The 144,179-nt window shown below is 37.7% G+C and overlaps 2 protein-coding genes across 3 annotated transcripts in view; one reads left to right on the top strand and one right to left on the bottom strand.

Moving 5' to 3' along the window:
* LOC128026735 (glutamine synthetase-like) overlaps positions 1 to 3,019 on the bottom strand; it is a 3,387-nt gene extending 368 nt beyond the window's left edge. Inside the window, exons 1-7 of the mRNA XM_052614006.1 lie at positions 2,842 to 3,019; positions 1,884 to 2,068; positions 1,629 to 1,790; positions 1,394 to 1,540; positions 1,131 to 1,258; positions 789 to 988; positions 1 to 658 (exon numbers count right to left, since the gene is read on the bottom strand). The exon at positions 1 to 658 is cut by the window's left edge and continues 368 nt beyond it. Coding sequence (XP_052469966.1) covers positions 346 to 658; positions 789 to 988; positions 1,131 to 1,258; positions 1,394 to 1,540; positions 1,629 to 1,790; positions 1,884 to 2,049 — 1,116 coding nt within the window. The 5' untranslated portion in view covers positions 2,050 to 2,068; positions 2,842 to 3,019 and the 3' untranslated portion in view covers positions 1 to 345. The remainder of the gene's footprint in view (positions 659 to 788; positions 989 to 1,130; positions 1,259 to 1,393; positions 1,541 to 1,628; positions 1,791 to 1,883; positions 2,069 to 2,841) is intronic.
* A 55,880-nt stretch (positions 3,020 to 58,899) lies between these two features.
* On the top strand, positions 58,900 to 119,736 carry LOC128026720 (pre-B-cell leukemia transcription factor 1). 2 transcript variants are annotated; one of them, XM_052613987.1, is made up of 9 exons: positions 58,900 to 59,444; positions 60,581 to 60,654; positions 108,920 to 109,164; positions 109,337 to 109,527; positions 110,112 to 110,247; positions 110,405 to 110,564; positions 112,957 to 113,066; positions 115,866 to 115,955; positions 119,489 to 119,736. In XM_052613987.1, exons 1-9 carry the CDS (start codon positions 59,257 to 59,259, stop codon positions 119,579 to 119,581), a joined length of 1,287 nt encoding a protein of 428 aa, XP_052469947.1. In that variant the 5' UTR covers positions 58,900 to 59,256; the 3' UTR covers positions 119,582 to 119,736. The 2 variants fall into 2 exon arrangements, with proteins under 2 accessions (XP_052469947.1, XP_052469955.1); XM_052613995.1 differs by lacking the exon at positions 112,957 to 113,066.
* Positions 119,737 to 144,179: the final 24,443 nt, after the last annotated feature.

The raw sequence follows: 144,179 nt of genomic DNA, 5'->3' as shown, positions 1-144,179 counted from the left end.
CACGTTTCAGTCCATCTTAACTTCCAAATATTAGAGTCATGGGATCACAAAGAGCTTTCAATGTTAACGTTAAACATCCACTCCCCAAGAAACAGTTAAAATGAGGGAGAAATATGTCCTGCAACACAGTGTCCCCAGTCAAATCAGGTTAACTTCAGATTTAAATCTTAATGTTAAGTTGACCAGGCAACTTCAGCAATATTAAAATGCCAAGTTAGAACCACCCTGATAAAAAAAAAAAAAAATAAGATACAGTACCAATTCGGCTAGATGGCCATTTAAAACAAAGAAAACAGGGACGTATGGCAAGAAGGGGAGGGAAGTTCAGTCCAAGAGAAGAGAGATCTAGTAGTCCACAGGTTCATCACCCTCTTCATCTAGCAAACATGTGCGAATCAGGGCCTCGGTGACCGCATAGGGGTCGCAGTTGGCAGATGGACGGCGATCCTCAAAGTAACCCTTCTTTTCTTGTCCCACAGTTCGTGGGATGCGGATGCTAGCACCACGGTTCGCCACGCCTGCAGAGAACTCGTGGATGTTGGAGGTTTCATGGTGGCCAGTCAGTCTGCGAGCATTGTCCAGGCCTCCCTTTGGATCATAGGCACGGATGTGGTAGTTGTGTCTCTTTCCAAGCTTATCAATACACTCCTCAATGCATCTAGTTAAGGATATATGAAACAATAGTTTATTACTCTGCAGACACACACATTAACAAAATCATAGCCAGCCATTTATATTTTTATTTGCAAAAAAAAAAAAAAACAAACAAAAAAAACATTAGTGCTTACTTCAGCCCACCATCTTCCCGCATTTCCTTGGTGCTAAAGTTAGTGTGGCAACCAGCACCATTCCAGTTGCCGGGGATTGGCTTAGGATCAAATGAGGCTACCACACCAAAATCTTCACAAACTCTGTGCAAGATGAAACGAGCTGCCCACAAGTGATCTCCCATGCGGATACCTTCACATGGGCCAATCTGGAACTCCCACTGGAAAATAAAAGCTACGTTAGAACCAATCAGGAATTGATGAAAGATTTGAAGTCACATTCCAACAGGGAAATCTTAAATGGCTTAACACTCAATGGCTGACTGTAGTTTTCATTCCAGAACATAGTGGAATGGTAGTTACCTGAGCTGGCATAACTTCGGCATTGGTTCCACAGATCTTCACACCAGCATAGAGGCAGGCTCTGTAATGAGCCTCCACAATGTCTCTGCCATAAGCTTTATCTGCTCCAACTCCACAGTAGTAAGGTCCTGTAGATATCAGAGCAGCATGTTATGACAAGACATCTTGTGAACATCATTGATATGGCCAATTATGAGTGTAAAAGGAGCCATCCTTACATCATTGATATGGCCAATTATGAGTGTAAAAGGAGCCATCCTTACCTTGGGGACCAGGGAACCCATTGGAGGGCCAACCAAAAGGATGTCCATCGGTACCCAGGATGGTATACTCCTGCTCCATGCCAAACCAAGGGATCTGATGGTCTATCATTTCCATTATCTTTTTACATGTATGACGATGGTTGGTTTCTGTGTTCAAGACCAGAAAAGCTATAAGTCTTCAAGCAAACCCGGAGCAAACAAACAAAGTTGATGTTTTATCCTCAAACAAACATACCAGCAGGTTTCCGGTTGTACTTGAGCACCTCGCACAAGACCAATTTGTTGGGGTCTTTGCGGAAAGGATCCCTGAACATGGCAGAGGGGATGAGATACATGTCGCTGTTGGAGCCTTCAGATTGGTACGTGCTGGAACCATCAAAATTCCACTCAGGAAGGTCTGAATAATGAAACCGGATCCATTAGACTTTCTAGACTTAAACTAAAATATTTATAATTGTAATGTAGCTTGATGAGGCTTTGTCTAGCTTACCTTCGATGCTTTTAGGCTCCGAGTCGAGTGTCCTGGTCTTGCATCGCAGTCCTTCTCCGGTTCCATCGATCCAGACATACATGGCTTGTACTTGGTCTCCCTGAGGCAGTTCCATATACTGCCGTTTTACCACTTTACTCAACTGAGCACTGGCAGACATGGCCATTTTTATTACTATAAATCACCTAAATAGGAGGAAAACAGATTTTAAAAACACTACGAAGTAACACTGAAAATATTGTAGCTCCTTACACATGAAGCCACTTGCAGAAGCATCAACACATACATACATCACGAGGACCAATAGTTAGGGAACAAGACGAAGCACAAACAAACTTGATAATTTCGTCAATTTTGACACTAAACCCCAGCACTGATTGGATAATAAACCTTTTATTTCGTGTACCCCATTGAATATGGCATGTTAAAACAACAAATTAGACAGTTATTGAGCTAAAAAAAACGTTTCTTGAGCCTTATGAATCGGTTTATATGGGGTTGTGAAACACTAGACCACGTGCTTTGTAATCAGCGTCTTGGATTCACTTGTGAAAGGGTTGTTCGATCAACATGGAAATCAGTATTGATCGTACAAATCAGTAGGTCGATGCAAAAAACATAATCGCTGCTCTACAAAAAAAATCATGTCAAAGTAGCCACAAGCATACAACTCGAAGCTTTCCTGCGCATCCCCGACTACACAGATAGCAACCGGTAGCCATGGTTACAGCGAGACAGTATTACATCACATTAAAAGGGCGAGTTCCACTGATCTATAATATATAGATCAGTGGAGAGTTCACAAAACAATAAGTCTATTCGGTTTAAAACTAACTCACTATCATAAAAAGAAAAGAAAAACAGAATGCAGTTTCATATCCCCAAATTAACGTTCACAAAAGCAGACAAGTGCATCTCACGCAAACGGCAGTCTGACAAATAAAAGAAAGCTCCGTACCTGGCCACCGACAAGAAAGGAGAATGTATGATACCCGACGGGCAGGTCCAGTTATTTTACTGATTTTTCGGTCCTCGGTGTTCTCTCATTCTCTGACCAAGCGTTTGGACCGTCAGCCTGATTTATATGTATGGTGCAGGATCGCGGCGCGTGTGATTGGTCGAGGAGAAGCGGGATCCGTCTGTTCTCAGGTGACTGAAGGGACGTCATTGGCCGGAGTTCAGCAGCGAAGTCACGCCCTCAGCTTCGTCGAGGGAGCGTTTGCGTGCGAGTAGTCCTTTGTTGGTCATTCTCTTGAAAGAGCAATAAGGAAGTTTTTCCTGCCGAAGTAAAGTCACAACATTGCAGCCTGTTTTAACTGGAGTTTAAAGAACAATGTATCTCAACAAAAGCCAGATAAACAAACATGTATGTGGGGGAGAGCGAGCATTATGCTTCACGAGATGTTAAATGCCCCCATGTGGTGTAAAATAATGTTCATACTGTATTCATGTAGGCTGCTTGTCATAAGTGGAAAAAAATAAATCGCCTCCAGTTAAATTAAATAAACTTCTGAGTGGATAGGTTAATTTGGTTTCACTTTACAAATTCATTTTCTTGACAAGTAACATTCCTTCATTCATTCTTGGATTTTTTAAGCAAGATATATTTACGGCTTAAACATAGCCACGATTAAATGCAGGCTTGAAGGCATGTCTTTTTTCTTTTTCTTTTTTTTTTTAAAGGCAAATAAACTCCTACCCATAAACTAATTATCTTCACCAGAGCCACTGTGCAAGAAAGCAATAATTCTCATTATCTTTAGCTCAGAATTGCTCTTTCACTCATAACTGTGTGATGCAATTACTGTAAAGCCATCAGAAATGATGAGATCAGCACCTGAAAGACAGTGAGCCTTAAGAAATGTAAAACATCTGAGTAATCTTCACACAATATAGATCAGGAGCACTGAAGGGGGCATTGGAATTCAACTAGTTTTTGACAACATGATAGCACAAAATAGCCAATCCAGTCATTGCTACATTTATCTAATTTACTTATCTTACACTAACACTCTGAGACAGACTTAAAGACATTTTATTGGATTTTGTATTTGCAATCATTTACCAAATACTTTGTTTCCTTTTTAACATATTGTATGATGTACAATGTTTCAACCTTTTTAGGTGTGTTGATGTTAAGTTTGTAATATGTTTCTGGAATAAATAAAGAGTTAAATTAAATTACAATAAAATTGGGACTAGTTTTATTCATTTATTTTTATTTAGGACACTGGGTAGCCTGTATATGTTATATGTAGTGTTACAATTCTCTGAATCAAACTGAATTAATTCTAAATATACTTTTTAATATACATTTGAATTATCATAAATGATTTCTGTTGTTTGTTGGGATCACCATATCCAAATTGTTCTACACTGCGATGGTATCAGGCCTGTGTATTTGTCAGGAGCACATGAAGGGCTGTACATTTTTATTTTCTCTTAAAACATTATATTACAATCATATGCAATGTAAGTCCATTTTCCATGGACACTGTACCTCAGGTGTCATGGTGACATTCCCCGTGGTGATATCAGGGAAAGTTCATAATGCTCATGCTTAATGAAATGATTTATTCCTTTAATAAGAAAAGCCAAGCTGTTTAATCTTTTAAAGTGAGAGTAGGGTGCTGTGTCAGTGTCTGTTTTGGCCAAAGTTCCATTATGTAATGCTTGACAGCTGATGAACAGTATCAGTTCTCTCAAGAGACCGGTGATGACCTGGAACAGAAATTGAATGAGAAATGCAAAGAGTAAAGACAAGCCAGGACACTGTTGGTGGTTTTCCTGTGGAATGGAAATGGTCAAAGCACTCCCTTGTATTTTGTTGTTTCATAGTGAAGAAGCCACCCAAAATGTTAAAAGGCAAGGTCACTCTTCATGGTGGAACCCCATCTGTGCTTGTGGAAGAAGCTGGAAAATCTAACTATAAGATCTGCTATTTAACCTTGAAGAAAACATATGCCAAGTCAGGGAAATTGTTCAAATGGACTTTATACATGGTCACTCTACAGAAGCACTGCTCCATAGTTAACCTCAACTGTAAACTCAAAGAAGCAAATGTACCTGAATTATTTTCAGACACAGAAAATTAGCATCATTCTAATTCAAATGCCTCAGATTACCTGCAAAAAGGTTGACCAGAGATACTTGTAACATGTATGCAAATGGCTCCCTCTAATGGGGAAAGCATTCCAGTGCTGCAGTTGAAGAGGGCGACATTTCCTCTATTGTCCAAGACAATATTCAAAGGGCAAAGTCCCTTTAAGGGTCATTATCTAGTCAAATATAGTTACATTTACATGTAGGCATCTGGTAGCGACTTTTGTCCAAAGCTACTTACACTGCATTCAAGATATACACATTTACATTTGATCAGTTCTTAGTTTCTCATGCGAATCGAACCCATAACCTACTGTTTGAGTTACAGGAACGCCCTTATATAATATTCATCATATGACAACAAAGCTGCTTGTTTGTTTAAACTGTTGAAAATATATTAAAACAATTTAATAAAAATATTGCAAATCATTTCACAATACTAAATATTGTAGAAACATAATTTGCATAATTAAGTTGGTTTGCAATGATTTGTATCGTGAAAAGCGCCAAACAAAAATAAACTTGAATTGAACTGAATATTGCTTTTTTAAAGAATGCATTAATTTCCATTACTGAATGAACAAATTTATAAAATATGTCAGTTTACATCTTGACATCTTTCAGATGTTTCAGCTTTTTTTAATGCTCGTTTTGTCATTATTGTCATAATATATTTAAGCAATTTAAACCAAGCAAGCTATTACCAATGATCCTACTGTCTCTTTACAATAATAGGCACCCTTCAAGAAGTCTTCAGTCCAAATATGTAATGCATATTGAGTCATAAATGCTATATTGATTCATAAAAGGTTGCAGTGTAATGCCAACTCAAATGGTTTTCCTACAGCACCTCCGAAATCTCTCTGGTTATATTCCTCAATGGATCACATTTAGTGCTGCGAGGGCCTCTTCTCCCAGGTCCCTAAAGAAGAGATTGTTATGGTCCTCTAACTGAAGAGGGTCTGGTCGTCAAATCTGTGAAGAACTCTTAGAGTGGCAGGTGTGCCATCAGATTCTTTAACATTCATGTTGTTAATGATAATGGCTGCACATTATCCTTTTATTAATGTAGTTTAATTAGACTCATTATATTCAGAAGAACATTCTGGATGTTCCTGCTCTGTTGTTTTATTTCATAAATGTCACTCTGCAGTGCTAGACACCCAGTCCTTGTTATCTTTATTTACATCATATTTCAGCATCGTAATCTTTCCCATAAACTGCATGTTCCTCCCAGCAGATGTTTGGTGGATGAGTTTAGAGAGTGTAAAGATTTAATGGACACAGATGTGTTCATGTGAGACATATTGAGCTGTTAGCCAGAAAGACCATTTTATGGTATTTGCTTGTGTGTGCTATAATATGCAGATGTTTTGTGGGCACTTTGTTTCGTATACACAATTTTTCAAGGCCAAAAATTGATATATTATGGTTTTAACTTATTAAAGGAATACTCCACCCCAAAAGAAAATGTTGTCATTAATCACTTACCCCCATGTTATTCCAAACCCGTAAAACCTTTATTTGTCTTCAGAACACAATTCAAGGTATTCTGAATGAAAAGTTGGAGGCTTTTTACTGTCCCATTGACTGCCAAGTAAGTTACAGCCTCCAGGCTGTGTAAGGGCTATTTGAGCAAGAAGGAGAGTGATGGGGTGCTGCTCCAGATGACCTGTCCTCCACAGTCACCGGACCTGAACCCAATCGAGATGGTTTAGGGGTGAGCTGGACCGCAGACAGAAGGCAAAAGGGCCAACAAGTGCTAAGCATCTCTCGGGGAACTCCTTCAAGACTGTTGGAAGACCATTTCAGGTGACTACCTCTTGAAGCTCATCAAGAGAATGCCAAGAGTGTGCAAAGCAGTGATCAAAGCAAAAGAAGAACCTAGAATATGACATATTTTCAGTTGTTTCACACTTTTCTGTTATGTATACAATTCCATATATAATTCCACATGTGTTTATTCATAGTTTTGATGCCTTCAGTGTGAATCTACAATTTTTGTAGTCATGAAAATAAAGAAAACTCTTTGAATGAGAAGGTATGTCCAAACTTTTGGTCTGTACTGTATAAATACTATATATATATATATATATATATATATATATATATATATATATATATATATATATATATATATATATATATATATATATATATATATATATAATAACTTAATAATAATACTTTTCTTTTTAATGCGTTTTAATTTGTAATTTATTCCTGTGATTTTCCAGCATCATAAATCCAGTCTTCAGTGTCACATGATATTTCAGAAATCATTCGGATATGCTGATTAAGTGAACAAGAAACATTTCCTATTATTAGCCATGTGGAAAACAGTTGCTACTTCAGGGCTCGACATTAAGCTTTGACATGAGCGATTGTTCTGCTGTGGGTTTGCTTAATCCATAATGTGCCTAAAATTTAAGTCAGATAATATTACTTGTTTATTTAACTTAAGTAGTATAAAATCAATATCACATTTGCAATCGAGCTGAAAGTCGGGAAAACATCACTCCTGGTTGTGTGATGTTGCATACATTATATAGAATATTTATATTTTTATATAAATGTATGTTTCTTCATGTTTGTTTCTTTGTGTGCTGCTGTGTTTAGTGTTGATTTCTCCGCAAGTCAGACAGGCTGCACGAGCCTCAACTGACGCGACCTTGATACTGCCAGCAACTTCGCCCAGATCTGGCCCACATCTGGCCCGCATGAAATCCATGTGGGCCAGATGTGGGCCAGACCTGGGCCGAAACTGCTTGCTGTCTGGGTGTCAATAGATTATCTGTTATTAGTCACCGTTTACACTGAAAGTAATAAAATCTGAATCATTTTTGCCAATGTTTCGGTGCTGCCCTAGTTATTGTTTGTTATTAAAATTTTAATCAGGTTACTTGTCCAGTCGGGCAAGTAAAATTCTCTTTCACTTGCCCCTTCATAAAATCCACTTGTCTCAGACAAGCTTTAATGTCGAGCCCTGCGGAGTCTTCTGGATGAACCACTACTATGAGAGGACCAAGCTTTTCATGACCAGCCTGTTGTTCTTGCCCCTTTTTTGGGGTATCAGGCATGTTTAGAAGTTAAAAAGTCTTAAGAGGATGTTTCAATCCATCAACCTCTGGGTTATGAGAACCACAAGCTTCCGCTGCAAGACACCACAGATGGGACTCAACCCCACACTCTCTGGCTTATGAGACCAGTGCCTTATCCAATAGGCCACTGGGTCTGTAACACAGTTGCTAACTTGCACTTTTAATTATCCATTTTATTCAGGATCTCTTTAAAATACACACACAGAGTCTTCTAGATGAATGATTACTATGATAGGACCAAACTTTTCATGACCAGCCTGTGGTTCTTGCCCCTTTTTTTGGGGACTCAGACATGTCTAGAAATTAAAAGGCTTAGCAGAGGATGGTTTTGATCCATCAACCTCTGGGTTATGGGCCCAGCACACTTCCGCTGTGCCAGTCTGCTTTAAGACACCACAAATGGGACTCGAACCTGCAATCCCTGGTTTAGGGGGCAAGTGCCTTATCCATTAAACTATTGGGTCTGTAATGTAGCTGCTAACTTGCCCTTTTAATTCTCCATTTTATTCAGGACACCGTTATATTTTGTGTGGAAATTGTAATACTTATTTATTTTAGGATACTTTGATGAATACAGAATTCAAATTTTAATTTGTTCATTCGTTCGTTTGTTTGCTTATTTATTTATACAAATTTGTACTACCTCAAGGGACAAAAGTCATCTTATTCAAAACCTTATGCTCTGTTCCATAACATTAATGTATCATAGATTTTTAGCTCCAGAACTGTTGGCTGTTATCAGTTCACATTTCTGGGCTGGTTAGCTTTTGTCTGATTGCTTCAGGAACAGTTTGGATGTAGTTATTTATGATGGTCTCTGCAAGGATGTGTGATTACAGCAAACACTTCTGTGATCAAGCTCCTGAATCTAATCAAATAAGGAGGCCACTGTTTCTTATGCATGGTGTGACTTTTTGATAGGGTTTTCCAAAACTAATATGCCCTTTCATATTGTAATTTTTACTGAAGTATTTCCCCAGAGTCTGTTAGCGGCTCAGTGGAGACTGATAATAAGCGTTTATTTTTATTAGTCGTTTAATTCAGCTTATTATGATGACTCAATGGGTTTTCATCCCCAAAGTAATCCAGGTTTTAAAAAAGTCATTTTTTTGGTGTATGGTGAATGTCCAGTGTTTTGAGTGGGTCTTGTACAGCTCACAAACTTTATTGCCTCACTCTCTCAATCTTGTTTTTGCTTTATTTATTTATTTGTATACATAAAGTCTGAGGTCAGCAAATAATTAAAATATTATTTAATATGATTATGTAATTATATATATATATATATATATATATATATATATATATATATATATATATATATCAACATAAAAAAAAATCATCAACAACAGAAAAAACAATAATTATTCATTAAAATTTGGAATAAATCTGATTTTTGTTCGTTTGTTTTTGAAAGAAGTCTTTTATGCTCACCAAAGCTGCATTTGTTTAATAGAAGATATTGTAAAAAATTATTACAGTATAAAATAACTTTTTTTTCTATTGGAATATATTTTAAAATATTATGTATCCTTTTGATGGCAAAGCTGCATGTTTAGATCTTTCAGAAATCGTTCCTCTATACCAATTTAATGTTCAAAAACATTTCCTATTTTCATCAATATTAAAAAGACTTTTCGTGCTTAATGTTTTGTTAAAACTGACATCATACAAAAGTTTGAGGTAAGATTTGAAATAATAATAATAATAATAATGCTTAATACTAATAATTTTATTCAGCAATGAATAAATAATGCTGATTAAAAATGACAGTATTTATAAAATTTGTAACATTTCTTAGCTTACAAAAAAGATTTAAAATAAATGATGTTCTTTTGAACTTTCTATTTATCAGTGAATGTATCATGGTTTTCAACATTTATATTAATAAAAACCATTATTAATATTGACCACCACTAATATTTGATAATAATTGAGCACAAAATTAGCATAATACAATTCTTAAAAAAAGTGTGTGTGTATATTATCTGAATTATTCCAAACTTTTAACCTGTATATTTTTTTGACCAATTTTTTGCCTTATATTTATTCACCCATTTCAAGCATTTTATGCAACAAAGATTTTCAAATTAAGTATGATTATAAAAACTTGCTTACTTCAAAGGGTCGCATTAAATGTAATATATTTATCATCACACCAATTAAATTCCATTCAAAACAAGTACATGCTCTGATTGCACAGTCCAGCACTGTTACCAAGGAACCACAGCCATTCTAACCAGCCTGCTTTGCAGCACTCCAGTAGCCATGTGGACATATTGGAGTACACTTTACAGATGGAGCTGGGTAAACGACCCAATAAAAATCATCAGTGAAAATGCCACATGTGATTTTGAGCATGAGATGGATGATGGGGAGAGAGTGTGTGTGTCTCAGCCGTTCTCTGGCAGTAATCACTGTTGTCGAGGCACTAATTGGTCTTGTCTGTTTGTGAGGCCACACACTGTGACGTGGGGCTTCTGGCAGATGGATTGTGGACACTGGCCTCTATCGAGCCATGATCAACATTAAATGGCTCACCAGGTATAACGCTCTCTGTCGGTAACACAGTTGTTTTGTTTTTAACTGTCTGAATGTATCATATTTGTTACGGAATGGTATGCAGAAAATGACTGTGCTTGATAAAATGCAATGTAATTTGTCAAATCTGTTTATTCAATCAGACGACTTTCTTAAATCAGTAGAACATTCAAATAGGTTTTTAGCTGAATCCATGATTCTTGGTGATTCATGAAATGTAAAAGGGTCTCGTCACTTTGAGAGTCAAAACAAGCAGATACAAAAACACAAATGATTATTATTTGTAATGCACAGAGTCAGACAAATGGTCCTTTGTGCTCATGCTCATGACATACACACACAGCCGTGAACCGTTGCTGTTGTTGTAGAGACAGCAGATGGCAGTGTTTAATACCAAGAGAATCTCACAGACTTCTTGACAATCAGATGTCTTGTGCAGATTTATGCTTTCTCCATTTCTTTGTGCCTTTGGTTTTTTTTGAACAAGTACTGGCTGAGTCATATAGACCATGATCTTATTGTTGAATGGCATCAGAGGAGAATGTCCAAGCATATCTCCTCAGTGTGGTCGAGCACTGCTCTGAATGAAAGAGCTGATGCTGGGCTGCTTTGATTTGTAGCTTTATAACCGGATTATGATAACATGTCTGGCTCTGCTCTGACTGATGATGTAGAATACAATGATAACTGCATGGCAGATGTCACATTTATGGAAAAAAAGCTTGTTGACTTATACATGTCTTTATTTTAAGTTTGAGATGCATGTTCCTTTGAGAAGTTTTTTTTAGTTTGAGCCATTTGGCACCAAATCACCTATATGATTTTCATCCACTTCACAATCAAACTAAAAAAACAACGAAAATCCATGACATTCATATCATAATTACACTAACAATTTATATACGGAACTGACAAATGTCTAAATCTGCCATATAGCTTTATTGCAGTGAAATTAATTTGCAGAAAACTTCAGTTTACTTTGGATGAAAATAATAATAATAATAATAGTGACAAATTCATAATTGACTGCTTATTATTCCCATGATGAGACAGAAGCATTACTGCCAGACATGTTTGGAATATGAAACGGTTTTTGACACATGGACAGATGTTTAGCTTTTTATTTCCCCCGTTCTCCACAATCCTCCCTGAAAAGGTTATCCTGATCCCCGCTCTTATGTTTATTAATGAAGGGAAAAATTCTTCACCTGAGAGTTTGGTTTGAAGCACGATAGGAATACTAATGTCCTGAAGTGAAACACTACGGTTATGCAATTTACAATAGAATTTCCCAATATAGGCCTAATATTCAAAAACATTTCTTTAAAATGATAAACATTTACGATCATCATACTCAGGAATATTTATAATATATAAATGCCAGTTGCTGCAACGCACTACATTTATTCCTGAATTACCATATCACGTTTGTTAAACAGGGCTATCTGTGAAATTAGTAATGTTTTTAGACATCAGAGGGCTTTCATGTAGCTCTATTTAGGCACTGTGTAATTCCCAGTGGGTGGACAACCTGCTGACAACATAAAAAAAATGCCCTGGATTTGGATAATACATTTGAAAGTCTCTTTCAGTGTACAGTATGTCTGCACTTCCTGTTACATCTTTTACGTTTCGGCAGCATTGATCTGACCCTTGGCCTTTTTCAGCACTGTTCATCCTGATCAGCTGTCCATATTCTTCCTTCAAATGTCTAATCGTGTCTGCCGAAGAGGGTACATGTTGCTGTTTATACGAGCCAACACAGTCATAGACAATCTGCACTGAGACGACATCTGGTAGCGCTGTCACTCAAACGCTCTCTCTCTTCTTGTTCCACCAGGTGACACACTCTTTTTCTCCCTAATGTCATGTTTTGCATCATGCAAGATAAATATTTATAGAGCTTTGACAGCGAATTGAATAAGCCACACTCTCCCGAGAAGTGAGCAAGGAACATGTCAAAACAGGTCTTAAAAAATCAGTCTCGTCATCGGCATTTTCTGAACTGTCGCCATCACTACCAGATGTTCATAGTAGTCTGTCGCAGGTTAACGCTTGTTATTTGAGGTACAATCAGTTGTGGTATTTCTGATCGCGCCAGTAAACATCATAGTCAGGTGATGTGTAGATATCATTTTCATTTCCTACACTCGCTCGTTTCTTTATTGCTTGTATAAGGGAAGAATGTGACAGTACTGCCGTGTTGACAGTCACTGCGATTCAACAGAGTGCATGCGGTTCTTACTTAAACCTGAGTATGTGTAGACCAAGGCAAGGCAATATGCTTTGTCCAGCATGAAAAGCTCCCTGTGGGGAAATTGGTCTTCTTTAACACATGAGATTGGCTCGGAGATTTCTCTCCGATAGCTGGACAGGGACTGCGGTAAATCCACATGCATAGAGTTTCTTCTGCCCCTAGCAGACCCAGAGGACACAGGCAGGGTTGTAAATATAAAGATATGAGTGGGGCAATAAGAAAGAAGGTGAAGTGACATACAGCTAAGTATGGTGACCCATCCTCGGAATTTGTGCTCTGCATTTTAACCCATCCAAAATATTCACGCACGCACGCACACACGCACGCACACACCCAGGGCAGCCATTTATGCTGCAGCACCCAGGGAACAGTTGGGGGTTTGGTGCTTTGCTCAAGGGCACCTCAGTCATGGTACTGCTGTCCTGAGACTCAAACCCACAACCTTATGGGTAGGAGCCAAACTCTCTAACCATTAGGCCACAACTTCCCCCATGCAGTCACTTCTTCATACATGATTTCTAAATGTAGGGATGAATTTTGTTTTACTGGCATTTTGTCCTTGAATCGCTATTACGGTAATGTTAAGTTATAATGACTTACATATTTGCTGATTTTCTATGTTTTAAAGACTACTTATTGGCCTACTTCAGTCTTTTATTAGCTTCACAGCCTCATTCATCAACTCAAACCAGAAATGTGCTTCTTTTAACTCATTACACACCGGTTAGTTCCTCAGTTAGTCTTGGCTTTAGTGGTTAGGATGTTTCAGTGAATCTTAACATGTTGTGTTATTACACCAGTAGGTGGCGGCAAGTGACTCTTTATGACTGAGTCATTGAATCATTCATACAAACAATATATTATAATTCACTGATTTAGCTTTATGAGTGAGTCATTGAATAATTCACTTAACGGATTCCTAAATACACATAGTATGGCAATATTGTGTCATAAATGTAAGTCTGCTAACTTCTTGTTTATTGATCAGTGTCATAAATGCATTATCATAATTACAGTTGTGCTGTTGGTTTAATCTGTCACAATATTAAGTGAATGAAACAGAAATGATCACTTTTTTTTGATGATCACTTTCATATCTCTTTATAGTAAAATAATTTGCATAAACTATATTTATTGTATTATAATACAGTTTTTAAAAGTTTGAGGTCAAGTATGATTTATTTTTAAAAAATGAATTAATAAAACATTGATACTTAATTATTCTGAAATGTTTCTTGAGTGCCAAATCAACATATTAGAATGAATACTGAACAATAATGTGATACTCAAAACTGGTGTAATGCCATCACAGGAATAAATTACATTTTAAATATATTAAAACAGAAAAGAGTTATTTAAAACTAATAATATTTCACAATTTTACCCCCCCCCCACTGTATATATATATATATATATATATATATATATATATATATATATATAGAGAGAGAGAGAGAGAGAGAGAGAGAGAGAGAGAGAGAGAGAGAGAGAGAGAGAGAGTATTGGTGGACATAACAGACTTGTTTCAAAAACATTAACAATCTGAATACCGACCCCAAACATTTAATTGGTAGTGTTTAATAGACTAAAATAATAATAATATATATTTATTTATTTACAATATTATACATATATTATGTTTTATAGGCAAAATCCCAATCTTTTCAAGTTTCTCGTGCATATTCCCTGGTTGAGAATCACTGCTCCATTGTATGTCAACCCGTACAATTCACTTCCTGTATTAGCTGTATTATCTGAGCCAAGGCACCAATTCATATGGAAATTTCAGGAGATTCACTGAAAGAGTGTCTGATACATTAGCCATCTCATTAGGTCTCTGAGCATATTATCTTGATGGGCTGCAAAAAAAAAAAAAAAATGGCCCTGGATTGTAGCAACGTTAGTGTGGCAGAGTGTGTGATGGTGACACAGCAGCAGTGAAACTGGAGTTTTATTTAATCCAGCGCCGTCTCTCTTGGCCTGATAACTTCACAGCCCATCCCAGGGCTTGTCTGTCAGCGTTGACACAGTAATATCTCCCAAGCCCTCTGTTTCCTAGTCACTTTCATTTATTTTAAAATACCATTTCACACACTGCTGCCTTTAACTAGGCATTATACAGTGTGTAGGGAGAGAAGCCGAGATTGAATTGTGACAGAGACAGCGGCTCTTGCGGTGAAAAATAACAAAATATTGTAAATGGCAGCAGGCTCAAAATATTGTAAATGGCATCAGACTCTATAAAATGGCAATGCTGGAGGTGATGATTTTTTTTTTCTGTCTTTCATTTCTATTGTGTGTGTCTAGGCCTATATATCTGTCTATATATGTGTGTGTGTGTGTGTGTCGGGTTGCATGTGTGTTTACAGCTCAAGGCATTTTAGATTCACTCTGGCTATCAAAACAGCATTCTCCACACTTCTCCTCAAATTCATAGATTCTTTCTTGCAATCCTCCCAAAACTTTGGTTCCTAAAAAGAGAATTTGTAGACATGTTTGCAGGTTCAGCTTCTATAGGATTGTGTTATTTGAGTGCAGATTCACATGCACAATTTCATTTCTAATTTAATTAAATAAAAAAATATAATATTTAAGTAATTTTAAGCATGCCATACAATAATCACATATTGCCCTTTTATTTATTTTATTTTTTTCTGGTGTAACCATACAGCCACAATTTCTGTATATGCCATTAGTCTGTAATTTCTTTATTAGAGATACCCCACTGGCAAACAAAAAAATGACATGCTAACGTATTCTTCATTTCCTAGTGTCTCTGCATAATTTAGGCTGCCTCCCTGCAGGATTAATCTGATTGGACAGTTATGTAAAGAGACTGAGGCCTGAGCTGTCAGTCTCAAGCCAATGGGTACAACAGCAATTGCTTTTGACATCTGGGCATATGACATGAACATTTCCCTACTTCGTCCTTAAACTACTAAAAATATTTAATATGAGATTGTTATGGAATGGGGTCCGTATTATATGTATATAATAGGATTTGAAATAAATAAAAATGTATTAAATAATACCCTAAGAAACATTTTCACCTGTATTATTTAGTCATGTTTATTAAAGAAGTAAAATAAGAATTAATTATTTTAGATAATTTAAGTTTATCATATTACCTTTATTTAAATAAACTTCATATGAATTTAGACGTTGCTGCTTATAATAAACCCACATAATTGTGTAGAGAATTAATTACAGTATCTTACCCCAAGCAGATATGTGCAGTTTCTGCAATTAAATTTTATATTTATATTTTATCATTTTATTTTTGTATTACAATACTTTTCCAGATGCAGTCCACAATGAGAGATGCAACATGGTGAAGATTAGTGCGCAAATAGTAGGTTAGTTGGGATCAGTAATCAAAAAACATCCAGATTTGAAATAGCAGATAATTTGCTCTGAAATGTTTACAGAAGTCATGTGTGAAAAACATAGACATGGCCCATTCAGATCTGTGAAATACACATTTCTCTAACCTCCTCTGGGAAAACTAGGCTACATTTACACGACAATGATGTAGTCATAAACTGAAAAGTTTTGCCCTTGCATTTTTAATTTTTTTTTGTTTTGCATATACACGGACAACGTTTTTAAAATGATTCGTGTTTACACATATCCGCAAAAGCAGACAAAAAATGCTGTATTATGTATGCCAGGCCAGTAGTAGGCGCTCTCAGCTTGTTAGTATTTTCCCATTTTTCGCCGAAAACGTTGTTGTGTAAACTGCCCCCTAGTCTCATCTGATTTTCTTTCCAGTGATGCTACTGTATGGAAGAAACATTTTTAGTTTCCTAAAGAACCCTTCACCTATCAGTTCTTCAAAGACAATTTTTTTCATAGTACATTTTATGTTTACGACCTTTTTCCGCTATAAAGTATATTTGTGCAACGGAAAGGTTCTGTGGATGTTAATGGTTCTTCATTGAACCATAGAAAAATAACCTGATAAAGAGTGTAGTGTTTTTGGAAATGAACCTAATTTGCCCAATTTAAATTATATAATCAGTTCAAAATCAACTTTGCCTGTGTGTGTATTCGGGCACTCTGAGCATATTTTAAGGGTTTGTGGTTGATGGAGCTTCCTCTGTGTCTGGGTGGGTCCACCTCAGGCTGCACTGCTGCTGCCGCTGACATATCTGTGGCGTTTATTAAGAGAATGACAAGTCTATCAGGCCACATAAGCAGGCTCTCATGGGCGGTAGATCTTTTGTTACTTTCAGGGAAGGGATCATCAATCTTGCCGGCTCTCTGCTCTCTTGAGTTGTTGATGGCAAACACAGATTCTTCCCGCTCCCTCTCCTCTCCTCCTCGCTTCAGCCGTTCTCTCGCGGTGAATTCGACATATATGACTTTCTCGGCAACGGTGGAGCTCAATGACGTCATGGCCCATCGGCCACCGAGAGGTGGAAGTCTGGGAAAATGCAACATGTTGACAGCAGGTACTTATGTTTGTGATGAAGAGCTGGAGAGACTAAGAAAACGCATTTCACAGAGGAGTGTCTATGTACTATCAGACTGATTTGGTTCAATTCAAGGCATTATAAACCTTTACACAAAGCAATATAGTGGAACGCTGCTATACTAAAAAACTCCATTCAGACGAGGACCACTGAGACTCTTCCAGTAAATAATAACTGGAAACCTGTTTAAAGTTTAAAATAAGGGTTGTACTCTACACAATACAGTTCTGTTTGTCAACATTAATGTATTAGGTATCTAAAATATATATATATATATATATATATATATATATATATATATATATATATATATATATATATATATATATATATATATATATATAAATATAATTATACCTTATTGTAAAATGTTACTGAAATAACTAATATCATGAGATATAAAGTCCTGCAAGATACAAAGTTACAATTAAGAGAAACAAAGTCTCATTATCAGATGTCGAAGCTAGGTGGTGAAGTCAGAGTTACGTTAAACAAATTGGAATGCAGTTGAGAAATATAAATATAGACTACGAGATAAAATCAGACAGCGAAATATAGTCACATTGTGACAACGAAAAAACATCTGTATAAATTAGCATTCGTTAATGTGTTAACAATTGCATATTTATGAATCAACGTAATCTCAAATTCATGTTTATTGTTGATTATTTCACAATACCAAATTATTTCCGAACCTTGTTTTTAAAAAAAAATCCTAAATAAGTAATAATGCAACATTGTGAGATATAAAGTCATTACGCAAGATCTAAACTCACAATTATGCAAAACAATGTTGCAATTGTGAGATTTTAAGTCACGTTATCAGATGCCACAACTGGTTGATGAAGCCACAATTATGAGGAAAGAAGCCACAATTACATTAAATACATTCACAGAGAAATCAAGCATTGCATTCAGTGCATTGTGGGACTTAGTCTCTAAGATAAACTTTTTCTCTAGTCTGACCTCAGTTATTAACTCTCTCTGAGACTCGTACAGTATGTTAAGCCCAGCGTGCTTTGCAGAGGAATGGGGAGCTTCATTAAGTGAGAGGTAGTAGATTTATGAACTCCAGTCTCTCGGCAGACTCCTCTGGAATGGCTGAGGTCTATGCGAGCACAGATATGATGAATATACTCTACTCTGGGATTGGCCAGGGTCAGTGAATCCAGAAATGTGAGTCTGTAAGATAACTCTGCTGTGTTCATTATTGCTGGTGCGAGGATGCTTGGGATACCGCCCAATCAGTGAATACTGTATTAATATGGAATATAATCTACATTACCACTGTCGACAACATCTAGACTTATCACCCAAGGGTCATTATGATGACTGCACACTCCCCATCCAATCATAATTACCAGAGTCGCATTTAATTTGGCTCGTGTTATATGAAATGTTTTAATGAATAGCTATTCAACTGCTACAAGTTGGTGAAATACAAAAGCCTTTTCAATTGAACACAAGTTTGAATCCTCCTGGACTCAAGACAATGGCAGGCTTGGCCGCACTACAGAGTCGAGGCGTATTGGTCAGGCTTAATGAAAGAGGAAATTCGATTTTTCTTCTTTGGTCAAGTCCAAGCTCTTTAATTTACCAGTCAACAAAAGGAATGGGAGCGAGAGGACAGGCCAGCCTTTGTGCACTCAGATTGCCAAAAATATCAAATCAATCTCCTCATTAACATTACTAATTCTTACATAGGCAGTTTCCTGCAACTGCAAATTGGCCTGGCAGTATTGTTAGGTCAGGTGTTCGATGTAATTGTATTTTTCTTTTCTTTTGGTAATTTAAAGTCTGAATGAAATGGAAAGCAAATGACTGAAGTAAGGGTGTATTTGAGCTGAATTTAATAGAATAATTCAATTTTACTGAAATCTGTAAGGCTTTTAATTAGTTACATAAGGGAGCCCTTCAATATTTTTCCGCTAATTGTTAAAAAGATGCTTTTCGTCTAAATGAGAGTTGCACTGTGCTTCAGGGGCTGTTTTCACAACTTTCTTGAACTTCTCTCAATTGGTCCTGTTGGGGGTTGGTGATGCTCACCTGATTCTATCATCTCATAATTAATTTCCCATCTAACTACGCTTATTTGTTCTGTTAAGAGAGAGGCATGTAGGGGAAGGGAAAACTGCTTTCTTTCTCTGCTTCTCACACTTTTTATTGCACACAGCTGTGGTGGTGAGTTAAAAGATGGCTGTGATAATGGTGGAGGAAATCACCAAGGCTCCACATACTGACCCCTTCACCCAGCTCCTATCAGTCAGCCTGGCCTTGGTTCGACTCTTCACCTCCTGATCCCTTTACACAGCTCCAAAGTACCTAGAAAATAACAAACCACAGCCAGACCTAGATACTTAGTCTGTACTATGAGAGGCCAACATCTTTCAAGTCCATATACAAATCTGACCTTATGATACAAAACTCTGTCCATGATATTAAAAGGTTACCAATGCTCTTCTGTCCTATGGCTACTGCACATATACAGTAACAAATTAAGCTTATTCTGAAGTATTTTTAACCGAAGTTCATGTTACACTTTTTTAATATGCTTGAGGTTGTAGAGACCCCAGTGCTTTTGTGTAGAAATAATAATAGCAATGTGAGCTATATTATTTTCCCTTCAAATGTTCCTTTCAACTCTCTCAGACCCATTCAAACTCAGTTGACAGATATTATTGAAGCTGTATCCCCGTGTTTTATAACACTTTTCACAAAGTAGACATGCACGCTTTTAGAAAGCTAATTGTGGTCCAGTACAGTAACGCTGCTCTTGTTTAGAATTGATTTGACCATGAATACATTTAATAAACACCAACTGACTAGAGGGACAATAAAAATAAGAGCATCTTTGATGAGGAAAAGCAAAAAGCATTGAAAAATCTAGTGTAAAACGCGCCAAGTTCTTCAAGTTGGTTATATTTTGGAAATTATTTAATGACCCAATAAATATCATGTGGTGCAACTGTCAAGAAAAAAACGAATGTATGTTAAATAAATACATATTTTATATGGTTAGTAAATATAATTTTTAAGGTTAACAATATTATACAATACGCAAATAATACATTATTAATACATAATTATATTGTTGACTTATAGTGTTTGCACCACACAATTTTGGTGGATATGAATTGGAAGATAAAAAAATTTCAAATATGAATAGGCAGTTTTGTAAAAATATTTTGTTTTCCAAGAAATAAATATAAATATATATATTTTTTCTTCTACAAATGGCTATCTCCCTTTTGTGGAGGAAACAACATTTCTATTACTGTGTTAAATGCAAAGTAAAGATGAACCTTTGTGTATAATCAGTTGTCATAAGAATTTGAAAAGCCATGAAGTATCCTCTTGATATCTCAATGTTTGGTTGGCTATTAAAAGAGACTCTCAGACCCCTAAAGAGAACATTTTCATAGTAATGACTCATAAACCCCCTTTCCCCATCATCAGTACAATCACTTCTCTGACTCTTTCTCTCTCTCTTTCAGAATGCACAAGATGACAGATCAAGACTTTGCCTTTATTGACTGTAACTGACATCTTAATCCGACTGCCAGCGTCTTTCCTTCCTTCATTGTTGGTGCTCTCATCTGTGGTGTTTCCACACGGTTGCGTGGCGGTGCGCTGGGATTTCACAGCGTTCTGACTCAAGCTGACACCGTGACAGGCGAGCAGGTGGGAGAAAAGTGCACTAGTCATTCTCAGACAGAAAGCGCAATAAAGAAAAGCTTATCGAAAAGCCCCATCATGGCAGAAACATTCCTTTAAAAATAAAATGAGTTGAATGCAACTTGGTAGCAAAGGGGGAGAGGAAAAGAAAATAAAAATGCTAAGTATTCTACATTCACTCCATTAAATCCTGGAGTGTTTGTGCCTTCTCAGCTAGCTTGCACAACTTAATTAAATCCCATCTTGTTCTCGAGCGCATTCGAATATGATTTATTTCAACAAGGGAGAGGCAAGAAGCACAAGAGACCTTATAAATAATAATTTCTGATATCAAAACATTACCATGCCTAAGATTTGTGATCTTCAGCTCAGCGAATAATAAATAGCTTGTAGGTGTAGGCCTAAACACCTTTTTGTTGTAGGCCTAACTCATGTTTTCATTAATGCAGATTCTTTTTTTTTTATTATTATTTCACATAATTCCAGATTTATCTCTTTTTTTTTACTTTTTAAAGTTAATTAATTTAACCTGCTGACTACAAGCACAGATGGCTAGTAACTGATTACATGTAATCATATTTCAAAATTCAAGTACTCATAATTATATGATATTATAAGTAAAAATGCTCCTGATCAGATTACAATCAGCTTTTTTTTTATGGATTGCATGATTATATATTAATGAAACACTCTGTTGTCATCATATCCAGTGACCTTCTGTAACTGTAGATTCTTGAAGTCTGGACAAAAATGTGTAAAACCTGAAAGACTTTTGCAGTGTAATATCATTGTTGTGTTCATGTTAATAACTGTTTGTTTATGTAATGCAGGGATTCCCAAACGTTTTTGTCCGTCCTTGAACATGAAATATGTACTTAAAATATCTCAGAGGACGTCAATATTTCAATCATTTAACAACACATTCACATGTTCACAGTTTGATGTTGCTTATTGGTCACACTGACATGCAGGTAAACAAATTAAATAATTTACTTCACATTTTTAGGATTTAATTGATTATTAGCTTTTTTATCAACCCGCAAACCGACTGCAGTTCTTACATTAAGCCCAGTCTGGGAAACCTGGTTTACTATAATGTTTAATGCCTTTTATGATGTTGATGAATGAATTAAATGAAATTTCTTTCTCTTTGCTTTTTTTGGTACGTTTAATTGTCAGTTTAAAACAAGTTTCCAAAATTATGGTTTTAGCATAGTAACTGTAAGATATAGGTCGACATTTAACAATAGCTACATCCATATACACCTAAACAGTCTGTTAGTAATCAGTTTCACTGCAAAATATGATTGAAAAGCATTCATGAAAACACAGTTGATTGAGTTTGATCTAAATCTGGCTGCGTTTACACTTGGCATTACAGTTTTTCTCAGTCGCTTTGGTACATTTCTCGAATCATTCTTGAGATTTGCAAAACAGCAAGTGCAATTCTCAAAACAACTCGTACAAATAGCAAAACACAATGGATTACCTGCAAAAGCCAGTCTCTTGTTCAAAATCCTTAGTTCATCTCTCAAAAATAAATATCTGTGTCAATGAACATATCAGTGCCATCAGAATGACAAGTCCTTGTGTCATAGTTTATGGATAAGACAATCATATCGCTTAGTCATGTTGTCAATATAAGTATGTACTCTGGAGGGATATTTTGATGTAAACTATGGCAACATTTTGGATGACAGTTACTGTATTGAACAATATGCCATATGCTTATGTATGCCCTATATCCATTTCAAACGTACACATTTACACATTACTGTATGTGGGATATTGACTGAAAGAGACTGGATAGAATTCCCAGTTACACTTTTAGTCTGACCAAAAAAAAAAAAAAAAAAACCTTTACAATGTCATTGTGATATAGAAAAGGAAAAAGAAATATGGACACAAAGATGAAAATAAGTCAATTGTCAGAATTTTTAACTCTTGTGTTGTCCTCTGTCTATACAGTATAAGCTTTCTAACTGAAGATTCATGAGATGAACCTTTGAGCTATTTCAGAGAAATGGTTTATCATTGGTTTATCATCTACATTCTCTTCATTAGTCAAGATTCACTTGCACAATTCATGCCAAATTGACAAAACATCTAATAATAGTGTGTAAAAATACAAATAAAAAGTGTGCTTGGCAGTTTATGACAACTAGATTAACCATTTTGCATTTGCATTTTGCATTCCAAAGACTATATGTTTTGAGGGGTAAGACTGACGCACAGAAAACTATATAATAAATTTTGAGCAACATGACATTAGCAACTGATAATGTAGGAAACCGCAGATATATGTGCATAATCAATTGCATGAATGTGCAAAAGCGATCGCAACTTGTTCAAAAGAATGAGAAACTAGTTTTATGATGTGTATAAATGACTAGATGATGTGGAGGTTGTACAAGTAGTTTTGAGAATTTCATTTCTGTTTTGAAAAATGCACCAAAGTGACTGAGAAAAACTGTAACATGCGATCACTGTGATCTGATCAAGTAGATCAGACCATCAGTCAATCAGGACACGACGCGTTTACACTTGGCAACATCAAGTGACTTCTTGAAGTCTTCTGACAGTTTGGGAGAGAAGGGGTGGTGTTTTGTGTCGCATTGACCTGCAAATGCAGAAACGATGGCTAGATTGCGTTTACATTACACGGAAATCCGATCACAGTGCATTCTGGACCAGGACATGGTAACTGGATAACATTGTGATCAGAAGCATGTTTACACTTGTCTTCTGACACTTTTCAGCTTTCGTTTTAAATAGGTCATCAAGGCAAAAATGACAATTCTACTTATGGTAGCTGAAGAGACATTATAGTGGCAGTTGAATGCAGCGTTGTTCATGCACTGGAGTTTTGTTTGCAATGATTAAATGGAAATAGAAATGTGAATTGGATTGCACTAAATAAATAAATAAACAGAACCTTTAGAATCTGAAATGAATATTTCTGAATATAAACATACCTCATATCAATTACCTCTTGGTATCTTGCAATGCCTACTTTAGTTTTTCTGTGACTTTATAGCTCATAATAGCAATGTTATTTCTTGTAGCTGTGACTTTATATCCACTGATTTGACTATTTTTTGCGATGTTATTCCTTATAACTGACTTTACATCCACCAAAGTGACTTTATTTATCAGACTTGTTTTTTTTGTTGTGACTTAGTATGATTCTAGGTGCACCAATATTTCTTCCAGTAATGTGCATAGAACACACAACCATAGGCGCTGGTAATCTACAGCATTATATAAACAGCAGCCTAAGTCAACCAAGTGCTTATCATCGCATGTGCTTATCGAAAATGCCGTTAAAACTCTGACTTGTGCGTTTGATAATGTCTGTTTTTTTCAAGTTCTTGACATGCCGCAGTCAGTCGCTCATCCTTCAACCTGTTTCCTCAGGGAACAAGACGGAGAGAACACAGTTAGAGAGTAAGTCAGAGAGGGAGAAACTCGACTGAGAGACTGAGAGAATGAGAGAGGGAGAGCTGGAAGATGCCTCTGTGAAGTTGAAGTGTGACTCACACTCGCAAGTGCAGCTACAGATGAAAGACTGTCATTCCCAAGTGAGCCGAGGAGAAACTCAGTGGGGAAAAACGCCACAATACTTTTAAATGAATAATACCAATAGAAGAGTCCTCCGTTTACATTTTCTATCAATGTTTTCTGTTTCCGTGGAATCGGAATAGCAGACATACGATTTCTGCAGTGTATTGTTCACGTTTCAAAGAGGAATCGAATGCTTACCAGGTGCCACTGTTCTCTCTCTCCACCATGCTCACCGACTCAGACAGTAAAGGGCAAACAATAAAATCATCTGCAGTCTGTTTGTGTGGCAATGCAGGAGAACAACAAGGGTCTTTCAAGGTCAGTCAGCTCAAGAGACAAACAGAAAGAAATTGCCTACCTGAGGATGCAGCAGTGTCTGCCTCAGATAGAAACTGCCCTCTGCCTTCAGCATTATTCACAGCTAATGCTTTAAACAGATGTATGTGTTGCTTGTATTGGAGGAGATCCAGTCATAGATATGCTAAAACATCTCCAGGGATAGAAGCAAAGTTCCTTCTTAAGCTGAGCGTATGTACTTCTTGTGTCGTGATCGCACAGAAAAAATAATAGGACAGACACACAGACGCAAAAATTAGTCGGGAAAGCCATTTGATTTAATTCTAGTGAATGGAAATAACTGCAATGCTCAGACAAACCTCTGTATAGACAGAACCACAGAATGTGGTTTACAGGTTTCATAGAAAGAGAATGATGTAGAAATCGAATACTGTAATGGTTTCGGACGAAATGGCTCAACAAAGCCAATGCAATGGCATGTGAAATAAAACATCATTGTGTTTAAATGTAGCTAGATTAATTGGTGGAAATAGCGGATGATGGGAGAACGGTAGCAAAACCAGACATTTATAGTTACACGCAGGTGTAATGTCGATTCTACTAGATGGGGATGCTTAGGTAACTATGTAAGAAATATTCACATGTTCACGTTTTTTGAAAATACTAATTGAAAATATTTGTTTATTATATTATACTAGATTACATTATGTACAGGTCTGAAAAAAATAAAAAATGTTTTTGCTGAAGTGGCTGAAATGTCTACCCAATAGAAAAAAGTTTTGTTCAGCAAAAAAATAAAATAAAATAGAGAAAACATTGGATAGAAGGAGGGAAAAACAGATCCAGATGATGCATCTATATTTCAAAATATACAAAGAATGGCAAAAAAAAAGAAAAAAGAAACATTCTAATGTGTCACTTTTATTTCCTCTTTTTAAAACGTATTTCTAATTATATTAATATTGAACAAAACTGATAAAAAAATTTCTACAATCGAAACATATTTTGACCCTTATTACAAAAGTAGACTGTGTATTTTCAATTTGAAAATACATTTCCTCATGCTCTGAGTTTTACAGCATATATTTTGCATACATTTTGGCCAGAAAAAGTATATGTTTGCTGAATTTTAAGACAAGCAATCTTTTAGAAGTATAAATTAAAAAAAGTGTTGAATATATATATATAAAAAATGTACACAATATTTGTATCATGTATGTTTTAACTATCATATTTATTTATTTCTATTACATTTGCGTGGAGTTTCTTCCTAAGTAGAGCTTTCCCAAATCGCCACTTAGAATGTAATTCATTTGCTACTTTAAGTAGACTTAAAGGAGATGTTCAGCCTAAAATTTTAATTCTGCCATCATTTACTCATCCTCATGTCATTCCAAACCAGTATAACTCTCTTTATTCAGCAGGAAACCATTTTTGGTTAGACTTCTATTGTAAAAAAAAAAAAAAAAATCTGCAAAATATCATTTATTTATTTTTTTGGTGAGCTATCCCTTCACGATTCTGCCTCAGAAGGCAGCTGTCTATGTAGGCAGTAGGCAGCGAGGATGCTCACTAGGTTTTGGAACCCTAAGCTCATCTCAAACTGTGAGGTGGAAATCAATTGCACTCGAAAGGGTTAGGCTGTACGTGAATAGTTTAATGGACCAAATGTTTTCCTGTGGTATCTTTGTGGGGTTGCTGAAATAGTTCCGTGTCTGTCTGCTGTTTTCTAAATGACTTTGATGCCAAGCATGCTGTGGTTTGTTTTTCTGCCTGTTTTCATAATGGAGGAGATGTTTTATACGATTGGAGCAACCGCACTGTGGTTTTAGTGGGCTGTTGCTGCCCAACAGATTTTGATGAGTATGTTCAAGCTCCCCAGGAGAAATATTGGACTTGCTCTAAAGTGAGCTGCAAAATAAGAGAACCGGAGACAGAACCGTTTCAGAAATGTTTTGATCTACTTCTCCCTCTTGGGGGTTGTCTGCTGGTAATAAGGGAAACAGAAAATCAATCCGACACAAAATACAGAGCGCTCAACCAGATGTATTTTCTTACTTTTCCCACCTTTTTTACAATTACACAGTGCAGCTCCTCACTAACAAAGGTATTTGTTGGGAGACTGACTGTTTTCCACGACACATCTGTAAGCCTGAAATAATAATTCAACAGAAAGGAGAGGGGAAGACGGTTGGCTGTGGCTTGAGACATTGACACGACTGAAATCTCAAAAACAACAGCTTCCAATGCCCCTTCTCCCCTGTTAATTATGAAAGCCAAGGGAAGAGAAAGACAAGGAGAGAGAGAGAGAATAGCAGCAGTGGTCACTGAAAAAAGAGTAAAAATGAGCATGAGGAAAGGCAGCAGCTGGTTTGAATAGATTGCGTGTAGGATGAATTAAAAAGTTGAACCTTTCCCGAGCCATATTCAGATGTCTGGCGCGTGGTGATTAATCACCCCCGTCAGGATTCACAATCCCCATTTTCAATGAAACACAAATGTGGAGACAGTGCATTCCTGTTTACATGAACACAATACCAAAGTCACAGTGGGCAGCAGGGGACGGAGTGGATGCGTTACAGATTCAGTTGTTTCCACCCCAAGCTTTGTGTCTATTCACACGTTTTTTTTTTTATTTAACCAGTCTGAAAAAAAGATAAATATTAGACAAGTTTTAGTTTAGCTTTTCCATCAGGGTATTCTTTCACTGATTTGGGGTACAGCTTTGTAATTATAAGTCATATTTATGGTCAAAAGGAAAAAGGAACTATAAAACTGCATTTGTTTTTTGTAGTGATGCCTTAGAAAAAACATTTTGGGTTGTTCAAATTTCCACCTTTCAGTGAACAGTTATTAAAATAACTTTTTTTTTTTCTTAGAACATCTAAATAATCTTTTTTTGACTATAAATAATCTTTTTGTTCAATGGGTGTTAAAGTTTCTTCATGGAACCATAGATTCAAGTTTTCAATTCAATTCAAGTTTATTTGTATCTTTTGATGATACAAATCATTGCAAAGCGACTTTACAGAAAATTACGTTTCTACAATTTTTAGTAGGAGCTTATAGATGCCAGTAAATTCTTAAAAATAAAGATTCCAAAAAACAGCAATGACATTGAAGAGCAATTTTCGGTTTCCTCGAAGAACCTCAACCTTTTAGTGAACAGTTCTTAGTGTGAATAATATTTGAATAATCAGAAGAACCTTTTCCACTAAAAAGAACCTTTTGTGCATTGGAAAGGTTCCATGGATGTTAACGGTTCTTCATAGATGCCTATAAAGAACCTTTTGTTTTTAAGAGTGTGAGATACTGTTTTTATTTTTGTGTTTCAGAAAGAGAAAATGTCTTTAATTCTCAGAATCTGTAAATCTGTGTAAAGGCCAATTCATACTGCATCGGTAAATGCTGAACAGACACGTTCGTTGAGTTTTTTTGGATCAGTGTGTTACCCTTATTGGCACCGGTCAGCGCTTGTTGATTCAACATGTTAAGACATCAGTCTGCAAACATATTTAATGTAAAAGTAGTTTTTTGAAATGATGTCTACAAGTGCATTTATACTTTTTATTGGATCTATTTATGGGTCTAAATGGAGTTATCCCTTTAAAAAGTTAACATTAAAAGTTAAAAGTGAAACCTCAAAAAACATGGATAAACAAATCTGTCATTCTCTAGTTCCAGACATAATCAAGCAACTTTAAATTTAACCATTTTCCACAAGGTAAAGTGCAAATCAGATTCATCCATTATGCCACTGCCACCGTGTCCCTGAGGCCATTGGTTTTTTTCTAAATGAACAGCGTGTCACATTTCTCGACGCTGTGGCAAAGAGCTGATCTAGTTTGAGAAGCGCTGAGAAAGTCAAGAGCCAGCACCATTGGCAGAGAGGAGAGAAAAGTGTGTCATCAGCATAAAAATAGAAGCCTGCTAACGAATTCCTAATCATATCCCCCGTTTCCTCAAGGGGACGTGCTAAGGAGGTTAGCACACACACTCTTAAATGAGAATTTCAGGCACATTAGCCTCAGATATTATTTCTTGCCATTTTAGGGGCTTTAAGCATTATTGATCACTGAACTCACCTCCATATTCCAAAACCATATCGGTCTATTTTGTAGAAGACCTACCCGAGCATCAAGACTTGGCAGTGATCAAATCTTAGGAGCGAAAAGATGATTAGAAATAGAGGAAATTATGTGGAGTTGTGGAGTAAGTAGTGTGGAGTTTTATTTTTGCTCTATCTATCTATCTATCTATCTATCTATCTATCTATCTATCTATCTATCTATCTATCTATCTATCTATCTATCTATCTATCTATCTATCTATCTATCTATCGTAATATATTTTGTAATTACATTATTCTAATCATAAACATTAATAAATCAATAAATAACCATTGTAAAATATGCCAATTGCTCACATGGTGTACTTTCATACACACAATTGTGTTTACTACAAAAATACACTATGCCTTATCTCCATACAGTGGGTAAAGAAAAGAATCACCGAACTTTAAAATAATCAAAGCTTTGAAGCAGACTGAAATGAAGATGGACACAGTTTTTTTTTTTAGCCAGCTGTACTTACTCAGCGTAACTTATAACATACAAGTGAAAGATAGAAGATATAATACCAACATGCCAGACAAAAAAACAAAAACAAAAAAATAAATAAATAAATAAAAACTGAAAACTGAATCACTGAGCAGGAAAAACATTCACCCCCTTCTTGTCAAATGGTTTTGTATGCCATTAGCCGCATTTCCACTGACAAGGCCAGTGCAAGCCAGGGCTTAAAACGGGGCTGATAGCCTTGGGCCAGTAGCACCGAGGCCAGAATAGCGCAGAGTTTCCACAGTTGAGCCTGAAGCTCCGATGCACGTCACTAAAACACACCCTTTACACGACTCTCAGAACAACGTCATGCAACCTCGTCATTTCACTAACAAAGAGAAGTTATCAGAAAACTAACAAATAAGTCACTGGAACTAGCGCGATCACAAAACGAACATGATAACAGTGGCCGTTTGTTTAAACGCTTTGTTATTCATATTCAAAAGCATCAATGTTTTACCATAGAATAAGTGATACATTGATCATAATGAATTCATTTATCAGGACTCAAAATTAAATCACACTGAAATAAATGTATTTCTATTTTATTTATTTATTTTAAATGCTTATGAAAATAGCCTGCGTATTCAGACGAGTCCGTTTCTGTTTATTTGTAGCCAAAGTAGTCTGTAGGTCACATTTAGAATTAATTATAAAAGCTCCCGAACAAACAAACAAACAAACAAAAAAATATTATTATATTTTTATGACACAGGCTACGTGGAGCTAAACTCTCGAAGATGAGACTTATGACAGATAATATAAGTTACTAAATCAATTCACAATTGTGATAGAGAATAAGAAGCTGACGTCTGATTTCGTCAAGCGGTCATATTTACTATGTTTACTGTGATAATGTTAATGCCTAGCGTGCATAGTTTTAAGCTCGATAGTGGAAACGCGGCTAGTGACACATAGCGAAACCTGATTTTATTTACAAAAATCAAAATGTTTTGTTTGTTTTTTAGATGTTGGCGTTTTATATTTCATTTTGTAAAAACAGCTGTCTGTCTTCTTTTAAGGCTGCAAAGCAACAAAATGTGCTAATTTTAAAGGGGATGGTTTGTTTATGCCCACTGTAGATTTATTTGGTAGTCACAAACAACATGGCAAGTTGCTACCCATGCAGTTGTAAGAAAGTTGAAATTCACACACTCACGCACACACACACACACACACACACACACACACACACACACACACACACACACACACACACACACACACACACACACACACACACACTGCCCCTTACAGAAAATTTCAGCATTTTTAGATTTTCAAAAAAACTTAATTCTGTATGCTTTTTAAGCTTGTTTTCTCATGGGGACCTAAAAAATGTCCCCACAAGGACAAGGATTTTAGATATTGCCATCATATTCCCATCTAGGCTACACCTGAACCACACACATTCAGAGAGCAGCAGTGTGGAGGTTGTGTAGCTCATGGCAGCTGCCCATTGGATCTCTCACGGTATCATTTACTGGCTTTCAATGTCAACCGAAACACGTTCCATGTAATATATGGTTACATGCTGCTGAAAGTTACTGAATGTGATTTTAGGTATCATAAAATCCTGTTGATTTAGTACAAATGTCCTTCAACAGTTTGAGTTCCGAAGGATTCATGGGCTTGTGTATTGCCTATCCTGGTGGAACAACCACAGCAACAAGAGATTTTGGAGAAAATCATATTCTGAAGAGGAACTGTTGTGCCGTGGGCATGCGGTTTAAAAAATTGCCTCTCTTTTCACATCCTCACCTAATGTGATGTTGAGTGCATAAACAGATGGATGCCTATCGCAGCACATCAGATTCAGCATTCAACACTGGGATATAGAATTTCACAGCGCTTAAATTGCATTGAAGCATTGCTGCAATGCTGCTATATGCATTTATTAAATGCACACTAACCTGTACATTCACAAAAACATTATCAAAGTAATTTGCTTATCTTTAATTTCAACCTCAATTCAACATATTGAAGTATACAGGCTGAATTCGATAAACACTGAACATGTGTGGAGATAAAAAGCAGCTGATGTGTTTGCCTGCCTGTAATTCTTTAACTGTCTCAGTGGTGTTATTCGCTCATAACTCTGACTGATATCTGCACCGGTACAGTCAGCGTATCTTTGTGGTTTTATTTGAGCACGTGCTGCTGCTATTCTTCAGTGTGTGTGCTCAGCATTGTTGGGCTGAAATAAGGTTACTATTACAGGCCAAATTCATGAAATTGTATGAGCGGCCCTAATCCAGAAATAGAAAAGTATGCAAGCCCAGCATAAAGGATATCCCTGAAGCCCCAAGCTGAGAAAGAAAGGAAGAAATGACAGCCATGTGACAAACAGAAATCACAACTCAACAATATGTGAATAGATTTGATTGCTGCATCTTTGACTAACGGTTTCCACTGCAAAAACTGTATAGTTCCACGGTATTCTTAGAAATACACTGGATTGTATTTTAATTATGAGAGTGGTCCTCAACCTGCTGCCCGTCACAAATTCAAATTCAGCCCACCATGCTGAACACTATTTAAAAACATAACTTTCATTTTTACAATTAATTTTAGTTTTTACATTAATTAAAAAATGTACCAAAGAAATTTAAGCTATAGCCTAATGTTTTTATGTGAAATAATTGTGTTTTTCATATATTTTTTTCAGACAAGTGCAGACTTACTCATATAATGTTATCAAACGCATACAAGGGCATTAGTTCGGTAAAATGGAGCATCAGAATGGACAGATTTGATTTAAGTGGAAAATGTCAGCGAATGGGTTTTCTTCGGTTCTTTCTTTTGGTCTCCTCCCCATTTTTAACACTTCATTGATGCATGCTGGAAAAATGCTCTTTTTACTAAGTGTTTTTTTCTTCTTCTTTTTTTTCCCAAGGACAAATATAAAAAAAACATTGATTAAATTTCAATGTAATCGATTCTATATCGTAATATTTAGGCTATAATATTAAATATCAGGTTGGTTTGTATTGGTGACGTAATATGTAAATGATATGCGTGCGGCCCGCGAGACTTGCACTAGGACCATAGTGCGGCCCGGTGGAGAAAAAAGGTTGAGAACCACTGAATTATGATGTTGCAAAATAACATAAGAAAACATGGCAAAATATATCAGCAATAATAATAATAATCATAATCATAATAATAAATAAAAAATCCCTACAAGAGAAATTTTACAAGAGAGCAACAGCATACAAGTGATTTGACAAGTCTCAGTTAGTCTAGCACAGTACACATAGCAAGTTATTTTTTAAATTTTTTATATAATAATAAAAAAAAAAAAAGTAGAATACAATAGGTAAGTGCTAATATTAAGTGGTCAGGTGCTGACAAAAAAAGATTTGTTTTTAGACGTTTTGAAAATGACTGCTCAAATTAATATAGGGCTGCACCATAAATCACATGAGATATTTAATCTTGTCAGAAAAGCCGGTTCTGTAATCAGCTGTAAATCTCCATCACCTGCGAGCTTTCACATGGAGCAGCATTAACTACACAGAGTCGTTGTTCTCTGACAAGCTGTGCAATACTTGCAAAATATGATCATGGTTCTGCACAGCTTTTCAGTGAACAATGACTATCATCTAATGAGAGAGAGAAGAAAAAAAGCTGCTGTCCTTTTCTGTTGCTTCACTGCTTCTTCTAACAACTTGCAAACAAAGTAAATAATTACTTTACCTGGCTATAATAAATATTTATTATTAATAGTCAGATTGTTTTCCCCCATCAAGTAATAGAGTTAGCTGTAAGCTGCTTATGGTTCCAAAGTAACAGCAAATTTAAGGCATAAAGAAAATGTGCCTTTTCATTTCTAAAGTTCACACTAGTCATATTAGATTTACAGACTTGCATTATTATTTTTGATATGTTCATTAAAATATTGCTTTAGCAGTGTTGGTGAGTAACTAGTTACAGATAATTTAATTACAAAATAAATGTAACTGTAATTACAGTTACTAAGAAAAAAAATTGTAATTAAATTATATTTAATTATGAAAATGTTAACGATTACAAAGGGGATTACATTTTAATGTTTGCACACATCCACATACAGAGTTAAGTGATTTCTTTTCCAAATTTCACTGTCTACTCTGAGATATACGACCCTATAATTTCCGCGATGCGGAAAACACATTTTGGGTCTTAGAATCCAAACAGAATTCCTATAGATTAATGGGGACGGAATATGCACCTTTTGATTAGTTATTTACTTATTTTGACGTAAGCAATTTATAAAGTATAGTTTAATTAAATCTTGAGTATTAAAGTCATGAGAGAGATAGATATCAGCCCAAAATAAAGAGACTGAAAAGAAAAATGGAAGTGAAGGTGCAGTTCAGGAGAGAATGGTTTATTATTTTGCATGTCCCTAAAGCTAAAGATTTAAACCTTTTTTTATGTGAGGTCCATACAAAAAATATGGTCGTCCATGTTTCAGAATTTGTTGTGGGTGTATGAGTGTGAGATTTCCCGGCCTGATTTTTTCCCCCCTAGTCCACCCCTTGTGGAAATGAATGGCTTAGATGCGGTTTCATTTACTACACATACTGTAGGCCGTTGTGGTGTTTTCAGCCTCTGCTGCCTCAATAATATCATGAAGTACATGAACACATAAACATAATCTCTAGAATTACTCTGAATCACTCCATGAGCATTTGACTTATTTTGAGATAACTATTGTCATATCATTTACAAAGAGACACCAATGTTTCAGGCATGGGCGTAGGTTTGGTCTCAGCCTTGGTGGGGACACCCCCATACCCCTCATACCCCCCACCCCCAATTATTTTGTTGTAAAATACCAGTGATTTAATGGTGATTTAGTATGACCGTATAATCTCAAAAATGCACTCTCAAAAAATAAAAATCTGAGACTGTGTAATGCTGAGCAACCAAACGTTTTATTAAGATAAATTATTATGTACATTAGTATTTACACTAACAAAAAATACTCTGCCACAAGGAAACAAATCTAAATAAATAAATATAATAACCTTTTTCTATTATAAACACTATTTACTCTCCAGTACACTCACGTTTATGTTGACTGCAAGATTCTAAGTTAAGGTACAGGCTAATTGACATCCAGTTACTTGCTAACGTAGCATTCTATCATCCTGGGTAATACTATCACCAGTTAATACTATTTTCCACAGAATATGCATTTGAAAGCCTGGTCAGTCACTACTGCTAGTTTATTTTTGTGGCTAGCTATATTTTGCCTACTTACACTCTGACTCTGCTTTATGAAAAGCTTCTTATGTCCCCTTTCTTCTTCTTGGGTGGCATCTACAAAGTACAAAAAAGGGCAAAAAAAAAAAATTATTATTTTACTCTGGCCTTTGTATGTGGCAGACAGATAGCCCTTGTAACTTACAGTCGGCGTCGTCAACATGCGCGCGCACACAAACCACCCACTCGCTGCTAGTGCAAGCACAAAAGTAGTCCCGGCCCGCGCGTGTAGCCTGTCAGATACCCCGCCGCCAATCAAATTACGCCGTTTCTTGTACTGTCGTCGTCCTAGCCATTAGAATCGATCCAAATAGCAGTGCAAAGATCCAAATAGCAGTTCAAAGGAGCTTGCTAAATATTGGTGGGGACAAATTTGTCATCTCAAAATATTGATAGGGCCTAGTACCTAGCGTCCCCCCCCTAAACCTACGCCCATGGTTTCAGGAGTTTAGTGCACAGAATAGGACATGCTTATTAGATAACCATATTTGAGTTGATGTATATGCTTTTATTTATTCATTTATTATTATTATTATTTTACAAAAAAGTCACACTACTATTACATTTTAAATAGGGTCACTTGTAATCTGTCTTTCCAAAGTAACCTTCCCAACACTGTACGTTAGATTAGACAATATATTTGGCTTTAAGCACATTCTTAAAAATATTTTCCAAGAATGTTTTGCTAACAATCTAAATAACTTACAAATTGTTATTTGTAAGTTATTTAGATTGACATTAAAACATCTTTCTTACGTTTTAATGTACAATTTAATGTTAATTGTACATTAAAACATAAGAAAGATGTTTATGGAAGCAAATGACTGTTCACATCACACAAGTTAAAAAAAGTTCCTTTCTTCCAAGTCATTTAGAGTTACGCTCTCTCTATATACAGTACATTTATATATAAATATAATAATTCTGTTAATGGCGACACGGCTTTAGACCTTGTGGCTTTAGAACTACAATCTCATCTCAAAATAATTAAATATTGAGCTACATACAACACATTTTTGGTCTTTTGATATTAAAACATTTTGGGCTTATATGATCCACTTCCTCCTACCTCACCAGCCCCAGATGAGTATCTGTGCGCACTTAATGAAGTTTGAAGTTAATTCTGAATACAATACAGGGTCAAGTAACATGCAAAAATATACTTTCACAACCTAATACTGATGCGTTTAAAGTCATGTTTATGAGCTAGGCTGTATAGTTGGAGAAAATCTTCATTATAGGTGGCAGGTTCTTTTGCTATCTTTGAAATCCCTGGAGCGAAATGAACAGGGACAGCTACACTGCTTAATGCAACGTAGCCTAGCAACAGAAATTGCTACGACTTCAGGAACACACTCTCATATTTATGTTTACATGAGAGAATGATTCGTATGTCAAACTGATGGGTCCTAATGTCTCCAACTCCCGTAGGAGTGCTCCTTATCTTTCTCTCTCTATTCTGCTTTTCTTCTATCCTCCTTTTGTTTTGTGCTTTTTTGCTCCTCAAAACAGGTGGACTGGTAGTGACCTAAAAAAAAAACCCATGTACGATTCAATCAAAATAAAATAAAAATATATATACAAAATACAACACTATTCAATATTTCTTGAGGAAATCTCTCTTTTAAATGGAAACCTGATCATTGACAAAATCTTGGTATATCTTACAGTACTTAGTTAGTTTATAGCCTACATTTTCGGAAACATGTTTAGTGGTTTGGGGGTATGACTCCTTAGTTAAAACCTGAAACCCCCAAAGAAAGGCTCTTAGAAGTACATATTTATTTAAAAAACAACAACAAAGATGTACATATTAGGCTGTGTATTTTCACCTTTTGCCAAACATTGTCAGGTATTATTTCTATAAAACATGATCAATTAATTTAGTATGCATCACTTTATTATAGATTTATATAATAGATGTATTATTATACATCACAAGTATACCATAAAAACCAGGAAAAGGAAAAGTTAACCTTTTAAAAGTTAATTTACTCAGGTCATCCAAGATGTAGATTTTTTTTCGGACAGATTTGGAGGAATTTATTTATTACATCACTTGTTCATCAATGGATTCTCTGCAGTGAATGGGTACCATCAGAATGAGATTCCAAACAGCTGCTATAAAACAAATAAGAAAACATATAATGTATAAGGACTGTAGCGAAAACAAAACCAAAAACTATTTCATTCCTCTGCAAGGACATGTCTGGGGGAAAGAGGACATATAGTCACCCTATCCACAACTAATCCACATGTCTCCAGTCCATCAGTTGACATATTGTGAAGTGAAAAACAGCATTTTTGTAAGAAACAAATCCATCATTAAGAAAATTTTAGCTTGAAACCATTGCTTCTGAACAAAATACCATAATTTATAATAACTCATCACCCAGTGAAAATGTATATTCTCTGATATTCCCTGACATAAGAATCCACTAACATATTTGTTTAATACTGGTTTTGCATTTTCTTTCCACTTGTAAATTATGCTTGATCGGTGCATATTAATTTCCTGATTCAGACGAGAAAACTTTTTCCACTGGAGAAAGCAACATCATGGATAGATGAATTGGTTTTAGCCAAAAAGCAATGGTTTGAAGTTAAAATATCTTAAATAACAATTAGTTTCTTACAAACACACAGCTTTTTGCTCCATTTTTTAACGGATTCATTGTAGTCTTGTGGATTACTTTTGGATTAATGTGATGTTTTTATCTGTTTGGACTCTCACTCTGACGGCACCCATTTACTGCAGAGGATTTATTGGTGAGCAAGTGAGGCAATGCTAAATTTCTCCAAATGTGTTCTGATCAAGAAACAATCTCATCCACTTTTTGATAGCTGAAGGGTGAGTACGTTTTCTGAAAATGTTCATTTTTGGGTGAACGTTTCAATTTAAGTTTTGCTTAAAAATACTTTTTAGACGCTTAGCAGACTGTGACAGTGGCACCCAATGACAATTTGTGAAGCACGAGATACCCCCCAACCGACATCCCCTGAAATATACCTATAAAATTCCTTTCTCCATGGGATTGGCTTTATGGACTGTATACTGCCTTGGTAGTGGCACATTGAATTTCATGTATCTTTCCTCTGTTGTTTACAACTTCGAAAATGCCCGCAGTATAATAGCATTACGAGCTGAGCTTGAATAATAATGCTTTCTAATTGCACATCACTGATGATCCAGCTTGCAAGCTTTAGATGGGAGACAGGAGGTTTCAAACTTCATTGGAGGGTTCAGTCATCAACATTCAGTATGGGTGAACAAAAGTTATTGTGAGCCCATAAAATTTCATAAGTGCTTTGTGATCTTATATTGATCTATGGCTGTGTATCATTTCATTTCTCCTGTTCACTTTTGTCACACACTCATTCTTGCTGTGTAAAAAAAACCCTCCATTCCCTTTCACCACACGTGAGACAATGGTGGGCCCTCCAGCCTTGTTGCCATAGTTACCAAGCAGTTTAGGCAGACAAGAATTGTGGGCGCTGACAACAGTGAATCAACTGATACTCCAGTGACCTTCCCATTCCATCAGCGATCGCTGTTAATGGAATGTCTTAATGCTGCAACTCTGAGAACTGCACAGCGATAAAAAAAAGAAAGAAAAAAAAAAAGAAACATTCATATGTGCTGAAGTGCTGTACTTATTTGCTTGAAACCTCCAATGCTTTCAATGTTTTCCATGGGCATTCATATATACATTATGTGTGAATTGGCTGATTTCAGATGGGATTTAAAGGGTTAGTTCAGTAAGAAAAAAATAATCAGTTTGTTACACTTGAAATATGGATATTTATCTTACAAAAATGCATGAATTTGCTACAGGGGGCCTTTATTCACCCCCAAATGCAAAAGGAATTGCAATTATATATGAGTTTTGGCAGATTACATACACGACGCAGAGAAAGTGAAAAAGCAAATGTGGTAATTAATATCGCTAATTAAATATGACAGGCTCAGGGCTCGTAAGACATGGGGAATGCAGTTGCAAATGGACTTGCAAAGGGTGCTTTTTCATTTTAAATGTGGCAGTTACTGTGCGTTCGCAAAAGCCAAAACACAAACGGTAATTCAAGATTTGTAATTGCATTTGCATTATGTCACAATTTATGCACCCACATGTGGAAAACGCAATTGAAAATACAATTTGCAATTGCTTTTGAAAAAAATAGAATATTTTTCCATAGAAAGGGTGGAGGGGGCAGGACAGTTTAATATAACTCTGATTGGTTTTGTCTAAAAGAAGAAAGTCACATATACTTAAAATGCTTTGAGGGTGGGTAAAGCACAGGCTAATTTTCATTTTTGGGTGAACGAAACCTTTAAGTGGGATCAGTTTGTACTTGGCGTTTCACAGCTTCATTCAACCCTAATTCAAAGTAAAACCATATAACTGTCTTCCACAAACGTCCTACTGTCAACAGCCTTACTTTGAGCAAAACCAAATTATTGGGTGGTGGTGGAGCCTGGCCGATCTGTTTGTAATTTGTTTGATCTGTCTAACAAATTACTTTTGAATTTACAAGAAAATATCTCAGTAACGTTTTCAAATAAGTAATGCCATTTCCATTGTTTTCCCATTTATTCACTGACATCTTTCCTGTCCCCATGTTGAGAGAAATCAGGAGTGAGGTGCAGAGGCACTTCCTTCAGGCTGAGGATAATTAATTTTACTTTTAGTGTGAAAGGGCCTTTACACTTGGCAAAATTATTGTTATTTTATGTAGAAATGCAATATTGTAATCCATTACTTTTAAAAGTAACTTTCCCCAACACTGATGTTCAGTGCCACCAAATCAAAACTGATACTATTGTTTGCATGATAGTGTGAGATGAAGCTGTTTGTGAGTGGACAATAATACTACTGTCAAAAGCCACTGTCAATCAAAAGAGCTAAAAATACAGTAATGGTGAAATATACCTTTGGCACATTTAACTGCTCCTTAGTACACCTGCCCTCTGAGGACTCATATAGGAAACTTGAAATACTATAAAAAATTATTAATCACTAAATATCATTAATATATCCAGCCATACGTCTGTTTTTGCTCGTGTTCAATCCATTGTCTCCTTTGTTTGCACCTATATGCTGTACGTCAGATGGGATAGAGTACAAACTAGCACATGAACATGTTCGACTGTGCAGTAATGGTTTTATATGAGAGCTAATCACTGCTGTGCTGTTTGGCACATGCTCGTCTCTGGTTTATCGCTGTGTTTCAGGAGTTAGCAAAATACTAGCTAAACACATGATGGCTCTTTACGAGGTGGAGGCCAGGAAGAGGTGGTCCGCAGACACCGCTAAAGAGATGATAATGACAGCCATTCACTGCAATCCAATTATGCAAAAGGGGAGTCTAAACAATTCCATCATCCCCCAAATTAGATTGTCCTAACGAGATAAAGGCACCAATTAATCCTGAATTAATTTCTATAGCTAATTTTCCCAGAAAACACTCTAATATGCTAAAGCAAATGAGAGACAGAAAAAAGAAAGCCCTTCAGCTGGGTTTGCCCAGAGTTCAGGTCGTTTCGTTTCGCAAAGTGTTGGGATAAGTGCTGAGGTGCTACATGAAATTTTTAACAAATGGAGATGAGATTGCAAAACTCAGGAGTGCAAAGCTGTCTTTGAGAAGTCTCTGTGTGGGAGCTTATTGTTATACAACCCCATTTGAAACCCCAGTGGGCAGCTGAAGCTGAGTGGAAAATATGTGAATATCTATGTATAGGTGCATATCCTTCTATTACTCCTGTTAACTATTTTTGATGATTCACCTGGTTGGCAATGGTATTGCTTTTGCTATTGGCAAAATATGGTTGTGGGGTCCAAAGTGAAAATTTTGACTTTAGTCAGTAAATAAAACCTGCCAGTCAAACTCGCTAGTTAAATGTAAATGTAAAACTTCAAAAGTGGCCACTCAACTGAGACTGCCCTGCTCTCCGTTACTAAAGCCCTGAGACTGGCAAGAGCACCTCCAAAATCCTCAGTATTCATCTTGCTGGATCTGTTTTCTGCTTTTTGACGCAGTTAAGCAATCCTCCTTTCCAACCTTATGAAGATGGACATCTCAGGAACCGCACTCCTATGGTTTAAGTCTTACCTCTCATGTACAGTAAGTCCTTCAGGGTGTCTAGTAGGGGTGAAGTTTCTAACTTCTTGCTACTGGGGTTCCTCAAGGCTCAGTGCTTGGACCTGTTATCTTCTCCATCTACATGTCATCATTAGGATCTGTCATTCAGAAGCATGGTTTTTCTTATCACTACTATGCTGATTAATCACAACTTTATATAGCTGGATTCATCAACCATATTTCCTTCCAGGTCACCCAGGAGTTGTGATCTATGATCAGTTAAGCTTCACAGATCCGATTTGCCTTGTACAACATCAGGAAGTTTGTCCCTTCCTATCAGAGCAAGCTGCACAACTATTTGCCCAAGCTCTTGTTCTCTCCAGGCTGGACTATGGTAATGCTCTCTTGGTGGGCCTTCCCGAGTGTACTATCAAGCTTCTGCAACTGATCCAGAATGCAGCCGTGAGAGTGGTCTTTAGTGACATGGCATACAGCTAATTATGGTGACCCATACTCAGAATTTGTGCTCAGTATGTAACCCATCCAAAGTGGACACGCACAGCAGTGAACACACACACACACACGGAGCAGTGGAAAGCCATTTATGCTGCAGTGCCTGGGGAGCAGTTGTGGGTTCTGTGCTCAAGGGCACATCAGTCGTGATATTGCTGGCCAGAGACTTGAACCCACAACCTTGGGGTTAGGAGTCAAACTCTCTAACCATTAGGCCACTACTTTCCCAGTTTACACTGGCTACCAATGGCTGCTCACATCAAATTCAAGGTACTCAATTTAGCTACAAAGACAAAAACTGGCGCTGCACCAATATACCTAAACTCACTAGTTAAAACTTATGCTCCCTCCAGATGCTTGCATACTGCAAGTAAACAACGCCTTGTGGTGCCATCTCAAAGAGGCACAAAATCACAATCACAGACCTTTTCTTGGACTGTGCCCAGCCTCCATATCTCAGTTTGAACAGCTGAGTCTTTGGTCATTTAAACAAATGTCTAAAGACACATCAGTTTTTTTCCCAGAACCTGACAAACTAATACTATCACTTATCTATTCTATTATATTCTATGTCATTCTATATAAAATAAAATAAAATCAAATAAAACTTTGAATAAAAGCTTCTGCTAAATAATTAAATGTACATGTAACTAAAACTGGTTGGCTGATGTCCCAAATATGTAAGGTAAAAAAAGGAATTCCTCTGTAATAGGAAAATATTATTCCATGAAGACAGCAGTTGCAAACATAATGTTTGTAAAAGTAGTGCAGTGTGTTATCAAAAGGCTTGATTCAGGTACAGTATGACATGGCCATAAGGTTTTGTCCTAAAACAGATTTTACTCTCAGTGCAGTAAATATCTTCATTGTGCCATATGACTGAATCCATACTGTAACTGAACTTTTCAGATGGAAGGCAAGTTATATGTGCAGACTCGACCATGGTATATGGCTCTACATGGTGTAATGTAAAATGCTGTATTTGATGCCATCTGTCTCTCCTCTTTTGATACATCTCTGATCAGTTTCTCTCCCTTTTATCCTGCTGTATGTTGACAAACGGAGGACGTCCTCAAAAAAGGATTTTCAGATTTTGCTTACTTCTGGGTTACAATTTGTCCCCAAAATATGTAACCACACACACACGCACACACACACACACGCACACACACACACACACACACACACACAGTTATACCTATCTTTATAGGTGACATTCCATAAGAGTAATGTGTTTAATTCTGTAGAAACTGTATATTCTATCCCCTATTTATTTTGTGTAGTGAAAATAAAACACACTGTAATACTGTAAATATATATTTGTATGTAAGTCACTGTGGAATATGGAAGACAGACAGACAGACATACAGACGGACAGATATAGAATATTTTAGATATATTCCCTTATTTTTTTATCCAGTATTTTTTAATGGAGCCTGTCTGGTTGATTTTAATGTCATGTTACTAAATACAGCTGTTTTTTCCTCCACTTTCACCTCAGAAAAAGGTCAAGGGAGCCCTTTGAGAGTGAGCAAATCAGCTACCTTTCAATCATCGATCACAGAAACACCTCCTTCCTGTCGTCTAAATCAATCTACAGCAATGGACTCCCAAGGTTCCAACGTTTTCAAAGGAAATGGTGTTGGTTCCTCTGCAGTGGCCTCAATACTGGATTCACGCCTTCAGAAGACAGCCATAATTAAAATGGCGTAATTATTGTCTGAAGTCTCAGCATTATCTTCTTTCTGTCTCAGCAATCAGACCGTATGATCCAGACCAAGACCTGTTGTAAGCCCACAAGGGTCATGACAGAAATTCTTCTGCTTTGTTTTTAAAAATAAAGGCATTATAGATTCAGTTCATCATCATCATCATTATCATCTTCACAGTCCTAATTGTTTTGCCTGCCAGCCGTCGGGTGGTGGGATAATTGAGTAATCTGACATTTTTGCAACAGCTTCCTAAAACAATCTTCCCATCAACAAAGAATGTTTGTTTACCTAAATGGGGTGCTTATTTCATATAGAGAAAATAAAAAAAAAAGCTTAATTTGGTGAATTGGTAATATATAGCATGTCCTTGTCGGTCTTGAATGATCTTTCTGGGAATGGGACTGAATAAATGGGAAATCGTTTCACCTTGTTAAAGAACATTTGGAATGGCTTATAAATACAAATATACAGTTATCTTAATAATCAGTAAAGAGGTTTAATATTCAGTGTCTTTGATGTACTAATGCTATTGTTTTACTGTGTGCTACATTTAAAATGTAATGGTTTTAAATGGTTTTATTATGTTTTTTTTATCTCCTAAAAGCACATTAGAAAAGAAATGAAGATATATTATACATGAAGTAATTTGGCTTTATTTAATTTGATAGTTACAGCTGTCTATGCTAGAGTGGATAATTAACAGAGAAAGAAACTTATCGACAGGTGCCAGTCAGCGTATTGATTGTGAAAGATTTTTTAATTTAGCTATTCAATAGTAAGCACTTTGTGTTTTGTTAGTCACACTGAAAACACAAAGTAATATAAGTTAAAACTTTTTCAATCCACGCCTTTATTTATTATCCAGTTTGTTAATATCGGCACTGTGTAATGTGGCTTTCATTCTGTTTCAGGTGCACATCTTGTATGCCAATAAGAGGCCAGTTACAGGAATTCAATCAACGTTAACTCTCCCTTTAATTTAAATCCAACCCTGTATGACTTTCTTTCTTCTGTGGAACACAGAAGGACAATTTGTTAAGAATGAACGTGACCTGTACTAGTCTGTACAATTCATGTGCTGTATTTAGAATTGGAGAATTCTTAACTCATACATTTCATGCATTCAAAATAGCAAGTGTGTGTGTCACAGTTCAGTTTGCTTTAGTTTGTTTTCATTCATCACATGTGTTCCTTTGTTTGAGTTCCCGCCGAACATCTGTTTCATGGACACTAACCAGTCATTACAGCTGATCATCATCTAGTTTGTCACCACAATATTTAGTTCCTCCCTGTTCACTCTGTGTTTGTCGACTGTTGTCTGTGTAGATGTTTACGCCCTATCACCTGTGGCCTGTAGCACAAAGCCAGTTTCCGTTTTTACCCACGTAAGTTTGTGTTTAGTTTGAGAAAACCCTGGGTCTTCGGGCTTAGGGTGGGTTGGTTTTGAGCATCACCATGTAAAATTAGGCTACACACAGCTACCCTACTCCTGAGCAGGTTTTATTCTGAGTTAGAGATCACAGACCAAAGCTGGACCAATCAGGTCTGAACATCACCACCATGTATTTTTTTTCAGTTAACAAAAAAACTAACAAAAAAACAAACAAAAACAAAAAATATCTTGAACAAATGAGACTAGTTTTGTGAAATGGATCAACTGATTCATTAAAAAGATTCAGTTGAAAGTGGTTTACTCACAAATCAATGAACATGCCAAGTATAATTAATTTGAGTGTCAAGATTTTAGCATTTAGCATTTCTTGACCATTTTTAAGCTTTACGATATCAGTCGTCATTCACTTTCATTATGTAGTCAAGGTATTCTTCGAAAAGTCACATTTTCGTTTCTTTCAGCGCATCAAGAGTGTGAGCAAATTATTCTCTTTTTGGGTGAACTACCTCTAAACTAAGTTTAATTTATTCTGATTAGTATGACCAGGAGTGTGATTGATGGGATGAACAGATAACAACCAATCTAGTCTCACACACTACGGTGATGTGTGTTTATGTGTAATAACCCACCCTGCACCTGCAATTCTCTCCTAATAAGCTTTTGTTTGAGAGCTTTTGGTGACAGTTTTAACCCCAAATCCCCCCACCCCACCCCAATCTCCTCATCCACACTGAGATTCTCGCTCCCATTCTTTCTCTCCTGAAGTTATTTTTCATTATGGTGAGCTGTGGCAGTAAAGCCACAGCACCCCTCAGACTGCGACCTGTTGCTGAACCACTGACCCCTGCATCTCACACGCCACTTCCAAGGTCCCTTGCCTTCAAGGCCTCCCTCTGTGCCGTGGCTGTGGCCGGAGTGCGGCCTCTGTAATTCACCCGCTTGCTAGATCGCCTGCCAGCAAGTATTGATTTTTGTTTCCCCAATCTCCAGTAGAGAGGGCAAGAAAAGATTAAAAACACTTTGTCAGTTTGGTGGGAAATAAGAATTCCATGCAGAGGATACCTTGGAGTGTGAAGGGTCAGGGCTGAGCTACATCGTTATGGCCTTAACTCCTTCCTGACAAGACACATTTAGCTCAGGCTCCTGCAGCTTCTTTCTTCCTACTCTGTCCTTCCTATTTTTTTCTTCTGGTATTTTTCCCTATCTTATATTACCTTATTGTGTCGAGGAAATATATTACCTTATTGTGTGGGGGAATTTTTTCCAAAAGGGATCTGGCCTCGTCATTATTAGGATATTAAATGTGGCTGCGTATGAAATATGAAAACTTCCAGCAGAGAAGGTGGCCTACTTAGTGTTTGCTGTATTGTATCACCGTAAATCAAATAAATAATTTTGCTGGAAAAACGCTGACCTCAGGTGTTAAAGGGATACTCCACCCCAAATTTAAAATTTTGTCATTAAAAGGTTGCTCCACCCCAAAATGAAAATTTTTAAATCGCTTTAATCACTTACACAAACCTGTAAAAGCTTCGTTTGTCCACAAAGATGCACTGTTTCTTCATTATTTAGCTTTGATTTGAATGAAAACAGCGCTTCCTTGTGGCGCGGCTGACACAGAAGCGCATACGCAGTATACGGTGATATGGGGAGACACAGAGGAGACTGTTGACAAAGGAATTGTTGAATAAAGCTGTAAGCTTCACTTACAAAAGTGTTCTCGTTGCTCCTTAATTTACAGTTGAACCACTGATGGCAGATGGACTATCCTGATGATCTCTTGTAATACTTTTTTGGACCTTCCTTTGCAGTCTATGGGACACTCTCAAGCCTCCCGGTTTTCATCCAAAATATCCTAAACTGCGTTTCGAAGACGAACGAAGCTCTTACGGGTTTGGAACGACATGGGGGTAAGGGATTAATGACAAAATTTTCATTTTGTCCTAGAGTATCCCTTTAATCAAGGGCTGATTGTGATGACATTCCGAGTAGGGGAACAGTGACAGCTGACTTATTCAGCAGCCATGGTCAAGAACAATATTTTTCATTCCTTTTTTCTTTCATCCCAAAAAATAATCAATAAAGCTAAAAGTCATTAATTAAACCAATCAGTTAATGAACCACATGGTTGCAGTCTTTAAATTGAAGCAAACATGCTTAGTGAAAATCAGATAAGACAAATGTACAAAAGGGGTATTTCTTAAGTGAATTCCCATGAGGCATTTATATATGCGTGTGTGTGTATATATATATATATATATATATATATATATATATATATATATATATATATATATATATATATATATATATATATATATTGACTTGTAGTAAATAAGTAAGTAAATACAAACATAACATATTTTGAAAATACTGTGTATACAATTCAACCTATTCTTTTCATTTCTTTTTTTTTTTTTTTTTTCTCATAGGGATTTTTATAAGACTTAAACCAAACCAACTAGCTATGGGGTGAATCACAGCATTATAAACGTGTCCGGTTGATAAATTACATTTTTTTGAAACGGGTCTTTTTAGTGAACTGGATGAACCAGTTACCCAAATTGGACTGAACAATTTGGTTTTGAAATGTCTGAAACATTTTGCTGCTCGAGCAGCACAGATCTGGAGATCAACATAACCAAAACTCATACATGGACGTGCCCTGCCTACAGTAACTCTGACTCAAAATAACATATCCTATGATGCTGGTTTTTGCCAACTCATTCAGCGCTCCATTTATTCAGAAGTACACTGAACTGATATGCTTTTGTTTCTCTTTTACTTTTACTTTACTAGTTAGGATTTCCTCATTAACTTTCCGCAAAACTCAACTCAATGTGTTCTTCCCAACAATATTCATGGTGATTGCTCTGCACAATACTGCATTTTTTCAAATGATGCGTCTTGTTTTCTTCTGACAATTCTTCAGTATTAGATGGCACAGTCATCTGTAACTTCCCCTTCCCCTCACCCACTATGTCTGTATTGCCCAGCATCTAGATGTTCTTCAGCTCTCACCTGAGGGTAAGACATTTTGTGGTTTACCTTGCATCACATAGTCCATTATATAGCAAGCATCCTGTCCTTGTGAGTTTCTTCCCCAAATCTAAAGCAAAAAAATACAAAATAAAACTAGTTGTGGATGATGGCCACAGCTGCCCGACCATCTGGATCAAAACTCTCTTCATTCCATGTACCTGGAGTGAAGTGAAGGTCTTGTGAATGAATAATATTACTGGAGTACATATAAAAAGAAAATACTATTTCAGATTTAAACTTGCAATGTGTTGCTTGCTGTTTGCTTGTAATTATTTATGAAATTTGTCAAGACCACCAACTTCTAAGTGAAATTTTTCAAAGCAAATACAATAGTGTTGTAGAAACAGTTTTCACTCAGACATTGCTAGTAAATAAATGCCATTACATTAAACTGGATTAAACATGGAATTTTAAAGTATAATATTTATTTTCTTGCAAAACATCCTGTGTTAACTCATTATTTTTCTTTCAGTGTATTTTGAGGAATGTGTCAGTATTATTTTTTTAATGTCCATTCAGTAAAAGCCAGCGGGGTCCAATGATGTTTTGGATGCCTCTGACTTCCATTGTGTAGACACAAATATCTTTCAAATATTTTGACAATATGTGTAGATGTTAAAATAACTTAATAGCTTTAATAGCTTATACTATCATGTACAATATTTAACAGGGCAATACATTAAATTGCATTAAGCGACACTAAATAAGTACATAGCAATATTTAAGGGATAGTGTATAATCAGCCAGTCATAATCTGAAACTCTGTTGTTTAATGTTAATTTTATTATATGAGAAGAGAGACTGTAAACAGCATACACTGAATGATCTGATTTACCAACCAAGAATCAAGTTTTCCAAAGAATGTTGTAATAATAAATGTATATGTGTTCACTGTTGTATCTATAATTGTTTTTTGGTAAAACTGTACTTGAATTTTATGGATTGCAAATGCAAATATCTAATCTTTCTCTGCATTGCCTGAACCCTCTGAGGCTCCAGTCGGCATGATTCTGAATGGTGTCATGACATTTATACTTGGCCGAGGGCTTTTTTAAATGGCCGTTTTTGCTATTTGATTCTGCAGTATATTGTCTTCATATTCAGCTGTACCTTTGAAAATCCTCTGAGGGTGAACACACAGAATAAGTGCCCTGCTTAAAGGCATATCATTTTATTCTCTCATGCATATTCATTTGCTAAGCCTTTGAGCATAAAGATTTGTCACATTTAGATGCAGATTCCCTTTCCATCACCAGCTATATGCTATTTGCCCTGTAGGCATGGATGTGTTTTCTTTCTTTCTTTCTTTCATTCCATTTATCGATTCTGCTTCCTTCCTTCCCTCATTTCTCTCACCATTTTCTCTTTTATTTGCCACTCTTTTCAGCCCCAGCCAGTTCTATTACCGGAGTCATTGTTCCTCTGAGTCTTTATTTCTCTTTTCTGAGACTGGCCAGGTGAGGTGTCCATGTGTGTGTCGCCGGGGACCGTGTGTGTGCATCCATGCCTGGACACGTAGCTTTGTCTTGTCCTGGCAGCCCTCTGCACACACCAGATGTTCACATACATTATCCTGCTCCTTGTGGGCCACAGATTCCAAGGGATGCTTTCCCTATTGTTCTAGCACCCTTTATACCTATTTAACAGTACGACTGCTTGGTTTTCCTCATTTTAAAGGGATTTTGTTTTCCTGTCTAAAGGTCATAAGTTAGGGCCATTAAAGCAGCTGCTTTCTGCAATAAATCATTTTGGCTTGTGGAAAATCACTGAGACAGAGGTAAAGACAAGAAAGTGATGTTATCACCCTATATTAAGAAACCGTTTTGGACACCAAATGAAAATCAGCGAAATTCCCCTCCCTATATTTTATCCCCCACAATATTCCACAATATTTGTCCTGATTAATTTATAGATGAGAAAAACATGTCCAGGTCACATTTCACCTCAAAATCAAAAAGAAAACTTTTTTCGTGTGTAATTTTGACTATTTCAATGGTCATTCATTTCTTATTGCTGTTATACTGTATTTTTATTACAATGTTTTCTTTTTCTTTTTCTTTTTTGTCTTTCAAGTATTGAGAATTGAGGTGGGGAAATTATGTGACATTAAAATGATTTCACAATGCATGTGACCCTAAATAGGATTCAGGGTAATGTGTTATAATATATAAGCAGTAATATATATATATATATATATATATATATATATATATATATATATATATATATATATATATATATATATATATATATATATATATATATATATTGTCACAAATTTATCACAGTGACATGAAGGCTGAGGATCCAAGTGCAGTAGTTTATAAAAGGGTAATCCACAACCGTAGTTGAAGTAACAGGTAGAAGTTATAACACGAGACAATCCAAAAGCACCAGAACAGAAAACACAGGAAAGCAGAGGAAACCAGGCTGGAGTTCACAACAGCAGGGCCGATAGGACCGAAAATCCCCATGGCGGAGCAGATGAACACCACAACAGAGCATGGGACTGAAAATACCCGTGATGGAGCAGATAACCACCAGGGTGGAGCTGATGAAGTTGAGGACCACTTCAGCAGAGCTGATGGAGTAGGGGACCAACAAGATAGCTCAAGCAGAACTGGAATCCACCACGATGGATCTGAAGGCCACCAAGGCAGAGCAGACAGAACTGTAATAGAGAAATGACTCAGGAAAATACTTCAGGAATGACTTTTATGGTTGTGTCCGGTGCAGAGATGGCCTGAATGGCTGTTATCGGACAGGCTCAGAGTTCAGAGATGGCTTCCTTGGCTGTAACAGGGCAGACAAGAGACTCAGGAGTGGCCTGTTTGGCTGTCACAGGACTGGCAGAAAGTTCAAGAGTGACTTCAGTGTTGAAACAGGACAGGCGGGACTGAGCTCTGGGACTTAAGTGAGCTCTGGAGCAAAGTCATGGTCTGGAGAGAGTTATGGAGCGGCTTCATGGACTGGAGAGGGTTCTGAAGTAGATTCATGGACTGGAGCAGATGCGGCGGAGCCCAGACACACGAAATGGCAACAGTGGCAAAACCTCTGGAAATGCAATCCAGGATAGAGTGGCAAAGGTGTGGAAAGGAGTGCCTTCTGGTGGCTATCAAGGGCACTCCAGATGGTGATTATATATATATTTCTTCATCTTTTTTTAAATGGTTACAAAATAATAGTTAATTCAATTTCACAAGGTACCATTCTTATTCTATAGTAGAAGATGTATCTGATACAGAATGTTGCTATGAAAAAAAAGTGGATAATAGCATGACTGGAACAATATATTAACCAATTAGCATTCAGGACCAGACCTTTGTTTTAATAACATTTTATTCTTTTGATTTTGGACTGAAATATGACCTGAACATATTCTTGACAGGTGTCATGACATTCATCTAATTAATAATTTCTGGGGATCACACTTAGTTTAATGGGTAAATATATGTTTGTATTTTTTTTTTTTCAGAATATTAGAAAATGCACAAAACATAATGCATATATATATATATATATATATATATATATATATATATATATATATATATATATATATATATATATATATATATATTTTTTTTTTTTTTTTTTTTTTTTTTTTTTTTCAGAAAAACACAAACTCAGTCAGGGGAGCGTTTCCCAAAACCATAGTTGCTAACTAAGTTAGCAAATTTGTTGGTTGCAATACAATTTCCTAATGCCAACCAAGTTGCTAACAGGTTAGCAGCTATGCTTTTGGGAAACGCACCCCAGAGCTTCACCTGATGATTATTTGGAATTAAATTTAGCTGTCCTGTCTGCCCTTGGTCACCTCGGTCACTCTTCACACACACTCTCTCTGGGAATGGAACCATACGGCAGAGCTCCTTATGATGAGAGGGGAAATATTTTATTCAGATTTATTAATTCAAAACTGAAGCATGCCTGTCGACGGAGGGACAGTTCTTCTCAATCTGTCATCGTTGAAGCCACGCACGCCTGACACCGCGATTCATTTGTCTTGTCGTCACTGACAGTCGTATTTTCCCACAGCACTCCCGTGAAGAGTCGCACTGGGATTTTAGAGATGGCATAAAGAAAGCGTGGGGGAATAAAAGACAACATATTGTGACAAGGAACATCAATTTCATTAATTCAAATGAGCCTGAAAATGCTATGAACAGCACTGAAATTCCTGCATTAGTTATGAATTTTCCATTCCTAGCACTTTTTAAAAAGGAAAGACGAAAAGGAAGTCTTGAGTGTCATGATCTAAAAAAGTCATGTTAATCAGACATATTTATGGATGGAAATTGTAAAGAATTGAACAATTCTGCTTTGGATTCCCAAGGAGCCATGCACATGACATGCAAGAAAAAATAAATAGACCTAAATTGTGTGCAAGATTTACTCATTCGTTCCCCTGATATGCTAAAAAATGCACACAATTAATATGTTGTTCCCTTGATTTGCTAAATCGTGCGCACATTCATTTATTAATCGAGGGAACGAATTAGTTAATCGCGCGCACAATATATAAATCGAGGGAATTAAATAGTAAATCCTGCACATGATTTATACATTTTAATTTTTTCTGCATGTCATGTCAGGGCTCATTTTTTTTTATCTGATTTGAGTATTGGATACATAAAAATATTATACATTTTGCAGCTAAAATATGTGAATGCCATACTGGATGTGATGTATTCTAATCAAGACTGACCATGACGTTAGAATTACCAATGTTTTTGGCGTACAGTTAAATTTCTACTTCTTTAGAATGGGCGGTTTTACCGAGCTGAATTGAACTGGTTCACTACCAATTTGTGTATGTTTTGTACGACTGCCTCTAGAGGGCGATCAATAAGATAATCACATGACAATCACATTTGATTGTCGCACGGAACGTGTAAATTGGTCACTGAGCAGTCGTTCATAAACTTCAACATAAACAATTAAAAAATCTAGTATGGTGGTCATAGCCACCATTTTATAGAAATAGTGTTTAATGATTTATTTAAAATATATTGGGAATTCTTACCTTGAGTTAAATCTTTTAATTAAAATACATTAGGTCCGTCAATTACAAACCATCTGGCCAGGTAAGTTTGAATATTGCAACACATTCAAAGCTCAAATCGGATGTGAAATTTCTATATGCGCACATGGTTGGAACTCATTGAGCTCCCATACAACTCTACATGATCTGTTACTTCTTGTTTTTCAGAAGTCTGGAAAGATGGCTTACATTTTTTTGCTTGGTAGTTGGACAACATCATTTGTTCTCTGTGGTTTAGATTCACTACAAAGTACCACCTCATGAGAGTTGCTCATTCCGAAATATTTTTTTCAGACTTCAGTTGTCATATTGTCACAGTGTAGATTTCACAGCAGTGTAGCCACACGACTACATACGCAATGCAGGAAGCTACAAAAGACTGCATGTGCGCAATATGACCATAAACATAAACAAATTTTATTTGTTTTATTCAGGTACTCAGTTTCTAATCCTACATTTACTGTAAGCTAATGTGGATGATGTATTGGCATTGCTAAACATGTAGGTCATGGTTAGTCCTGTTTATTTATTTATTTATTTTCAACTTCTCTCTCTTTCTCATTCCCTAACCTCCCCCGGCCCGGCCAGCCCCTGCTATTTGTAAGTTTGATTTGGAGCGCTAGGTCAGCACATAAACTCAGCTATCTGCCCGCTGCTCTAAGTGGCCTTTTCACATGGGAGGGTGGGAGGTGCTGAGTGGCCTTCTGGTAGCATCTCTTGACATTTACAGTAGTGTTCTCTCTCCCTCTCTTACCATCTCTCTCTCTTCCTCCAGGCATCCACCCTGCAGCCGTAAATGAGAATGCTTTATGACAGGTCCCGCTCCCTTTTTCCTGTGGTCTAGTGCTGCTGCGTGGTGTGTGTCCTCACAATGGCCTGGGAAACTGACAGGTTTGTGGAGGGATGCTCGGGAGAAACACTCAGAAATCGGCATTTAGATGAGTTAGACTTACCAACGTTTCTAAATTTTACAATGGAAAACAGCCTTTGGCATATGAAATAACGGGGTTACATTGTTGCTGCTTTTTATGGGTTTCTCAGATATGGGTGTCTGCTGTATTTATGACACAATGTTAAGTGAACAGGGAGATTTCTTCTTTTCCCCAAAGCTTTAGGAAAGCGCAAAATGCTGAATCAACCACTGACCTGTAACCCATTTAAAGCTCAATGAAAGTTTAATTCTTCTAGCTCCGACTTAAGTCTGCTAGATGGAGAAGTTTTCAGCTTTGCACTTGATGCAGACTCAAGATGTGTCCAGGTCTTTCTATTTCCCACTGCCTTTTATACATGCTTGGGGGATACAGTGCCCCAAACAACTGAATATTTCATCACAGCCTCCTCCTGAGAGATGTACTTGAAGCCTGCAGCACTGCAATGTCTTCTCAACCTGGTCCGCACTCACCGTGCAACAGTGATCAATGGACGTGTCATGAAGTGCTTTCTTTACTCAGCCTCTGTTACACTGTGGCACGACAGAGGTGATGAGTATCTAATGTCTTACTTAAGAATAATAAATGATTAATGCAGATTGAACCCCAAAGGGGTTTTAACACGAAACACAGAGCTTCTTGTAATCCTTCACAATGTTGCGTGTAGTAAAAAACACTTTCATATTTTTTAACATGCTAATTGTGTTTCCTTGTCATGGCAACATGACATCATGAGCTCCAGTCTCTCCCTTTTATCATTTTGTTTGTCCTCTGGCACTGAAGATTGCCAGTGGTGAAAAGGAAAAGGCAAACAAAATGATTAAAATGTAATTCTCTGAGAGCTTGTATACAGGACCTGAGAATTCATTTCTTCATTTATTAATTTATTTTAAAAACACATTAAAAGTGCAGTTCATATAAACAATGGCTTATAAACACGTATGATTAGCATATTTTTTCATTAAGTTTGACATTTTCTTTAAAATGTTATACAGTACATACGAAACCAATTTAAATACTATTACATAACTATTATATTTTCATTTATCATTACAAAATCTAACATAAATTATATTTCTAAGAACTTTGCATGTGTGTTTTACACTTTTTTTTTTTATAAATCAATTTCTTTATCATGAACATTATTGTTCATTGAAGCAACTACAAGTATTATTTTACAGTAAGCTTTTGAAAAAGATTAATGTGCTTGATATAAGTTCAAGTTTATTTGTATAGCGCTTTTTACAAAACAAATCATTACAAAGCAATATGTTACAAAGCATAAGTGAGAGTATGCAGATCACGTGTTATTAGAGAGGACAATTTAGATGAGCTGGCATAAATATGAATGAAACAAGTGAGCTAGAAAAGCTCCCCTCACCGCTGGGAATACAGATCTGCTGATCGGTAGGAAAAAAACCGAACTATTCTAAATTCAAACCACCAGAGTTCAAGCGTCTACAAGAGAATGTCAAATATCTGTACGTGTGTTATTTGCTGTGTGACGCTCATTGTAGATTCAGACTGGGCGTCGATTTTTTTTTATGTTCAGGCAATTTCTTACACTACTAGAATGACTGTAAAATTTTCAAATTTTCAAATTTTCAAAAAAAATGGTCTGATTCCACAGAGGACAGTCACTTAGCCTATACATCTGTTCCAGCCCAGCAGTCTTCAGATGCTATCACAGCAACAGGACCAATTCCTTTATCATTAACTAGTTCCTCTTTTTCTTCAACTAATGACAAATCTGATGGATCGACTTAACTTCTACTGTGGTGCAAAAATGTCTTTTACCAAGAGTAGAGATCACATTTATACTATCTCATCATCTCAGTTCACACCATTTTTTTTAAATAAAAATCGTACATTTGCACGTGTTTCGGGTTGGTTGTTACTAATGTTAACTAGGAAATGACTATAACTATATATATATATATATATATATTAGGGGTGTAACGGTTCACAAAATTCACGGTTCGGTTCGATACGATACACTGATGTCACGGTTCGGTTCGGTTCGGTTCGGTACGTTTTAGATACAGCAAAATGCAAAAACATCTCAACTTTTCAGAATGCCGCAAGCGCACCGCGGGTCATGTGACAAGAACTAACCAATCAGCTTCATCCTTTCCCATAACAACGTTGAAAACTCAGCCAAGATGAAGGAACAGCTGATTATAGTTGTATATGGATTGCAATTTTGAAATAAATTTAGTAGCAGAGCTACTGCAAGCGATTTTTAGAGCTGCAAATCCATTTATCCTTCGCTGAAATTTCCGCGTCTCATGGAGAGAGCACGTCATTGTTGCTTAGCAAAGACAGACGCCTCATGAGCGCTTCTGCCCGAGCGCTTTGGAAAGGAGGAGAAAGACGCGCCTAGCGTTTTCCACGCGTTTTTAGGAGCGATATGTGAACGGACCCTAAGGCGCTCGCTCACTCAGCACGCGCTGAAGGCTCATTGCAAAATGTCTAATGCATTTAACAGACCAGAAATATAAGATCCTAAAATAACCAACAGGTCTGGTGTTTGGGTGCACTTTGGATTCCCTGTAAGCTATAATACTGGTGTCTAAATGCTGCAGGCATAGTTTGTTGCGTGCATGTTTCTCCTTTTTTTCGTCTTTTCCCAGATACTGACACAATAAGGTGATGTCGGCGTAAATGAGTTGACATGTTTCAAGTATTCACGCTGGTGTTTTTTTTTTTTTTAAAGCAATGAAGCAACCGCGCGAAGCCCTCACTATAGGATTTTAGAAAGAATGCAGAGCACTAGTGTAGTGTGCAAACTTACCACAGTGTGGATTTCAGAAAGTGTGCAAAGACTTCACGTGCACACTTACCATAACATGGATTTACAAATAATGTTCTAAGGAGGGGCTCTCATGTCACTCTGATCGGCTCATAGATGGAATCATGCATCTCAAACAATATGTTTGAGAGTCATCTTCTTTTTCTAGTCTGTTAAACGCATTGGCCATTTTGCAACGAGCCTTCAGCGCGTACTGAGTGAGCGAGCGCCTGACCTGAGTCATAACATAACATAAACATAAGTTGGTGTTTTTTCTTCTTCGGGAGTGTCAGGGGCGTTGCCTGTTACGTCGTTTGGGTTATTGGGCTACCTTGTTGAACGCATATCATTATATTTCTCTTTTTTTTTTTCAAATATAATTAATTAGTCCAACGAACCGTTCGGTATGCATAATGCGTACCGCGTACCGAACCGAAAGCGTCGTACCGAACGGTTCAATACGAATACGCGTATCGTTACACCCCTAATATATATATATATATATATATATATATATATATATATATATATATATATATATATATATATATATATATATATATATATATATATAATATTAATTTTTTCTGTCTTTGTTAAGAGTTTTTTTGTTTAATGAACTTTCTATCACTGATACCCAAACCCACTAACAATTATGTTTAGGGTTGGACCTTCATGATTAGTTTTCAAAAAATCATACATTTTAAGTATGTGTACAATGTAATTTGTATGAATTAATGCAAAATCCCCACCTTGTAAAAGAATTATGTTTTCTCAGGTTATGCTAGTTTTTCCAAATTGTAAACATAGGAAGAACTAGGCTATTAAATTAAGAATTACATTTAGGGTTGTGTGTTTTTTTTTTTTTTTTCACTGCACACATTTTATCTATCTCTGAGGGCAAGAGTTGCTTTGCTTAAACCATTTATTATTGTCAAGTCATTTACTTTTGGGGAAGTGATGTCTAATGTGTAGAACCCTTAATCCTACCCCACACCAAAACTTAACAACTACCTTATTAATGATTAATAAGCAGGAAGTAAGGAGTTTACTAAGGCAAAAGGCATAGTTAATAGTAAGAATTGGTCCCCAGACAAAAGACTGACCAAACTTATTATTAAATGTTATTTATTATTATCTATCATTGTTGGTAATAGTTTTTGCTTAATAAACGATTTATCATAGCAATCAGAAAAACTAGAAGAAGAAAAAAGAATGTAATACATGCATGTAATACATGAGCTCTGAATATAGTCATAACATATTGAATGATTTCTCCATTATCCCTCATATCTTTTTTTGCTCTCTGAAATTGATGATATTGTATGCAATAAAAAGTTGTGATATTACCTATACTACCAGTATATGTCAGCAGTCACCTCCTAAGTAGGACAAGTTAAAGTGGTGTCGTTTCTCATAAGGAACATAATGGAAGGTGACACACCTCATATGTTGAGCACAGGGATGAGATATCACATTAATAGTTGGAGTGGTGCTTCTGGAATATTTGCACCAATGATGGGTACTCAGGCATCAGAAATGGCCTCTTTAACACTCTCTTTATTGGTCCTTTTCCCAGCACCTGCAGACAGAGCGTGACATTTCTGCCACATTCTGAGCTCCATGTCAATAGCCAGTGAATTTAATACCATTAAAAAGACCACATGGCAGAGCAAACTGCAGGTCAGATCATTTTCCAAGACACACTGAGTGGGCATGGTGAATGCATATATATATATACATACATACATACATAACTACATATATATATATATATATATATATATATATATATATATATATATATATATATATATATATATATATATTATAACTCTTATAAACCATACAGAATGAGTTTTTTTGAGAAAGTAAAAATGCAGTTTCCTGCGAGGCTTAGGGTTAGGTGTAGGGTTGGTGAAGGGCAATAGAACCATTACGCCTATGGGATGTCCCCACTTTTCACAAAAACAAATGTGTGTGTGTGTGTGTGTGTTTGTGCATATAAATATTTTTAAAGTGGGCATTTTCCCTCATCTTAAACTACAGGGCAATCTGCATGATACCTTAATAGACTCTGTAAATATTACTTGTATGAAATATGGCAGTTGTATCTGTGTTATGACATGTTTTATGGGATTTTGGCACAGACATAATCTGCAATGTACAAATGTTCACATTTGACAATTTGAATTTAACTTATAATTGCCAACTTTGTGTAAAATACATTAACAACTCCGCTTGAACCCATAACATCGAGCTAGATTCCCGTCCAGGTTAATAGTGGTAAAGAATGGACACGGGAACTTTACACCAAGCACCATTATTTATTTTCATGTTCAACCTCTATCCATCACCGTGTTACCACCTTGTCCAGTCCCAGCGCTAACGCCACATAGAGCTTACGGCGATCCACCTTCCTCGGAAATATGATTGACGTATCGTGGAAGAACTGAGGCGGGGCCAACAGCGCGCTCTCGTCCAATCACGGGCGATGGGCGGCGCCCCATTGCTATGTGCCAGTGTTGGTGGGTGGAGCTTCCCGTTATGTGTCAAGTGTTGCCAGCAGACCTGTACGAAACAAAAGCACTTCTCTCCCCCCACGTTTAACGCCTTCAAAGCACGTTTTAAAGCTGTTTCAGTCGTAAAGCTGTCAAAGGAAACAAGGAGTTACTCGGCAGAGTCACAGATTACACAGGATTACAGCAGCCTTTAGACAAAGTTGGGCTCTGTTGTCTTGGCTTTGGTGGCAGGAGCAGGAGTGGCTTGATCCTAAAGCAGCTCTCCAGATCAGATTTCACCCAAACCAGCTGTGAGAAGGAGCTTTGCCTTTTCTCCCCTCTCTCCTTCTCTCCATGTTGTAATCGCGCTCCTGACATCCAGAAAGAAAAAAAGGGGAGTGACGGAGAGAGTTCCTGAAGGAATTTTCCTTCTCCTAGGCAAGAATTGAAAAAGTCATCAGAGTCTAGAGAACAGCGGCGAGGATGGATGACCAGCCCCGGTTGATGCACTCCTCTCACGGGGTGGGCATGGCCGGACACCCCGGCCTGGCGCAGCATATGCTGGATGGCACGGGAGGAGCTGACGGCGAGGGAAGAAAACAGGACATTGGAGACATATTACAACAAATCATGACCATAACCGACGAAAGTCTGGACGAGGCACAAGCCAGGTATATATCCAAGAATCTATGCATGCTGTCTCTGTATCATTAACTTCATAGCAGCTACTGAAACCGAATGTTTTAACAAGTCAGCTGCTTTATATTTTTACGCGCTTCCCGAAGAGCACCGACTTTTTTCGGGTCTCCTTTCAAACTTTTATAGGCTACTGGCGTAATTTTTTTTTTATTTGCATTACAAATGTTACAGCCACTTCAGAGTGCTTCTGTGCATCATCTCAGCCTTCTTCTTCCCAGATGCAATTTTTCGATTTCCAATTGCTCTGGATCTTGCAGGTTACAAATGAGAAAGCGCATTGATTCAATTCCATATAGGCTTACTAGCTTACATGTTGCGGGTGTATTCAGACCCAGTTTATTATTTATTGGACTGCAAACACATAAGAACTATGCAGTAAATCCATATTTGACAATGTGTTTCTCATTACTTGTTTGCTTATTGAATAAGGGGTATTAAATCTGCTACTTTCCATATAAATATTGTATGAAAAAAATAACACATTAACTTATAGTAATTCAAATTAATAAGGCAACTACATGAAACCTAATTTATATTACTGAAGTGTTGACAAAAATTAATTCACTTGACCCTCTTAGCCTTGGCAACTGTCAACACAGGTGTTTACTACAACACTTTGAAATAAATGCAAGCATTTTTAAATCACATTTGAACCACTTGAAATTGACGTTAAATCATTTTTGATAATTACCATGCATATTAAAACACTTTTATACTGTTACGCAAGTTATATTTGTGTTTTAATATTTATTAATTTAATGTTTGTTGTGCTGTTTTCTGGAAAAGGAACGTAGCTAGTAATCTTATATGATAATTTTGACAGTAATTTCACTTTGCAATCCAATTCATGGTGCTATCCGTGATGCACATGAGACATTCAGACAGTTTTTCCTCATTTAACACATGCATCATTTCCAAAAAAAGTGCTGCACAATTTAGAGCCATTTGTCAGCTGTCTTCTATCAAATACCATTTGTAAAATAGTCAAAAACACATTTCCATCAGACATAGCAGGCATTCCTTCTAAGCCTAATGGCTGTGTTTTGACAGTTTTGACAGGTCATGCATAGTGACGGCTTGGTATTTAGTTTCTGTTTTGTGTTTTTAGGAAACATGCACTGAATTGTCACAGAATGAAGCCGGCTCTATTCAACGTCCTGTGTGAAATAAAAGAAAAAACAGGTGGGTTTTCCTGTCCTACATAGAGAACAGAAAGTGAAAACTTGCAAGTGCTACCCTTTGGTTATCACATTAAGCTCAATATTGAAATATAGATTTCTTTATTTTATTTTTTTGCCACAGAGCTCTTTAATACATTGATGGATTGCATGTCTTGTGAGAATGCGCGTTATTAGATATTTTGATAGAGGAGAATTTGCAGTTAGAGTCAAGACTGCACTATGTCAAAGTTCCGTAATTACAATAATAACACACAAATTCATGGTATTCAAATATTGTGTGATTCTTCAGACAGATAGCTATGATTATTTTGTGTGCTAGGATTATAATTTGTGCAGATGAGCTGAAGTGTATTACCTAATGCAGCATTTTACATTGTATTGTATCATTGGTTATGTTATGGTGCATTGAGCGATACTGATGAGGCTTTTTCTTTAGGATGCATTTTATTTATTAAACTGTGATTTTGAGTGTTAGCTTTAAATAATTCACTCTGGCTCATGGTTTTGTTAATGCCCATCTGAATTTTATAAACTCGACTCTAAACTTGCGACATACCTTTTTTTTTTTTTTTTTTGCTGCACTGTCTGGCTACATGTGCATTCTAAATTGTTAATGGATACATTTGGAAGCTTTTGTATGGATAGAAAGTAGCTTGTTGAGTAAGGCACTTTAAGAGCAGTTTAAAAAGTCCACCAGAAGCGCTATTCATTAAAGTGAAATGGACATGCTGTTTTGATTATGCGATCATCCCTGAGTGAAGGCTTTCGAGGCAGATTGCTACAACGAGAAACAACAACAAATGTAAAAAAAAAAAAAAGAAAGAAAGCACAGCTGTATCTTCCTTCTAATTAGCCCCAGAGTGTACTTTACAAAGATTACATGGATTTATTACACGGAAGCTGAATTTGGCTTTCTGCCACACTGTCTAAAAGGCATTGCAGTGGAGAAGTTTCCTCTTCCACAGTGAAACTCGGACCGACTCTAAGAGGGCTTCGGAGGGCCACTGTATTAGCCATCACAGGGGCCTCATGGCACTATGGTTCTCCGAGGAGGGAAAGAGTTATGCCTGGCTCTTTTGAACTGACTGGCGTCACCCGGGGTTCACTCAAAGTTCGTTTCCAAGATGAAGAACAAAGTGACTTGGACCTCTTCCTGGCTTTTTGCTCCTGCTTCTCTTCCCACAGTTCCTGGCAACCAGGAACCTGCAGGGCTTTTGACTAAAGAGGTGAACCTGTTTAGACTCCAAACACGTTATAAAAACATTCGATTACGGAGATGCAGCTTTTTTGGTTGAATTCTAGTTGTGATGTCACTCCCAACATGAGGAGTGTGTGAATTAGTTGTTTGTTGTTCCATGCCAATATTATCTTTTTAATATCTCAGTGCATAAATGAGATGCCCCCTACACACACCTCATGTTGAGCTTTTGTTTGTGTTTGAACGCAGCCCTGGTGTTTTTGTCAAAGGGGCGTTCATCTCAGCTTCCTCCGTTGTGCCTCAGTTTTCTCTCTCAGGACTTCATTAGGAGCATCGGATCATCAAAATCAATCCTACCCGCATTTGATCAGTGCTTGTGTAAAAATATGAACATTAGCTGATTCCTGTTTTTTTTGTTTGTTTCATTTCGAGAAGACTAAACAAAGTTTGGGCTTTCCAGTTGTTGAAGGAAGTGGGAGGAAGGAAACTTCTGGAACTGGAACAGTATGGCAAGATATGTATATATAATGGGAATTGAGAGAGAGAGAATTATTATTATTTTTTTTTACATTTTTAAAGTGATTTCTATTGATAGTAGCCTGGTTTTGACCTAAGGAAACACTCCGAAAATAGAAAGAAAAAAGAATCAGTGATTTTAGGTGTCATTTTCTAATACTGTTGAAAATGGTTGAGCCAAAAAAGTCAACTCAAGCCCCGATGGTTGATTTGAAAGGTCCTTGTACATTAAATCCCCCTGTGCTCTCTCTCACAGAATTAGCCGTGAGCTGCTGTACCTCGGTTCACTTCTGTCTCTTTTTAATGTGAGGGTGTAATTTCACACTGCACAGACAGACACCACTAAAAATCCACCGCCGCCACAGAGAAAATGGCTCAACCCTCCGCCGTGACATTTACTGCAAATGTGCTGAGTGTAGAGCGCTCAAACCAGAGCAGCCACCATTTTTTTTTTGCCAGGCCCTTTTTCATTTATTTTCTTTTAAATAATGAGTCATGGTTTTACAATGTTGCAGCCGTAGAGTCCCAGGTGGATTCCATTAAAGCGAGGTTATTAAATCCGTAGCAGGTCTGTTTTGTTGAAATGGTCTAGCGTGCTGTGGAACGGTGGAGTCTTAGCTTTCATAACAGACTGTGGAGGTCATGGAGCCGACCGAGAACTTGTCTCAATGAAACAGTGGCTCTCTGTTTTCAAAAAATGACGTTTTTGTGCTCGTGATAACTGTGATTTACAAACTTCGAATGTTTGGATGAACTGTGTCGTCAACTCAGGAACCTCAGCCTGCTGCTTTAAGCGCGACTCGTAATTCCTATTCAGACGTGACACAGTTTCTTAGACAGGAACAATAAATTTTCACTCCGCTAATATATTTCATCTGCAGACGTGTTGAGAGAGCATGGAATGACACGGCTCCCGTAATTCTTTGTAACCTGTGGCCGTCTTGCCGAGATTGACACGGCTGCGAGTTACCCGGCACACACCACGTGTTGCGTGGCATCGTCGTGTTGACAGTCATGCGGGAGGATAGCGTGGGGATGAGTCCTCCTCTGGCAAGCAGCTGACAAGCGGGGCAGTACGGTGTGCCAGCAGCAGATAGAGCCGGCCTGAACTCCTGACCTCGCCGTGTATTTTTACACAGGGCCTGACCGAGCTAACACAGCACAGGCCAGCATGCGACTATAAACAAATATTGCGGCTCAGAGAACAGGATGTGATGCGGGATAGGGGCCGTAAGTGTTTCGGATTATGTATTTGTGTGTACTGTGTGCTCTTGGAAATGCAAGGCCACTGTGTGTGTATTTGAATTTGGTGATTGGCACATATAGATATTCGTGTGTGGAAACTTTGACATTAGACATTAACTTGGATGTTTGTTGGGATCGGGTTTCAGCTTCTTTTTCCCATGGGGCTTTCATCAAGCCTGTTTCACATGGACATACATTTGCACAATCATGAACAGAGCTTTGAAAAATAAACTTGAACTTGAACTCGCTGAACCATAGAGGGTTTAAAAAATGTCCACAAAAAAAAAAAAAAAAAATAAAATAAAAAAAATAAATAAAAAAAAAAAAATAAAAAAATATGGTGGGGGCTAGTTCATATTGGTTTCATACAATCTAGAAACACTTTTAGAAAAGTTTCAGTATTTGTTCTAAAGATTTCATGTGTTGTAACTAACAAGTAAAACATATAACATATTTTCCTTAAAATGTAAATATATATCTTAATTTTTATTTTCAATTTTATTTTCAATATAAATATATTTCAGTATATATTTCAAATAGATTTTTCATGTTTTTTTTCACAATATTTTGATGTATTATTAACAAATGCCATTTCTGAGGATTCAGTTGGACCACAGCCTGAACTAACCTTGCCTTGTCATAAAAATGATCTGATATTTTAAGTAATGCATTGGCCTAGACACACACTCATGAGGGTCTGCAGGGGTTTTACGTCCTATAATATTTAGAATGAATTTTAATTAGGAAATTGAAAACATTCTCCTCATAGTATTCAAATCATTGTTCTCTATGAATGGAAATTTTTATGTATTTTTATAATAGACATGTCATTGACCCTAATTCACTGGCGAGCACCTGAATGTGAGCTTGCAGTCAGTTGTGAGAAAGAGTGTGGTTAAAGCAAAATAAATGTCTGGAGAAGTTTGGTATATGTCACCAGAGAGAAATCTGTTGTTCCAGCAGAAGATTTAAAACAATTGCATGGATGTAGTGTTTACAACAAGATCAAAAACATGTATTTAGAGTTCATTTAAGGTGGCATTCAACAAATTATGCTTTTTGGCTTGTGCATGAAGCTATAAGCAATATGGAGATATTTGATACACTGTTATCATCTAACCTGACACATGCACACATTAAAACGCATGTCCTTACTTGTATCTCATGTCAAATGAGTGATGAAACCTCATATGTATCTCACACTTGTCTCAGAAAAGTAATTAATTTACCTTTAACGCAATATTCAGTTGCAAAATTCTTACAAAATATCTTTCAACTTCAAATTAAATGTCTTTCTTTCATATATTAACATAGCTATTATGAGATGAGATGTGAAAACACAAGTAAACAGAGTACTTGTTTTATTTTGATGTATTACTCTCGTGATATTCGCATATTTATTCACAGTGTTCTTTTACCTTTATTGTAGCGGTAGTAGTCGTTGCAACACTGCGCTTAATAAAGTTTGGACTTCATTCCTTAACTCATTTCTTCTTTGTGTGGCACATCATTTTAGAGCTGGCGAGAAATCTAACGACCGTCGTGGCGAATTGTGGAGAAATATTGCGTTTGCTACAGCTACATGTGGGGAGTCTCTCCTCCTCCTGTTTTATTTGGAACTTGATTGCTAATCATACTTAGGGCCGTTGGAACGGCCATGCCTCAGTAGCAGCATAATGTTTCCTGTGTGTTTCTGTTATTACCCAGCTTCAAGTCTAAACTCACTCGCAATTAGAGCTCCTTATAAATTATGCAAATGATGACTGGCGTAATTGAGACATGTTAATCATGTTTTAAGAGCCTAATTACAGAAATGTATAACGGAGGTGGGAGTCTCTAATTAGCTCTGATAACAGGTTGCCCGTTTGAATAGTGAAGAAGCGCTTTTTGTGTGGGAGGTGTTTTGCTCCTGCGGATGGTCAATAAAGGAACCCAAACCCTCATTTTATGGAATAATTATTGACATGGCTTTAGGTTATGGTGGGCCTGATTGAAACCTGATTGAAACCGGTTGAATTTCGCACCTGCACTCCATTCAGTACAGAGTCTTGGCTGACAACATCATGTTAATATTATTTCACAGTGCTTTAGGATCAAAAAACCCATCCCTCCTCCTTTCCTGTATGAAAGGCATTCCAACGCATGAAATTAATCATCATTGTTGTTATTATGATTAATACTACTACTTCCGCTAAATACAATCTGAAACAAAACTAATACTATTTTTATTGTTTCACCAAAAAATAACAAATATAGAGCATTTAAAAAAGTAATAATATAATAATAAAAATCCATTTTGGAAGATTAAACTCTCAAGGTTTTTTATTTTCATATATATATATATATATATATATATATATATATATATATATATATATATATATATATATATATATATATATATTAGTTTTATATATAGTGTATATATAATAGGGCCCTTGTTGACCAAAGTCAGTTTATAAGCACTTCTAATTAGATGTTTGGGAATATTGTTGGCATATGTTGCATTCCCAACGTTATAAGCAACTCAAACTCAGATTGGCTGCAGATTTTGGGTTGCACTTTATTTTGCCGTACTGGTACTAACATGTACTTATAGTGTACTTACAGTGTATTTACCTAAGAAAGTTCTGATAACACAAGGTGACTACATGGGGTAGGGTTAGGTTTAGGGGTAGGTTCAGGGTTAGTACCTTGTTATTACATAGTTATTGTAATTAATAAGAAGATAGTATGTACATGAGGAACAGGACTGTAAAATAAAGTGCTACCGGATTTTGCATAAAGCAGCATTTACTGCTTTCGAGCTACTCTGAGATACTGAAAACACGAGCTGCTCATGTAAAAAGCACACAGTACCACGTTATACACTGAAACACGCAGCACATATATCACTGTTTCTTGTTTTATTTTAATTAATCATGCAGCCCTACCCCGAATATATAATTATATTTTAAGTAAGGCTGCCGTTTCTCGCATTCATTGTTTGTTTTAGTGTAAGGCTCGATAATCGTAATGTTCATTTAATCAATCAATCAATCAATCACCTTTATTTATATAGTGCTTTAAACAAAATACATTGCGCCAAAGCACTGAACAACATTCATTTGGAAAACAGTGTCTCAATAATGCAAAATGATAGTTAAAGGCAGTTCATCATTGAATTCATTGATGTCATCTCTGTTCAGTTGAAATAGTGTCTGTTTTAATTTGCAATCAAGTCAACGATATCGCTGTAGATGAAGTGACCCCAACTAAGCAAGCCAGAGGCGACAGCGGCAAGGAACCGAAACTCCATCGGTGACAGAATGGAGAAAAAAACCTTGGGAGAAACCAGGCTCAGTTGGGGGGCCAGTTCTCCTCTGACCAGACGAAACCAGTAGTTCAATTCCAGACAGCAGCAAAGTCAGATTGTGCAGAAGAATCATCTGTTTCCTGTGGTCTTCTCCTGGTGGTCCTCTGAGACAAGGTCTTTACAGGGGATCTGTATCTGGGGCTCTAGTTGTCCTGGTCTCCGCTGTTTTTCAGGTCAGTAGAGGTCCTTTCTAGGTGCTGATCCACCATCTGGTCTGGATACGTACTGGATCCGGGTGACTGCAGTGACCCTCTGATCTGGACACAGACTCGATCTGGTGGCCACGGTGACCTCGGAACAAGAGAGAAACAGACAAATATTAGCGTAGATGCCATTCTTCTAATGATGTAGAAAGTACGGTGTTATGTGAAGTGTTCCGGTTCCAGTTTACCTAATTAATGCAGCCTAAAAATCCTTTAACGGATTTGGATATTAAAAGCATATTAGTATGTTATGTGTATGCCAGGTTAAAGAGATGGGTCTTTAATCTAGATTTAAACTGCAAGAGTGTGTCTGCCTCCCGAACAATGTTAGGTAGGTTATTCCAGAGTTTAGGCGCCAAATAGGAAAAGGATCTGCCGCCCGCAGTTGATTTTGATATTCTAGGTATTATCAAATTGCCTGAGTTTTGAGAACGTAGCGGACGTAGAGGAGTATAATGTAAAAGGAGCTCATTCAAATACTGAGGTGCTAAACCATTCAGGGCTTTATAAGTAATAAGCAATATTTTAAAATCTATACGATGTTTGATATTTCCTTTCAAAAGATTTGAATGCATCTAAAGTGCATAAAAGCATGGCAGCGCTGGCCGGTTTGGATATCTGCAGCATCATTGCCAGCCATTCTACAAACCGAGCGTTGTTCATAGTTGTCTGACAGATATCATATTCAGAGCCATTACAGCGAAAACATCTATTCGCTTATTGGATTAAAAATGGCTTTAGAGAGGAAATTTGCTTGCAGATGCGACGGAGCTCTTTTTTTCTGTCTGATATTAGTCTGTGGTGCAGTTTGTAGCTCAATGTAAAAAAGCGAATTACAGTAAAAGGCTCTGCAGATGCTATTATTGTCTCTGTGGAGTCAGACTCAGCCCCTCAGCGGTGCAGTCAATGGCCGTGATCCATATAACAGCATTAGGGCTTTCTCTGCCACAAAATCCTCATCGTTACAAACACATTTCAATTCATTCATTTCCTTACATGCCTTAAGTGTAAAAGGCGGTGCCGTTTCCAGCTACGGTTGCCATACCAACACCCCAGGAGTTCATTTAGTTTAATTCAAAGGCCGGCGATTGTTGTTCTCCCATGTCCCGCTGTTTGTGGCAGTGGCGGCGTTAGAGGCGCAATACATAAAAGACCCCCCTATATTCCCCCTAGCCATCAGGCCCCCACTTCTCCCGCTGCCGTGAGCTGTCAAACACAGACTGGCGAGCGCCCATTCCTGTCTCGATTTCGTAAAAATGACACAAATTAATATATGCTACTTAAACCAGACCAAGATTAATGGCCGCCTTTCGCCGCAGCTTAGGAACACTGCCAGTCGACATGCGCTCACTGGATGGAATCAACACTGATCAACATTTATTCGCTGTCGTATCCTGTGTTCGGGGAAACGTGGAGGGATTGAGAAACTGCACACACACGCACACTCAAGCTGAGTAACTGTGAGCTAAAACATCCTGTAGACTCTATCGACTCAAAAATGACTTTTACAGACGTTAACATTTTATAGATGGTGGGTATTAGAGTAATAAAATGACACTGATATCGTCTACCTTTGTTAGATTTCACCATACAGTTATAGTGTTGCCTCAGCCACGTCTATTTTACTTGAGGGAATGTCTCAACAGGGAAGTGTATTTTCATATTCATTCCATACACTTTAAGCTAATGATATGATATACAGAGTGTGCTGGGGAAGAGGCATGTCGCCTGAGTGTTTTAGCATGTAATGAATGTTTCTAATGTAGATTAATGTAATGCTATTGGCATGGTGTGGCTGTGCTAAAGATCCCCTCTACTCTCTTTAATCAGCAGGGGGGCTAGGTGTTACAGTGGGTGAGGAGATATAGAGTAGAGGGGTGTGAGAGAATGTGTGTCGTTATGTGAAGGTAACGCATAGCTATGAGTCGCTCTCTTGCCGTGAAATATTATAATTTATGCTAATGAAGCTGGCACTGCCGTGAGAAACAAAAGGGATGGCTATGAGCCTGTGTAACCCCCTCCGTGAACACATACATGAGTGTACACATTTTCTCTCTCAGAGAGTGAAGGAGAGAAATTATGAATTAAGCCTCCGTCCTCAGTGGTGTTCCTATCTGATTGGCAATACTTTAAAGCAGAAAAACGGAGAATTCTGTGGGTGACTTACCAACACTTTTTCAAGAAAAACGTATTCATGTGGATTTTCATGAGGACATATCATGTCATAATGTGTTTTGGTTGTATAAAGTGTATAAGTATGTTTTAATAATGCATTTTAATATAATTTTAATTCTAATTTGAAGTGTAATTTATTCCCATTAAAAGCTGATGTAGAGTGTAAATACACTTTAAGAAGTCAGTAATGTTACAAAAGATTTACATTTCAAATAAATTTTGTTCTTTTTCTACTTTCGGATCATCAAATAATCCTGGAAAAAAGTTTCAAAGTTATGTATGTATCAGGCAGTCCAATGGTTTTCAAAATTGATGATAATAATAAAAAAAAAAAACTTTTGAGCCCCAAATTACCTGAAGGATCATGTGCCACTGAAGACTTTTTTTATGCTGAAAATTCAGTTATGCAATTGCAGTAATAAATTACATTTGAATATATTAATATAGAAATCAGTTGTAATGTAACAGTAATATTATTTCTTTCAAAAACATAAACCAGTCTTATTCCGATTCTGAAAAGGAATTCTAATACATTCTTTTTGAAGATTACTTTGAGTTAAAGTTCTAGAGTTAAAATTAGATTAAAGTTTCTATTCTTCTAGCATTAGCAAGCGAAATTGCAGAAACAATGCCCTTTTTCAAACAGTTTTCCCAAACATTTCCCCATCGGCAATTGGTCAGTCAAACAGATAGCCCCGCCCCTAACTCACACCATTGGTTGAACCTCTGTTGGAGTGTCAGGAAGGTTGAGATGCTTAAACAAACTAAAGAATGTTTATACTTTTTGGAGAAATTGATCAACAATTGGCTTACATACAGTTGGTCGCACATTTAGTTGGGAGGAAGTGTTTTAACACACAGCAGATGTGACTGAATGTATGCCCGGCTGCGGAGGGGAAGAGCATGTATGGGGGGCATGAGGAGGTGGATTTGGATCACTTCCCAACATGGTGGCCAGTGAGCGCGTAGGTAGCTTTTAGCACAGCGGGCTGAGGAGCAGACGCTTTAGCAGGGGTCAGTGCTCACCACGGCCGCCTGGCAACACCACACATACACGAGGAACCGTGAAACACTCTGCCCTGAACACTCAGGCAAGCTTAATCGAGGGGAAACAAAGAGAACCCCTCATGTGGCAAAGAATTCAAGGTCTTGCAATAGCTCAGTGGGTTTCCCCTCGAAAATGCAGTAGATGAAGAATAAAATGATACGAAGGCAATACGGTGCATTTGTGAATTGCATCACAGTCACCTTCTGTAATTATGTGGGTAGTAATTATTTCCTGTACGCTAAACACAAAAGATTCAATAGCGTCTGACCTTGAGGACGCAGGTCTTGTGTCTTTCGGCTAATTGTGTGTTTCCTATTATAGTTTGTTTTTAAACTGAGAACTGTTTGTACAGTGTATGCTCGCTATTCCTGAACACACACACATACTCACACTCCCGATTGCCCCTGTTTGCCAGCTCGCCTTTGGCAGTGTTAGTTATGGACAGTTAACTCCTGGAATCCTGTTAATGACTGTCATTTTCCTTTTTTGGCTTTTGCATAATCAGCATTGTGCTCCGGTGTCCTACATAACTGCTTTTAGCAGCTCTTGTCTAGGTCTTCCGTTGCTTAGAGCACAGACGGAAACATGGGTGGCAGGTGTGTGTGTGTGTTTGTGCATTTGGGAGTAGGGGAGGAAGAAGGCTGTTCTAGTGATATATTGCATTTCAAGCCTCCTGCCAGAAAAAGGAACAGTGAGATGTCAAGGCATGTGCAGTAGAGAGAGTTTACCTCGACCTGAAGCCAAACCTCCGCCATCGAATCCTTATCAACTCTCATCAGAGAATATGGTGTTCAAGCAGGAAAAACATGTTCGAATTTGGCTTGCAAAATTACCTGATCCTGTTCCCCCTCTCTCTTTTAGTCATTTCTTGTCATTTCCGTGTTGTTTTTTTAGCTTTAGACCAAGAGCTGAAGCAGCTGTCTGGTGTCTCCTGTTGCTGCTGCCCACTGTTTTTCAAGGTAATATCCCCTGACAGCATCGTAAGCACGTGCCTCCTTATATCTGCATACATTTTCCTATTACCACACCTCATAGTGCGCGTCTTTTGGAAATCCTCCCCGATAAGGCGCTATTGATGAATTGATATCGGTGGAGGCGGCAGGGAGATAAAGCTGCACAGGTTAAGAGCTTTGTGGATAGTTTAACCTTGATATAACAGTTGTTTCAGCGAGGTTGATTTTCTCTCATCCATCTTCATCCATCAGGGCCTCACTGAAGTATGCAAATGAGCACAGCGGATAGGCACGTGCTGCCGTTAAATGGGCCGTTTCAAATGTGCGGTGTACCGCGCTGACAGGGTGATACTCCTTACTGTCCAAATTTAGTGTGTCTTCACAGATACCCCCCCCCCCCTTCAAACACACACACATACTAGCCCCCATTACTCTCAGCAGAATGCTGGAAGCATGTCGACTTATAAAATATTCATAACGTCTTTTTTCTTGTGCCTGCCACATTGCTCTTCATATTCAAATGTGTCAGCATAAAATGTGAGAGGAGAAACGAATTTTCACGTGTGTGTCCGGTATGTGTAAAATGTGAGTGGATGTTTTGACAACAATAACAAGAACATTTCCACCAGATACTATTATTCCCATGGCAAATTATGACATTTATTTATGTTAGTGGGCTGTAACTGATGTGAGTATTATTAGCTGTTTGTGAAATATGGATGTTTAAGTTAATTAGGGAGTGAGGAGATGTTATAATTATAATGCTTAATGTCCCAGAAACCACAGTCACAAGAAAGACACTAATGCAGAAAATAAAATGTGAAAACAATGCGATTTTATTGCGTATCTGACATTAATCTGACACCTCTTGCTTCTTTGTTTACATGCAGTTTGCTAAAGGGAGTAATGAAAAAAAAATTAAATCAGTTATCTGTGAAACAATCTGCACATGGCAAATAGTTTTACTAGAAGTAAACGCTGAGAGGTTTTGTTATTTCTGAGCTTGTTTTTTTTCTTCCTGTTTTGCTCATATTGGTTACTACAAGTTTTTATAGGGCACTTTTATATTATGCTAATTGTTTAGCATCTCAATCAATTCGTATGATTCTCATGATGATTCTATGTTCTATGTATGTTGACATTTTCAATGTAGGCTCTAGAATTTGATCCTAAAAAAAACAAACAACCTGTCCTTCAACCAATACGCTCGTATAGGTCGTTTGTCCAAATCCCTGAAATACGACCTTTCAGAGCGTATACTACAATTGCACCCCTATTGGCAAAAGGTCGTTTTCATATTAATGTTTTGTACTCTTTTATTTGCACTTTGATTTGCGTTTCGTGTAGCTCAGTTGGTAGATTTTTGCGCTATACATTGATAGGTAATCATGCTATCATGGGTTAAATCCCAGGGAACGGATGTGCACGCAAATGTATATGCTCAATAAATCATAATTTAGCATGATTTCTGTGAGGGTTAGGTTTAGGGGTGGGGTTAGGTGTGGTCATTCGAATGAGTAAGCCACCTAGTAACATATTTAGGAAATACTGTGAGATCGGTTTAAAAAACCCACACATTGCATTTAAATAAACGTGCGTTTTGATTGGTAATGACGTGATACGTCATTTCATGATGACAGACACAACGCGATACTGTCGTCTTTTGTTGGAGGACAGGCTCAAAAAAACATCTGTCTTGTTCCATTGTGATTGCTGTGCAGTCAGAATATGGGAGTTCATTTCTACTCCTTGTAATTTTGACTTCCTCTGGGATGTCATCAAAATGTATTTTTACAGGAGCATATAGTTTATAGCCACTATTACAATCCACTGTGCAATTTCAATAAGCAAGCATTCAAAACATCTTGAGATCTTGGATCTTGGATCTTGAGAGCTGTTAGCTTTTCTGCTTCACATGCTGTCAACCGTCCACTCGTTGCATTGCCCAAGGAGGACTGAAATAAACCAATGGGGCGAATTTTATTCATGACTGATGGGTCTCTGTGCCAATCAGGGTTCGGTGTTGAGGGAATCAATGTAACAAGCCTGGGAAACCTGCCATGCAGACCTTACCACAACTGGCCTCCACTAAAAAAGTCCATTAACATTAATGAAGGATGGTTTTTAAAACTTCTTCAGCAATCAAGCCCAACAGGATTTATGAAATGAATGGCCTGCCATTAAGAATCATGATTATCATTAGCCAGGCCCACATGATAGATTGGTAAGGGATCATTCAAAGACCATCAATGCCAGCCTTTCCCTACCAATATACAATGAGAGATGCAGCTCATCAATTGAAATATTCTAAGTGAAATAGAAGTCAAATATTTTTTCCTGTAGTAGGTTTGTATGCTGTGTTCAATTCCTTCTTAAAAGATCCTGCTTATGTATTTGGAAGTTTTAATACAGTACGTGATATGCTCAGTGATTTTTCAGAACAAAAAGACTTGCTGGGCTGTTTTAGCGCTAATAGAACAAAAGGAGGAATATTTGGTGTGTAATTAATGCTTTTATCTTTCTCATGGCACAGTGACTGATGGGAAGTATTTGATGGGAATGACTTTTCATAAACCAGCTATATTTGTATTTTTTTTTAATACCATGTTTTATCACTGTTCTTTAATCACTGTTTAAATGATAAATGAATGTCAAATGATAAGTTAAGGGCATCATACACTTTGATTGAGACAGGAAGGATGCATGATTTCACGTGCTGAACAGGACGTTCATGAGGAACATAATATGTCATGGACAGCACTCTATAAATCAGTTTTGCAAGTGTCATGATCATTTTTCCTATGCTTCATGCTAGTGCTTCCTCTGCACGATATGTTTTAACAATGAACTTCTTAATCCGCTGGTATCAGATGACTGTTTGGTCAGCAGAGGTTATGCTTGTGAACTGAAGCACTTTTTTATGTTTCTTTGGATCAACTAATATTCTGCTACTGAGTTCAGTTTCCAGGAAGCTGCATGTTATTACAATATATGCACAGTTAGCATTAGCAAATCATTTTTGCTGTCATGACTTATGCTTCAAAAGAGAAACCCACCACCCATCCCTCCTCTCGCTGTCATTTTCTCTTTTTCAGTCAAACCTTTCATTTTCTTTTTTACATATTACTCTTTTTGCCGTGTTTCTCTTTCCCCCCAATCCTCAGAAGTCATTACAGTGCTGTGGAGTTGTGTAATGGAGCCCACAGTTATCAACTTAATGAATTCTACCCAGTTGCCTCCTTTTTTTGTGCCCCCTCTCAAATGCAAGTTACATTGTGTGTGTATGCTGAATTTGGCTGCACATTTGTGCAATATAAACCATGGATCCACCCTGTCTGTGTCCATGTTTTTATGGGAAATGTCACCTGTGGGTTTTAGTTTTGTAGCAAAAAAATATATATATTTTTACATCAGGTGATATACCCTATGGATTTTTACTGGATTTATCTGACACTATGATTTATGTATAGCAGGGCTGGGGGATATATAATGAATATTCTTGTTATATTCACAATGATAAAAAAAGAAAAAAAAAAAGAAATATTGCTTTCCCCAGATTTTCCTGTGGTGTTTTTCATTAATTAAAAAGTCTTGTTTTATTGGTGCATATAAATTGAGTTTGTATTTTCATTTAGTATGATAAAAACACTTATTATTGTTTATTGATTATGGTTTATTTATATATATATATATATATATATATATATATATATATATATATATATATATATATATATATATATATATATATGTGCGTGTGGATGTATATATAAATATATACACACACACACACACTTTTTTAGTATTACTAAAATTATTATTATTGTTATTATTATTTTAATCTAACTAAATGATTTTTTTGGTATTTTATCACATTCTCATAAGGCTGAAAAGTTTTTAAATATGATTCTCTTGACTATAACGTCAAGCCCTAATATGTACATTTGCAATATTTTGTTAGTGAGGTGGCAGCCATATTCCCAGTCTCCTCTTTCAGTTGGCATCCAGCACGCTGTTGCTCTCTCTCTCGTTCTCTTTCTTTCTTTCTTTCTCTCTCTCTCTCTCTCTCCTCTTTTTCTCTGCTGTGTAGGTTGGGATTTTCTTTGGCAGACTTGGACCACAGCTCGTTAGACTAAAAGAATGCACTACTTTAATTAATGATATGTAAATATCTTTCAGTGGGCTGCATTTGCATATTAAGAGAGATTTGCGGAATCTGTGGAGTAATATATTTTAATTAGGGATTAATTAAAAATAATGGGAATTTCATTTTGCCTGGCAGGTTGGTTTGTGCTGTAGTATGTGTCTGGCACATTCGCCTGACTAAATACCGGCCGCCCACCTCCAATCAGCTTCCTTTCTCTCTCTTCTGCTCTTTAAGGACCTTTTCTATCTTTTCTGTATTTCCTTTTTTTACAGTTATCTGTTGTCTTCTCTCAAATCTTGTTCTTTCCATTGTCTCTGTTTCTTCATATCTATCTCATCCAGATCTTCAACAAGGTTTCAGTACGAACTCTCACCCCTTTGAATGTGATAATGGTTTAACTGGTTAGCAGTATGACTCACCTTCCATCCCTGCATCCATTTCCCCCTTTCTGCTCTCTCTCTCTCTCTCTTTCTCTCTTTTTCTCTTGCTCTGTATTTTTCTCCTGAAGGATAGGGAATGACTCTCAGACACGGAACACTAGTTGTGTTGGCAATTATGTTAATGGGCTGCCATTAGGCAGTGGTGCTGTATGAGCGATTGGGGAGCCGATCTGGCATGGTGGAAGAAAATGATCACAGCCTCCGGGTCTCCTTGATAAAGCTCCAGCACCTTCATTTGAATAGCGTAACCCCTCCCACTGGCAAAAGCATCACCCCATTTCCATGACACAGGGAGGAATTTGCACGGGCCAGGTGACGCTCCGCTACATAGCTTCGATGAGCATGCGACAGGCTTCGGACATGATGTCTGCTCCTGTAGCCAGATGGGAGTGTAACCCGAAACAAAGGCCTAGTGAGGGAGTTTTATAGGAGTGGTGGAGAGGTTCATAACATTTCTGAAACATCATCATAACATTGACTTGGCAGCATAATGAGGACATAATGAGGTCTGTTATTACCAGAGGCCTGCTGAAAATCCCTCCATGCTCATTGTTCCCATTCGTGACTAAACCGTGGGCTGGGTATGGTGATAGTGAGATGCATACGTGCCACAAATGGGCATACCCATATCTATATTAAAATGTATATTAGAGGTGTAACAGTTCTAGTTACTCACAGATCGGTCTGAATCACTGTTGAGTCACTGTTTCGGTACGGTTGGATATGTGTTATGTTTAAGGAAAAAAGGGCTATAAAATGTAAAATAACATTAGATATTTTACTGTATAAATTAAAAATAAATCCTTATTAAAGTTACAATAAAGATTCAGTCAATAGAAGTGGATGATATCCTTTAAAAACTTTACTTTTACACTGATACTGTACGTTCAGCCAACTATGTATGCCTAGGATACTCAACAAGACTGGCATGTTATAATTTTTGTGTGAATTTGTCCATTCACGCACAAGACAAGTTCTCATTCACGTCTTCTGACTCTAGAATGTTTAAACTGGCAAGGCTTAATGTGTTTAGTTCAAACAGATAGCAACGTATGTTGTTCAGGTATTATATTTTGAATACAAAATATTACATTTGCTTGTCAAATGTTGTTACATATTTTAATGAAAAATGCAAGAATTTTTTTTTTCGTTATCATTAAATTTTTCTTGACTATTAATTAATCAAATTATTCTCAATTAATTGCATTAATGTTTGCTGAGAAGATCTTTAAAATTAAGATAATTCAAATGCATTAGATTGAAAGTGGCAGATTAAAGCATCGAATAGATATGACAAAAAGTGGCTTAAGAAATCAGTATATGGTTTGTTTAATTTCTATATCATTGAAAATAAGCCTGTCACTGAACTACTGTCCACAGAAATCAATTCAGTCTCTATGAAGGAGACTTAAAGCTGCGTCACATTGTCCAATCAAATGACAACACTTTTTTTTGGGCTAATACCTATGTATGATCACTGAGACCATATATATCTCTCTCTATATATTATAATATTTTCTATTGTTCTACAGAAAACGTTTGGAATGAGATGAGGAAGAATAACGTCTCGGTTACGTATGGTAACCCTCGTTCCCAGAAGGAGGGAACGGAGACGCAACGTCAGTGACCGACGAATATGGGATATCGCTTCGATAGACCAATCTACTTTGAGTGTAAACTAAACGAGCCAATGCACATTGACATGCAATTATTGCATCCAGTTGCCGCTGATCACTGCGTGACTATAAGATGGCAGCTGGTGCAATGCATTCCAGTTTTTAGCTGAAGAGCCGAGCCGGGGACCCGGCAGCTCAGCGGCGGTACAGCAACCATGGCGACGGGACGTGGTGTCTCGATTCCATCCTTCAGGGAATGAGGGTAACCATACGTAACTGAAATGTTCCCTTTCAGTCGGTCACTCTAGACGCCACGTCGGTGACCGACGAATATGGGATCCCTATCAAAGAGCCATGGCTATTAGGTGTAGGCCGGGGCACAGAATAAGTAGCTCCACTCACCGTTGTCAAAGCACTAACTCACTGGGTGAGATTGGATAACACTGGGAAAATGTACCCGGTCCACTTGGAACCGGGAGGCTGCGGAAGCCCCATCCTTCTGGAAGGAGGTCTCGGAAGCAAACACACATATAGCATCCATTTTGGAGTATACCGAGAAATTTGAGGTGATTAAAAACCCTCTTGGGAAGGCAAAAGTCTGCTGGGGAAACACAGGCTCTAAGGCTATACCGTGGATTATACACATACGAGTACCGCTTAGGTCTCAATATGGAACCCACCCTTCCATGGTTCTCACGAATACATCATGAAGGCCTGGCGCCGGACGTTCCACCACGTCCAGCTGCTTAGGGTGATGGAGGATCTCAACAGGGTCTACAGTACGGACACTCTGGAGCAGTTTAAGCAAGCCCACACTAACCGGGGACTCTCAGTGCCACTACCGTTTGAGGTGAGAACACAGGAGGATATCGGCTCTACACAAAGGCTATAGAACCTAGTGAACGTGTTAGGGGTCACCCAGCCCGCAGCTCTACAAATATCTGTCAGTGAGGCGCCACGAGCCAGCGGCCAGGAGGTGGCAATACTTCTAGTTGAGTGAGCCCGCAACCTGAACAGGCAGAAAACATCCTGAGCCTGATAAGCCAGGGTTATGGCATCCACAATCCAGTGGGCCATCCTCTGCTTAGAGACGGCACTACCCTTCTGCCGGCCTCCGTAACAGACAAATGAGCTGGTCTGAGGTCCTGAAGCTTTGTGTCCGGTCTACGTAGCACCTTAATGCTCGGACGGGACAAAGCAAAGCCAGGGCTGGGTCTGCCTACTCCAGGGGCAGTGCTTGCAGGTTCACCACTTGGTCTTTGAAGGATGTAGTGGGAACCTTTGGCATATAGCCAGGCCGAGGCCTCAGGATTACCTCCTGGCCCCTCTAAGGAACCTGACGATGAGGTCATGTTTACCCAAAGACTTCCCATTCATGGGGTTATGGTACACAGCAATAGCAGCAGCCTGGACTTTGAGGGTGGAAGGAGACAGCCTTCGCTCCAGCCCTTGCTGCAGAAAGGACAGCACCACCGCAATCAGGCATCTTCAGGTGAGAAGAACACCACTCGACGAACAGGTTCCACTTCAAGGCGTGAGCGTGTCTCGTAGACGGTGCTCTTGCCGAAGTGATGGTGTTCGCTACCTCTTGGGGTAGGTGACCTAGAACCTCCGCGTCCCGTCCAGGGATCAGACATGGAGTTTGCAAAGGTCTGGACCCAAGTGCCAAATGGTGCCCCATCTCTGAGTCAGTAGATCCTTCGTCAGAGGAATTGGCCAATGAGGGGCTGTCACAAGGAGCACTAGTTCGGGGAACCAGGTCTGCCTGGGCCAATACGGTGCTACTAGCAAGACTTGCTTCTCGTCCTCCCGGACTTTGCACAGTGTCTGTGCGAGAAGGCTCACTGAGGGAAACGTATACTTGCGTAGGTCCCGTGGCCAGCTGTGTGCCAGTAAGTCCGTGCCGAGAGTTCCCTCGGTCAGGGAGTAGAACAACTGGCAGTGAGAGGTCTCTGGAGAAGCAAACAGGTCTACCTTTAGTGCCTTAGCCTGGTGCACCTGCAGTAAAACCATAGCTTGTAAGGCGGAAGCAGCTTCCCTGCAAGCCGCATAGGCACTGCCGGTCAGAACAGATGAGTGCCTACAGGCCAGGGAAGGGAGCACCGGGTCTCCATGCCGGGAGGCGGTGGACTTATCCAACGATCCATCGTCTTTACAAAGACGCACCCGTGAAGCTCTTTTAGAGAAATTTGCTCTTTAGGAAATGCTCTTTTAGAGGCACACAGGGGAATTGGCCGCTTGCAACAGACAGGGGTAGTGCAGCCTGAAGTGTGCAATCCACTAGACACAGGATCGACCGCCGCTGAAGCGCAGTCTCGCCAACACACGAAGCTTCCGAGAGCGTGCTGAACTCGTAGTTCACAGCATTCACAGTTGAGTAGAGCGACACTAACGCTCGCCTCCGAAGCGAAAAGCTGGAATGCATTGCACCTGCTGCCTTCTTATACTCATGCAGTGATCAGCAGCAGCTGGATGCAATAATTGCATGCCAATGTGCATTGGCTCGTTTAGTTTACACTCGAAGTGGATTGGTCTATCGAAGCGATATCCCGCATTCGTCGGTTACTGACGTGGCGTCGAGAGTGACCGACTGAAAGGGAACTGATGGTAGTATTGAAATTTTCAAGTGAACTATCCCAAAAATAATAGTCCAAAATGCCCAAATTAGCTTATTAGTTGCTGCAGTGATATCAGAATTGCCATTGACCATCATGACATTTTTCTAGTACTGGTTTTGTGACAACCCTCTTCTGTCTGCCTTTCTCTACAGTGGAGACCATGCTGACTGTTCATTTGGTCTTTCTCTGTCTGATCTTACCACTGCAGATAAGAGCACCCCACCCCCACATCGGTTCACTTCATCAGCAGCGTGTGTGTGTCACTGTCGCAGGCTGCCTGACTCTTTCTCCATCTCCTCAATATTCAGTATTAAGTGGTATTGTCTGTTCCTGCTGTGAGAAATTGAGAAATCTTCCTGCTGTGAGATTTCTTTTTTCCTAAGATTTTGTTCTACAAACGGTATATTGATGACATTTTTATGATTACCAAGGCTACACCTGCAGAGATGATGTTATTTCTAAATTATCTTAATTCAAGGAATGAGCATGTGAATTTTACTATGGAATATGACTCTGTTAGCATTAGTTTTCTTGATGTTAGAGTATACAAATGTGACGGCAAACTTCATACCGATCTATATCGTAAACCTACGGATCGAAATACCATTTTGAGAGGGGATAGTTTCCATCCTAGACCTTTAGTTAAGAGCTTGCCTATCAGTCAGTTTAAACGTGTGCGTAGAGTGTGCAGCACGGATGAATCTTACACTTACCAATCTAATCAGTTAACTAAAAGATTTCTGAATCGTGGTTACCGTATGGAATGGATAGAAAATGCCAAACAGAAGTTGAATGATACATCTCAAATGCAGTGTTTACAAAACAAAAGTAACAACAAAACGCAGGCCTTCAATGCTCCCATTTGCACAACGAAGTACTCATCTTTGGGTGCGGAGTTTCGTAGAATTTTAAAAAAACACTGGCATATTATTTCTAGTGATCCTAGTTTGTCTGGCGTTTTTAAAAACAGTCCTAAATTAGTTTTTAAACGTCAAAATAACTTCCGTGATTGGTTGGTAAAATCTGAATATCCTGCACGAATGAAAGGTATTCCATCTCTTCCTCCAGGTAACTACAGGTGTGGCAATTGTGCTCAGTGCGCTTTCACACACAAATGTAATTCTTTTAGTCATCCACGCACTGGTCGCGACATTCCGATACGAGGCACTATCACATGTGCTTCAACCCATGTTATTTATTTAATTCGCTGCCCGTGTGGTCTTGCCTATGTGGGTAAAACATCCAGACAATTACGTATTCGTATTTGTGAACATCGCAGTAACATCAGGACCGGTGATATGCGCAGTCCCATTGCGTCTCATTTTAGGCAAATGGGTCATAATGTCAGTGTGTTAAAGTACATCGGTATAGAAAAGGTAACTAAACCATCAAGAGGTGGAGACTATGAGAAGAAATTATTACAGAGAGAATGTTTTTGGATTTATTCTCTAAATACTTTGTCACCATTAGGGTTGAATGAGGATTTTGATATCAAGCCATTTCTATAAATATTTTCATATGTTTGTTTTTTTCAAGTTATTTGATGCTGCATTTTGAGTGTTTGTCATATGATTTTCAAGTTATTTGATGTTGTTTTTTGAGTGTTTGTCATATGATTTGTTTCTGTCACATGATTTGTTTCTGTCACATGACTTCTAAGTGAGGAATTCTAATTAAGGTGAGCACCTGTTATGTATTTAAAGGTGTTCCTCACTTATTGAGATTGTGCCTGATGAAGACCTGAGGGTCGAAACGTTGCCTTGTACATAATTAAATACACTTTTGTATGGAGCAGTATTTTTCAGTGTGCAGACTGCATTTTTGTATTTATTGATTGCATATCCAGTTGTCTTGCACCTGGCCCAAATTTGGGTTCATGTGATGTGCACACCACTTCTGTGTGTCCTGCTGTGAGAAAGTCACTACATCAAATCAGACACCTTTTTTTCATCACTATATATATATATATATATATATATATCATGTGGTTTCAGACTCGATCGGAATTGGACGTTACCTCTTGTTTAGGACTCGGATATATATATATATATATATATATATATATATATATATATATATATATATATATATATATATTAGGGGTGTAACGATACGCGTATTCGTATTGAACCGTTCGGTACGAGGCTTTCGGTTCGGTACGCGGTACGCACTATGTACCGAACGGTTCATTGGACTAATTAATTATATTTGGAAAAAAGAATTGTGAAATATAATGATATGCATTCAACAAGGTAGCCCAATAACCCAAACGACGTAACAGGCAACGCCCCTGACACCCCCGAAGAAGAAAAAAGCACCAACTTATATGTTTATGTTATGCTGCTCAGTCAGGCGCTTGCTCACTCAGTACGCGCTGAAGGCTCGTTTAAAAAATGGCCAATGCGTTTAAAAGACCAGAAATAGAAAATCCTCCAATAACCAACAGGTCTCGTGTTTGGGTGCACTTTACCAATCGATCGGGGCATCCAAACAAGCACGGAAATCAAAATGGACTAGTACTGTACTGTGTCGGAATTTCCTGAGCAGTACGATTCAATTAACAGGCCTGCACGTTATAGAAGAACTGTTATAAATAGAACGTATGCAAGGGCAGTTTTGAAAACTCCACCTACTTTGCTCTTGGTATGGTGCAGCGCAAATCGCGTTGTATCTGAAGGGCAACGCTGAGCCCAGGGTCGAGCACCGCGCATACCGCGTCCTGTGTAAAAGACCCTTTGGCCATTTTCCAACGAGCCTTCAGCGCGTACTGAGTGAGCGAGCGCCTTACTCTGTAGTGGAAAACGCAGGTTTTAAGAACATGCTTAATGTAATTGAGCCCCGTTACAATATTCCTTCACGAGCCTATTTCAGCCAGAGAGTAATTCCTGCTTTGTTCCAAAAAACATAAGCCCTATAGAGAACCAATTGAGTAAAAACACACTCAATATAAAGAGTTATAGAGTTCCATATAAAAGGTTACATCTTTCTATGTGTCCATAACTACTACAACAATATGACATTTTCATTTTTTTTATTTTTTATAAGGAGCTGTTTTTGTTTATACAATATGCTGCTAAGAAAACACCATAGAATATGGGTAAAGAATAGCTCCATCATTGTTCAATGTAAAAAAAAAAAAAAAAAAAAAAAACATACTTTGTTAGTTTTAATAAATGAAACATTTTTTAAAAATCAAGGAAATTTATCTGCCAATTTTTCTTTTTGCTGTATCTAAAACGTACCGAACCGTACCGAACCGAACCGTGACACCAGTGAATCGTATCGAACCGAACCGTGAATTTTGTGAACCGTTACACCCCTAATATATATATATATATATATAATAATAAAGGTGTGAATAAATATAGATTTAAACTCAAAGAGACAGGATAGCCTGTGCATGATCTGGTGTTTTATTCGGACCCAGAATACAGCGAGATGAACATCATAGAGTGCTAAACACTCCTGCAGTGTGTGTTTCATTCATACTCGATGCCAGAGGGCGCTGTCGCGCAGAAAGTCATATAAGGAAACTCCTAATATGGACAAAAGCATCCAGCTATCGCTTACTATGATACTATGATAAAGTCTAGGCAAGAATCATTCTCTTTAAGCACAGTTGAAAATTCTTTAGTTGAACTCTGTAATTAACAATCTGGTTATTGACTAGTTGACCATTCAGACCGTCCCCTTCTTTTCAGTAGTGATTTTAAATGTTCTCTATCGTAGCATTTCTTTCAGTGAACAGTCATGCAGTGGAATCTTATCTCTTTGACTGTATGCAAGCAGCCCTTCTCTCGCTCTCACTCTTTTCTGTGTATGTATAAGCTGGAGTGGAGTCAGAGTGCTGATATTATTGATCCCGGCCTTCAGAATTCATTACACCACTGCGCCACATCTTTATTTATGCCCTTGCTCGGCGCTCTCCTCTCCTCTTTCTCTCCTTTCACATTATTCTTTATTTCTTTACCGCCACCTTATCTGCTGTATTTGGGCCTGGATTTGGGCCGCCATCTTCTGGCACTGCAGACAGATTAGATTGGAGAGATATTGCAAACCCGTGAGGGGGGGGGGGGGAGGGTGGTATTTAACACCCCAACCCCACCAGACCACAAGATTTCATTGTCTGAACCCCCTAATTATTCCAGAGACCAGAGACTGCGGCTGCGGAATGGCTCGGCCTGGTTAGGTTGTGATACCGGGGACGTGACCGTTATGCTGATGGAGGCAGCAGATCAATAATTTAGGCCTTGGCCTTAATGGTAGCGTTAAAAGCTCATACGTCTAGAAGCCTGCAGGCTAGGTTGTTTAAAGGTGCAGCACAGAACGAATGGACTTTTGTGTAAAACCCTGAATGCAAGACGTCTTCCTTTCAAATGTGTTTTTGAATGGCTTGTTTAAGCCGCACTCCCTTGGAAGTGTGCCGCACTATTGGTATATTCAAATCCAGGAGCACATTATCGTATGTGTCAGCATTGTGCTCCTCAACGCACTCCTACAGAGGAGTCTTTAACACATTTATGCAAGCTTTATTTTGCCGCTAATCCTTTTTTAAGACCCGATCCACCTCTTGGTCTTATTGATTCGCACAAACCGGAAGAACAAAGAGAGAACGAATGCGCTTAATCTGTCTTGCTCTCTTGTTTCTCTCTCTGTCCATCTTGTCTGTCTTTCTGCCCTGTCTTTCTCTCCTTCTAAGCCTTAAGGCGATACACACCATACACTCAGGATTTGGACATCCATTGATTTGATTCGGGGACATTAACGTCAAGGCCCTGTGCATCTTGCCAAATCAAAGAGTCAAGCCAAGCTTTCTATTCCCCAATGGCTGGATTCAAGCACCTCATCTACTCATCCAGCCCTCCCTCCTTCTCGCTGCCATTCATTCTCATCCTCATTCCCTCTCTCTTTCCTTTCTCTCGCTTGATCTCCCCCCTTCCCTTCGGGGGTGGATATATTAGATATAACCAATTCAATTTTATGCAGCCAGGACAGACTCCCCGAGGACATAAATACACACATTTTTTAATACACTCCACACCAGGAAAGGCCCATCCGCCACAGCCGCGGGCAGCACTGGGTCCCCTTGCACTCAATTATTAATGTAACGACTCTGCGACTTAATTAAATAATAAAGACAGTGTGGCCCTGCAAAGGAATGGAACAAGGATGGCTCATGTATAATGGAGCACCAGCACCGGCAGATACAGCCCTGTGCAAGAATAAAGAGAAGGGGGTAAACAAATAAAAGCTTCCGGGATGACCTGAAGTCTGGTACTGGTGGGTTGTTCGCCTCCGAAGAGCTGAATGATTTATTAAATAAATACAAGCCCAAGGTATAAATGGATATTAGCTTCGGTTTAAACAAACTTGGGTCTGGCCGATATGCTGAGTGCTGGCGGGGCCATATTAGATTGGGCGAGAGATATGAATGTGTTATGGGGGTGAAATTGTTTTATGCATTAATATGTGGCGGGAGTGCTGAAATACGATTACTGAATGGGTCCAAACAGATTTGTGTTTAAGAATAGGGATGTGCACAACTAGTCCATGGTAGTACAACTAGTTTTTCGACTAATCTGTTTAAAAAAAGATTAAGCAGTAGTATTTACTAGATGACTGAATATTTTTTAAACATTTTTTTAAACCCGCATGTGTAAAGATGACTGTAGGCTAGTTATTGTATATCTTATTGAGAATTCTCTTACTGAGTTGATTGGTCTTTGATTTGACAGCTGGAGTGCAGGTTATGACCTCAGGTCAGGAGTCAGCAAAAAACCCCCTGCACTGAAGTGGAGAACCAGCACTCTAAGCAAATTCATCTCTTTACGGTGAAATCACACATTTCTGCCCATTAGAGATGAGTGCCACCTCAAAAGCACAGCACAGGAAGCACTCGGGAGTTGACATGATCGAATGTGACGTTATCTTTTACTTCTGTTTCATTAAATTCGGCTGAGATTGCTATCCTTGAAGATTAGCTCTCAAATGAGAAATCCCTTTGGCCTTGGGGCTGGAAAAAGGAGTTCAAACTCACCGTCTGAGCCCTGAAGCTCTGTTACTGTTGCTCGTGCCTGGTTTATCACGTAATTAATTATTCAAATTTGTTCTTAAACAGAAGTCACATTTGGAGAAGCTTTGGAAAATCAGACGCCTTTTTAGCTAATGGCAGGCAAGCCCTATACCATTAGCTTGAAAAATAGGGCCATTGTTGGTGTTGACTTGGTGGTGTGCTGGAGATGAATAATGCTGACAAACTGAAGTGTTTCAAATGGGCAAATTTAAATGAATGGCTCCTAAGAGCAGGAGCAGTTGACAATATGTCTATGTTAATACTCCTGTGGAGCAAAACAAATCTTTGGGTTTGGATGTGAAACACAGGAAGCTTGTGTACAGCTGGAATGATTAAATATACCTGAGGTAAATCTTCCCAGGTTGGCGACATTAAAATGTGACAAGAAAAACTGAAACACGCAACGGCTTGACGCCTGGTTTGAATATGCAAATCTACAAATTATTTAAAAGGCTAGCAGTTAAACAATCCTTTTTTTTTTGTCCCTAAGAAAAATCCAATTGTTGATGTTTAGAAAGGATATCAAAGTCTTCATGAGCTTGTGTGGATTTTTTATGAATGGAAACCTTTGTGGAAACGTAACAATAGCTTAAGCAACAGTCTGTTTTCATCTCCTCAGCAAGCGTTTATTGATTTACTCTACCTTTCTGTGTATTTAGCCAGTTACCCTGCTTTCCACTTTTCAAATCCTTCCTGCATCGCTTGCTCAAGAACCTGCTTGACTTTAGGTGCCAAATCTTGCCGAAACAAACCAAGTGACAAATTAATTACCCAATTTCATTTTGCCAGCATGCTGTAATCATTCATACAGGAAATGGAACAGTCTATGGGGGCTAAAATTGCCCTCCCTTCCTTTCTTTCTTCCCCCTCTGAAATGGACTATGGCTGGCCGAGGGGGTTATTTATTTTCCTCAGTCTGCGCTCAGCTATCCTGGAGTTGGTAGAGTGATTTTGTAGAATTGAAACATTATAGACTGTTACTGTCAGAGTGTTAAATGTGATATATAGACCTGTGGGTGTTGGAAGAGGTGTGTGTGCGTGTGTGGGGTGGTTGTTGGGTTGTGTAACGGTCTGGAGAGGGGTGCTCATGGGATAGCGAGGCCATCCAGCATATGAGCTGGCACGGCAATGTGGCGAGAGGTAATGGCTTAAAGCAGCCTGCTGGAACAGAACGTTTGAGCGCGCACATGAAGAAAGAGCCGACTTTAACCCCTCAATGCACAGACACCAGGAGTGTTTGTGTGCCAGCCAGCCAGAGCAGAAGCACATCGGCGGGCGGGCGGATGGGCGTCCTGACAGCAGCCACTGATCTAATGAGAGCCTAGGTTGCTCCGAGATGTCTGCCTAGGCTAGCACTCTGACTCAGCCACGCAAACTCTTGATACACTGACATTTATCCAAACAGAGGGACGCGGTTCTTCACCTGCTTAAGAAATGGTGTTTAAAAAAAAAGTGCATTGACATTTACAAGATCATACTCTAGGCTGGAAGTCTACATGTTTAGTAGAGGTGAGCAGATGGTGGATTTTAGTCCCTCATTTTCAGTAGTAGTCGTAGTAATCTTAAGTGTGGAGAAACCTTCTTTATTATTACTAGATTTTACATGTTAGAATTGTAGAAAGTCGTCAAGACTATTAAATAACTGGAATAAATGGAAGTATTGGAATTATGGGAATTATGTAGACCTCACAAATTATAATATATTTAAGAAATTAAAAGTATGTATCTTTATCCTTGCACCAAGTACTTTCAAGAATTTTATTTATTTATTTATGTATTTATTTAGTGAAAAGTGCTCCACAAATAAATGATACATCATTGTAAAATGTATTTTCTGTTCTTCCGGAAGAAAAAAACGTTTTTCTTATACTACCCTTCAGATGTTTGGAGTCAGAAAGATTTGTTTTTTAATGTTTTGAAAGAAGTTTATCATGCTCACCAAGGCTGCATATATTTGATCAAAAATACAGTAAAACAGTTATATTGTGAAACATTATTACAATTACAAAAATGTTTTCTATTTTAATTTGTATACATTTTTTTTTCTGTGATGGCAAAGATGAATTTCAGCAGCCATTACTCCAGTCTACAGTCACATGATCCTTCAGAAGTCATTCTATGTTCATTTAATGCTCACCAAAATTTTAAACAACTGTATTAGTATCTGTATGTTGGCACAGATTATATTCTTCTGCAAAATTAATAAAAAGTTACCTAAACCTAAGGCTTTAATGTCATAAGAATTGATATGTCCAAACCTTTAGACTGTTATATCTGTTATATATGTAATATCCTGACATGATTTCTTCAGATTGTGTGATACATGTGTAACATGTGTAACAGATACATGTGTAACAATTCAGCCTGATCTTTTCATATTCTGTAAATACTATTTAGTTCACAAAACTATTTTCTAGAATTTAATTCACATTCAATTCCGAGTGAATTCTGTTTCGTGAGTTCTTTCATATACTGTACAGACTGAAGATTGACGTGGCAAAAAAGAGCCTGTTGGATGATGTGCCAGTATTAATAAAATGTACCAATTATTCCCTCATTGACAACCTGCAAAACCATTTTTTTATGCCCTACATGAAACATATAAAACTTTATTGCATTCGAGGTAAAGGACTCAGGCATTTTTGCATAGCTTTCCGAGAGCCAGGCTTTTATGTGATCTCGGTTATTGCCCCTCTGTGACATTTTAAACTTTATTGAACAAGACTTTTAAATCTGTGGGCAGTATATAAAAATTTAGGAATTTATTGCTTCCTCCCGTGGATGAGTTTCCCAGGCACGGGGCATACTGGGGACGTCAGCACTGCACTTTCCGTCTTTTAATTCATTCATAAACTTGCGTTCTTAACACTGGGGTTTCATGGTGGATCAGACATAATGCTCTTTATTTTCATTGATTTGCTCTGCTCTTGATGTCATGTAGCATTTTACTACCATGATAATGTTTCTGTGGCTACCAAGGCCATTACTGCTCAATCTGACTGTCCTCCGTAATATATTAGAAAGCTATTATAAACTGCAGGCCAAACTCATCCAAAACAATCTATACCATTTCAGAAAGACTTAATATAGATATAATATAAATATAGTTTCCTCTTTTCAATTAGCGCTGTATTATTTGAAAAGGTGTTATATCTCAGAAGTGTCCTGTCCCATCACCTGCACCCACATGTGTAGTCCTCTTTTATGTTTCTGAACTGGATTAACTGCCGCCCAGTGAATATTAATCATACCGCTGCTTAAAATGAAGTAAGAAGTGTCTCAGATAACATAGCTATTGAATATCGGAGCTGTGCAGACAGATGAAAGCATTGGGACCAGATTGAACGCTGAACAAAGATCAATTAAGCTGAATAATCGTGATAGAAGTTAAACAAGGAAAATGAATAATGACCTTCAGAGACGACACAAAAGCCCTCATCTTTAAACACGGTGTATGTACATCTCAGACACAAGGAGGCAGGGGCGCTGGGAAATATATACTCCCTAGTCTCCTGAAAGATGTCCAAATTCTGTTCTCATTGCAATTAGAATGAGGTGTCCATCAGGGCCTATCTGTCTTTGTGTGGCCCCATATGTTTGGGTGCTGATATAGTGTGGATTCCTCTGTTTGGGAGGGCGATAACAGGCTGTTTATAACCTTGGCACAGAGCAGACGCTAATCTGGTTAGAGCACATTTCCCCTCAACCCTTCTGACAAAGGCTAGCTGGCTCTGACACAGGAGATGGAGAGCGAAAGAAGCACACACCTGCAGGAAAAAGAGAAAGCTATATCTGTTTTGACTTATTCCCTGATTTATTCTTTTGTTCATTTTTTTACTCATTCAAATACTAATTCAAAATGTGTACCTTCAGAATGAACTGCGACTGAATATAAAGTGACTTTTTTTAATATTTCCGAATGACATCTCTTGTTTCATTTTGCTTGTCATTATTCTGCACCTGTTTGTCAGCATCCGCCATAGATATCAACTGAAACTCAACATCAAATTGGTTTTGTTTTGAACCGATATTAAATTACATTTTAAGATGGTGCAGGAACAGAACATAAAAACGAATGCTTTACAAACAGCTACCTGTAACCTGTAAAAAAGTAAAGTATAATTTAAATCTTGAAATTTGTATATATATAGCTAACTTTTCTAAAATCATTGAAAACCCTGGTTTATCACTTTATTATTTAATTTTGAGGTAGAATAAAAAATAAATAAAAATACAAATTAAATTTGCATTATGTTTTTGTCATAATAATCACAGTAATGAATTAAAACAATATAATGGATAAAAAGTAATCAAATAATCAAAGTAAATTATTGCTGTTGTAATATCAGTTTAATTGTGTTATTAAAATACTAAATGAATTGCAGATGGATTGCAGATTGGCCACTTTGGCTACTGTAAATCTGGCACATTTTACATTATTAAAAGGGAACATTTTTATTATTAAAGTGTAATGTCCCTGAATAAATGAATGAATGAATAAGTTACATACATACTGTATATACAAATAACACTTTTTTAACTTATTAATTGTGCTGATAATATTAAATGTACTGGAAAAAAGGTTGTTTTGATTTAAATGCAAGGCATTTATGGCCTCAGAGTTTTGGACACTACTGTATATAATTTTTAATTTGCTGTCAGACCTTCGTTTTCATTTTTTTGTAGTTACTGTATGCGGTCACGTAAGCTGGTCCAGAATACTTCAGAGAGCCCCATCCTGTGCTTATTTTTACTACACATCTACTGTTTAGAGAAGGTCAAAGCCCAGTCTTGGTAGAAGCCCATGTGAGTTTAACATAGATGGACTCAAATCAAGAAGCACAGATTCACAGAGCTGAGTGTGTGAGAGAGATGGAGCTCATGAAGCCCCTGAGCCAAAGCACAGTCATGCTTTGTAACTCCGCCCCCACACAGCAATGTCCCAGAGAGCCCCAGTATCAACAATGAGACTCTGAGCGAAGGCCTGCCTGCCCATCTCTGTCTTTCTCTCTCTTCTTCACCAGCAGGGAGAAATAACAGCCAGTCCCAGCCACTGAGGCAAGTATCTGAGTCTCTGGAGGCAACCCCCAACTAGGTCAAACTCATAATGTAATCCCACCATCTCTACCCTTAACCAGCTGTACGTGATAATAGAGAAGATGAAGCGAAACCTCCCACTCCCCCAGCATATTTCAGCTTTTCGCCTGCAGTGCTCTAAAAAAAAAAAAAAAAAAAAAAAACGGATTTCTATATTTCCAAGTTTCAGTATCGGCATTCATTATCATGCTAATGTCGGCGCTGGCCCAGATCATACCAAGTGCCACTGTGGCACGCTTAAATCATTATATCAAGTTCACTGTTTGCTATGTGCCAGAAACTGCTCAGTTTTTGCATACATTGAAGGTATAATCACAATGTTCTTTTTTTTCATTAAAAAATATTTACACCAAAAAAAAAAAAAGAGAGAATTAAAATATTTAAAATTGAGTGCATTTACATGAGATATTATATATGATATATATGCATATATATATATTGTTAGATATTGTCATTCTTTTGCTTTTTGGTAAAAACTAAATACATGAAAATATTTTCAAATATGATAAGTGATAATGTAAAAAACAACTATATCTAAAAATGTAAAATGATAATAATAATGAAAAAAAAAAAATCAAGTCATCAGTAGTCTAGTAAGAGCAGATTTGTTTTACATGGATTGGACCACTTCATTGTGGCCGACATTTTTATATCACATATATTTTATATTTATATCAACTGAATACTTCTCAGTTACCTGCGTTTTACTGAACACTTTTGCTTATGAATAAATTAATCGTTACTATAGTAAAGTGGATTCATAGCGAAAAACAAAATCATAGTAAGAAATCCTCAGTCATATCAGTAGCCTGTTAAAAGCTGATATATTTTACATGGAGCGGCTCGCCTCATGTGGGCCACCATTTTTTGAACACATGGTCAAATGAAGCTATAGCTACCGCTATAGGATTGATAGTGCGTTGCGAAACTATTGCGTTTGCATGATGTTTCATCCATGCCACTAGGTGTCAGTATAAATCCTGTCAGTGCAACATAAACAAAAGATAACTATGTACCTAGGTTTCATAATAAGCCTTCCATATGCAGGTGCAAAATCTTCAGAGCTACACGTCCAAAGGATGGATCGTCACGTAACGCTTCGAAACCAGGCCCTCGCCAGATACAGCCCTGTTCTTCACACAACCAGCCTGATGAAAGTTGATGAGTAAACAACATGTGTTTCCATTTACTGTACCTACCTGCAGCCTAAGGGGGGAAAGCCCAAAGTAGACTGTGAAAACACTCCCCGCAGGTGTGAAAATAAAAGCCGGGGCTAAAAATACAGTCAGCAGCTGGGAGTTATTTGGAATGGGCTATGTGCGGAGGAGAGGATGGCAGGTGTGGATGGGCTGACCGACAGAAAGCTGCCTATTTAGTCACACTGCAATCCCTCAAAGCAGATGCCGCACAAACACGCCTAGCGTTTGCTCAATTTCCTTTTGTGTTGACTCATGCATAGCTTATTTGCGATGGGCATTTCGGTGAGGGATGGGTTGAGGAAAAAAGCTTCCGAGCCAGCCGGGTGAGGAAGGAGAATGACAAATGGAGAAAGCGAAGGAGAGTGAGAGAGAGAGAATAAGGATGCTTTATGCGATCTTAGCGCAATCGACCGGCCCCTGAGCCGAGCCTCCGATTCCCCTTGACAGTTATGCACTTCACTGGTTTTCGCGTTGAGGCGTTTTCGGACGAAACAGGATTCTCTCTCCATTTTGCTTTGTGTTAGTATATCATGTGAAGTACCCTGTATTGTAGCTCTGTCATCACCAATCCATTTAGCTGTAGCTCCTTTTTGGGGTCAAGCGTGGCCGGTGCCTTCCGAGATTTGCCTCTCATTTTTCATACATATCGCCTCAAGGACAGAAGGATATGTAAAAATGACCCCCCGCTACTTTCTCTAATGAGTTCATTTACAAATGACCTCCCTCTCTCTACTTTTGTCTCTTGATTGACAACGGGGGTTCCCTTTGACCCACATGTGCATCTGTTATGCGACCCACATAAGCCAGTAAGATTGAGTGACTGAAGCATTGTGAACCTCGGGGCAAGTCGTTTTTGTCCGGCCCGACTTTTCCGTGAAGCCCGGTCTGCTTTGAGCTCATTTGCATGTTCAGCCGCATTGGTTTCTTAACTCATAGAGTCTGCAGGAGTCCGCGTCTCACTGGGGAGTCAAGTGAGTAACGCTGTTAGCACTAATTAGCGAGATTAGCTGCGCCGCTAATCTCCAACCCAAAACAATCAGGACAGAAAATCCCATGTTGTGACAATTATCTTCAAATATGTGAAACATTGGATCACCTTTTTTTTTTTTTTTTTTCATTCTGTTTTCTCAATGATGTGACATTTGGGAAATCTAGGAATGCTGTCTGCTTCTGAGAAAAGATTGATTTTACTAAAGTAATTTAAGTTTAAGCTTAAGTGTTAAAATCAATTATTTTGTGCATTGCATATTAGTCTACTCATGCAATGGAGTCAACTAATAACTTGTTTTAAGGAAGCCTTGGGATTTGGGGTTCACCTGACCCATATTTCACACATTTCTTAGTAATTTCTCAACGGGATATTTCAACCAAAAATACAATTAATCTAATAAATAATAAATAAGAAATCATCTAATTTACTCTCACGTCATTCCAAACCTGTGTAACTGACTTCTGTGAAATGCAAAATTTAGGATATTTTTGAAAAATATCCTAAAGTTGTTGTTTAGTTGTCCATACAATAAAAGTTTGGACCACAACATTTTTCAAAATATCTTCTTTTTGTGTTTCACAGACAACAGAAAATATTACAGGTTTGGAACGCCATTTTTAGAATTTCCATTTGAATTCATTTAATAAATTAATTTATTTTTATTTGTGTGACCTAATCAACCTTGCTAATGGTTGGTGGCTGTGATCATATGCTTATATTAAATTTAAGAATTGGGCATGCGATGGAAATTGTGATTGCCTATTCTTCTCTGTAATTAAACATCTTCTCAAATGTCAGGACGGGAGCTGATTTTGTCCATAAGCAATATACAATTAGACAACTGGATTGTTGCGAGGGGGAAGGGAATCCAATGTATTTGATTTAAAGATTACAAGGGCACAAATAATAATGTGATCAGATAAATAATAATCACTGCAATATTCCATTAACAATAAGAATAATGAGGGTTGATTTCATGTTAAATTTCATATAAATCTTATTCATAGAATCTTATAGAATATGCTTCTTTTTTTCAGTGCAGCTTAAGCAGCTGCTTAACATGGTATCACCAAGATATGTTTTTTAAAGCAAGGCATAAGTTACAGTATACTGGAGTAGTGAAAATGATGACTGGCAGGGCCTGCTACTTACCTCAGACAAAACAATGGTCTCTAGCAGCCTGGTGTCTTGTGGATGGGAGTTGTTATGAAGTTTGATGTCTCAATGTAGTTTTACTCTTGCTTACTGAGCAAGGCAGCCTCAGAAAAGCCAACACACCACAGCTTGCAAATGGAAAATTCCAATGAGACACAGACACTAGAGACAATAACGCAATGTGTGAGGGGATATAAAGTGTGTTGCCAAATCTTCTTTCATTTGCAAGATAACTTGACATTTTCTTCCACAGATTCCAGATGAGACCTGTTACTATTTTTTAAGTAGTTAGATTCAAAAACACTAACGTGTCTTTTTCCATAAGCCATTTATAGTGTATGGAGAACCTAAGTTAGCCAAGAAAAATAGCTTATAGGCTATAGTCCAATTAGAGATGGTGCTTGTTTCAATGTTGGCAGGCCCTCTCATTTTTCTTGTTTACATTAGACGTGTCAAGTCCGGTACACAGTGTGAGATCTCCTCTCCAGCTCGCACTTGCAGTGAGATCAGGTTAGCAACGTGTTATTGAAGTAACAGCTTTACTTGAACAACTGTGCCTTAATTCTGTCCTCTGTTACAGCTATGCACCTGGGGGTCATTTAAGTTCCAGATTCTTCGCCAGAATCAGGTCCAAGCCTGTGCACTAGTAGACTTTTCTGGTCTTCTACCCCTGCTCTAATTTGCATCTCAACTGTGGGCCAATTCTGCAGAGACATGCAGACCATTTGTTTCAAATACATGGGCTCAATACAAGAATTCTAGATTCTCTTGATGATAATAATAATAATAATAATGATGATAATAATAATAATAATAATAATAATAATAATAATAATAATAATAATAATAATAATAATAATAATAATAATAATTGATCACTCTTGTGTCATTTCAAAGTTGTGCAACACAAGGAAGATCAAAAAAAGTAATGCTTTGCACAAAACTATTAATAAATATTATATTTTCAAGGACCAAATCAACATATTAGAATGATTACTGAAAGATCGTGTGACACTGAAAGTTGGAGTAATCCAGGATTAAATTACATTTTACAAGATGTTAAAATAGAAAAGTTATTTTAAATTGAAATAATATTTTATAGTATTACAATTTTTACTGTGTTTTTCTTTTATTATAATTTCATCTATAAGTAATATCAGTACACATTTTAAATAAATTAAGCCTTAGTAAGCAAAAGAGACATTAAAGAAATGCACAAACCAAACTTTTGAACAGTAATGTGTTTGGTCCATCGAAAATGGTAAAATGGTTCCCAACTCAATTCTCAAATCTATAATTTTCCTCCAAAAGACTGAATATAGCTCACAAGTCATAAGGACTCTTTTATGTGCTTTACTGACACATCAGAAACACTGAATTCTGGGGAGTTGTGATTGAATGTGGAACATTAGTATGATTTGAATGTTGAATGTTGGTGCAGTATTTGTGAATGTTCTGCAGATAAGTGCTTATCTGCTGTATGTTGTGCCAGAGTCGGAGCTGTTTGATAGGGGTGCCATGTAAAGCTGTGGAGGGTTTTGTGGTTTAGTGGGCGGCTGGGAAGGCACATGGATACACAGGCTGCCTGCGGGTGTGGCAAATAGCCTAATCCCACTTTAATCTGCTCACACTCTGTGTAAATAACTGATTAGAGAGTGACACACACATGCCGAGCATCCACAGCCCACAGCACTTTCATTTCACTGTTTGAGTTTTTTGTATTTTGGTGCATCACTTAAGCACTATTGGGATGAGATTAGCTTTCTCTATGATGTTTGAGTTCATTATTAACCTAGGGTGATTCCATGTTCTGATTTGACAGGACTGAGATTTATTTATTTTTTTTTCTGTGGATGTTTGTTCATGTCATGTGTTGTGGATATTTCCCTTACAAAACCCACTGAAATAAACAAGACAATGACATATTTGTTAAAAGATCTAGTGTAAAACACAGGTGGCAAAATCTTACATGTATTCATGTTTATTTCATTGGTTTAAAAAAAAAAACATCTAAAATATATACTACAAAACAATAATCAAAAGTTTAAAATCTAAACTTTTCTATTTCTTCGATAAAAAAACTTTCAATTTCTTCGATAAAAAAAGTTTTTTTTAATAAAACATTTTGTGTTAAACAATAAAACATTAAGTTTTAGTTAACACTGGTAAAACATGTAGTAATACCATATTTACATTAGTATTTACTAATAAACATTAGTATTAACATTAGTTTTTACCATATTTACATTTACATTACAATACTTACATTGCATACACTAAGTAAATCCTTATTTTTCTGATTTCTTTTTACAAAAATATTATTTTTAAAAAGCAATTTTTTGTACTGAATTATTGAATTATTGTTTCATGTGTTTTGGGTTTCAACACATAATTTTTTTATAACCGTACATTTTCCTATGGTCAAATTATCAGATATTTTAAGAGATTTATTGACCCTGATACATCAGTAGGGGTCCTCTCTATGAAATAATATCCTGGTTTGTGTTTTTTTCCTCCATATTTCTGCATCAAGAAAATTAGCTTTAGCTTTTTTTTACAGTATTTGACAAAGGTCAAAATAAATGAGAAACATTTTTCAGGAAAAATAACACACCACAATCACAGACCTGGATGGGACTGGATGTCCAAGTTGAAAAACAGTAGGTAAATTGCTTCGTAAAATAGTGTATATATATATATATATATATATATATATATATATATATATATATATATATAAATATATATATATATATATATATATATATATATATACACACACACACACACACACACACATATATATATATAGACCTGGATGGGACTGGATGTCCAAGTTGAAAAACAGTAGGTAAATTGCTTCGTAAAATAGTGTATATATATATATATATATATATATATATATATATACATATATAAACACACATCTGTGAAACAAATTTATCTGAGCTCCTCAGGGAAAACTTGTCCCATCCGAATAGTGCTATATTTGATTAACCACTCTCAAGTTTGCATTTGCCCATAGAGGGATTGAAATGTTTTGGGATCACACAAAGATGGATTTATCTGATGACTACGGCTGCTATCTCTGAGAACCCGGTGTCATATGTGACATGTATGTTCCAGAGGAGCCAGACACCACAGGCAGTCGTCTGTGTGTCTGCGAGTGGCCATATGTTGCACGTCCTTGTGTCGTAGCTCTAGGGAGATGCTCCCCTAGAGATGAGAGGTTATTGCAGTTTGAAATGAATCCCTCATTCCTCCCCCTTTCCCATCATGCTCCGTCCCCCTCATCTTCACTCACTCAGTCATCCTCATGGGATCGAGAGCAAAAAACACAGCAGTCTTGATCAAACAGGTAGCCGCCACCAAATGCTGTCAGATGGCTTTGGTTTCGCCCCCGGTCCTCAAAAAAAAAAGAGTAAAATACAAGAGAAAACAGGCCGCTTCAGTTTCCCTGTTCATCTCCCTCCAGATGTGGTTTAATTTACTGCGACTTGGCTAATTATGGTAATTAAGGATTAATTACTGTTAATTACTTTCGCATAAACTCATCACCAGTCAAAGAGCGAAGCCTTATGAAATGTGCCACGCATGCAAACACACCACAGGGACCTCGGCGAGAATGTGGGGGTCCTTTTACATGCTGTCGCTCGTATAGAGACCCACAACAGAGCAAGGTTACTGCTCTCACACGCTCACCTCTGCTCTCAACACCACCTGCACAGATGAACATCAAAGTACGACCACACTCAGTCCTGCTACCTCATTATTTTTAAATATGAAAGTGAAAGTGAAGTGACATTCAGCCAAGTATGGTGACCCGTACTCAGAATTTGTGCTCTGCGTTTAACCCATCCAAAGTGCACACACACAGAGCAGTGAACACACACACACACACACACTGTGAGCACACACCCGGAGCAGTGGGCAGCCATTTATGCTGCGGCGTCCGGGGAGCAGTTGGGGGTTTGGTGCCTTGCTCAAGGGCACCTAAGTCATGGTATTGAAGGTGGAGAGAGAACTGTACATGCACTCCCCCCACCCACAATTCCTGCTGGCCCGAGACTAGAACTCACAACCCTTCGATTGGGAGTCTGACTCTCCAACCATTAGGCCATGACTTTATTAATATATTTTATATATATTAATAAATATATATATATTATTAATATATTTATGTTTTTAGAAACTTATGTTTTTAGAAACTGTATGGCTTTTCTTCTTCTATGAAATTCTAAAGGAGACATTTTGAAGAATGTCCACTGCTATCTTTAGTACTATGAAACTGAATGGTGACCATGGCTGTCATGCTAGATTTTAAAGGCAAAGTGAATTTTTTTAGGATAATGTTCCTCTTAGAACTGAACAATATATCATAAATATCACAATATAGCAAATTTTAAAGTCTGCAATTTAATAAAAAAATATATGCACTGTGGGTTTCATTGTGAAGTGCAGTGCTATGTACATTTAAATACAGTATGATTATTTTCCAGCAAACCGCCACAAAAAAAAGCTTGATGACTTAATTTTTGAAAATGAAATGAAAAGATACATTTGAAATGAATTTTTTTTATTAATATTTTAAATACAATTACAATATTGTATATATTATATTTTACTAGTACACTAGCATTATTAAGGATTATTTTCTATGTTGCTTAATATTTTTTATTTAAGAATAATAATGAAAGTAACTTTTAAAAAATAAATTTTAAATTCTAAATTCTAAAGAACCAATTCCCCCCACTCCCATAAAATGATGGGTTACACTCAAAAAAGTCCTTCAGTACAAAGTTATTTTCAGTTTTAGAGCAATTAAAGTCACCAGGTTTTTTTTTTTTTTTCAGTGTTCAGTCCTAGGTTCCAGATAAGAAAAGTTTTGAAAACTTGGAATAGAACCAATGAGTTATGAACTGCTTTTATAATGCATTTATGGTGCATTTTTTATTTTATTTTGGAGCATCACAGCCACATCCACTTTCATAATAAGGTAAAAAAACAAAAAAAACATCTGCTTTTGTATTCTAAATAAAACAAGTCATACTGGTTTAGAACAAGATACAGTAAGGCTGAGTAAATGACTTTAATTTTTGGGTGCACAATCCCTGCAAAGCTGTCTTCACTGCTTTGTGTGTGTCAGCCTTCAGGTATAACTCTGCAGGTATTTATTCGAGGAGAAAGATGACTTGATTTCCTTGCCGGTTGATTGTTGCAGAGAAATCCCTCTCTAACATGCAATGCTCATAAATGAAGCAATATACAGGGAGATGGCGGATTCCCTAAGGAGCAGAGTCATACGCACCTCTCCCTTTAGTAAACAGGCACCACACGCATGCAAGGGATGACAGAGAGGAAACCATTCTGCTCCGGCTCGATTAGATTAGCAAAAAATTCACTGGGAGAGGAGGAGGGGGGAGAGAGTCAAGCGTACATAATTAATTCTGACTTTGATCACTGTCGCTGTCTTTCAAAGGGCTCATTTCCCATCTCCAGCTCTTTAAGAGACAGACATTATATAGCAACCCTAGAAATTTGACACATATCCGTTAGAAGCCAATACAGAGTGTCAAAGTGAAGTTTTCTTGACAAACAGTCAAAAGCTGTGAACTTATAGGGCCCTTTTTTAAAGATCTAAGCTCATGGTCTAAAGTGCATGGTGCAGGTACACTCAGGGCATGTCCGAATCCACTTTTGCTAGTTTAACGACCGGAAAACAGTCGGCGCGCCTGGGCGCATGGCCTAAATCCCTATTCTTCTAATGAGTAATGGGTATTTTTTGGGCGTAACATGCAATAAACCAATCAGAGTCTCATCTCCCATCCCCTTTAAAGGCAAGTTGGGCTCATGCCATGACAGGTTCGCTATTTACATTTCAGAATGTAATTTTTAATTTTTAAAAATGTTTGTGTGCTGCTGTGCATACCTGTGTGTGTAATAAGCTAATTGTACTTGCGTTGTGCACCCGCCTATAGGCGCATATTACTAATATACTTTTTAAATAACAAAGAAAAAATATTGCACCAGACTTTAGACCATGTTTGAGTTGGTCTATGGCACAGTATATTTTCAGTTCCTCAAAATAGCAACGCGCCAACAGTGCGCCTGAACGCACCTCTTTTTAGACCAGCATGCCCATGGGCAAACAAATGTGCATAAATGCATTTGTTATTTAAACAACGCAGTCGCATTGTGCCGGGTGTATGACAGTGCCCATAGTTCAGATGTTGTTTTATGGTTTATGTGTCAAACACCATGAACTAAATGAGCCTTTCTCATGTATTCCTGTCTCTGTGAATCTGTCCTGGAAACATACCCAAGCGAAAGATATCTAATTTAGCCCAAAGGCTAGAAAAACTTGGCTAGCCTAATGCGCCAAGCTGAAGTCCGATCAGATCTACCGAGGTATGTTTCCAAGGCACCTTAAAAGACAAGACTTTGATAGCCCGAGGACACTTTGCGTCGCCTGTTTTGAATAAGAAATTCTTTTAATGAGGGTCTTTAAGTAGAAGTGCGTAGCTCTGAATTGTCTTGTTGTGTGCACCAGACTGCTTGGTGGAGGCTTGCTAATGCTAATCACAGTTATTAGCTGTAGCTTGGGGGCCAGTGGCGTCCCAGCTCTCCACTCTCCTCCCAACCCATCTCACTGACCAATGTCCATGGGGAGGGGGAAGGGGGGCCATAGAGGAAACAACACCAAAAGGCAACAACGGCACCAAAAGCTGCGTAATGTAACGCCTGTCATCTCGACTCCCACCAGCTGTCATCACTGCAGGGTACCCCAGTTCATTTTTTTAATTGACTCCGTACTTTACCATTCCATTTCCGTACCCCCCCCCCCCCTCCTCTGCATCTTCAGCATTCATTCTGTCACCCTCTGATTCCTTGAGCCTTTCTTTCATTATTTAGGAGAGTCCCCCTAAAAGACTGCACAGTTTTGAGTTTTTCCAAATAAACACTGAACTGAAGTAAATGAATAAAAATCCTGTCATAATTCTGCTAAATGCATAAATGTAAATGCAAAATTTAAATGTAAACCAAACATGAGTGAATGTTTCATACAGGACTAACGAGACATGCTTTATTTGTGTAGTGGGATGAGGTTTTCAGCATGTGACAGTAACACAGAACAAAATAGATCAGCGAAGCCTATTCAGAGTCCCTACAGCACAGACAGAGAGTGAAGAACACAGAGCTGCGCTGAATAACTCTGGATGTTATTATTATGCTGCCTGTACCATAGATAGTCTCTTTCTCTCGCTCTGTCTCTCTCGCTATGTTCAGGCTGTGTAATGAATGACGGCAATGTTATATTAGCATGTCGCTGTCCCTCTTTTGATCTCGTGGACGGGTTGGTGACAGGCCCACCATGACACAGAAAAGAGAAAGTCATTCAGATATAGAGAAAAGCTGAATAGATGGCTCCAGAGATTTACAAAGCTTTAATGCTCTTTGCTATGCAGCCTCATATAATATTAAAGTCGGCATGAAATCAAATTTGACAAATCTTCTTTTTATATGTAATATTGTAGTGTTTATTATAAATGATTTATCTGTGCACTTCATTATTTTTTTTAAAATTCATGTACCCTTATAATCTTTAATCAAATACATTGCCCTACCATCCCCCCTCGAAACGACCTCTCTTCTCTTTCGGTCACGTGTCATGGCGAAAGGGTGCGGCCAGAGCCGATGAGGGTGCGGCTATAGGTGAATGTAAACTAGCATTCAAATCTGCCTCTATTTTGTTTGCAACGCCCAACCTCAAAACGATCCAATCAATTCCCCGATGGACGAAACCAAGCTCCGCCCTAAATTGTTTTCTAATTTCAGAAGCCGTTTAACTCGGATATACGTCACAGCAAGGAAAAAATTACAATCTCAACTTCCGTTTCATGCCGACTTTAAAATTATGCATCATATTTATTTTTTTTCTTATTTTCCAAAATACAAAATCAACTGTAAATTGTGTTAGCAGTGCAAGGTTGTGGGTTCGATTCCCAGGGAACACGTTAGATAAAAACTGATAGCCTGAATTAGGGCTGCACGATATTGGGAAAAAATGACATTGCGATATTTTATTTTTCTGCGATATATATTGCGATATTTTTTCTTACAAACAAATGGGGTGAGCACACTTACATTCTCATTTTAAATGATTTAAACATCGACACCATCGTGTCAATTGATTAATATGCGCGAGGGAGAGAGAGCAAGACAGAGCTTGTGTTGTTTGAAAATCGGTCTCTCTCTCTCTCTCAATTTAATTCATATTGCTTTATTGGCATGACATACAAAGGTACATATTGCCAAAGCATTGTACATATCAGAATAGAAACAAACAAAACAAAAATACATATATATATATTCATAAGAGGAAAAAAAAAAATACATGCAAAATAAATCCATATACATTTCTATAAACATTGATGGTACTTCTAATGTACTCTCTCTCTGTCTCTCTCGCGCGCGCTCTCTCTCTCTCTAGCAGCAGCGCGCCAGCCAGCGCGAACGCTACGCAGCCAGTGTGTCACCGGCCTCTCTGTCTTTCTCGCGCGCTCTCTCTCTCTCTGCCCTGTTAAACTTGCATGTGGTTTTCAGTCCTTTCACTCTATGATGGTTTAGCTGTGCAATTAATCTGCGAATCACATTCGTCAAGGGCCGGGGAGCAGCTGGCCCGTACAGTTAATGAATAACGGATCAACTACGACAGCCTACATCGCACATCCTGCGATGTGACTATCATGGATTCGTACATCGCGATATCGATGCTTAAACGACACATCGTGCAGCCCTAGCCTGAATGCACTATAAGTCACTTTGGATAAAGGCGTCAGCTAAATGCATACATTTAGAACATAAATTAAAATAAAATAGTTATTTTAAAGTAATGCATTTTCTTTCTTTTATTTAAATAAACATTACAAATATTATTGACTATCACTTTTAGCCAATAATAATGTATCTACATCAGTGTATCCCTGTTAGTAATTAAGACATTTAGGCAAAAATTAAGGTTACAGTGATACTTTATTTGTCTGGATACATCATAAAACTGACCTAAAATTGAATGTAAATGGTCTTTTCAAATGCAAGAAAAATCTACCCTGATCCAACCCTCTATAGTTTTTACTTTATATTCTCTCCAGGCGTGTGTGAAGCAGCAGTAAAGTGTGTGATGTAGTGAGGTGCATTAGATGCTTGTTGGCTGACGGCACGAGTCTGCTTGTAGATCTCAGCTCTCAGGTTACCGTATTGACTGCATCTGGAGAGGCTCCAGGGCCCAGCGCTGGCTGCCAGTGCCAATCCAGCAAGGCAAACTTTCATCATCCCTGTCAGGGCCATCACAAGCGCCTTGTTTGACCATACATCTTCCTAATTGTGACAGAATGCTTCAACATCATTAATTAAACATGCTTTCATTTAAGACGCTCACAGGGAGTTGAGGCCTGGGAGGGGGCTGGGCAGTATCATTGTATGAAAATACAGCATTTTATGCTTTTACTAGCATTTTTTTTTTTTTTTGACTGGCTGGCTTTGTGTTTGTGTCTCTCTGTCTAGTTATTATAGGATCGTGGTTGTGTTAGTGTTAACGCCAAATAACAAAATGAAGTGGTTTCTAAGAGGCTTTCACAGTAATACCGTAGTGGGAGAAGGTTCCTCTGTCATCCGTATATTATAGAGTATCTTATGTATGCGTATGTGTGTGTGCATTCATTCCGGTGCTATTAACACAATGTAATGCTATTGATAGGGCCTCCTCCAATCACAGATCAATTATAGATGAGTACAGAGAGAGGTGGGATTTGTCTCCTGTCACCATTTAATGAAAACATGCCAGAGAAGGACAATTACTTCATCTCTGGCTTTATATTTTCATGCTAGCCACATCACAGTAATTCTTGTTTAGAAACTAATAAACTTTGCCTCATTGACTAATAGAAGTAGGTAAATGAGTTGGCTTAGTACAAGAATGAATTTACACTACCATTCAAAAATCTGGGTCATTTTCTTTTTCTTTTTTTTTTGAAAGGAATTGATACTTAGCAAAGGCGCAAAAACAACAGATTTTAAACGTGCAGACTGGTTAATTTTGTGTGTGTTTGTGTGTGTAAGTAAGAAAGTACGTAAATACATTTTTTGCCAGACCACAACAAATGAGAACTGCCCTCATAAAAAGGGTTATTTCTGATCAGTTTAGCGTAAGTAAGTACAGCATTTGGCAAATATGTAGAATAGAAACATACCATATTGCTTATTTAAATGTGTTTTTTTTAAAGGTACCACGTCTTTTAGCAATGCTGAACATTGCTGAAAAATTATTCACATGTTCTACTCCAAGGAGATTTTGCAGAGAACTAAAGAGCCATGAGTCTGCTGTGTGCCATATGTCTGTCTTTCTGATATAAAAATCAGGCCAAATCCTCCTGTCTCAACAGTAATCCATTCCACTCTTTGACTCCAAACTTAATTCCCTGAAGTTGATACCATTGGTTTAGACGCTGAAAAGATAAACCCCCTGACTAAACCTAGCTCGAAGCCCCTGACTGCGCTAGCGCCTCGTTTCTCCTAAAGACTTTTTTATTGTTCCAAAGGAGGATTACAAGGCTCTGCAACCTTGTGATTGAGCATACAATTTAAAAAGATTACAATTGAACAAACATGAGGAAGATGTGAGTTTTTCTGGAGATTATCACAGGGAATTCCAGAGCCGCATGGCCTTGTTATACAAGAGAAGAGAGTGAAATTAGGTCTTGCTATCAGGTGCGTGGGTTCTAGATGGGCAAATCAGCTGTGAAAAGGGAAACGCTCAGGAAAGCGACTGCTGGGAGGGTGAAATTAAGACTCGTCTTAGGAGAAGTCACATCAGAATAGCCTCCAAAAGTGAAATGGTCCATTAGAGACTTCAAAAAAAAAACACTGCAGCTCTTGATGCCAAATAGCACACACCAAAAAATAAATAACAATAAGATAATAGTAATAATAATAATAAACTAACTAACTGAGAGAAAGAGAGGAAAAAAGAGAAAGATAGGGAAACATGGGGTAGCATGTTTATTAAAGTTTTTTCTTGACCTTAAATTTAAATTTCATCAATATATATATATATATATATATATATATATATATATATATATATATATATATATATATATATATATATATATATATATATATATATATATATATATATATATATATATATATATATATATGTTTATTTAGTATATATATTTATATTTTATCAGTGTACGTATATATATACTGACATTTAGATTTGGGGCATATTGTTGTTTAGCCATTTTTCCATGCATAATTGATGCATTATGTTAAACTAAAATATTACTATATCTGTGAAAAGGCATTGTTTTGAAGGTGCGTGTCTTACCCCCTCTTCTCCTACAGACTGAGATAGAAGGAAGAAACCAACGGAAGACAGAAAGAGATAATGACCTGCTCCACAGAAAAACTGTTAATCTTTGTCTGCGGGTGGTTGAGTTCAGCTCAGTTCACATCAGCAGCGCAATGGGCACAGACCACTCACACACTCACACACACACACACGCAGGGCCGGCAGCATTATGGCCTAATCGATTGCCATGCCATTACAGAGTCAAAATAAATAAAGTGCATTGCGTCGGTTTGGGGTAATTAAACAACAGCAAAGTGAATTGTATGATTACCCGCATCCATTGTATTTATTTAATATATTTCATGCATTTAATTGTGCACTGGAGGATATGGTTGAAATGAATAAATCATTATTTGCCTCATTAGATTTCCTCTCCAGATGAATGTTGCGCGCTTCTGGGCCTGGGTTTCTTTAGCTGATGCTGTGCACCAGTCACGTTTTACTCTTCCTGTCTCTTTCTATTATAAAGGCATAAGAGACTTGATCTTTTTCCCTTTTGTTTAGCTATTGATATACACTCGTGTTTTTTTATTCATTGTCTAATAGTTGGGTGGGCAGACAGTTGAGACGAGCCTGAAATCGGACAGTCAGGTTTATTTTTATTTTTTTTAAACAAAGCAATATCTTTTGAAAACGTCTTGAAGTTACCGTCACAGAGTTGAAGCGATGACGGTGCTATGAAAATAATCACTTTGTGTGCACATGCACCAAAGAAGCAGGATGTTCACTGTACTACCAGGAGTCTCTAGAGAAATGTGACCTCGCCGGTGTCACCCATCCCGTGCACTGAACTCTTGACCTCTGGAGCCATCTGACAGCCCCTGACATTTGCAGTGGGAGTGGGCTGATTGGAAGAGGCCTGGCTGATTGCGTTCGGGTTGTGGAAACATATTGCAGCACACTGGTTGCCTCATCATTTGCTGTCATCTTCAGAATGATGTCACAGGAACATTTGCATTGCCACTACTGCAGCAGCGGCATCAAGCATGGGATGTTTTTGCAGGTTTACATACTGTATAAGCCATATGTGTTACATTTATATCGGCAGCTCTCCAAGGGACATTTATATGATCAATACAGTAAAGACAGTAATATTGTGAAATATCATTGCAATTTATTATTATTATTTTTTTTTTAAGAACAGCATTTATTTAGATTATAACTATTTGGAAACATTATACATATCTTTACAGTCAGCTTTGAACAATTGAATGCATCTTTGCTAATTACAGATATTAATTTCTTTAAAATAACATCTTTACTGAACCCAAACTTTTGTAATGCATTTTCATTTTTATTGAAGGTTTATAGTATAAACTTTATATTACGTAAGCAATATTGTTATGTTTGGTCATCACTTGACATCCACTGTAACTGTAACCAAAACAGATCTTTGCCATAAACTATACAGTGCATATCGGTTTTATTTGCATTAACGTTTTCTTCTTCTTCTGTTATTGCTGTAGACCTTCTACAGAAATGAATGGCTGCTTGTTTGCCAAATTCTTGGTAAATCTGGATTTGTGTGTTCTTTGTTACTGCTGCAGGTGCTTTCTGTCTTCAGTCTGCCTTTAGTGAACAGAACAGAAGGAGAGACATCTAGTGGCACACAAAGAAAGAACAGTTTCTGATGTTCTAATAGCACTCCACAAACAGCCAAAACTCCATTAGGAGTCCTTATATAATTTTATTTTCTTTCATAGTGTAATAATAACAATTCCCACAAAGAATCTTAAATATCCTCCACACTTTGCTTGTTTGTTTCCTGCTAATTTGATGATAGTTTCTGCCACCGATAAGAGAGTGTTATACTCTCAGCTCTGTTTAACACATTTTACTGAATCATTTGACCATATTTTAATTGAAATCAGGTGAACAGGGTCTTCTTCAGAATAATTTGAACAGTACGTGTATATCAGAGCAGCAGTGGAGCGAAACATTTCAGTAAGGTTCAGGCACAAAACTGAGCAACACTGTAACACACAACCAATATAAACAGAGATACATGTACAGTCTTAAAATCAAAGAGCAAAGTTCCATGGTATATTAACTTATTCTATATATTAACTTAAGTTGGACATTTTTTTCAAAGTTTTCCAGAGATCCTGACAGTTGAACAGCTATGAAAATAATCAGTGGATAGTGGACAGACAAGTAAAATAAAAGCCTTTTCTCTATCTACATTTACTGAATCTAAGTAATTATTACATATTTAGTTTAATGCTTTAAATAATAATTTGACGCTTTTACTCTTCATAAGACCAAGAACCAAAAATGACATATCATAATTTATTCTAAATTATTGTGCAAATCATTGAAATTATGGTTTTATTATCTCATACCCTGCCAAGATCAGTGTATAGCTCCTCATTTTTCTCACAAAGAAGAGAGGAATTAAAATGAAGGGCATATATTAATCCTCAAGCTCTATAATGTCTCATAAAGAGACAATATGATGCTATTATTTTGATTTTATTACAGACATTAACTTGACCATTATGGAGGTCACTCAAATGATAAATTATATATATATATATATATATATGTGTGTGTGTGTGTGTGTGTGTGTGTGTGTGTGTGTGTGCTTCTAATTTTTAAGTGTCATATTGAGACATTGCAATTCTTAGCTCACTAATATTAGATTTATTATTCCAAGTATGCAGTTAATCAGAAATGACCACTTACTGTCTACTGCTTAGCCCAAGACAACATGATATGTCTGAAAACTTTCAGGATTTCCAGTGGCTTTTATGACTGAAGGCTGTTTTTTATCAGTTGAACCTTCAAAATGTTCTAAGTGTTTATTCTCTCTTCCTTTCAGTTCTCAGTATTCGTGGAGCTCAGGAGGAGGAGCCACCAGATGCTCAGCTCATGCGATTGGACAACATGCTGCTAGCGGAGGGCGTGTCCGGACCTGAGAAAGGAGGCGGGTCGGCTGCAGCCGCCGCTGCAGCTGCCGCGGCAGGCGGCGGCGGGTCCGATAACTCGGCCGAACACTCAGACTACCGGGCCAAGCTGTCCCAGATCCGTCAGATCTACCATACAGAACTGGAGAAGTATGAGCAGGTGAGAGAATAGAGTCTGGACTTCTGGAGATCAGACCTTTGTATAAACGCAGGTGCTCTGCAACACCAAGCACACCAAAAAAGTCCTCAGGTTAGGATATTTGAGCAGCTCCTGTAGTTATGTCTACATGCACAGAGATTGATTCGTGTGCTGCCCCTCTGTGCATGTCCAGGCGTGTAATGAGTTCACCACCCATGTGATGAACCTGCTGAGGGAGCAGTCTCGCACTCGACCTATCTCCCCTAAAGAGATCGAGCGCATGGTGGGCATCATCCATCGCAAGTTCAGCTCCATCCAGATGCAGCTCAAACAGAGCACCTGTGAAGCGGTCATGATCCTGCGCTCCCGCTTCCTAGATGCCAGGTCTGTATACGTGTGTCTGTGTGTCTAATACTACATCTAATATATGTTATCTATTTTCATTGCAAACATGGAGTAAAAAGACAAAGTGTTAAAATATCAGACCCCTAAAATGCACCACAATTTTCTAATTTTTTGTGGACGTTGGTTTGACATGTTTTATTTTCAAGTAAAGTGTCCAAATATATACACTACGGTTCAAAAGTCTGTGGTCTGAAGTTTGTCTGTTTTTTTTTTTTTAAAGAACTCTTTTCTATGCGAAGAAAGACTTCATTTATTTGAACAAAAGCACAGTAAAACTTTGATCTATACATTGTAGAAGTAAATACACAGTAAAAAGTGTGCTTGTTTTTATATTTATATTTAATGGAATTCAACTATGTTCATACATTTTTAAGTGTGAATGAAATGTCCAAACACTCTTTGGAGCCACTGTATTTACACAGCAGGTTCAAATGTGAAGGACTTTCTATACATTGTAGCTTCTGAATCAAACTGGCTTTGCTTTTTCCCCTTTCTCACTCTCTCTTTCTCATTCTTGCTTTCTCTCTTTCTTTCTTTCTTTCTGTTCTGCCATTTTCCATTAGACGAAAAAGAAGAAACTTCAATAAGCAGGCCACAGAGATCCTGAACGAATACTTCTACTCCCACCTCAGCAACCCATACCCCAGCGAAGAGGCCAAGGAGGAGCTGGCAAAGAAATGCTCCATCACAGTCTCACAGGTGAGACACACCGACCTTCACCCCATACAGAGAGGCGGATTATATACGAATGCTTAGAAATCTGTAGTACAAAGAAACTAAAGAGATCTCAAGTAACATTAAGGTTGAAATTAATTTATGTTCTTTCGGATTTAATCATTCAGTCTTGTCTCCTCAGGTATCCAACTGGTTTGGAAACAAGAGGATCAGATACAAGAAAAATATTGGAAAATTCCAAGAAGAAGCCAACATGTACGCCGCCAAAACCGCCGCTAACGCAACCAGTGTCTCCACCCACGGCAGCCAAGCCAACTCGCCTTCCACACCAAATTCAGCCGGTGAGTATTGCGATAAATCGACAAACAAACAAAAGATGTGCTCGTTTTTCATTGGTCTTCGGTGAGTTTTAGAATATAGCCCTGCTAGTGGTGCGGAAACTGCTAATTTAATGTCATCAAGCGGCAAATAAGCACTTCACCATGGTAATGTTTGGAATATTCGACTATTGCCTGCTTTTAATTTCCTCCCTTTACCGTAGAATTCCCATAATACCTCTCTTTATGAGATCCAAATCTGCGTCTTCTTTATCTACATGAGCAGCTTTGCCAGCAGCATCGCTTATATAAGACTTTCCACTACCAATAATTCACCTTTTACTTGCAAAATGTTCTGCTTTTCTACAGGATTGCTAGTCTGACTTAACAGTTGTTTGGCTAAAATTGTATTTGCTTTATCTGGTGTGAATGCACATGAACCATTAGCCGGCTCGGGAGCTGTTGTCTGGTTGACCTCCTGGATGTCATTATGACGAGATGGTCAAGCCTTTTGTCATATAGCCTTGAAGGGATTAGAGGTCCATGTATATTCAATTAGTGCTCTGCGGCTTTTAAAGCGGAAATTAGGTTAAGCCCTGCTCTCTCTTAAACATCTTGGGAGTTCTCCTCCATTAAATGACAAATAGTATTCTTTGATTCCTTCTGTGACTCAATTAGCACATCCTGAATGACTTGGCTGTGGCAGTGTAACTGTACTGTCCATCTTAGATGTAACTGTAAAATTAATGAAAGACTATCTTGGTCCTTCTTCGCCCATTGTTGTTCTTGAAACACTTTAATAGCTATTTTAGATTTTTTTTTGTGCTTAGCAAAAGATGCGGTCACATTAGCGAAATTTCGGTGCAAGTTTGCCAGCCAAATAGGTTTATTGTAGCAATAAATAAAGCAGACCTCACACAAAAGCCACTTCTAAACCAAGCAGCTTTCTGTGTGACCAACTTGAACCGATGTGAAATCTGCTGGGGAAAATTTTTGGTCCACATAGAAAATTCAAGAATGCATGAATTTCTGTTAAAATGACTGGTTTCACCCACAACAATTTGCCAAACAACAGAAAATGTTTCTGCATATGAAGACAAATGTATAAGTGTGGCATTTAACTACAGTAGAATTACTTCGTTTCCCTACTAAAACACAACAGCTTAAATTTGCCTAAGGTGGTTAGCTAGTTACCCAGCTTTGCCAAGATGTCAGGCAAGTCTGTTTTGATGGTTTTAGAGGGATTTGGGCACTGCCCAACCATCTAAAGATCAGCAGGTTCAGCAGGGCTGTTCTTAAACCTAGTGAACAACCTTTCTGTCAGCTTTTAGACAGCATCCTAACTGGAACGGAACTTGAAAAAAGGCTGATTTATTATGCTGTCTATTATATAAAATAAAAAAGTGTAGTGCTTATAATGTGAAGTATACTGGAGACTAGAATGGGCAACTGGTTTAGGTCTGTGCAATAAATCATAACCAATATTTAGTAAAGAAAAAAAAAAAAAACACCGTATAGATAATAAACTTATGAGTAATTTCTGATATTGAGCCTATATCTAGATGTTCAGGTATGTGTCAAATCAAAAAAAGGTCTTCCCAACAACCTGCCAAAATAAAAGTTTGGTTTAAATTGAATAAACTATGACTGTAATGTATTGTTACAGTAACCTACATACAGTAAATTGTACTTAAAAATAAGAATAATAATCTTATCATACAACTAAGATATTTTTTTCATCCATGTTTTATTTTATACAGTATACAAGGTTGGTTGTGCAACACTTTATTTGACAAAATAAATGCAATTAAAATGCAGCGTTTTGTTGTAAACTGTTATATTTGCGGTTGATTTCGGTTGAAGTTTTATGAAAAATTGAAACTGATCTCATAGGGCCCCAAGTTAAAAGTCATGTTTACTTGTAAACAAACAAATTATTTTTACATTCATTCTCAAGGTCTGATAGATATGTGGAATGCATTTCCTTCCCCATTAATGTTTGAAATGAATATTGTGATAAATACTGATATCAAATGATATTGAAAAAAATATTGTGATGAATGTGTATTGACATTTTGCCCAGTCTTAAATTGAATCCAGTAGTTTGGCATTGGCTTGTTGCTAAGCTAATAGCTTAGTCCCCCAAGAGACATAAAATACAACAAATGAAAGATTAGGAAATCAAAGATTGAATAATTATAATATTTATAATGGCACATCTCTCTACTTGTTATAACCTTGGATTTAGGATTAGGAATTTGGTACCGAGTTTGTGTTGTTTTAAACACTTATAGTTACGTTTACTAACTCCCCTTACTTCAGTCTTACTGTTGCATGACCGTTTCATTTCTTTATCTATCCCTGTCTTTCTCTGTCTCTCTGTCTCTCTGTCTCTCTTGGCTTCTCTTCCTCTTAGGTTCTGCTGGCTCTTTTAACATGAACTCTGGGGACTTGTTCATGAGTGTGCAGTCTCTGAATGGGGACTCGTACCAGGGGGCCCAAGTCGGGGCCAACATTCAGTCACAGGTAGGGAGTACCACTAAGAGAGGGCAGATGACCAGAACTAATTTAATTCAGTCAATCACACATTGTTCTGTCATAACGGTGGTCCTGATTACCTCTCTTTCAAAATCACCTCTTGGAATCCATTAGTGCTCAAATTCTTTTGTTATATTTATTAAAGTTCTAAGAAAGGACTCTTAGAATTGTGCTGCTGCCTTTTTATGGGGTACTTTTGTTAACTGAGCTTTGAACTCCATTTGCAAGCAAGCACATGCTATTCTGAAAAAAAAATATTTATAATATTTTGTTCTTGTGTTTGCCCATATTTTCAAGGGAGCTTTCACCATTAATACTGAATGGCATGTCTATGTCATAACTGATCAAATAGTCATCATCTTGTTATATATCCTTGTCACAACAAAGTTCATCTCTCAGCGCCACCCTGCTCATCATATTGTCTGGCGTGTGTACGTTTCTGTTCAGCTGCGGCTGACTTGACGGGCCTCCTGACCTTGAGGACGGGCTGGGGTTACAGTTTGCCTCCAGCAGTTGTACACTGCTCCGTGGCCATTGTCAACTTCCAAATGAATAGACCATCAGAGACAGTCTTGGAAACAATACAGCTCTTGTCAGCGGGTTTGCCTATCTGTCATGCTGTCACATCCGCCACCGTAGCTGCCTGTCCTTGCCCAGTACACTAGCATCCAAACACAGGGTGCTTCGGTTTGTCCCCTTTTGACGTTTTCTAATGTTTTCCTCCCACAACGAAGTTACTCTTCTAAAGGCTCAAGGTGCTTCATGAATATTCAGTGCGGGAATCCCAGAGGAATGTTCTGAAATTAGTTCATGTGGTGCAAGAATTACACGAGTGAGATATTACGTGTTTTTGTGTGTGTGTGTGTGTGTGTGCTTTGATAGTGCTGAGTAAAATATAGAAAATATATTATAAAATATATATAATCTCATATAATTTTTTTGGTTTTCATATGTTTTACAAATACACATTATATATGTGTGCATTTACATATTTATAAATGTAATTATTTAATTATAAAATATATTTATAATATATATATATATATATATATATATATATATATATATATATATATATATATATATATATATATATATATATATATTTATATTTTCTAATAGATAAAATGTATATATTAGAAAATATTTATACTGTGTTCAGCAGGGCTGTTCTTAAACCTAGTGAACAACCTTTCTGTCAGCTTACTATTTAGACAGCATCCTAACTGGAACGGAACTTAAAAAAGGCTGATTTATTATGCTGTATATTATATAAAATAAAAAAGTGTAGTGCTTATAATGTGAAGTATACTGGAGACTAGAATGGGCAACTGGTTTAGGTCTGTGCAATAAATCATAACCAATATTTAGTGAAAAAAACAAACAAACAAACACCGTATAGATAATAAACTTATAAACAGTAATTTCTGATATTGAGCCTATATCTAGATGTTCAGGTATGTGTCAAATCAAAAAAAGGTCTTCTCAACAATCTGCCAAAATAAAAGTTTGGTTTAAATTGAATAAACTATGACAGTAATGTATTGCTACAGTAACCTACATACAGTAAATTGTACTTCTTCAAAAATAAGAACAATAATCTTATCATACAACTAAGATATTTTTTTCATCCATGTTTTATTTTATACAGTATACAAGGTTGGTTGTGCATCACTTTATTTGACAAAATAAATGCAATAAAAATGCAGCGTTTTGTTGTAAACTGTTATAGTTGCGGTTGATTTTGGTTGAAGTTTTATGAAAAATGAAACTGGTCTCATAGGGCCCCAAGTTAAAAGTTATATTTACTTGTAAACCATCAAATTATTTTTACATTCATTCTCAAGCTCTGATAGATATGTGGAATGCATTTCCTTCCCCTAGCATCCAAACACAGGGTGCTTCGGTTTGTCCCCTTTTGACGTTTCTAATGTTTTCCTCCCACAACGAAGTTACTCTTCTAAAGGCTCAAGGTGCTTCATGAATATTCAGTGCGGGAATCCCAGAGGAATGTTCTGAAATTAGTTCATGTGGTGCAAGAATTACACGAGTGAGATATTACGTGGTTTTTGTGTGTGTGTGTGTGTGTGTGTGTGTGTGCTTTGATAGTGCTGAGTAAAATATAGAAAATATATTATAAAATATATATAATCTCTAAAAAATATTTATACTGTGTATATATATATATATATATATATAAATTATGTACTATGGTTTGATAGTGCTAAGTAAAATATATACAGCTTATATAATATGTATATTTATATATATATATATATTATTTATTAGTATAATAACTAGCAGTGTATATATATATATATATATATATATATATATATATATATATATATATATATATATATATATATATATATATATACACTGCTAGTTATTATAATAATTATTATAATAATTATAATTATGCTTTATTATAAATGATTTTAAATTATTTTTATTATATTTATTATTATTATTATTATTATTATTATTATTATTATTATTATTTATTATTATTTTTTTTATTTTATTTTTTACATTTAATTATCAAAATTTACCCCTATAATTAAACTAATCACTGTATTTTTTTTTTTTTTCATGTCAATTCAGAAACAGATTGTATCCATTGTTTGATACCTGCAGTGCATTTCATTCAACATTTTATGACCTTTTTGGTTGCCAATATTCTTTTGATATCTGGGTGACCTTTTCATAGCAGAAACATCTTTGTTTTGTATCTGTATTGTCTAAAGCCAGTCTTTTGTTTGTGCTGTGTTCTTCTGTCTGCAGGTGGATACTCTTCGCCATGTTATCAGTCAGACAGGCGGATACAGTGAAAGCCTTGCTGCCAGTCAGATATACAGTCCACAGGGCATCAACGTAAGTCCAAATTTAGCCTCTTCACTCTTTCAGTTCTTCCAAAATCACTTTATGTCTAAGTAGGTACTACATTTGAATTTACTTCACAACCGTTAATAAAATTAATTTGGACGTACTATGTTGATACTGACACATGACCTACCAGCGTCAGTTTCGTCACTCCTCTGCCATTCAGAAATCCTCTCCCGTGGCCTCATGGGATAGTAAAGTGTCCATAGAATGAGCACTTCAGTATCCGGACAGAAGAAGTAGGTCATCTGGGTACTTTTTGCCTACTGTTTTTCTTCGAATACTATGAATTCAGACACGCGACTCACCTAACATACTGTTTTTTGCCTACTGTATAGTAGAGAAGTATGCAATTTCGGGTGCAGTGTTTGTCTTTTGCTATTGTATCTGATTCTCAAGACCAGTGCCATTAGCCTGATATTTAAAAGTTTGGGGTCGGTAAGATTTTTTAAATGTTTTTTGAAAGTGGTGCTCCCCAAGGCTTTATTTATTTGACCAAAAATACAGTAAAACGGTAATATTATGAAATATTATTACAACTTAAAATAATTGTTTTCTATTTCAATTTATTTTAAAATATAATTTATTCCTGTGATGGAATTGCCAGCAGCCATTACTCCAGTCTTCAGTGTCACACGATCCTTCAGAAATCATTCTAATATGCTGATTTGATGCTAAAAAAAATTTTTTCTATGTTGAAAACTTACTTATTTGGTTATGGAAAATGTATTTCAAATTGAAATCTTAAACAATGTAAAAAGCCTTTACTGATCAATTCAATGCATCATTACTGAATACATGAATACAGGTATTGTTTTCTATTAGAAAAAAAATCACTGAGCCCTTACTTTAAAATGGAACAGTGTGCATGTGCATCTCTCTGTGTGTGTGTGTGTGTGCTCTTGTTTTTGTGACATATCAGGACACAACTTTGTATAATGACATGGGTATGACACAGGTATTACAAGGAGAGGGTGCCCAAGGAGAGGGTGACCCATTTTTCAAAATGCTTATAAACCGTACAGAATGAGTTTTTTTGAGAAAGTAAAAATGCACAAATTTTCCTGTGAGGGTTAGGGTAAGGTGTAGGGTTGGTGTAGGGTCATATAATATACAGTTTGTACAGTATAAAAACCATTACGCCTATGGGATGTCCCCACTTTTCACAAAAACAAACGTGTGTGTGTGTGTGTGTGTGTGGTTAAACCCACCTCTATCTATTTTGTTGCCATATTGATTAGCGGTGCCAGCAATATGCACACTAGAAGTAGCAACAGTCACCAAGGTGACCGTTACCACAGCCCAGACGCAGGTGTATTCTGGCCACCATACTCTTTCAAAGCCTGCGATGGTGTCCTTCGCACATGAAAAGAATCGTGTTAACCAGAGGAGACGAGCAGCTCCACCATCAGTTTTGTACTGGGGGAGGAGGGTTTAAGAGAGAGGGAGAGGGAAAATGAGAACACAAACTGCAGAGGCCAGCATGTAAAATCCACAGCGACAAGCCGTGTCACCAACAGAGGAAATTGATCAGACAGTCTCAAGGGAGGGTTGAATAGAGATTTGGGACAGCAATCCAACTGCATTGGTCATATCACACATCTGCCACCTTAACAGCACTGACAGGGAGCCAGCAAAGTGTGAGGAGGAAAAAAAGGAAAAAAGACAAACACAGTAACATGCTCTCTTTAAATAGCCGCTCTGAAGCAGAGCCGAATGTGTCCTGTGGAGGTGACCCAGCGCTTCTGAGCCACCCATGGCTGATGGAGAGCATGGACAGCTTACAGTGATATAAATAAATACATCTTTGAGGTCATTTGAATAATATATTTATGAATAAAAAAAAAAAAAAAAAAAAACTTATTATCTGAAAAATATTTCATTCACATTTTAAATCTAAAGAAGTCTGAATAGACATTTTATCTGAAAATGTATTTTATTCACACACATTTCTTAATTAAAATCTATAAAATCTATGGTCTATTATTCACTGATTTTGAATGTAAACATGTCTGAATTTAGTAAAATCTGAAACGATTTTGAATGATTACAAATTAAATGAAATAAAAATCTAAAAACATCTTTAATACACATCTGTAATTATTTATGAATTAAATACGATCTAAATAAACATTTTAGCTGATCATTTATTTCATTCACATAGACTTGACATTTAAATATGTCTAAAACCAATTAATTCTGATAAGACATTTTATAAAAAAAAAATACATTCACATAAATCTTAAATGTAAAAATTCCAAATGAAATAAAATCTGGAAATATATTTAGGCAAAATTTTGTTTAATTCACAAAGTGTGGCCTAGTGGTTAGAGAGTATGACTCCTGACCCAAGTTTGTGGGTTTGAGTCTCAGGCTGGCACTACCACGACTGAGGTGCCCTTGAGCAAGGCACTGAACCCCCAACTGTTCCCCGGGCACCGCAGCATAAATGGCTGCCCACTGCTCCAGGTGTGTGTGTGTTCACTGCTGTGTGTGTGTGTTCACTGGATGGTTTAAATGCAGAATTCTGAATTCTGAGTATGGGTCACCATACTTGGCTGTATGTCATGTCACTTTCACTTATTTTCACTTATTATTTAATTATTATATATTTTTAAGGGACATTCTTGCTGTCATTTCTTATGAATAAATCAAAAAAATAAATAAAAATGATTTCATGTTTGTATCAATAATTAAATCAACAACATTTCACCTGAACACTTGTAACCATAGATTAAAAAAAAGAAGAAGAAAGCAGCAGCCCGAACAGCTGTGATAATGTAGCCAGAGAAAGTGTCTCAATCTTCCAACAAATTCACTGTCTTAAATAACATGACGATTTTCCTTCTCTACCCAGATAAGTTATTCCCTTTTTTTTCAGTTGTGGATAATGACGGCCTGAGACATAAAGCATTTATGTGAGGGAGCTTTCCTCTCGTCCATGCGCTGTAATTACGCCTTTGAAATAGACATGAAGTGTCACCAAAGCTGAAGATTTGAAAAGTTTTTTTCCCTCCTCGCTCTGCTCTTTCTTTTTTGATTACAGACTGCCTCTATCTAAAATAACAGGCTGGGAAAATAAGAGGCTGCCAAAGCCCATTTCTAGTCCTTTTTCTGATGGCATGGAAATTGCTATTAATGCCCCAAATGCTCTTTAGGCAACCTGTCTCCCGGACATGAAATGGCCTCCATTTTAGGTGCCCATTATACTTTCATTCCCTTAGCCAATGTGATAATTTACAATAATTGATTCCTCCATCATCTGTCTTTTGAAAATCATGTTCTGGAAACGACTCGCTATGACTCGTAATATGCAGCATAATGCTGTTTCTTTTTACTGCCTCACTTTGTGACTCCCTTCTTGCAAAAGTGTGTTTATAGTGAGGGAATTCATCACAGTCGCTCTCGTTTAGATTTCACGACGGGGTTTGTAGCGAGCCACCTACATCTTTGCATTCAGATATGCGTTTGGATTTTAAAATGTGCACTTCATAATTTTGTCTTTCGTTTTTTCCTCACCAAAGGCGAACGGCGGCTGGCAAGATGCCCCAACACCCTCCTCAGTGACCTCACCCACGGAAGGACCCGGGAGCGTCCATTCTGACACCTCCAACTGATCAGCAGCACCCTCCATCCTCACAGCGCGTGGGGTCTTCAGACTGATCCAGCGATCCATCCTCCTCAGATTGGGATTAATGTCCTACACGGTCACACACAATCATGCCATACTACCGTGGAACTTTGGGATATTTTACAAGATTTTTGAAAACAATTCAAAAAAAAAAAAAAAAAAAAAGGAAAAAAAAAAAATATATATATATGTGTGTTTGTACATTTTTCACAGTGTATTTTAGGTGGAGCAGGGTGACTAACAAACCTGTGACTGTTTCAGTCTTATGAGGCAATTGTTAATGATGGAACAAGCAGTCGTTGTGTTTCAATTTGAATGCTTCATTCTACCTCTCAGCGAAAAGAAAAAAAAGAAAATACATGAAAGAACAGTCCTTGTTTTCTACAATGAAAAAAATTTCCACTTGATATAGTGCGTGAGAGGAAGCTCTCCTTATCGGTACAGTCAATTATTATCACCTCTTTTGTTCGTTCATTGTGATAAATTGATTCTTTTTTTGTTTGTGTATTGTTTTCCTTTATATTTTTTCAAAAGACCTTCCAGTATCATTTCAGCTATATTCAAGTATTTCCTTTGACATATTTGGCCCAGTAAAACAGATTTGTTCTTATACGTCTTTGTATAAAACGTGAAATAGGATGTTTGGAGGTCACTCATACCATTTCAAAGCTGATTATCATATTTTCCTCATAAACGCCATCAAAAGCTGTCCATTAGATAAAGAAAGAGGTTTACATTTATCGTAGAGAGCAGTCCAAACAACTCTGTTGTCATAGATTTCATTTGGAGTCATTTCCTCACTCTGTTTGTTTTTGAGGACACTGTTTGCGAGTCGATGAAAATATAACTGATTCCGGTGGAAGCATCAAGTCATTATGGTCTATAATGACATTTCCTCCCTGCTTTCACTTCAGATCGCTTTCAAACGGTCCCTTATTCCCTCTCTCCCTTAAGTGAAGGAATTTTACATAAAGAGCAATATAGATGCCCTTTACTATCCCATATCATTAAAAAAACAAGCACTAATGCTCTCTATTGTTTTGAATTAGCTGAATTAGTTTTAGGATATTCCCTTTTTCTTAATTCATTTCGGTAACACTTTATAATAACTGCACACTATTAATCATTAATTAAGCATTAGTAAACAGATAATTCATAATTTTTAAAGCATTAATAGACAGTAATAAGCAGTTTATAAATACAGATATAAATGCTTTATTCTTGATTTAAAAGCATATCTATGATGTGTTTAATAATTGTATTTTCATACTTTATTCATGATCAATTTATCATTTCTCAATCAAGTATAGCATTATTTACAAACCAGTTATTTAGGAGTTGCCAGCGATTCATAAGATCACAAGAAATGTAGTAAATTCAGGTAGTTATAAAGCATTTAGTAGTGGTCAGTTAACTATTTATGTGAGCTCATCTAAAGTGAGGACTAGTTATGCCTTGTAAAGCCTTTATAAAGGACATTTAAAGGCTCAGTTATTTTCTAAACAAAAAATAGAAACAAACACAACACAGTGATACAGAACATATAAATATTAACAGCCTTTAAATCTCATTTGTAAAAGCTTTACAAGGCATAAATAGTCCTCACTTTAGATGAGCTCACAAAAATAAGTAACTAACAACTACATTAATTAACCCTGAATTACAGTAGAAATACATGTTAATAAACCATTTATTAACAATATAAGTAACTATTACTATATGTCTGAATAAAAAGATGTATGAATGCACATTTAAATAATTTATTAATCATTTACTTACAATTTCTAAGTGATCTTATGAACCACTGACAACTCCTTAATAACTGGTGTGTAAATAATGCTATACTTAATTTAGAAATGATAAATTGATCATTAATAAAGTATGAAAAAACAATTATTAAACACATTATAGATATGCTTTTAAATCAGGTATAAAGCATTTATATCTCTATTTATAAACTGCTTAAAAATGTTTATTAATGCTTTATAAATGATTAATTAACTGTTTCCTAATGCTTAACTAATGATTAATAGCATGCCGTTATTATAAAGTGTTACCGGTATTGCTTATTATCTTATGTTCACTAGCAAAAACCATGAAGGTTTCATCAAAAGGCCACGTCTTAACAAATGCTAACCTGACATTTCATTGTTTAATTTCAACTATGAGAGACAACTGTAAGTGTACAGATTTAGAAACAAGCAATGCACTTTTAACGTTACAGCCGAGTGTTGCTGGTAGCCGAAATCCTTTGTGGAAACGCTGTCAAAGAATATGTCTCCAGATTACTCATGTCTTATTTATTTCAGCCAGTTTGTATTGCTGATGCCACTGTTTCCATCGTGAAATCATGACGGATGCAGCTCTTCTGCCTAATTGAAAAAATTACCTTGAAAAATCCAATTGTTAACTAATTTTTGTTGAAAATATATCCCTGTCTGTCGGGCTCTGGGTAATGAAGTTTGTTTTGCAGTACATTGAATCAGAATCCATTTAAATGGGGAAGTCATTAAGTTAATAGGATTTGGACATTTGGACAGTCACTCTTAGCTGTGTTTATGCAGGTAAAGCACTATACACCCACTTAATCTTTAGGAACCCTTTTGCCCAAACCCGGAAATACAGTTCAGCTGTTACTACAAGTTTCAAGATGATCCATCATCTCTGCCCTGATTTATATGAATTGCTAATTTGAACTCAGCATCTAATATCACATTATCCTGTTAATCTCTGCTCTCAAACAAGTTTTCTACCAAAAACACCTTTTTAAATAATTGCCAAAAAAGGAAGACGATCCGCCTATTTAATGGATTTTGGGAGGACATTTTTAGGAATGTTCATTGTTATACACTATCAAAACCAAAAATGTAAAAACTGAAATCTGTTTATGTATGTATAAGAAACAGAAATATGTGACATATGTTTCATCGCCTTTGCCTTCAATAATGGCTTTGAAGAATATCTTTCTTTCTTTTTTTTTATTTTTATTTTTTTGCTTTTGTTTGTTAATTATCAAGACATCCTTGAACACCATTTCATTTTTTTTAATAGTTTGAAATATGATGATAATAATGATAATCATGCTAATCCATATGAAGATAAAAACATAAGTCATCTGTTATTTGAATGACATACGTTCATGACACAAAAGACACGAAAGTTTGCTGATGGTTGCCATTGTGAAAATGTACACACATATATATATATATATATATATATATATATATATATATATATATATATATATATATATATATATATATATATATATGACCGCACATGCTATAAATGCATTACTAAACTTCACGATTATGTACCATATGAAGCATTGAAGTCCAGACTATTGTGTTTTGGATTTCCCCCACAATTCCCACAAACTTTGTCTCATAATTGACATGATTATCATCAATAAATGTTGTATTGCTCACTGAACAGTATTGATACACATCAGTATGTATTTTGTGAGATTCTCTGTTTTGTTATTTTTATAAAGGTTTTTACAGGGTTTAATACTTTTCTTGTTCTCCAGTTCATGTTTAGGGACCAGTTTAGTAAAACCATAAAGGAGGTATGGATAAATAGTGTAGCACACCTATAAAGGGGACATTTTGTCATTAGTCAACTCAGTCCATGACTTAAATTTTGCACACTTCTGGTCCAATATCCAATCTTTTCTTAGCCTGAGATTTTAAAGTGAGCCCTTAAAAAATCAGCCCCTTTTTATTTTGTTGCATGTTTTGCTTACAATAAAATATTGCAGTGTTTTGAGTAAATGCTGTTGTATTATTATTATTATCATTTATTTTTTCACGATTTTACTTTGTGTGCAAACTAAATTTGCCACCATTCAAAAGTTTAGGTTAGGTAAGATTTTTTTATGCTTTTGAAATAAGTATTTTATGCTCACCAAGGCTGCATTTGATATCTTGAAATTACAGAAGAATAGTAATATTGTGAAATATGAATACAACTTAAAATATCTGCTTTCTATATTTGTTTATACTTGGGTCTTGGAGATGGAGGTGGGCTAGAGGGAATGAGTTGCAAATTCAGTCAAATAAAGATTATCGTTTAATTGTAAACTGCTTCTGTATCTCCACAGCAAATGTTATGGTAATAATAAATATGGTTGTTGCGTAAATTATAATTTTAATAATAATGAAATAATCTAATTTAAAATTGTATCACAGTTTCAAATGTATATTTATAAAACAAAAACTGGTGTTGCACATTTTTGTAATTTATTTATTTAGAAACTTTTTTGTGGCATTAATCTGACTCTCAGGGAAAAAAAAGAAAGACATTTTTTTTTTTTTTTTACAAAAGCTGTCACAGGGGTGGTACCTTTTCAAAAGATAAATATTTTTTACCATTACCATGTTGGTAACTTAAAGGCCCATACAGAGTTACATAAAGGTTCACATACTTTAGAAAAGGTACCACCCCATTGACAGCTTTTGTACTTATTATTATTAATATTTTTTAGATTGCAGAAAGTATCTATATAAGTATACACACACACAGTCACTTCAGTCTGTTTACCTTGATGACTAATTACTGTGATTTCACTTCCAGTTATTTTTTAAATATATAAATGAAATAATGAATACTTTTATTCAGCAAGAACATATTAAATTAGCTAAAGATATTTCTAATGTTACAAAAGATTTATCTTCTAAAACAATGTCGTTCTTTTAAATGTCATAAAAGAATCCTAAAAAAAAATCATGGTTTCCACAAAAAAATATTAAACAGTACAAAGCAATAATAAAGTTTTTTTTTTTTTTTTTATAAAAACAAATGCTCATTGAAATAAGCCAAATAAGCATTCTAAAATGGTTTCTGAATGATCATGTGACACAGGAGACTGGGACACTGCTGAGAATTCAGTTTTACCATCACAGGAATAAATTACATTTGAAAATAAATAGAATAAAACATATACATTTATTTTTCTTTGTATGATCCAGGGCTGAATATCATGTTAAGGTCTGTGATTTTAGTTAAACAGACCTTCCTGAATGTCATCATGTTCCTGCTCTGAGATCTGTCATTCCCTCATGCTGAGAGGGAAAGTGGGCCAAGGTCAGACCTAGACTTCACAGGTCTGTCAGGGTCTCGTGCTTCTGGACTCAGAACAGCTTTAAGCTAGTCAGCCTCAGGAGTACTGGCAGCTTGTTTTATATATACATATTCTGGCAGCCATTTCTCACTGCCTTCAATGAGGGGGGCTGAGGGGTGTGAGGGGGACAAGTGTTTTAACATGTCTCCCACCTCCACAGGCCCATACTGACCCAGTCCCCCACTTCCAAACCGCAAACAACCCCACACGTCTTTTACCCAGTAATATCCTGAATCCCGCTTATCCACATCTTCCACTTGTCAACACATTAGAGAGAGATGTGAACGCTAACAAAAATGAAATGTGAAATTGTCCTTTGTGATGTCAGGTCTTATTTTGCTTCCACAGGGGAAAATGCTGTTATTGAAAAAGCAGTAGAATCTCTAGATATCCACACTGAGGACATTTACATAGATGTTTATTAAAAAATGGATTCTTCTGACATTATAATTCAGACAACACTGTGAAGAAAAAAAAAAAAAAAAAACTTTAAAGGCGCAATATGTTCTTTTTCTGCTTTAAAAATAGCAGAAATCACTATATGCATGTTATATATATATTTTTTAGTTGTGTACTTACATCATCCCGACAGTTTCCACGAACTTTCAAATCCGGAGAAAATTATAGTTGAATTAGAAGACACGGCACGTTTCTTTATTTCCGTTTTTTCGCCCGTCTATGGCGTCATATAAACTTTGACCCCTCTAGTTTATCTAACTTCCTGCGGAACCGCCAAATACAAAGGTGAACAGAAACAAAGACGAGACGAAGAAGAAAAAGTAGTAGCCTTTATCGAGACTATTATATTTTATATTTATATTGTTTATATTCGTGTTTAAACCTCAATCAATAACTTAGTTATGGATCATGATTATGCTTTCCCTGCACGTTCTGTGAAGCTCAAACGCACGGGTGAAATAAATGACCCGGGATGGTTTTGGGACAAGAGAAGCAACAAGACACGAGTAAATATTGGAGTTGCATTTCCAAGATAGAGAAAGCTTCGTGACAAGCTGAAACTACAGAGAGATGCCGAACTCGCTTGCATTCTGATAAACAGGTATGCATCCATTCAGCTAACTTTATCTATCCGTATATTTTGTGAAACGATGATTTCTTGTGTAAAACGCAGACGCACTTGCTCTCATGTAAATCTACCTTTGTTCTACATCTAGCTGAATAAAGTAGCTTCAAATGCAGTTCTCTAACTTGTTCGATATCATAGTATAACATAATTATAATTATTAACGAAAGGCGACCGTGTTTTTTAACATATATTACTACTAGCTAGATGGAATATTGACTTGATAGGGGTCTCATAATTCATATAGACGGTTTCAACGGGCGCATGCGCCTGTACCTAAGTTAACTTCCGGTCTGTGTTGTGTATATCGGTCTGGCTGCAGTGCCTTCTACAAACGCAGTTAAAGTTAAGGTGGTGAGTAGACTGAAGTTGGGCTCAGGTGGTTGTGCTGTGGGATGAGTTTCCCATACTTTTATTTATTTTTGGAGACTCTGTGTTTTTATATCGCTGTATTTCTGAAGGAAGACTTGCATGTTACATGACTGATAGCAGCGTATGAGCGTACCAGCTCTGCTTCGTTTACAGCTGTTACTGGGGAAACCTCTATTTCTCGCGCTTTATGTCTATGCTTTAAAACATCTCCTGTTGGCAAATAATGAATTTGCATTTTCATTAAGTCCGCCTGATCCACGCAGCAAACATTTTGTTTGTTATCAAAAAATATCTACTCTAGAGGGACTTGGCTGTTGTTATTGATTCTATTTGGAAGTCTACTGGAAGTTAGGGTAAGGTCCACAAAAGCGCTCATGCACAGTAACGTTTGTTTATGTTGTTGCCGTTGAAACCGTCTATATCTCTCCGTTCGAAAAGATGTGATTGTCAAAATACTAAGTTAGAATGAGTGAGGAATGACAGGGAGCGACAGAGCGCGTGTTCCAATGAACAACAACTCCCATGAGCCTTACGCTCTTTCCCGACGTCATCAAAGTACGTCTTATGTTATTATTTTGATTGAGTGACCCCTGGTGGCCAAAAATTCCATACTACACGTTTAAGCCAGTTATTTTTATAGTAGTCAGTAGGAAATATCAGTTTATATTTCCAAACATTCCTTTTGCAATTAAATATAATAATCCAGTGAGATTATGCACATGAATAAGAGCTGATATGCTTCACACAGAGATCTGATCTCACCATCATCCAGTCCGTCAGGAATGACGTGAAGAATAAAAAAAAAATAATAAAACAAAATGAGACAGACTAAATCCAGAAGAACTATGGCAACATCACAAAGACACCTGAAGAAACCTTCCTACAAAGATACCTGAAACATTATTTGCACGTTTACCTATGACAAAAGCTATTTTAATTGTGAAGGATGGTCACTTCATATATTGATTTGTAATGTTTAATAAGAGTTTTTTTCAAGCATTTAAGAATAAAAGCAAAAGGAATGTTTGAACATTTGTGTACAGTATAAAAATTTATCACCCCCCATTAAAATAATCACATTGCGTTGCTCTGCAGCCTGAAATGAAGATAGATACAGTTCCCTTTCAGTCGGTCACATTCTATGTTATGTCAGAAAGAGACTGACGAATGGGGTCTCGCCCAAGAACCCAATCACCTTTGAGTGGTAACAAAACGAGCCAGTGGTACCCAGAGTACCTTGGTCTGCGGAATTTGCATCGCAAGCTCCGCCCCACTGTGCAGGTATATAAGGAGCAGCGCAAGCAACTCGTACTCAAGCTTTTGCTTCGGAGCCGAGCAGATCGTTTGCTGCTTTCACTGGAGTGTTTACAAGCGAGTCAGCTGGTGTTGGTGTGACAGCGCGATTCAGCGGTTCATCTGGGCTTCCTGCATTCAGCTCCAGCATTCCCCTGAGCGCTTCAGCACCACTGAAAGAGCTTTTTCCATCTCTAAAAGAGTAAATGGGTTGAGTTTGTGTCTTTTGTAATTTAGCCTGTGTGTTTCTGGGTGCAGTCGATATATGGCTACTCGTGACGGCCAAGATCGCTGTGTCATGTGTCTGGGCTTTCAGCATGCTGAGACTGCATTTGTGTATGACTCATGTTCTCATAGCGGGGGATGAGGCAGCCTCCTCGTGCCACACCCCCCTCACAAACGCCACAGCCGGTTGAGTTTCCAGATGCGTTTGCTGGACACTCTCAGGCTGTTGACATCTCATTTGGGGCTCGGGAGGAAGACCTAATGTCGATCGCCGCATCACAAGGCGGGCTTGAGTCCTCGGGAAATGAGGATTTGGCTGCGTGGCCTCCACTGGGAGTGCCAGTGTTGCCCGAGTCTGATCCCGAGTTGACAGCCGTGCTTTCGTGGGCAGCTGAGAGCATCAGGCTTGAGTGGAATCCTCCACCCTGTCCCGGGTGCTCGAGGCTGGATGATTGGATCCTGGGGGCTGCTTGTGCTGATCGCCAGCAGCCCCAGCTGGTTCCTTTCTTTCCGGAAGTGCACCAGGAAGTGACCATTTCATGGATGGCACCTTTAACTTCCCAAAACTGTTTTGGTGCTTAAACCACCTTCACTGCCCTCAATGGCAGATCAGCTAAGGGGTATGCTGGAATTCCCCTAGTGGAGCGATATGTTGCGATGCAACTGTGTCCTTAGAGCACCTCCGCATAGCGTGGTGGTCCCAAGCTTCCCTCCAAGGCCTGCAAGTTCTCATCTAGAATTGTGGCCAAGGCTTACAGAGCTGTGGGTCAGGCCACTTCTGCCCTGCATGCCATGGCCACCCTTCAGCTCTACCAGGCAAGGGGCTTAAAGAGCTGCACAGGGGCAGTGCTGACCCAATGGTTTTGCAGGAGACATGCACTGCTACCGACCTTGTTCTCCAGGCGACGAAGGTTACTACGCGCTCCTTGGGTCAGGTGATGTCCACTTTGGTGGTCCAGGAGCACCAACTATGGCTAAACCTGGCAGACATGAGGGAGTCTGATCGGACTCAGCTCCTCAACTCCCCGGTCTCCCAGGCTGGCCTCTTCGGCAACGTGGTGGAGAATTTTGCCCAGCAGTTCTCTGCCGCCCAGAAGCGGTCTGAGGCCATCAAACACATCCTGCCCCAGCGGCCTGCTGCCTCCTACACACTGCTGCCGGTGCAGCTACCTCAGCCTGCTTGTTGCCAAGGGTGCCCCCCTTAGGTCTCCTCCACTCCTGCTCGGCCACATCAGCAGCCTTCACCCCGGCTGCAGTGAGGGAATGGCCACAGAAGTGTGTTTTCCTTTTGTTCCACCCAAACCTTCACTAAAAGAGCTGTTTCCTCTACCTCAAGAGGCCGCGGACGACAGTTGGCGACGTGCTTCCTCACCGTTCTCGTTCCCCTCTCCCCTTGCCAGTTTCCACACAGAGCCAGCTCGAGAACGCATTGCTATCTCATTCCCTCTGTCCACGCTAAGAGACACTATGCTTCCAATGCCAGGGCTGTCTGTTCAACCTCGCTGCCCCACTGTGGGTACGCCTGTAATCTTGACCCTGCTGGATCAGTTTCTGGGAGCTAGGCTAGAGCTGCCCAGGCCATCCCGCTGGCTCATCTGTTCACCCAGTGTTCCCCCCAGGTTTCAGGGTGCTCAAGCAACGATGGTGGGCAAGGATGCTTCTCTCATGCATGGTCGTGACCCTGCTGGCTACAGGTGGGTTACGGCCAATCTTGGACTTGCCTGACTTAAACCGAGCTCTTCACAGACTTCCGTTCAAGATGCTAATGCCCAAGCTCATTTTCAAATGCATTCATCAGTTGGATTGGTTTGCAGCAATCGGCCTGAAGGACATGTACTTTCATGTCTCCATTCTTTCTTGACACACACCGTTTCTTCGGTTTGCTTTCGAGGGCCAGGCATTTCAGCACAAAGTTCTCCCATTTGGGTTGTCGCTGTCTCCTCGTGTCTTTACAAAGGTTGCAGAGGGAGCCCTGGTTCCTCTCAGGGAAAAAGATGTCCGTATCCTCAACTGGATGATTTTGGCTCACTCTCGAACGCAGTTGTGCGAGCAAAGGGATCTGGTGCTCAGACACCTCGCCCGACTGGTTCTTTGGGTCAACTGAGAAAAGAGCAATGGGCCTGCGCAAGTATGCGTTTCCCCCAGTGAGCCTTCTTGCACAGACGTTGTGGAAGATCAGGGAGGATGAGGAGCAATTCCTGTGAGAATTCCTTTCTCAGACACGGAGCACACTCTGGCACCCACGTTCCGAACTTTGGAACCTACATTTGTGGGTATTGGATGGGTCATGGATGGTTAAGGTACCTTGCCACCTCAGGTGGTAGCTACCATCACTTCAGCTAGAGCCTTGTCTATGCTTTGAAGTGGAACCTCTTCATCACTTGGTGTTCTTCATGCCATGAAGACCCCTGGAGATGCCCGATCGGGTCAGTGCTTTCCTATTTTCAGGAAGGGTTGGAACGAAGGATGTCTTCTTCCACCCTGAAGGTCCATGTGGCAGCCATTTCAGCTCACCATGACCCTGTTGATGGTAAGTCTCTTGGGAAGCATGATCTGATCATTAGGTTCCTGAGGGGGCAAGGAGACTCAAGTTTCCACTTGGGACCTCACAGTAGTTCTATCTGTTCTTGCTCTCAGTAGAGCTAAAGTTTCTATCACTCTATCATTGATTTCTGGATGGCTTTGGCTTTGGTAAAGAGGGTCGGGACCTGCAGGAATTTTCAGTTGATGGTGCATTATTGGAATTCGGGTCGGCCAACTTATGTTATCTTGAGACCCTGGCCAGGTGGTGAACTTGCAAGAGCTGCCCCTGGAGGAGGCAGACCTAGCCCTGGCACTGCTCTGTCCAGTACATGCGTTCTGGACCTCAGACCAGCCCTTTGTTTGTTACGGAGGCCATCAGAAGGGAAAGGTTGTCTCCAAGCAGAGGTTATCCCACTGGATGGTGGATGCTATTGTCCTGACTTATCAGGCTCAAGACCTGCCATACCCCTAGGGGTGAGACCTTACTCAACTAGGAGTGTAGCCTCCTCCTGGGCCCTGGTGCATGGCACCTCGCTAACAGACATCCGTAGAGCTGCATTTGTTTTGATTCCCCTTTTGGGCAATCCCACGTGTGTATTTCCACAATAAGTCTATTCGTAGCATGTGTCTTGCCTTGGCCAGCACCTTGCCAGCTTTGACATTGAAACTTCCACCCTGCGGGCTGAGTAACTCAGAGTTAATGTGTATCACCAGCTTTCGGTTGATACCTGCCTTTGTAAGTCCTCCTACAAGCAGGCAGCCTGATAGCATACTGTGTATTCTGTGTCAGCTATTGACCCTCACTCGTGCTGGCCTCACGACAGGGAGCTATCACTCACACAGGTCAGTGGAAGACAGCCATGTGGTGTTTTGTAAGGGACCCATTCATCAGTCTCTTTCTGACGTAACATAGAACATGACCGTCTGAAAGGGAACGTCTAGGTTACATATGTAATCCTAGATCTCTGAAAGAGGGAACCTAGACATTTTATCCAATTTATAACATCCAAGTGAAAGGTATAACCAGAGATTGGCTAATTATTGGGGGAGATCTGTATTACTTACTACAGGAGAAACGTAACAGTCAACTTGGATCACGTGTGCCTTGATAACCAATCCTTGATAATGCCCTTATATCACTGAAATTAATTTGCAGATACCACAGGAATGTATGAGAAGTGCCGTATACCTAATTCCACCTGTGCAAAAAGTGACTTCTCTTATAAACATTTTTTTTTTCTCGATGTAAACTCTAAAAGTAGTTTAATCCAGAACTATTGTTTAGAGCAAAACTTTTTGGAGATTGGCCGATAGGCTGTTGATTCGTTAAATGATAAGCTGTTTCCTCAAAAAAGAAAAAAGAAGAAGAAAAAAAGCAGTTTATTCAGTGTAGTGAAGGCTCTCCTCCACTGACATCCTTTCAAATCAAATTGGCGTCAGGTCTCCTTCCCTGTGTATCGCCAAAGCAGAAGTGTTAGAATTTACCTTTACGCTTTTTTGGCTAAAGGTTTCAGGCATGGCTTTCAGTTGCTTTGACATAACACCAACATGTTAGAAAAAAATAAATAGATAAAAATTCCCTGAGTTGGAAAAATTATCACCCCTTCTTTAAACTGACTTGTAAACTCAGTCAGATGTAGCTGATCAACTTCTCAATGGTACACAAAGCTATATGACTTTCAACTGTGATCAGCTGTGATTTGTCATTTTGATTTGCTTAGTAAGAAAAAGGCTTTCCTGGAGCATTTTAGTACTTGGTAGTGCAACTAAAACAAACAATCAACTGTTGGTGGCAAGGCACTGTCAAAAGATCTCCAGGATAAAGTTGTGGACAGGCACAAGTAAGGAGATGGATGCAAAAACATTTCAAAGGTTTCATCAATGACTAGAAGCACAGTGAAATCAATTATTGAGATGTGGAAGGTTCAACAAAGACCCTCCCTGGATCAGGACGTCACTCCAAACTGTATGAAGGAGACAGGAGGAAACTAGTCAGAGAGGCGACCAAGAGGCCTACAGCTACTCTAAAGCAGTTATCATCGTGTGCATGTGAAAACATCTTGAATGGGAAGGTTGGAAGAAAAAAGCAACTCCTCAAGAAAGGCCACATGCAGTCACAACTGAGCTTTGCCATCACTAGAAGATTGCAGTCCACAAACACTCACCATCAAACACTCACCATATAACTGAACTTCAGCAGTGTAGTGTCACGATTATTTTTCTGTACTCACTGTATATATAATAATAATAAATTAGTTCCAATCATCAGGAGATATTATGAATCTGCCTGGAAGAGAATGTGTGTCTATGTTGTCTTAAAGCAAGACAAGAAGTAATGTTTAAGTGACCAAAGACTCTCTGAGGATCACAGCTGGAGAATTGCAGAATAGTGCAATCCCTGTTAGAAATCTTCCTGTTTGAAATGGGTCATGATTGGCTCTCGCAACAGGACAATGATCCAAAAACAGACATAAAAACCTAAACAAAACTGGGTCACTGAGGACAAAATGAAGGTCCTGCCATGGCCATTCCAGTCCCCTGACCAGAACCCTATAGAAAATGAGTAGAGTGGACTGAAGAGGAGAAACAACAACATGAATCTGGTAATCTCTTGTCAGATGTTCTCCAAATTCATCACGCATTATAGGTGTCACAACCCTGGACTCATTTAGTGTGTTTTTGCCCCTGTGACCCAGTTTCTGTCTCCCGTGTTTGGTTTGATTATTTCCCAGGTGTGTCTATTTTATTCCCCATGTGTTCCATGTCCCTGTTAATTTAGTCATTCCATCCACCTGTGTTGCCCCAATTATATCATGTATTTAAGCCTTGTCCTTTCAGTTCTGTTTGGTCGGGTCTACAAACCCCTTACATGTGTCTTCCTTTGTGTTCCATGTTGGACATCCCCTGTGTTGGATTTAATAAAGCCTTATTTTGTTTATCCTTGGCTCCGTGTTCCTTCCGGCAGCGTAACGTAACAATAGGTGAAAATTCAGAGGAGTTATCTTGGAAAATCTTAAGTCAGGAAAGGGCTTGTGGCTGAAATAAATACTTTTGACTCATGTGACCGTTGATATCGAATGCTATTTTGTTTTCCTGCATCCATATACTAGTAGAACAGATTCAATGGCATTGACAGTAAATCCAGTACTGTGTATTGGGAAATTAAAAAGGAAAAGCAATAGGAACATCTGTGGCCAGTTCCATTTAATTCTCTTTATCTGTTTGGCGCTGTAGAAGCCTCCCCAGTCGCCTCTGTGTCATTTGGCATTGCATCTCATGACTGATCTTCTCAGGTTTGAAAGGACCGGACAAATCCCGGATATAGGCCATCTGGTCCAGACGCACAGCGTCTGCATATCAGCCACTCACAGGAGGGATGAGAAATCCCCTTTCTGAAACTTGCAAAGGCTTTCTGTGTGAGACCTGTGGAATTATTTGAGCTCAGCTCACATAAGCTTTGGTGCCAGTCAAATATTGAGCAGCTTCCTGCCAACTTTAAATTATATTGAGTCCATGTCTTTTCTCCCAACAAAACTGGGGAGACGAAGATGTAGGACCAGTGAATGCTTATTTTTACTTTGGTACTGCATTTGAGATCACAAAATGTCTTATTAAAATTCCTTTATAGGTCCTAGAATGTGTATCTAATTGTATGTAAAATGTAAGTTCATTTTTAATTTTAAACAGCAACACTTAATAAAATAATAACTTGCGTTCGCGGCTTTCATGGTTTTCACTGTACAGGGCAGAAGGCAGACAGAGTGTATGGTGTCATGTGGGTGAGTGGTTTTCTGATGGCAACGTTGTGAATCGAGTGGCCCATGGTGGCAGTGGGGTTATGGTACAGGCAGGCATATGCAATGGACAAAGAACACAGATGCCTTTTATTGCTGGTATTTTGAATGCACAGAGATACCGTGACGAGATCCTGAGGCCCATTGTTGTGCCATTCATCCACAGTCAACAACCTTATCAACTCTATGCAAAGGAGATGTGTTGAACTGCATGAGGACAATGGTGGTCACACCAGATACTGACTGGACTCCCCCGGACCCCCCAATACAGTAAAACTGCACACTTTAGAGTGGCCTTTTGTGGCCAGGCTAGTGCCTTAGCCTTAAAGTGCTGTGCAATAAGCATGCTGTCTAAGCAGCATCTTTATATGCCACACCTGTGAGCTGGATGGATTATCTCAGCAAAAGAGAAGTGCATAACACAGATTTAGACAGATTTGTGAACAACATTTGAGAAAAATAGGACTTTTGTGTAAAAGTCTTAATAATTTCTTACATTTAAATTGCGCTTTTTTAGGCACTCATTCAGTGGATGATGCAACGGTAGCCATATTGCACCAGAACACCCGCCAGCTTACTGGTGGAGAGGAGACAGGATGATGAAGGCAATCATCGGATATGGGGATTGTTAAGAGGCCAATGTGCAAATTTGGCTAGGATCCTGATGTCACACCTATAGTCTTTTCGAAAGACATCCTGGGATTTTTTACTGACCAAAGAGAGTCAGGACCTCGGTTTAACGTCTCATCCGAAGGACGGTGCTTGTTGACAGTATAGTGTCCCCATCGCTTCACTGTGGCGCTAGAACCCACACAGACCTCAAGGTGAGCACTTCCTGCTGGCCTCACTAGCACCTCTTCCAGCAACAACCTAGTTTTCCCATGAGGTCTCCCATCCAGGTACTGCCAGGTTCAGCTCTGCTTAGCTTCAGTGGGCAACCAGTCTTGGGCTCCAGGGTGATATGGCTGCCGGCTTAGATCTTTGAGTTCAGCCTCTGTAGTCCAATTTAATCACTTGTTAGTAGCCGTATATTAAAAGCGAATCAAGTAAAAGATTTAAAAAATTAGAAGAACAAAATGTGAAAATAGCTTGTGTTTATGATAACCACAGACCTTATTTCAGGTTTTTAACCAAAAAAGAACATTCATAAACAATACATAGCAATAACATAACAATGGCTTAAAGATGATGAAATAAAAAAAGCTAAAATGCTGATTACTTTCCATGTTTTGGCCTACAAAAATGTTTGCTGAATAGATCTTGACTGTTCAATTGATGTCATTTACATCTGTGAGAAAAAAACTTCAAAAGCTTGAGATGGAATTCAGTTAAAGTGTTTCTTACTTGTTAGACTACAGTCACTTAAATGTCAGTTTCCCATGAATGTGCTTTCCACATGCTTGAGGTCACACTACACAAGCAATGGCTCAGGGGTGGTGGGTTCCTGGATGAGCAGCATTAAATTAGCCATCTCAGTGTACTGCTGTTGCATGAGCAGGGTCATGCAGCATGGCAGCAACCATGACTCCCGCTGATCTCATTATAGTGGCAGGGCTGAGACCTCACTGGCCAGGCCCGGTAATGATCACACCCTGTCAGGCCTGATCAACATCTCACCCTTACTCTCCCATCGGTGGGGTCACAAGCACACAATGCACACATACACAATAACATGCTCACACACATCATCAGTCACAAAAACCACATTATGCATTTTATATATATAATACACACACACACACACACATGTGTTTGTGTGTGACCCTGGACCACAAAACCAGTCTTAAGTTGCTGGGGTAAATTTTTAGCGATAGTGAAAATATCATTGTATGGGTTAAAATCATATAAAAAAAAAAAAAACAATAATACAAAAAAATGCCAAACATAATTGGGATAAAGATCATCTTCCCTGAAGATATTTTGTAAATGTCCTACTGTAAATGAATCAAAACTTAATTTTTGTTTAGTAATATGCATTGCTAAGAACTTTATTTTGATGATTTTAAAGGTGATTTTTTTCCTTTTGCCCAAGTAACCTGCTGCAAAATGTTTACCCAGAGGCTACATTGCAAATGTGTTAATCACAGACTAATCGTGCATATAAATTTGGGCAGATTATTTGTTGGGAGCTGGATATCCAGCTGCATATTGCTGGATTACCACTCCTACAAATAGAGCCCAGATGGGTGATGGGATGGGGAGTGGCATGCAGGAGGAACACAGTCTCATACAGTAATTTTCTGTAGGAATCATCTGAGTTGGACAAGGGTTGACACCTGACCCTCATATCATCTGCTAACCTTTTCTTACATACGCAAAGAGTGATTATGTGGAGCATCTCCTTCACAGCAGCAGAATCTGATCTAAACATGTGCTCTCACTTTGATGATGACACTATAGATATCAAGATAGATAGCGAGTTCCCTCTTTTAGTTTTATGAAAATCAAACTGCTTTTAGATAAATAAATAAACAAATAAATAAATAATCCATTTGAACTGCATATTCTATTTAAAGTTTTATAAAGTCATACTGAAGTTATGAAGTAACGTTGAGGTCAGAATCAGGGTTATTATCCATAACTAAAATTAAAAGCATTTAAGCCGAAAATGTCCTTTAACATTAACTGAAAAAAATAAATAAATACAAAATAAACGTAGCTAGCTGCCAAAACAATATTTCTCTTTTTTTTCTGAAATTGGCTCATTTTGGATTTCGTGAGAGCAATACATTCCAAAAAAGTTGGGACAGGCAGCAATAAGAGGCCGGAAAAGTTAAATGTACATATAAAGAACAGCTGGAGGACCAATTTTCTACTTATTAGGTCAAATGGCAACATGATTGGGTATAAAAAGAACCTCTCAGAGTGGCAGTGTCTCTCAGAAGTGAAGATGGGCAGAGGATCACCAATTTCCCCCAATGCTGCGGTGAAAAATAGTGGAGCAATACCAGAAAGGAGTTCCTCAGAGAAAAAAATGCTAAGAGTTTGAAGATATCATCATATACAGTGCATAATATCATCCAAAGATTCAGAGAATCTGGAACAATCTCTGTGCATAAGGGTCAAGGCTCACGTCTCAGGTTACAAATGTAACCATGGTTCCCTGAGTAGGGAACGAGACACTGTGTTCTCTAGGGGTTGCTATGGGGAACACATCGTCGTGACCCGTGTCTGAAGCATACATTGAAAAAAACACCAACGAGTTGGCCGGCAACAGCCCCTGATGTCCCTACCGGTGCGACTATGGATAAATAGGTGCTGGTAGAACACGTCATTCACATCTTCGTCTGATGCTTGCATCTCAAGCATGGCAGGGAGCTTTCAAGGGAACTTCGAACTGCATCCTCTAGGGGTCTATATGGGGAACAGTATACCTACACTGCTATGCTGAGGGGAGTGCAGGCTAGAATCATGATGAACACTAAGTACCAACTCTACCATTTCCATGAGAGTTGTCCCTGGGACGTTTAAACGGCTGTACGTGACATAACCTCTTACGGCCAAAGGCCTAGGCTACATACCCAACTTATTTGTTAGGGCCTCGACCCGGGGTAGCGCTGAAGGCTTGGAATCATGAAAGATTCCTTTAAAGGGATATGGCTAAGAACTTAGCATTTTATACTAAGTCTTGCCTGTCACACAGGGGCTACTGCTTGCTCTTTCATACGCTTGTTGAAGGAGCTGTCTCAACAGATCCCTAGTAGCAAAACCCTGTTTAGATAGTTATACGAGGATACATAGTTGGAGTGGGGCCCAAGATGAACGGGGCTTTAGCAACCGCGCGAAGCCCTCACCATGTATGATTTTAGAAAGAACGCAGAGCACCAGTGTGCGAACTTACCACTGTGTGGATTTCAGAAAGTGTGCAAAGACTTCACGTGCACACTTACCATAACATGGATTTTAAATACTGTTCTAAGGAGGGGGCTCTCGTGGCACTCTCATAGAGCAGTTCATTGATGGATTGGTGCATCCCAAAATGATATGTTTGAGAATCATCAACTCGATCTGTGGAAATAATGCTGGAGTGCTCTGTGGAAAGAACAGAAAGATAAATTCAGAAAGATAGTAGTGCACGCATAGGCGACCCTTCTTGTTAAAGAGGAGCGCTGCTAAACTACTACGAGAATCACAAAAATAGCCCCTCATCCACTGTGACATTCGCCTTTCCTGGCTCAAAAAAGAAGCCATATCTAAACATGATCCAGAAGCGCAGGCATTTTCTCTGGGCCAAAGCTCATTTAAAATGGACTATGGCAAAGATGAAAACTATTCTGTGGTCAGACAAATCCAAATTTGAAGTTGTTATGAAGTTGTTACAACCCAAGTTGTTATGAGCGCTCAGTTCAGAAGCCTGAATCTCTGATGGTATGGAGTTGCATAAGTGTTTGTGGCATGGGCAGCTTACACATTTTGAAAGGCACCATCAATGCTAAAAGTTATATCCAAGTTCTAGAACAACATATGCTCCCATCCAGACGTCGTCTCTTTCAGGGAAGACCTTGCATTTTCCAACATGACAATGCCAGACCACATACTGCATCGATTACAACATCATGGCTGCTTAGAAGAAGGATATGGGTACCGAAATGGCCAGCCTGCAGTCCAGATCTTTCACCCATAGAAAACATTTGGGGCATCATAAAGAGGAAGATGTGACAAAGAAGACCTAAGACAGTTGAACAACTAGAAGCCTGTATTAGACTGTACTTGTAAGTGTATTGTTTCCACACTCCTTGGAACTAAATTGGCCCACTTTCTAATATATAAAAGTATACTTTTAAGTAAAGCAGTAGCAAACTTTGAGTACACAACTAGTTTACCTCTATGTTTGTAGTTTGTACTGCAATTATACTAAAAGTGAAATTATAGGTTTACTGATAGTTTACTAATAGTTTACTGATAGTTTAAATACTTTGTACACTTTGAAGTAGTCTCAGCTAACTACTAGTTTAGTAGTTTTATACTGCAAGTGTACTCATAAGCTTTCTTTAAGTGAACTTTACATTATACTTTAAGTATACTACTATGTCTCTATTTAGGTTTTATTTTGTATACATTTTGTTATATGAATATCTGAACATACAAAACATCCAAAGAAAGAACAGGGCATCTGCTTGTAAACAAAAACATTTTATTCTAGCTTCATGCTTTCTTTTTTTTTATATAACACTTTTATGTGGGTAAATTTCATAAAAAATAAAGAAATAACATTTTAAACAAAAAGCTGAAAAAAGACTATGAATTGGATTCAGAATAATAATCAAAACGTAGATGAGTCGATCAACACCCCAAAGCTTGACTGTAATTATTAACTCTTCATCTGTCGACATTTTATTCCATATTATACTCCCTCTACCATATAATAATGAAAACAGGGATTCTAGGAGGATAGCTCAAATGTATTTAGAACTTTTGTAAGTATAAGTCAAGTATACTTAAGTGTCATTTTAAGTATTGTATATTTCTGAGGAGTACATAAGCATGCTTTTATATTTTTTTGTTTAAAAGAAGTATACTAATAGCACACTTGAATAAACATTTTTCTTAAAAAGTAGTGCCTTATACAATATGGATTGGGTCAAAGCAGCTTTACAGTGTTAAACAGAAAAAAAGTGTGCTTATAATGCAAGAGAACAATAGAAAACAGTTCATTGCTGTCAGTGATTCAGTGATGTCATCGTCCAGCTCAGTTCAGTTCTTTTCCAATAGTGTCTGTGAAGTCAAGTCAACAGTGTTGCCAGAAATTCACACAGGTTTGGAACAACATGATGTTAGTAACTGCTACCACAATATTACATTTTTGGTTAACTATCCCTTCAAATAGAACATGGCCAACTGTTTCCATAGTTTTGTTTTAGAATATAGTTGAGGAATAATTCAACATTTCTGTCTTGTCCATTATTTTGTCTATGTAATATTTTGTTGGTAACCATGCTAACACATTTATAACAATGCTGGATGAGAGGTTCTGATGATGATAAAGGGTAAATTCGGTTTTAATTGTAATATGGAATTATATATTGACAGCTATACAGATTCATAATCTCAGGGAAGGACCACACGACCTTGAGCACAATTCTGCGTCCATCCTGACAGATCTATAGCATTTCACCCATGATTCTGTCGGATGGCAATGCGTGTGTGCGAATGTGGCGAATGTTTTATATGTAGGTCAGTAAGCGGTGCATATCGTTGGCTTTGGTCATTGTTCTACATCCATATGAGACAGGCAGTGGAGTGGACAGGCCAGATTTTTTTGAAGGCCTTATCCCCCCACATGTGGATCCTGTTTCCTGCTGCTAATGACTTTGACATTATTGGGCCGGACAGTGGCGTGTCTGGCCACATTACTCTCAGCACTATTGCATATTCATAATCGACTAAATATAGTCAGCCAAAGTGAAGACTAGTGGGCACAAAGGCTAGGGATGGACACAGCGGTTGGCCACTGAACAATGGCGAAATGGCACCGGACCCCTGACTGGCCGTGGGCTGATGGGTAAAACATGCAGGGAAATCAACTTGAGGATTTATTTTAGTCCCTCAAGGCTACATGAGTGAACTGAAAAGACACAAAAATGGCCCCACAGATTTTTCATTTTTATATACAATAACTGACAGTGACGGGAGTTTTTCAGAAACATCAGATGTGCTTTCATTTGAAAATACTGCACAAACTTTTGTACCATTCTGGGTTTTTTTGTTTTGTTTTTACATACAGTACATGTCTGCAAGCTATCATTTTTCCCTCTTCATTTTGACAGTAGTTTGGCATTCCGTCTCAGTAACCAATAATAGAGGCTATAGCCTTTTTAACTCTGTATTTGTACATAATAACATGTGTTGTTCTATTTCTTGTCATCACAATGATTTCTCCAAAAATAGTTAATGCCAACAACTAAATAAAAAATGCACTCTGTCTGTTATATTGTTTGGTTTGTTTCTTTTGTTCAGATTTCCCATTGTCTTTATGATTTCACTGTATGAAAGTGATAGATAGACAGACAGACAGACAGACAGACAGACAGACAGAGAGACAGAGAGACAGAGAGACAGAAAGATAGATATGACTTGTGTAGTTTATATGTGTACCTTATGATACTTATATAAGTTTTTTCTATAAAGTGCTGTTCATTTATTTATGTGTAAAACTTTAACTAGTAAAATGACTGAGTGCACCTCTAATGTCATGTTCAGATTTACATCATAAATATTCATATACAGTTGCAATCAAAATTTTTCAACCCCCTTGACCTGCAAGACATGTTGCTGTGGAGAACAACATTTTATGAAATCAGTTCAACAAAGGCATAAGTAAAGTATAAGAGAAAGTTTGTTAATACACTTTCGAGTGATTCTTAGAATGGAACATTGATAAATCATGATGAAATTCAAATTGGCTCTAAACATTCATGTTCAAAATTATTCAACCTCCTTTCTGCAGAATCTTTTATTCTTTAAAATTACCAATAAACGCTGTCTGTAAGTATTTAGAGGCTTTTGTCACCTCTCTACTACAGTCTAGGCCAATTCCTCACCTGAAAAAGCTTCCAGGTCACTGATAATCTTTGGTTTTCACATTGCCACCGCTTTCTTCAAATTCAACCAGATATTTGAAATGAGAATTAAGTCTGGAGACTGAACAGGTCACTCAAGTACATTGTATGACTGATCCCTGAAACAAGCAGAAGTAGATTTGGATGTGTACTTTGGGATGACTGTCCTGCAGGAAAGTCCAATGAACATCAGCTTCAGTCTTGCACCAAAGGCATCACAATTGTCAAAATGGCCTGATACTTCAAAGAATCCATGATGTCCTTCATACAGTCATGATTTCTGTAATGGTTTTCCTCCTTTCATCGGGTCATCTTGCAAGTCTTTGGCTGTACATTGCAGGTTTTTCTCAGTTGCTCTAATTAAACATGTTATGATACCGTGCTTTTTCTTCAACACCCTCAAAGGTTTTCTGGTACAACACACTTTAAGCTAAGGAATAAGGCTGAAAGCTGTGTCTCTAGGAACTTTCAATGTCTTGGAAATCTTTATATAGCCTTAGCCTTTCTAAAGTAATACGATATTTATTCTCTTTAGATTTTGTGAGATCTCCATTGCCATTTTTGCTACTCAACTTCAACACATGCATGGGCTAACTTTATGTGTAACAGCTTAAGTTCTATTTTTAATAGAGTTTCTAAAGAGTTTCTAATAGAGTTTGGAGACTGTTTTATTCCTCACCATGCAAATAAGTGATTTAAAAACCGCAATGTTGAATAGGGGTTGAATAATTATGACATTGTAGTATTATTAAAAAATCTTATAACTAAAAAATATTACAGTATACATTGACAATATAATTTTTAATATGCCAGTGAACTGTTATAGAAGTCATTTTAATTTTATCTTGGATCTTCAGAAAACCTTGTATTTGTAAAGTACTACAGTCTCTGAGGGGTTGAGTAATTTTGATTGCAACTGTATATATATCATCTCCTCATCATTTGTGACAGGGTAAAAAGAAGCATACTTTTCTCTCAATAAGTGATGTTGAATCTTGAAATCTTATAAAAAGAAAGAAATAAAATCTTATGAAGGCACCATGGTGTGAAAATTGCTGTAGCATATTATATGAGCCTGTACAAATTTTCATGACTCATTTCCCCCATCTGCAATCAACACATGATGTTTAAAGGAGGTACAGTATATTAGGACACAGTGTTAAACACTAAGTTAAAGGAAAGTGATCAAATAAACACTGCAGTTTTACTCACAGGAGCAGTAGGCCACAGATACTCATGAAATCCAAGCAAATAAGGATTAAAAAGTGTCAGTAAGGTACAATAAGTAAAAAAAAATATATATATTAAATAACATATGCATATACACACATGCACTCTTGGATTTGTTTTGTGCTATTCAATAATAATAATAATAATTGTATTTATTTATTTTTATTATATTTTCATTTAGTTTGTGCTCTTTTCCATTTTTCCTTACTACTAAAAGATTATTGCAAACTTTTAATATCTTTTGTTTATGTAAAATAAGCATGATGCCATTACATTCAATTATTAATATTTTTTCTAGCACTATATGAAGATTTATGCATTTTATACTTCTGCCACAAGAGGGAGAAAGTTACCCATGTTATTTGGAGTGTTGCAAAACTGCTGTGGAAAATTGGCACAGGTTTAATCTGATCTTATTGTACATGCAGAAAAACAGCACAGTATGCCAAATCTTGCTTTTAAAGACACTTATAATGTTCTCGATCCTGAGAGCGACAATAACTAATGTAATTCACCTTACAAACTAAAGGGCGGTTGTTCAAATGACCTTGGATTACAAAGGTTTATGTTCCCTTACAATCCCTAAATGATAAAAACTCCATGACATTAATCATTGTATGATGCTGTGATAATATTGCATGTATTTTTTGTCCTTGCACGATATGTTAGGCAAGATATGCAGGCTAAGAGATGAGAGGATAGCACTTGTGTGACATGCTGATGGATTCTTAGTCCTCCCCTTTCACCTATGCTGTCACAAGCAAAATTAAAGTCCTCCTCCCATTACAAGCCATTTCCTTTAAAGAAGCAGTCAGGGGTGACCACAAATCAGTGTGTGGATCACTGGAGCTTTTTTTGTTCCAGCTTTTAAGAGCATTCTATCACACTTATGAAACTAATTCTCTTATTTTCACTATAACACTCACAATCCATATCTATTTACCTGTCTATCTATCTATCTGTCTATCTGTCTGTCTGTTAATCTATCTTAAAAATTATTATTTTTTTAAAATGTTTATTTTAAGTTTTTGTTTATTTAATTAAGTCAAGTCAAGTCAAGTCACCTTTATTCATATAGCGCTTTAAAAAATACATTGTGTCAAAGCAACTGAACAACATTCATTAGGAAAACAGTGTGTCAATAATGCAAGATGTTAGTTAAAGGCAGTTCATCATTGAATTCAGTGATGCCATCTCTGTTCAGTTTAAAGTGTCTGTGCATTTATTTACAATCAAGTCAACGATATCGCTGTAGATGAAGTGACCCCAACTAAGCAAGCTAAAGGCGACAGCGGCAAGGAACCGAAACTCCATCGGTGACAGAATGGAGAAAAAAACCTTGGGAGAAACCAGGCTCATTTGGGGGCCAATTCTCCTCTGAC

This window comes from Carassius gibelio, chromosome A2 (genome assembly GCF_023724105.1).
Source record: "Carassius gibelio isolate Cgi1373 ecotype wild population from Czech Republic chromosome A2, carGib1.2-hapl.c, whole genome shotgun sequence".
Lineage (NCBI taxonomy): Eukaryota > Metazoa > Chordata > Actinopteri > Cypriniformes > Cyprinidae > Carassius > Carassius gibelio.
Note: the sequence above shows the minus strand (reverse complement) of the source record. Positions and strands in the feature narration are given on the sequence as shown.

Coding starts and splice junctions, on each gene's coding strand:
- LOC128026720 (XM_052613987.1), top strand. CDS start 59,257: ATGGATGACCAGCCCCGGTTGATGCACTCCTCTCACGGGGTGGGCATG. Junction 60,655..108,919: donor TGAAATAAAAGAAAAAACAG/GTGGGTTTTCCT, acceptor TCTTCCTTTCAG/TTCTCAGTATTCGTGGAGCT. Junction 109,528..110,111: donor TCCCGCTTCCTAGATGCCAG/GTCTGTATACGT, acceptor ATTTTCCATTAG/ACGAAAAAGAAGAAACTTCA.